The sequence below is a fragment of the Crocuta crocuta genome, unplaced genomic scaffold (assembly GCF_008692635.1).
Source record: "Crocuta crocuta isolate KB4526 unplaced genomic scaffold, BGI_CrCroc_1.0 scaffold81, whole genome shotgun sequence".
Classification (NCBI taxonomy): Eukaryota; Metazoa; Chordata; class Mammalia; order Carnivora; family Hyaenidae; genus Crocuta; species Crocuta crocuta.
Genome location: NW_027527808.1, coordinates 3,077,982 through 3,222,160, shown reverse-complemented (window position 1 = coordinate 3,222,160; position 144,179 = coordinate 3,077,982). Strand labels below are relative to the sequence as shown.

The following is a 144,179-nucleotide window of genomic DNA, read 5'->3' as shown; positions in this document are numbered from 1 at the left end:
AGAGCTTGATTGAATAGAGTTTTTGCATATTGTATATATTCTTTCTCTTCCTGGAGTTAGGAATTATATGTTTAATAGAGTCCTAAACCTGCTTACATTTACCAATAGGCACAGAGAGAAAAATAAACATTTTTACAAACAGAATTTAAAAGATCTACTTCCTTTTTAAACGTGAGGAATTGACATGTAACTGTCTACCGTAGCTTGTATGTAACAGATTGAAAATGCAGAAGTGGTTGAAAACTAGGATAGTTATATACAGTACCCAAATTGTTGATGTTGAGTTTAGAAGCATACTCTTTTATTCTTCTAAATAAGAAATAAAGATGCTTTCGAGTAAATATGAATCTTCATAAATATTCAAACATATTTGGATGATGTTAAGAATATTTTCCTTTCATTTCATTGTATAATGGTCACTTTGGCCAGAATGTGCAGCTTGAACTTTAACATCAGTGTGAAATGTTCAGTGTTTCCAAAGTAGAATTAAAGCTAAACACTTTGGAGTCTCATTAAAAACATACGGTATAGATTAACGGGTTTTTAGGCTTTGTGCTGGAATATTTGGAACAGGATTACTAAAAACTATCGTTGAGAAAAAGAAAATAAAACACTGAAGTATTAAACTTAACACTTAATTTAATGGTTTCTGTCACCGCAATTTTTAACCTTTCTCACTGGCTGAGTGACTTGCTAATAGTGGCATGTCAGGGCCTGAATTATTATAGATCTTTTTTTTAATAAATATTCAATAGCATTTTCAAAATTGTTCTCCTAGATACAATTCATAAAAACCAGCCCAGTGCTGGCAATGAACATGCTTCTTTTATACTGTTTTATAGCCACAGGCCATTGGCATTTGGACCCTTCTCTTATGTATCTTCACAGCTCCACATATCCTGAAAACTGTCAGCCTTGGCTTAGAAGAAGCTTTTTGTATCTCTACAGTTACAAAAAGAATAAAGAACATTTTCTCCTTTTCTTCTGCCTATAATATGCCAAAACCCTACAGTCAGAAAATTATCATTTCCTAGTCATATGCTTTTTCGTTCTCAGGGGTTCTTACTAGCTTCAGAAAATGAGAATGCAACAGGCATTGTTGAAATGAGAACATACTAGTTAGTGTTGATCTGTCTTACACTCTTTTATTTAGAGATGTGGTTCTCAACCGGGGGTGACTTTGCCCTCCGTGGGACATTTGACAATGTCTGGAGATACTTTTGTTGTCACAGCTGGGGAGAGGGGTACTACGGGCATACAGGGGGCAGAGGCAAGGGTTGCTCTCATATATTCTGCAGTGCACGGAACAGCTCTCCTCAGGGAAAAATGATCTGATCCAGAATGTCATTAGTGCTGAAGTGGAGAAACCCTCATCTAGAAGTCAGGGACTATCTGTTTAATTTGCTTTATATTGTTCAAGCAAATGGAAATGTGATAGCTAGTGCTTGGGAAGAAATCCTAGCAATCAATATAATCATTTGTTGAGCACCTAAAAGTTCCTGAAGGCACAGGACAAACCATGACATAGTCGCAGCCCTCAGGAGTTTACACTCTGTTTTTGTTTTTTTTTTTAATTTTTTTAAAATGTTTTATTTCTGTGTGTGTGTTTGTGAGAGAGAGAGAGAGAGAGAGACAGAGACAGCATGAGCAGGGTAGGGTCAGAGAAAGAGGGAGACACAGAATCTGAAACAGGCTCTAGGCTCTGAGCTAGCTGTCAGCACAGAGCCCGACGTGGGGGGCTCGAACCCATGAACCGTGAGATCATGACCTGAGCAGAGATCAGATACTTGACTGACTGAGCCACCCAGGAGCCCCTTGTTTTGTTTTGTTTTGTTTTTTACTTTAAGTTTATTTATTTATTTTGAGAGAGAGAGAGAGAGAGAACAAGAGGGGGAGGGGCAGAGAGAAGGAGAGAGAGAATCTCAAGCAGGCTCTGTGCTGTTAGTGCAAACTCTGACATGAGGCTCCAACTCACAAACTGAGATCACACTTGAGCTGGAATCGAAGAGTCAAGACACTTAACCAGCTTCGCCTCCCAGGCACCCCTACACTCTCTTTGAAGATGACTGGCAAATAAAATACTATTATTCAATGTGCTCTATGCTGTAATTAGAGGAATATATGACATGTTAAAAATAATTTTGATTTTATTTACTAAATGTAAGGGACTATCTGGAAGAAATTATATTCACTGGCTAGATGTAAAATTAGTCATTTATGGGTGAAATTTCTTTTTTTCCCTTGATAATCAGGAATAGGTCCCATTGATTGCCTTCTCTCTCCATTTCAACTAGTATTAATTTGAAACATTAGGAAAAAATAGGAGGTGTTAACATAAAAAGTGTTACTTTAGAAGTTTAGGATATTAGTTTAACGTCTTCATTAAGGTATAATTTACATGCCATAAAAGTCTCCTGTTTTAAGTGTACAATTCACTGCTTTTTAGTAAATGTACAGAATTAGGAAACAATCATCACAATCCAGTGTTAGAGCTTCTCCATCACTCCAAATAGGTCACTTGTGCCTGCTTGTGGTCGCCCCAGGCAACCTCTGATCTTTCTCTTTCTCTTTTGTATCTCACTTTCTGTCTCTATAGATGTGACTTTTAGCAAATCTCTGGACAGTTCATTTGGGATATCAATTTTTACAAGTAAAAATTTAGTTTAATATCCTTTTTAAGAAGTTTATTTTTTTACTTTTTAAAAAATACTCATTTATTTTTGAGAGAGAGAGAGAGAGAGACAGACAGACACAGAGCACAAGCAGGGGAGGGGCAGAGAGAGGAGACACAGAATCTGAAGCAGGCTCCAAGCCCAGAACTGTCAGCACGGTCCCGATGTCAGGCTCGAATCTGTGAACCACGAGATCATGACGTGAGCTGAAGCAAGATGCTTAGCTGATTGAGCCGCCGAAGGACTCCTGATAACTTCTTTTTGAAGGTCATCATGTTTATATTTTTCGTATTACCTGTGCCATACCCATGCTACAGTGTATGTTTGGGTATACTTTGTTATCAGAATTCTCAGACTAATCAGGTGAAAAATGTGGCAAAGGAGAAGATAAGCATGTGTATTTAATGCAGCATATATGCTACACAACGGAGTCCATGGTATGCCTGTTTTTCAGCTTTGTCCAGTTTTGTTTCCTGCAAATCTGTCTTCTAAAATAATGTCATCGAAATCACTGATAAGCTGACTGAGGTCAGGTGAATATACGTGCACCATGTGGGGAAACTACAAAAGGATTAAATCCCAAGAACTTACCTGTCGGGAGAGTTCTGTAGAGGTCAGCAATTCCTTTGGGGCCCAGTGCTTTCCAGAATTCAGCTGGTAGAAAGGCAATACAGTTTATATGCTGTACGTTATAGAATAGTCTCATGGGATCTAGGCAACAGTAATTTCTCTAACAAAGTGGATGAATGTTCAGGAGGACAGAGAATGACCAACTGACTTGATGTCAGTTCAAGTTTGAATAAATTCATTTGGTAGCAAAATAACAAGAAAACCCTCTTTTCTGGATATTTTGCATTTCAGAATTGTGGAAAAAGGTTTGTGAACTTGGCCCAGGGTGTACCAGGACATTACATTTCAAATAATTGCTGCATCCTCTTCCTAACTGCCACCCTCCCCTCCTCTCTGCCACATACACATTTTATGCAGTTTAGCCCTGAGTGTACTTGTCTTTTTTTCACATCATTAGCTTCCCATCAGACTTGATAAAATGCCAAGTTAGCTGTTCAATTTTGGTGGAAGAAGGCCAGGTACGGATGTGTTATGGCCGCCAGATCTACATTCTCTTGTGGTTTGTGGTTTCACCTCCCGTTATAGGCTTGGATTGTAGCCATGTTCATTTACTCTAGCTACACCCCCCCCCACCCCCCAGGCCCAGGGTCCCAGAAGATGAAGATAATTTTGTTAGGTCAAAAAGATGTCGTTGGAGAAGAATCCAAAGAGAACAATGGCAACTATCATTCCCCAGACTCATGCTAAGTAACCCTCACACCCATGCCAAAATCTTGGGCAGTGAGACAACAGATAAAGACATGAAGAAAGTAATGTGTTATCTAGTGGGTTCTCAGCTTGGATGTAAGACTCCAGTACAAAGTGAGATATTTCAGACTTGTTCCAATTTTTTAAAAATTCTGCATTATCTTCATATAATTTGCCTGATGGTACTTAGCGAGCCTCGTGAGGTTTTTTTCACATGTATTTATTTTCAGATCTATTTCACATATATTTCATAGCTTTGTTAATTTCCAGATTCCAATGGTGATGCTCAGAAAAGCGTAACTATTTGGCACTGGGGTTTAACTGAGTTTCCGTGGCACTTCTAAGTAGCTATAAATGTGAATGACTATTTCGATCAGTGTGTAAAATTTGCCCTTATTGCACGTGAATGTGCGTGCTCCTATGGCAGTGTTACTTAGGCAGAATGTACTATAGATTGTGGAACCCATTACCAGCAAAGGGGACTCAATCTCTGCAAATCAGAGGGGAGAACAGAGTGGAGTGTTACACCAGCATTGGGGGGAAAAAACCTGCATGTTTATAGGGACATCCAAGAATTTTGAGGACTCAAGAACATTTATTAAGACAGTAGTAAGTTCTTGAAGATCAATGTGAGCTAAAGTTCAGCTGAGTGAGTAAATTGGTAATTTTGAATGTTTCTGTAGGTATTCAGGAGCATGTTTTAGGGACTATATGGCTATTGTTACCTCTTTTTTTAAAGTTCATTGTTTGAGCATAATACCAAACTCTTTATCTGATGGTGAACCATCAACATGAAAAGGTGTTGAATCATTGCCACGTGATAGTGGAAGTACATACCTGGCCTTTCGTCTGCAGACTTGATTCTTGGGTGTCTTGGTTTACACCCACGTCCTCCTCCAGCTGCAGACCCCTTGCAAGTATCATTTTCTCTCCTGTCTCCCAACTTTGAAGAGCTAAACTTGTCCTGCCTTGGTTTTGCACCTGTCTTTTCTTGCCAACCATCTTCCTGAGTTTGCAAGCATTTCTTCTTATTACCACATTTCCTGTTGTTAAAGAGCTGACAGCCCACAGGGGCCTCACCTTGCCGCTGCCTCATTCCCTTCCTCATTTAAGTCTGTCCCCGCTCTGTGTTCTGATGATGCTTTCTCCCTCTGTTGGGGCAGATCATCTGATCTGTCTCATCTTTTTCCTTTTTTCTCTCTAGCTGCCTTCAGAGCAATGGTTCACCATACTGACTGCATAAGAGCATTACCTAGGGAGGTGTAATACTTCATGACGGGCCTGTCCCCAGTAATTCTGATCGATGTGTCCCGNATGGTTCACCATACTGACTGCATAAGAGCATTACCTAGGGAGGTGTAATACTTCATGACGGGGCCTGTCCCCAGTAATTCTGATTGATGTGTCCCAGGGGCCTTGACCTTGGTGGGTTTTGAACCCCCCCCAACCCCCCAGGTATTGCAGCTGTCACTGAGAACCACCTGTTCGGAGGCAGGATGCTTGTTGGCTGTAGGTATCAGGCTGCTGTGGAAGGAGGAGCAGGAGAGTGAAAAAGGGATGGAGAAAGATTAAACAATGGCAACGCTCCCTTGACCCTTTGTTTACTTTCAGTTTCAGCTCAGGGGAATGGGTTTCTATAAGTGCCACTGTACCAGCCCGGTGTGGACTGTGTTCCCATCTGTAAATCCCTGGCGGTTATGTGCCCCAGGCAGGCAAGAAACCATTTGAGGTGAAGGGTGTACTTTTCGCCTCGTGAGGCTGACCACAAGGGGCCTTATTTTCCTTTCGTAACTATGGCCTCCTGCCTTGCAACCGACTATTTCCATTTTTCCTTTCTGTGACTCTCTGTAGACCAAAGCCATGTGCCCTCCTCCCTTATTTGTTGTTAGTTTGAAACTCACTGCCATCACGACACATACAGGGCAACCAATTAAAGTTCCGAGGTGTGGAGATGTTCACTTCGCTTTTCCCTTGTGAGAAAGATGGGTGGCGGGATCTTTGCTGGGAAACTACTGTATAGAATATAATTTTTCTGAATTAGTGGGTGAGGGGAGGCCACTGGTAAAATTGAATTGGCATCTATTCATAGTTTTCTTTTATCATTAGTATACCTGTGGGTCTCTTAAATCCTTCCTTACACAATAAAGAATTCAGAAGTTGGACAGAAATGCATTCAGATAGGCGTCTTTATAAAGCCTCTTCTCTAGACTTTGCTGTGGTCGGAATGCCTGTCCGTTTTCCAGAGAGCAGCACACAAGAGCCTTTGGATGGGCTCCATTGTTCCACAGTTTCCAAAGGGGCTGAGAACGGTTATAACATGAATAGATTTATAATACTGTCTGGACCTGACTGTTTTGTTGTTAAGGGATATTTTGTTTCAAAGACAATACTTTTATTTTTATCAGTAAGTAGGAAAATTTTAAGTGAGGTGATTTTGGTATTCATAAAAAGTATGCACAGCTAACTGTTCTAAGGACATCCATTGTGAGATTTATAGAAAATCCAGTTGCGCGAGGAAAAAAAAGAAAATGCTTCACTTTACAAATAACTATCAAGATACAGGAGTAATTGAAATGCGGGCTTTCTTTAATATAATGGAATCAGCTTACATAAAACGTATTTAACACTTTCCTCCCGGCCACAGATCTTGCACAAAGCAAGTCCTGCCCCACAGTCATCCTATTGCATGGTAAGAAATGGACCTTTACTGTCTATCGGCCTGGTGCATACAGTGTGAGAGCCTCGCCATGGCTGGCAGCGGCACAGGCCGGTAATTCATTAACATGTCCTTCCCTCCGGCACATACTTCTAGAGTTCCTACTGTGCGCTAGGCACCATGAGGGGCAGGGGATGTGGTGGCCAACAAGCCACCTCTTCTGACTTTCTGCTGGGAGCAGATAACTACACAAAGAAGGGAATACCAGCAAGTATGAAGTTCTGGGCAGAGAAATAACATATATTTATGTTATTAGGAATGACTGGGCAATTGGGGGGAGCCCCCGTGAGGAGGTGACGCTTAAGTAGAACTGTGAGCGAGGCAAGCAGGGCTGTTGGGAATTCGGGGACCAGCCTGGGCAGTCAGAGTCAGGCGGTCAGAAGAGACCAGGAGGGCAGGGAGTTGAGGCTGGGTGCTCTGCAGCAGGAGGCAGCATGTCCAGGTTCGTATTTTAGGATGATCGCTTTGGAGCAGGACAGAAGGTGAGCTGGAATCAGAGACAGGGACGGTGGGGCCCCGGCTGGAACCCAGATCCCGGAATCAGGGCCCCTGCTGACACAAAATGCAGGCTGGATGCTAAGAAGCTGATCTTGGGTTCCCCTTCTGTCCCTTGTCCAGACCCAGATTGAGCCTCATAGCCTGTCAAGCACATGAGCCTTAATTCACTTGTTAAAATGCTTGATAAAATGCCCATTTCCAGACCCCGTCCCCAAATAGTGATGTGTGGTGTGGGCCCCAAGATTTCATTAAGCTTCCAGGAGTCTGAGGCGTGAAGTCTGTGGACCAGTTTTTGAGAAATACCGTGTTTACGGACTGTGCTGTTACTTGCGCATCCAATTTAATTCTCCCAACAACGCTGTAAGAGAAGTGTGTTTTCTGTAGATTACAGATTAGGAAGCAGGGGGAGTGTGATGAAGCATCTGGCCCAAGGTGACACCGCTGGTATGTGTTATGACTGGTAAAGCAATCTGCCTCTTTCTGTAGGTAGCCCTGCCTGTGAGAACGTGGGAATTTGGGCCCTGCAAAATTCAGAGAACCTTTGCAGGTTAATGCATCTTATGAAGGAATATGATCCTTCTCTCAAATCCAAGACTCAACACATTCCACTTTCAGATACAACCAGAAATGTTCATTTTTAACTAGCTTTTCTTTTCTAAAGGAGAAGTTTAATTTTGTTTCTTAAAGGTAGAATTTTAAGCCCGAGGGGGAAATACATATTGCAAAGGAGAGATTTGAACTTTATAGGTCTTTCTGGGGATCTTTCTGCCTTTTTTCCATAAAAGAAGTTAAGAGGGTTAAGGGGTAGCATTTTTTTTTATTACTCATAGACCTAGAAACCCAACCATTATGCCTCACAGAAAATTATCATGCTTTCAGTTGCCACGAATCATTTATTTCTTAAGTGGCTCTTGAACTGAGAGTTGTAAAAACGATATTGAACAGGTGGAGGAGGGTTGCTGAGTGAAAAGTCCACTGATGGTTGGAACTCTTGTTTAAAAGCTGGCCTGAAAGCACATTTACTTAAATGAATTACCTGCCTGCTCCCATCTGAATGTGTGAGGAGGGTTCCAATTTTATTTTCTACTGTTAACAGGGTATTGAATATATTTGTCTGGAAGATTTAATTTCATAATAAAGGGTACGGTGGCCTGACTTTTAGGAAGCACCCTGTATTCATTTCCTAGGACTCCCATAACAAATACCACAGACAGAGTGGCCTTAAGAAGGGAAGTTTATTTTTGCACAGTTCTGGAGCCTGGGGGTCCAAGACCTGTGTGTCAGCAGGTTCTGTGTCTCCCAAGGCCCCTGTCCCGCCTCTCTCCGTGGTTTGCAGATGGCTGTCACTTTGCTGCCTCTTCACATCATCGTCCCTCTTGCGAGTGCGTGTCCCTGGCGCCTCTCTATGTGTCCTGATCTCCTCTTCATATAAGGACACCTGTCATATTGGATTAGGGCCTACCCTAATGACCTCATCGCAACTTAATTACCTCTTTCAAGGCCCTAGCTCACATTCTGAGGGACTGGGGGTTAGGACTTCAGTGTATGAATTTTGGGGAAACACAGTTCAGCTCATAAAAGCTACCCCCCCCAACTCCCAGGTGAATATGTAGAGATGAAAAGCATGAAAACAGGGCAGGAAAAAATTCTTCCAGAGCAAGGTCACCCCATCCATAAGACGCCCTACCCTACCCTGCCTGCCCTGCAGCAGGCCTGGCAGTGAAAACGACAAGCTGGAGGGTAGCATCCTCTGGGAACAGCGACCACCTGCCACTAGACTCCGGATGTGACTGCCTGGCTTGGGATTGAACCCAGTTGGAGTGAGCCTCCTGGAAGTGACAAAGGGGGCTCTCTCCCCTGAAGCATGATGGCTAAGTCATGCAGAATTGACAGGGGAGACGCAGGCCTTTTTGTGTATAGACCCGACAATGATTGTCGCAGTGCAGGTCGCTGCTTTGAAGATGAACATTAGATGAGCACTCTTTCCTAAGGTTATTTTTATCAGCAGCCATCAGCTTCCTTTGCTACTGTGTGGGGCCGACGGTCCAGAAAGGCGCATTTCATGTGTGCAGGTTTTCCTAGGGGGGACATTTCGCTGCTCTGTGGTGGTCAGTCTCATTCCCATCACTAATGGTGTCAGGTGGGCTCGGAGCCACCCCTGGGGATATAGCATGCTAGACAAGGCATCCTCTGGTGAAAGCAGAGTGTCCCCCATCTGTGCCTGCATTTGTACATAAGTGAAAGAGGAACTTCAGTGATACTCTTCAACAGGAGAGGAAACTAAAGGTTTAACTGCAGTTTAAAGAATGGTGGATTTGTAATGAGAAGAGAGACTCGTGTCATGATCTTAGTCAAAGCATTTATGTGTTGATTATGAGAGTGTAAAGTCTGGAGACATGTATATATGTCCTAGAAGATACTGTGTCTTGTAAAGTAATAATATGCCATTTGTTATGTGTACTCACCAATTTCTATTTGTTTATGTATTATTTTAGAGAGAGCGTGCGTGTAATGGACGGGGGGGTGGGGAGAGAGAGAGACAGAGAGCGAGAGAGAGCGAGAGAGAGAGAGAGAGAGAGAGAGAGAGAGAATCTTAAGCAAACTCCACTCTCAGCACAGAGCCCAAAGCCAGGCTTGATCCTATGACCCTGGGATCATGTCTTGAGCCGAAATCAAGAGTTGGATGCTTAACCAACTGAGGCACCCGGGCGCCCCTGTACACAAGACTTTATGACCTCCCTCAAGCTTTTTAAAAAATTGTGCTAGTTTGTTCCCCAAACCCCAGCTGCATCCTTGATTCCTGGCTCACCTACTAAAGGAAGGGAGGGTGGCCTTCCTGAGGTGGCCTCGGGTCAGGGATATAATCACTTCTATTTCTGTGCAGCTAGCTTTGATGGTGCCCCAAAGGCTGTGTATTGTTAGCATATTATTGTCTTTGTTTTATAATTTGTTTTGTTCAGTCTACATGTCTTGGAGGCCTCATTCATCAAACATTTCTTGAAAACCAAGCATTTTTTTCAAACACATTAATGTATATCATCAAGGCCCTGCAGTTCCCACTTTGAAAGGGAAGAAATGTAGTTAAAGCTGTACCACGACTTGCTTGTAAGGTAGAAAGTCTCTGAGTTGGGACTTTAGGGGAGATCTGTTAGAAGTCTTGGTCTGTGCTTCGCTCCCTCTGCTTTCCTGTGATTTCTCCTGTGAAAGCTCACCACCACAAGGAATAGATGCTAGCTGTGAGATCAGCTAGGGGTTAAAGAATGAATTTTCAATCAGAGCACATGTCCTTCTGACTTCGTTAAAATGGTATACCACAGACTTGACTTGAGAAATAGTTTTCTCATTGGTTTTTTTTTTTGTTTTTTTTTTTCTGTATGGTGTTGAAAAAGGCATACGCTAAGTGATGGGCTTAATTTATGAAGTTGTAACACTGTTGGAGTTCTCTGATTGGTTCTATGACAAGGAATACAATGTTGGACCAAGCTAACATTGCTGAATATGTAGAAGGTCATCACACACTTATCTGATGGTTAGTTGGTTGACATTTAGAAACCCCTTTGCTCTGAGATTCAAAGATTCTTTGGATTTGTCATTTTTGACAAAGATGAAATCATATTCAGGATAAGTATCTTTCTCTGAAGCCTCATTATATGAAGTGATATCATTTTAATATTCATAAAGGGATTAATTTTATTCAAACATATGTCCAAACTAATATTGTCAGGGTTATTTGCTTCACTCTGTGATGCAATGTTATGGGACAGCTTACTGATACAATTTGCACTTCACAGTTTAGGGTTTCACTGACCCTAGCATTTTTCAAGTGCTGCTTTGAATAGTTTATCCATATATGTATATTCTCAACCAGGTGATGGAGGAGGAGAATTGTGCTTAGTGGTTTTGTTTGGAGTTCTCCTTGGGTGCCTGACAAAATGAATATTTGCTATTGGTCTTCTACCTTAACATGTTCAGATATGCAGTTTATCAGTCTGCCCCCGTATGCTCCCTTCTGCCACCTTGTATCTTTTCCTGTGGTTTTTGCCTTACTTAACTGTCATTCCTTTGGTGAACTGGGCAAATAACACAGGAAGTCACTTATCTTTTAAGTTTTTTATTTTAATTCCAGTTTGTTAACATACAGTATTCTATTAGTTTAATGTGTATTAACATTAGTTTAATGTGTATTACATAGTGATTCAACAATTCTGTACACTACTCAGTGTTCATCTTGATAAGTGTACGCTTTAATCCTATTTCACCTATTTCACCCCTCCCTCCAACCCTGATAACCATCAATTCTCTATAATTTAGAGTCTGTTTCTTGGTTTCTCTCTCTCTCTCTTTTCCCCTTTAGTTTTCGTTGTTTGTTTCTTAAATTGCACATATGGGTGAGACCATATGGTATTTGTCTTTCTCTGACTCAGTTTTCTATTTTTCTTAGTAGTATACTCTCTAGATCCATCCCTGTTGTTGCAAATGGCAAGATTTCATTGTTTTTTTTATGGTTGAGTAATATTCCATTGTGTTTATATACCAGTTCTTCCTTATCCACTCACCTATTGATGGATACTTGGCTGCTTCCAAAATTTAGCTATTGTAAATAATGCTGCAGTAAACATAGGGGTCTTTGAATTAGTGTTTTTTGTATTTTTTGGTATATACCTCGTAGTGTGATTACTGGATCATAGAGGAGTTCTATTTTTGACTTTTTGAGGAGCCTCCATACTGTTCTCCACTGTGATTGCACCAGTTTGCATTCCTAGTGAAAGTGCACAAGGGTTCCTTTTTCTCCTTATCCTCACCAATACTTGCTGTTTCTTGTGTTTTTGAGTTTGGCCATTCTCACAGGTGTGAAGTGACATCTCATTATAGTTTTGATTTGCATTTCCCTGATGATTAGTGATGTTGAACGTCTTTTCATGTGTCTTTGGCCATCCATATGTCTTTGGAGAAATGTCTGTTCATGTTTTCTGCCCATTTTCAAATTGGGTTGCTTTTTTGGTTGTTGACTTGTATGCATTCTTTATATATTTTAGATACTAACCCTTTATCAGATATGTCATTTACAAATATCTTCTTCCATTCAGTAGGTTTCCTTTTGGTTTTGCTGGTTGTTTCCTTCACCACCCAAAAGCTTTTTATTTTGATGAGGTCTCAGTAATTTATTTTTGCTTTTATGTCTCTTGCCTTAGAGACACATCTAGAAAAATGTTGCTATAGCTGATGTTGGAGACATTACTGCCTATGCTCTCTTCAAATTTTTGTGGTTTCAGGTCTCACATTTAGGTCTTGATGCCTCTTTTTCCTTCATCTTCATACCCCTTGGTCAAAAAGGTGTGTACACTATACCTACTGAATTTTGAATCTTTTAATTTCAAATCCCTCTACCATTCTCTTAGCTTAGAATGTTATCATCTAGACGACATATGGCCCAATATTATTTTTGAAGTCTTCTGACTGGTCTCCATTCTGCCAGACATAGCCACAGCTATACTGTTTTCCACTCTAGTAACAGGGAAGATGACCTAATATGCAGGTTTGTTCATATTATCCTTTAAAATTCTCCATTGATTTTTCTGAATGTGGCCTCCTGGAAAGAGTGCTAACTCCTCACCATGGCATACAAACTCCTTAGTGATCTCGACCCTGATGGTCAGTCCAGCCTCATTTCTTACACTCTCCTGTGTGTTCTGTGTTCTACTTATATATCAAGTCAGAGTCCCTCCAGTGTGTCCTGAAACTTTGCATATACTACTCCCTTCATCCCTTAACTGACTCCCACCTCACCTTCAGGTGTCTCTTTCTCTGATTGTACAACCACCCTAACCTAATCTGATGCAGGTGTCTCTTGTTTCCATTCCTATAATGCTCTATTATATCCCTTTTAAAGAGTGGCTCACATTCTTGTAATTGCCTGGTTAGTGGTCTCTCTTTCTCCCATTGGATATGACTTCCTTGAAGACAGACATTGCACCTTATTAATGTTTATTTCCCCAGTGTCTAGCATCGAATCTAGTCTTTAGTAACCAATCAAATATTTGCTGAATTGATCTGAAATGAACTGAAGATAAAAATAGGATGGATGGATGTTATATAGACATTGCCTAAATAGAAGACTAAGGATTAATACCTGCAATTTTATGACAATTTACACTTACATTTCATGACATTTTACACAATTTGTTATCATTTTCTCACTTGCTTCTCCTGCTAAGCCTGTGAAATTCAAGAGCAATTAGCATTTTCTTTGTGGCATTGAAAATGAAGATTTAAAGCTGGTACGTTACATGCCTGCATACATCAAAAAGCTAGGAGTTTGTAGGGCAGGACTCCAACCTACATCACCAGACTTGAGGTCCATAGATACATTGTAACCAATCCCAGAAACTTCCTACTTTAGAGGAAAGTCACTACTATTCAGAAATTGAAGTTTTCAGATACATATAAATCTTAAGGCTAGGCCGGAAATTTCCTTTAGGGCATTTAGCATGCCCTTCTACTTGCCGGCATGTGATCTGGGACAAGTAACATATCCTGTCTGTTTCACTATCCTCATCTGAATAACAGAATCCATCTCAGTGTTTTGAGAAATAAAAGAGCTACTACATAGAAAGCATCAGTATAGAACCTGACACATAGTAAGAGCTACATAATGCTTAACTGTTTTTATGGTTGCGCCAAGCACATTTAATAAAGGTACCCACTTAATATTTGTGGAATGCTATTGATTAATAAAGCAGAGAGGGAATTCCAGAAGTTAACTGGGAAACAGTTCAAAATGATTATAGGATAGATCATCATTGTGTTCCTAAGCACCAAGGGAATTCTCTAATTGCTTTAGATTGTTTTAAATAATATAAAAATATCATTCACATTAGCAACAGAAACTACAGAGGAGCCAAGAATAGAAAAATCTTTCTTACCTTTATGGAGAGAATTACAAAATTTTATTGAAACACATAAAAGACTTAAGTAAATGGAAAGACTTACAGTGTTCGTGGATTGAGAAACTCAGTATAAGAAAGATGCAGTCTTTCCCCCAAATGAATCTGTAACTGTAATACAGTTTTCATCAAATTCTTCTCAGGTTTTGTTGTTTTTTTTATTTCATATGAGAGTGTTGTGTGTTGAGGGCTTCTCTCACATTTCTGCATGTCTAGCAAGTGGAAGCACCAACTGCCTTTTCGTTCTGAATTATTTTTTCAAGGATGTTTGCAATATGAACTGCCTTAGAAGATAGAGATTCTGTCTGCATTCATAGCAAAGGGTAGGTTTATTTACTACCCTACTTGTTCATTATATTAATGATAATGTCTTCCTTCAGGGGAAGGCTCCATTGTGAACAATTCCTGTTCTTCAAACTCACGATTCTTTAGGTATAATGCAAGCCCACTGCAAAACACAGCATTCACCTAAGCTTCTCCATAGTGTCCCTGGAACTTGAACACCAAGCAGAAATGACTAAACGTGAAACTCATGCTGTTTGCTGTGCTGTGAGTAATAAAATCCTTGTCTCTGACCCAGGAGTTTTGTGTCTTACAGCATCCATGAAAATTTGTTAGCTTACAAGTTGGATAAAATCTGAGAAACTTCGTGATTCTTAACATAAGCATCGTGATAAATCTCCACTTATAAACATAATTTAGTGTAATGAATTTCAAGAAGGAACAGTAAGATTTTGGTACAATGATTTCTCAAAAACTAAGAACAAATAGACCAGCTGTTGCCCAGAAAAAAGACTCCCATTCTTTGCTGATTTAACTGCACTTCCCTCCCATGGATGGCAAATGGACCTCGTTAGTTTGTCCAAAGCCTTTCATTTTGACATTTTGGTAATAACTCTTCATGCCCTTCCTAGAACTTAGCATCTCTGGTTCTTTCTAATGGCTTGTTGAGCTAGCTATTTTCCGAATGTGTGTGTGGTAATTTTGTTTGTTTAAATGTTTGTTTGGCAAGATAGATTTAATTGGTTTCTTTCTAAGGCTTAGTGCTTTCCAACTATTTTTCCAGGTCTTCTTACCCATTTTTCTCTGATTGGACCTAAAGCTATTGTCGTCATTTTGCAATTTACCCATAACAAGGAGAAGCACATTAGGATTATATTCATTAGAGGCAAACACAGGTGAAAAAAATCCCTAGTTAATAATGATTTTATCTTATGTAGTTTTTCATGTATATATGTAAAAGAATATAGCTTATATATTTGGTGTCTTTAGAAAATTTTTCAGATCCTGAGATCATAGGAAGACTTCCATGTTGTCTTCTCAGTGTTCTGTGGTTTTTGCCTTCTACTTTCAAATGCTTCGTTTACCAGAAACTGATGTTTGTATAAGTTGTGTGGTGGGATCTAATAATTTCATGACTAACTAGTTGTTCTAATATTTTTAATAATATGTAAGCATTTTAAAGAAGGATCTTGGTAGAGCGCCTGGGTGCCTCAGTTGGTTAAGTATCCAACTTCAGCTCGGGTCATGATCTCACCATTTGTGAGTTCAAGCCCTGTGTCAGGTTCTGTGCTGACAGCCCAGAGCCTGGAGCCTGCTTCAGATTCTGTGTCTCCCTCTCTGTCTGCCCTTCCTCCGCTTATGCTCTATCTCTCAAAAAGAAAAATATTTTTAGATAAGGGAAGATATTGTTGATTTATATTCAGACTAGGAGACATGGATACTTGGAAATAGGTTTAAGTTAGAGCATATGGATTCTAGGTTAAACATAAATAAATAAACTCATGAAAAAGAAACACACACATACATACCTACATACTTTTCCCCCCTCCTTGTCTATCAGTGAGAATAAGAACTACCCATGTTGGGGTTGAACAACTTGAATGTAGGCCTGCCTGAAGATAGAAAATGAACTATATGACTTTTTACAGTAGTCCCAACTGTAAATTCTGATTTACAGTATGTATTAGCTATTAAAGCCAACAGCTTGTTTTTAAATAACTCATATATTCTGGCCAGACTGCTTGCCAGAAGAATTAGAATTGTATATGAAAAATATCATAAAGAAACATAGTTGACCAAAATGCTCACTTTCGTTTTTAAGCATTCAAGACTTAATATATTGTGTATTTAAGTTTACCTGTCTGTATTAACAATTCAGTTGTGTATATGAAAGACTCATTCAGACTAAACAGACCCCAAATTTATTCAGTCTTCTAGTCCCAGGCTGCCAGAGATGGCCGTTGGCACACCTCAGCTCTGTAAAGATGTCTTATGTCCTTTTCACATAAAGGGAAAATAAGTCCCCACACCCTCCTATGTGATGCTCTCTGTTGATTAGTTCTCTTCTGTGGAGAGAGGTAGGGGAATGTACTATTTTTTCCCAAGCAGACTTTACAGTGAGCTGTTTTAGACTGCATGTTGAGTACAGAATGGATTCTTATTATTCTAGTAATGGACTTGCTTGCTCCCCGAACACAATGCACCTTTTCATGATTTTAATGCTTCTGTGAGTTATTTAAATTTTTTGTGCTACATGTCACTTCACTGTGAGTTTTCTTTCTAGGATGCATTTTGCCAGATTGGCTGTGAGTCAAGCTGGTTGATGAAGCTTAATTTTGCTAAATCTCCAGAATGGCTTGTTAATCCTTATTTTACATTTCATTGAGTGCTGTACCATGCAGTTTCCTTCTGTTCACCCAAGGAAGAGAAAATAGCTCTGTGAAGTAATAATGTGATGAATTTGGAGACTACTACTACCCTAAGGAATCGCCATTTGCTTCTAATTGGCAAGCAGAGCACAAAATCCAAACCCTGATTTTTTTCCAGAACTATTCCAAGTAAATGCCCAGCTGTCTTAGCTCAGAGCTGTTCTTAGATTGTTTAAAGTGCTTTGTCAATTTGAAGGTTATTCTAATTTACACATTTCTTGGGACTTTCTAGATCTTATTTGATTCTGACACTTGCTTAATTAAAATTTTTAAGAGTAACCTTTTATATTGAACTGTAAAAAAGAATTTATGTTGAAAACAGACTTTATCTCAATGTATTTTAGGCAGACTTTTATTTACTTTTAGTGGTGTCTTTGCCACTCTGCCCATATCATCTAAAATAAAGGGTCAGGATGCCTGGGTGGCTCAGTCGGTTAAACGTCCAACTCTTGATTTTAGCTCAGGTCATGATCTCATAGTTTATGAGTTCAAGCCCTGCATCAGGCTTTGTTCTGACAGTTCAGAGCCAGCTTAGGATTCTCTTTCTCCCTCTCCATCTCTCTGCCCCTCCCTTGTTCTCTCTCTCCCTTGTTTCATTCTGAAAATGAAATGAAATGAAATATTACAGGGTTGTTTAAGGGAAAGTGGATGAAATGTTAGGACCCTGTCTGCTCTTTAATAATGCCTGCCATCCTTTAGTATACATCTGGTTCTTTTAAATTTATAAAGAGGTCGCTTGGGAGAAAAGCTTTCAGATAATGTATATGTAATCCTACATAAGACCTGTGCAGCTTCTTCATACATACAGCTTACGAAAGAAAGACACCTGAAAATAATTACCAGAGTTGCGGAGGGGGGAGCTAAAAACCCCCGTATTCTACATAATTAGTTGCAAAACATCAGCCATGGAGATAAAGTCCCTTTCTTTTTCTTGAAATACCTTGAAATACAAAGTTAACTAATACAACTTGGGTATTTTTGAAAACATTTAAAACATATTCTTTGCAAATAGGTTTTCTTACAGCTTAAATGCCATGACACATGTCTAAAGTTTTTCTTAAAGTTATTAGGCAAGTATTCAAAATTGATTTCATGTAAACTTTTGCTACTACTTGACATAGCTTTTCAAGCATAATCAATGCAGTTTCCTTACTTGATAAGGTTTCTGGTTTTAACTTCAAAATGAAAGGAAGGACTGTTCTGTTTCGGGGAAGCTGGAGTGAACATCCTTGTACCTATTCCTGAAACCCCTGGACGGCCTATATAAAACAGACGGAAAAAGGCAGGAAAGGTGGAGAGAAGAGCAGAACGTCAGCGGACCCCAAGACCCAAGGAACGACACTGAGTAGTTACATGGGTATCTTTTTGCCTCCTGTATCCCTGATTTGGAGTTAGAGAAGCCAGCAGCCAGCAGTCACCGATGGGAACAGACAAACAACAAAAGCCTGGCCTCGTTAGCCAAAGGACCAGAAGAGACACCCTACAAAGACAGAAAACTTTTAGACAGCAACCGCTGTACTCTAGCCAAACATCACTCACACTCACTCACTCACACACACACACACACACACACACACACCCCCCAAACAAGGAAAAACCATGGCCTCACCCTGCCGGCAAAGGCTGATTGGGAAGCTGAGATATCCGTTTTTCCCGAGTAGTAAGGAGGCACCCTAGCCTCCACTGGGTAGTGTCACAGAAGGCTGAGTCGTTAGGAGCCAAGAGTTTGATTTCTGCTGGGCGGTAACAAAATCTGCCACCTCCACCTCTGTGTAAGTGGAAACCACAAGAGGAGTCTAGATTTTCACCCTCCCAACCACTGGGGTGGTGCCAGTAGAGGCTGTGTAGGAAGCACTAACACCACTCCTCCCAGCTGTGAAGGTGTGAGCAGGGGCCCAGTGGAGAGCCACCGCCACTCCCTGCCCAGCAGTAAGGGAGGAACCTCTCTCTTGGGTGTCAGTGGAGGTGTGGGGGAGCCTGATTCTACCCCACCCTGGCAATATGACACAGTCTTCCTCTTCCCTTGCCAGAGTGGTCTCAGAGGAAGGCAGCTAAGACGGAAGGTTTAAGTAAGATCCAGAGTCTCTTAATACCCAGAGTGTTGAGGTGTTAATAAAAATCACTTGCTGTGCCCCAAACTGGGAAGATCTCAAACTGAATGAAGAAAAAGACAGTCAACAGAAGCCAATGCTGAGATGATAAATGTTAGATTTATCTATCAAAGGTTTACAAGCAGCCATCATAAAAATGCTTTGTTGAGCAATTATGAACATGCTGGATTCAAATGAAAAAACAGAAATTTTCATCAAATAAAAAGGAAATATAATGAAGAAACTAGTGGACATCTTAAACCGGAAAAATACACTGACCAAGGTAAAAATCTCAGCAGATTGGAGGGGTCGGAGGAAAGAATCACTGCCCTGGAAGAAAGAACAGTAACAATTAGCCCATCTGAACAGAGGGAAGAAAACAGAAGAAAAGCTTTAGAGACCTGTGGTACTGTCACTGAAGATCTGACATCTGTGTCAGAGTCTCAGGAGAGGAAGGGGCTGAAAAAGTACTTTAAGAAATAATGGTTGCAAACCTGCCAAATTTGGCAAAAGATTAAAGCAGACAGATGCAAGAAGCTAAGGGTAGGAGCCTGAATAATGGCTCCCTAAAGATATCCACATTATAATGATAAGAACCTGTAAATACATTACTTTACATAGTAAAAAGGATTTTGCAGAGATGATTAAGGGTTTTGAGATGGATACTTTACATAGTAAAAAGGATTTTGCAGGGGTGGTTAATTTAAGGATTTTGAGATGGAGAGAATATCCTGGATTATCTGGACGGGCCCAAAATAATCACAAGACTTCTTATAAGGAGGTGGGGGGGGGGGGTTGGGGCAGGAGGGGCAGAAGGAGATGTGATGACGGAAGCAGAGGGAGTAAAGTCAGTGTGATGCGGGGCCACAAGGCAAATTTGCAGGCAGCCTTTGGGAACCAGAAAAGGCAAGAAAACAAAATTTTCCCTCACACCTCTGGATAGAATGTAATGTGTCTTTTGACTTCCAGATCTGTAAGGTGACAAATTCCAGATATTTTAAGCTATTGTCTTAGTCCGTTTGGGCTGCTGTAACAGAATACTGTAGACTTTGTGGCTTGTAAACAACAGAAAGAGATTCTGAGTTTTGACAGAGATGGGAAAGCAATTGAGGAAGGAAAGTTAGCTTTTTCAACAAATCCTGCGTGAACATTGGGATATCCATATGTTTGAAAGATGAACTTTGACCTGTCTCACATGGATAAAAAGCAAAATGGATCATGAATTTAGATGCAAAGAATAAAACTGTAAAACTCTTGGGAAAATTTTGAGAACAAATCTCTAAGATCTAGAGCTAGGTATAAAGGTCTGACACTGGACACCAAAAGCACTGTCTGTAAAAGGGGAATATGATAAATTGGATGTAATCAAAATTAAAAACTCTTTCTCTTCATAGCACCCTCTTAAAAGGATAAAAAGGCAAGCTACTGAGTGGGGGAAAATCTTTGCAAAACATGTGTTTAACAAAGGACTAATAAAACTCGACAGTACAAAGAAACAATGCAATTAGAAAATGAAGGAAATAGACATTTCACTGAAGAGGTTGTGCAGATGGCAAATAAACACATGAAAAGATGTTCAACATTATTAGCTATTAGAAAAATGCAAATTAAAACAATATTGAAATATAATTACACACTTACCTGAGTGACTAAAATCAAAAAATAGTGACAATACCAAATGCTGGTGAGGATGTAGAAAAACTGGGTCACTCATGTATTGTTGGTGGAAATGTAAAAATGTTAAAGATTTTAAAGTTTGGCAGTTTCTTAAAAGACTAAATATGCAACCACTGTATGACCCAGTAATTGCACTCCTGGACATTTATACCAGAGAAATTAAGTCTTACATTCTCACAAAGACCTATACATGGGTATTTATAGTAGCTCTATTTGTAATAGCCCAAACTGGAGACAACTCAGATGTCCTTCAGCATATGAAGGGATGAACAAACTTTGATATATCCACACGATGGAGTACTACTCAATAGTAAAAAGGAACCCAAGCTATTGATACAAAAAACTTGCATGAGTGAATCTCCAGGGAATTATGCTAAGCGAATAGGGCCTCCAGACCTGACCATCATTGCTGTTTTGTTGACCTACTTAGTGTTGAATGGTAAAGTATTATTTTAAAATTTATATTAGTATCTTTTAAAACATCGTGAGATATGTAAAAATCCAAACTTCTAGCTTCTGTTACGAAAACACAGAGAATCTGCCAACGTTGGGTTCACATGTCCAAGTTCCCCCCAAAAGGTGGGATACATATGCTTAGTGACTCACTCCCTTAGATGAGGAATGTTTGCCACAGTCTTCACCACACCTTATTGCTCCCAGATAACACAGCCAGTCATCAGCTGCCTTTTTATCATTGTGTGGCACGGCTGTTTTTCTTAAAGCAGAGTAAAGTAACATTTGTACCCACCTCTCTACCAAATCACGGACCTGAGAAGGCTTTGAGTTCCTGTACACTTCACTTCAGCAGGTACCTGCCTGATAGGGGTCAGCACTTGAATTCATGACTCTTGCCCTTCATGATACTACAGCATTGTTACCTCTGCTAGGACCATGTTCTCCTACCCTTCCTCACGTCACCTGGCCAAATGGGGCTTCTTCAAAGTTTATACAGCCTTTCTGATTTCTTCAGTAAGAATCTGTTGCCAGGTATACACACACACACACACACACACACACACACACACACCACATTTCTTTCTCATGGCTTTAACATTCTACCTTTTATCTTAGTCATTTGTATGGTTGTATCTTCCCTAATTATAAACTAAAGTTATATTTCTGAGAATCTTCATGATTAGAGAATTTCCAGTTGTTCTAAGACTTTGATATAATTAGAGGAGCATTTAACCATCTCTGAAAGTTATTCACTAAAATGAAATAGGTCTATGTGAAAGACAATATGTCTCCTTTGGCATTTCTTAAATCAGTAATAATGAGTATTGTGTGGTTACTATCTTCATTGTTATAGTTACTTTAACATTCCTTGCTGAAGACTTTCTTGTAGTTCTGTCTGGAATTTCAGTGAGGTGCTTATAAACTGATCTGGATTCATGACACCTAATATGCAGAATATTTCTTCTGCATCTGGTTTCTAACAAAGTACTCAAGGTGCGTTCAGTGTTTTAATTCAGAGGCCCCAACTGTTTCCTAAAGAGCCCAACGTGCAGTGTCTCTCCTCATTCTCAGATATTCAGTCTGAAATAGTTGACCTAGTAGGAAATAGGGGTAAAGCATCTCACAGAAGGGAAGGACTAATAAATCATTCATATTGATATACTTTGTAGTACTTAGCATATTTTTGGTACAGAGCAGACATTCAGAAGAGAATTATGTTCAATATTGAACTCCTCACTAATTCGATACGGTCTGAGGATAACGGTATTGCAAACGATATTACAATTAGAAGTTCATTTCCTGATCAAAGAGGAGATGACGGGAGGTAGCCTTGTTTGCATGAGTTGTGTTGGGATCCCATGAAGAAGACAGACGTCCAGGCTGGGCGTGTGACAAGTGCTGATAGAAAAGTGGGGGAGGTTTCAGGAGTGGAAATTCTGCTGGGCCCTAGTCTGTGGACCTTCCCTGCTCATTTCACAGCTTGCTGCTGATCTGTGCTGTCTTTATAAGAAAGGAAGGTCCAAGAAGGCTGAGACCTGGCTGGGGTTTCACCAGACCAGGACATCAACTACTTAGCTTCTAATGCTGGCGTGGGCAAAACCTGAGCATTTGTAGGAGGGAAGGAAGATAATGGAGGATTGAGCAGAAGGGTGTCAAAGAGAGTAAAAGGTTGGGAGGCTAAGAGTTGGGACTGCGGAGCCAGATTTTTTGGTATGTCTGCCTCCCACTCTCTTTTCCCTAATTGCTCTGTGACCTTGAGCAAATAATCTCTTCAGGTTCCTCATCTGTAGAATGGGATAATAATCATATTTCCCTCATAGGGTTGTTGTCAGATGAAAAGTGCATAGATCAGTGTGTGGTATACACTGGAAGCCCATTGGCATTGTTGGCCAGTAGAGGAGGGAAGGCTCACAGGGCCGAGGCAGGAGACAGGGTTGCTCTCTCCTGCACCAGGCAATGTTTCCTTTCAGAAATAGCAACATCTCTGCATGGTACATTTTTTTTTCTTTTTTGTCAATTGCTCTTTTTATTCTCTACCTACAAGGTCATCTGAAACAGCCTGTCTTTTAATGAGTCAGGAGCCTGGGAACTAACTTAGATAAAAATAAGGAAGGATAAAGAATGACCGTCAAAGCTACACTTGCTTTGGGACCCTTATCAATGTGTGAGCGTTCTCAGACGTCTCTTTGAAGACCTGTTTCTAACTGTAGATGTTTTTTCAGGTTTAGTCTTTGCAGTAAACTCAAATATCTGCTCATTTCCAAAATATAGCCCCTCATGATTTATAAAATGTTAGGAAGATCTTTCCCCCTGTTGGAAAAAGACTTAGTTTTATCCCCACTTGCCTAAGGACTAACCTTCATGTTAACTGTGAAACTGACTTCAATTCTTTTCAAGATACTTGTTTTTATTTTAAAGTTTTTCTTAACTTTTTGTTTTTTGAGAGACAGAAAGAGACAGAGTGCGAGTAAGGGAGGGGCCGAGAGAGGGAAGGAGATATAGAATCCAGAGCAGGCTCCAGGCTCTAAGCTGTCAGCACAGAGCCCGATGTGGCACTCGAACCCATGGACATGAGGTCATGACTTGAGCCAAAGCTGGACACTCAACTGACAAGCCACCCAGGCACCTCACAAGATGCTTGTTTTTAAAGCATCTTTAGTAAAAGACTTAAATATTTTTGCAGCTAATTTTATTATACAGATTAAAAACTTGTCACCTTATTTCAAGAAACAAATATGTGAGAAATAATATGTAAGGGAGTAATTTGAACCCAGAAACTCTAGCATTAAAAGAAATACACTAGAAGACACTTTTTTTTCCTACTTCTCTATGTCAAGAGATTTGCTGAGTATATTTCTAAATGATCCCACAAGGGAAAGTATTTTTGAGTTCAGGAGTTTTCAGTTGCTCCAATTCCATTCACCTGGCCTTGATTCCTGGGCCAGGCAATGGTAGGCAGCCTTATACACACCTGTTGAACAAGATGTGAGTCCTGTCTTCAAGGAACTCGTCTTCCAGCCCCAGGTGTGGCTCATTGAAGTGGATTTAAAGATGGAAGAGAAAAGAGCAAACTGAATTGTGGGAAGAGGCATTCATGTTGTCAGAGAGAAGCTTGGCACTGAGAAGTGGATGTAGGGCTAAAGGAGACTAAAGGCTTTTGAGATGGCAGGCAAGGTTGGTGTGAGATTTGACTGCCCCTTATTCTCTGCTGTCTTCTCTCCTTCCCATTCTTTCAGCAGCTGCAGACTTTATCTCAGAGGTGGGGAATTATGGAGAGTCGCTTAGAAAGTCATGAGGAGCCAAAGTGGGGATGTTTCTCTTATATCTTGCCACCTCCACCTTCACCTCCACCTCCTCCTCACTCTTGATCTTACCTTGTCACGTAGGTCTGACCTTCAGGATAGAAGCTGGGGAGGGGAGTTCCAAAACCACTGAAAGAAAATGAAGCAACTTTTTTCCTTCATCTTTTCCGGTCTCCCTTACTTACCACTTACTGGATTTCTTTATAGTTCCTGTGGGGGTAGAGATCCAAATCCAGAAGGCATACAAATGTCTCCTTTGCCCTTTTGGCCTTCCTCCTCCTTTGCTACCTCCCTCCCAGCAGACCCCACCACCACCACTTACAAACCCACACTTCCAGTCCCTGCTAAGTATGTGTGTACATGTAGGATGGTGATAACCATGGCCCCAGTAGAAAGGAGGTTGAGAAGCTGTGGCTGGATGTTGTGAGCAATGGACAACCTTCCAATTATGAGGAAGAAGATCAGAAGATTCAACCATTGGCCTAAAATGATTCATAGTCCAGAGAACTCATTCTAAAATTGTAGTACACGTAATAATGAACCAGTAGGTTCAGACTGGTGAAGTTAGGAAGATTGCAGAAGCCTTGAAAAGTAAATTCTAATTAGACCGATGGGAAAGGGGAGAAGAGAATGATCCTGACAAACTACCAGCTCGATAGCATTATTCAGGGCAAGAGTCACAAGCTCAGGTGGGTGCCATAAATGAGTTAAGTGAGCCAGAGCATCTCAAAGCCCTCCCAAAGGGTCAGTGATTTGGTAGAGAGGTGGATAAGACGATATCCTCTTGATTTAACTCTAAGGACACCAGCAGTGCCATGCAGTGCTCAAAGCAGCTAGTACTTGGGTGTGGTATCTGGGAGACGATAGGAGCGCTGAGGACTGTGGCCAACAGGGAGCGTAGACTTCATTTAAAGGGTAGCTATTAAGGGGCGCCTGGATGGCTTGGTCACTTGAACATTCTGTTTCAGCTCAGGTCATGGGTTCAAGCACTGCATGGGGCTTTATGCTGACAGTTCAGAGCCTGGAGCCTGCTTCAGATTCTGTGTCTTTCTGTCTCTCTCTCTGCCGATCTCTCTCTCTCTGCCTCACTCCCAGCTGTGTGTGTGCAAAAATAAATATATTTTAAAAGGGCAGCAACTAAATAGTTTCAGTTGCTGCTTTTTGGTAATTTGGGAATGTGGGTCTAATGCTGGTAGATTTTACTGACCTATGCTAGGCCCTGTGCTTAGTGCTTAATATACTGATTTAACACAACCTCATGAGTGCAATGAAGATTTCTTAACACCTGATACCTCAACTAGTTTGTGATAGGCTTCTTGGGATATGTATCTCAGCAATCAGTACTTGGTACTTTTTTTTCTTCATCTTTTCTGGTGTTTTCTGGGGCACTTTGTACCTTCAAATGATGGAATGCTGTTCTCTGCGAAGGACATTACCTTGAGAGAGAGGAGAATGCTTTTGGGTGAGCCTGGCTCTCTTTCATGTGGTGGTTTCTCTGTGGTTTATTTAGGAAGTTGTACCTACAACATAGGTCAGTCTGTTCTTGTCTCTACCTGATCCAACTGTTCTGCTTACAGCAGGATTTTCACATTTTCCCCAAACCTTTAGTCTAAACTTTGAATTATTGATTTGGTTAATGTTTTGTGTTTTTAAAACATGTCTTCTACAATGCAGTACATTTCTTTTATGTTTAACAAATTCTTTTCTGATTTCCAAATGTGCAGAAAAAACTCTGAGTTGTTGAAAAAATATAGGCACTCTTTTCATACCTGGAGAAATTCAGGTTTTTATTTTTTTGGTTTTGTTTTGTTTTTAGAAAAAAGTCCCCATAATGTTGGGGGAGGGGTGCCAGTTAGTATTCACGTGTGAGTCAAGATGGATGTCTGCCATGTACAGATCTGATTAAAGTGTGTGTCAGGCCTTCTCAGCCTTTTGGAAACTAGTGATTGTACAACAGTGATGGATTTGAAAGCTGAATATTTTTTACTACTTTTTGTGGCTGAAGTCTAGGGGGAAACCCATAATAGAATTCCCCTAATTTAATTAGAAATTGCTCCTAATCTGATATAGGAAATATGTAATTTGGCTAATCCAGGAAGGTGTACAGGGAAGAGACTTAAAAGATGCAGTGACAGGGGCCACCTACGTGGCTCAGTCGAGTTAAGTGTCCGATTTCAGCTCAGGTCATGATCTCACAGTTGTGGGTTCGAGCCTTGCATCAGGCTCCACACTGACTGCTTGGGATTCTCTCTCACTTGCTCTCTCTGCCTCTCCCCTGCTCATGTGCGCGTGCTCTCTCTCTCTCTCTCTCAAAATAAATATACTTTAAAAAAAAGATGCACTGACAAACCAGCATATCAACAGCAACTCAAGTTTTTGCAAATTCTCAAACTGTTCTGTATTTTCTTGGAATACAAATCATTGAGGATTTGAATTATATTCATTTAGTTGAGGTCCAAGGCAGAGCCGTGTGTCAGCCAGGACTTACGAGCATTTAATGAAGGGAACAGAGGTCAAGGATGATTGACAGCCTGGGCTGCATCCCTGGACCTGAAATGCGCAAAAACATGGGATCTGGATTTCGACTAGGAAGCGTGGTGTCCAGTTCCGCCCACCACTACGGTATGCCCTCTTATCTCTGGCAGCGTGCAGGGAGCAAGGCCGCTGCTGTGAGATGGTTTTCTAGATCTCTGTTTCCAGCATCTTCTACGTGTATTCAAAATGTTAAAAGAATAAAGACCTCTGTGGAAAATAAATACATCCACTGTTCTCAAGAAGCTGTAGATTGCTATGGATTTGTAGCTGCACAGAAGAGTAATTTGGGGAGGAATACGCCTGAGGGAGCAAGAGTGGGTAGGACATTGGGGTCGGAAGGTACCAGGCCCAGTTCAGGGTCTGCTGCTGCTTGCACATCACTGAGCCTTTCTGGATATCTTACTTCCTCATCTGTAAAATGAAGTTTGTTGAACTAAATGGTTCTCTGGTCTGTGCTCTCAGACTTTAATGTGCATACCCATGGCCTAGGCATCCTGTTAAATTGCAGATTTTGATTTAATAGGTCTGGGGAGGGGGGCCTGAGGTTGCCTCTCTGACGAGCTTCCGGTAATGCTGCTGCTGGGCCATAGACCACATTCTGTTTAACTAGCTCTCTGCACGATCCCCAAGCCCATTAGCTACAAGTCTAGGAGTGTGATCATCTGACATTTCAGAAAAACAGGAAGGTTTCAGGAAACATGCCTGCCATGGTATTAACTGTTCTCGTTCTTCATAATCACCTTCATCAAAAACCCTTTAAGTGCCTAATTGTGCATAACAATTTCACATGCTTTACAAAAAGAACTAAATAGGTTTGGCCCTTGCCTTATCAGACTCGACAACCTAAGACAGATGGAGAAATGTGCATAAAGACAGTCATAAACATTGAGTGATAAATATTCATCCAGATACAGAACATATGAAAATAAAAAGGTTCTGTATTTAGCATGGGCCTAAAGGTATTTATTTTCCTACAGCTTTTTGTTCCTTTGAAAAGCTGGAAACTGAAAAGGTTCTGGAAGTTTTACTTGAAGAGGTTTCTGCTTCTGTTTTATGGATAGGGATTTGGGAATGGGAAGGTCAGTTTCTGAGGCTTCCTTTGTTGTTATTGTTTGTTTTGGCTTTATGAACTCAAAAGAAATGTTTTATCGGCCTCACATGCCTAACTGATTACCAAGAGCAGGTATCCTAGCCTGATTTTGGGTTGCTTTGTGCTGAGTGTGTGGACACAGCTTCCTTAACCTTAGCTCTTCTCATCCAAGGGCCTTGGGCCCATCAAGTCATCCCTACGCTGACCTCAGGAAGCGGGAGAGGCAGTGCCAGACAGTGTTGCCTCTGAGTTGTGGGCAGTTAAGTGATTCAGGGAAGGAAACCAGTGTTTCTAAAGTCTCGTGGCAGTTAATTCACACAGTTAGGTTTGGATTCTGTTCTCTTTTTTCCTGGGTGCTTGCTAAACCAACCTGAGGTCTCTGCCTCCTTGGTGGAAGAAGGGGTCAGACAAGTGGCCATTGTCAGCAATTCCTCCTGACAGTAGACCAGCTTCTGTTACTGGAGGCCAGGCTACCCACCCACCAGAAATTATATTCAGGTACCCATAGTAATGAACAGGTTTGTTGTTGTATGCGTATCAAAATTTATCAGGGTGATGCCACATCGACTCAGTTTGTCCATTTATTCTAGCTCAGAAACAGCTAAAAGAATTATCACAGGTCTAGAAAAATGGGCCCATCTAACCAAGAGGCTCAGTATCAAATATTTACTGATAATGGGATTAGAGACCATTGGTTTGTACCTTCTTGATTCTTGCAGGCACATATGATATTTCGTAATGACTGTGCATATGCTTCAGGATGCAGAGATGCAGAGAAAATTATATGGCCGTACTCTTAGGGGACAGCTGTAAGTTAATCCAGCCTGAAATGGTATGCGTGAATGAGGCCCTGCTTTGGATCAAACTTGGGTTTGAAACTTGGCTCAGCCACTCACTCACTGGCTGTGTTACTTACCTTCCCAAGTCTTAGTTTCTCCATCTGCAGCGTAACGACAGTACAGACCCTGTGGAATTCTCATGAGCACTACGTGAGATGAGATGAGAGTGTATGGGATGTGTATGTAGCACAGTGTCTGCAAATAGTAGGACTCACAACTGGTAATTTTTAGTAATCCTAATGAAACTGTTAGAAGTGCAGCATCTGGAATCATTTAGTTCTTGAAAGAGAAGAGTGAGAGATTCTAAATTTGGAATTTTTACATTATTTCATGTGTGAGTATTTGTGCAAGAGTTTGTATTTGGGTTAATGAATATGTCACACTCTGTTTATTAGGAATAAAGCTGTTATTGAAGCAGAGCATACATTAATTAGGCTCAGCCTCATCTTTCATTCGGTGATGTCGTGTTCAGCTGTTGTTTTCTTTGTTTTATAAAATTAACTATAAAGAGTGAAGGCAGTCTGCTCCTATTAAAGGAGATACGAAATCCTGAGTAATTATAATAGCAGGAAGCTAAACCTCTAGAAAGCCTTCTTACCTATTTTGCCAATACCATAGATTTTGCATCAGTGCCTAGTAACCAATCTGTGTAGGCGCATGGAGTCATGCAGGCTGCTCGAGTGCACTGAGTACCAGCTTGTCACCTCGAAGGCAAATGAGAGCAGAGGGGGCTAGCGGGAATGTGCTCTCAGGAAGCAAGGAGATGCCATTGGCCTTCAGAAAGGGTGGGAATGTGAATGAGGCACTTGGAGGGCCAGCATTCTTTGGTAAATGGAATCTAAAGCCTGCCAGCAATATTGTAAGGCTGTAGGGCAAGATGCAAGGGCGTGAGGCAGCTGGATGGAGACCCAAGAAGCCGAAAGGAGCCGTTTAAAGTGGAGGAGGGAGAAGCAGAGCCCCAGGGAAGTCCCTAACCTCAGAAACCTATTCAGCAGCACTTTTCTATCTGGTGCTTGTGGCTTCTGGTCAAATGGGGGTTGAGGTAACTTGGCTCAAAGTAAGCCAGTTCTCCTTCAAATTTAGTTGTGCACCTGAGTCACAGATTAAAATGTAGATTCTGATTCAATAGATCTGAGATTCTGCATTTCAAAGTTCCAAGTGTTGCTGATGGTGCTGGTCCAGGGACCACACTTTGAATAGTGAGGGTTTAACCCTGTCTCTCTTCCCAAGCATCCTACCCTCCTCCATCCGTCACCACCTCTTGATGTTCAGTTGTACCCCCATACCTTAATTCCAGTCACTTTTGGATTCCATCAGTACCTACAGTCCATCAATCCCACTGACTTCCACAGTCTGTCACTCCTTCCAGTTCTCCTTTTCCAGTTATCCAGCTTAGACCCTGTTCCTAGAACATTCCTTTGATACACCCTCAGCCTCTTTGCTTCTTTCTCTTTCTCCATCATACTGACCTGCATAACTCGACTCTATGCCCTGCATTTTCACCTGTGCTGCGGATGTGGCTGGAGGAACACACACCCCTATGCCGACAGGTGTCACTTTCATCTCAGTGGGCCCCTAAGACTGCTGGTTCCCTTGTCCATTCATGCTTTCCCTCTCCCAGAGGACTTCTTCCTACTTTCTGCTCTCCTACAAAACCTTCACTGTTTCCTCCCCCATCCCTATTCTCAGCTGGTAACCTTGCTTCCGACTTTCCCTCTTCTGGATTCACCCACGTCTGCATGTGGGCCCATGTCTGGGGTCTTCCCTGGAGGAGCCCTGAGGACACTGGGCATGCTCCAGTTCTACCAGTGGTGCCATCGTGATGGCCACACTGAGGGGCCAGCATGACTGGCTCCTCTCTGACTTGCTTTCCTGCCGCAGTCCAGCATGTGCCAGTGCCTGCATTTGGCCGCTTCCTGTCCTCCCCCCACATCCCTACCCACACCTTCAGGGCCCTGTTCAACCAGCATTTTCTCTGTGAGGTTTTTCCCAGCTCCCCACGTAAAGTAATGCCTTCCCCCAGGGCTGTACCCAGCCACAACCTAGCTTCAGTTGTTCAGGAATTATCATAACTATTTTGCCAGATGAATGGTTTGTCTCCCACCTCAACTAGAAAGTTCCATGAGGGCTGGGAATTTTGTCTGTCTTGGTCAGTATTGAAACCTCCCCTGGAATACTGTCCAGCACATGGAAACTCTCCTTAAATAAAGTATTTGAACAGATACTAGGTATATTAGAGTAGCAGATGTGATTAATTGGAACAGAGTCCATAAAAGCCAATTAATAAAAACTACATATCAACATATATGTTTAAAAAGCCATTATCTTTTCTGAATAGACAGGGCTATGGAATACCCTTGTCTGGGGACTCTTTTGGACCTGACTGTGCTGAATGTGATAGAGATTATTGAACCCACTAGGTCCTTGGGAGATTAGCAGGGAAAACGACCAACATCCCGTTCTGTCCAAGAATTCCTGCTTTTCTCTCATTAAACACTCTCAGGAAAGTCAGTAGTTAAGTTGGTAGTTAGCCGAATGACCTGCTCTGGGCTACAGAGCGTATGGTCTTCACTCGGGACACTGACAAAGAGCTCTAATGAGTTAGCATATGACAGTTCCATGGGCTAACTTGTACATTTAGGAAAGGGGATATTTTTGGCCATGCATATGACTCCGTTTGGGCCTACCCTTATGAAAATAACCAAGTGGCTTTAAGCTGCTGGAGAAAATTTACCATGAAGCCGCAAATGGAGGCACTCACCATGAGAATGTGTGGAGCTGCTCATTCTCAAGGATGAGAATTTAGACAGTTGTCCTGTTGCAAGGGAAGGAAAAGGCATATCAATGTGTGAAGTTCTAGAAATAGTTTAATTTTATTCTGAAGAGTCTTGGTTTTAATAACATTGCCAGCATAAATCATTGCCTCTCAAGGTTTTAAGCAAGCTCCAATATAGGAAGAAAAAGCAATGTGTTTTGTGAGTATTAAATAAGATGATTGACCTCACATAGGACTGAGAATACAGCAGTTGCTCAATATATGTGCTTGCCTCCCTTTCTTTCCCCATCTGTGCCCTTTCTGATGGTCCCCATCCAAATTGTTGACTTCTGCATAGTATGGTTCAGGATATAAATATTACTGTGTTTTAATGAGTCATCATACATTCAAGACCAGTGATTCTCAACTGGGGAGTGATTTTGACTTCAGAGCACATTTGCCAAAGTCTGGATATCTTTTCGGTTTGTCACAGCTGAGGCGTGGAGGAACACCAATCCCTCAAAGAATTATCCAGCCCCAAGTGCCAGCTCTCTGTACTTTACACTGGTGTTTATAGTTTATTTCTCCACTGGACTCTAAATAAAGTAAGGGCAAGATTGAGAAGGATGCGACAGACTGTGGACCCAGGTTAAAACAGATTGGAGGACCCACCTGCCAGGTACCAGGATCCACTTACTCTTAATAAGCCCATTGCAGATGGTTTCCAGCTTGCAAATCAGTGCTTTATCAGGCACTCATTTCTAGATTAGTTGTTTAGCCACTTAAAAAAAACAAAAAACAAAAAAACCCACCACCACAGCAGGCAAACGAGCAATGGGGCAGGAGCATGGAGCACTGTGGTGGGAGGTAAGGAAGATGAGACAGATGTTGAGATCAGGCACTGGGCGTGCTGGCAAGTGCGGTGGTGGGGAGCTCGTGTCACCATGCCATGGCGTGGGTTTCATCCTAGGAGCTGCGGAGAGTTCTACATATGCAGCCCTCATGCTCTTTTCTGTACTGTATATACAATTTGTACACACTTTTATTGTTACTTATGTCTCTGTGTCCTATATGTTGGTAATTCGGTCTCTTGAACTGAGCCTTACCATCTTTGCTTTTATATGGCACAGAGGTTTACCAATAAGGTTTATTAGACAGATTGAGCAGCATCTCAAAATCGTTCTCTGCTTTTGAACAGGTACTGTTCCCAGCATCTGTTTCTGATGCAGTTGATTAGAGCCTGAAATGCATCTTCTTGGTTTCATAAATGATCAGCTTTCAGGAAACCTACCAGATCCCACAACATTGCCGAGCTATAATGCCTAGTGGTTCAGAATGGGGAATTTCCCAGCCACAGGGAGAGGAAAGAATTTCCATCGCCTTTCTTTGTCAAAAGCGGACGGTCGGCCAATGTGATCTTTACCCTCTTCCTGCTCCCCCAACGTGTAACTCTCCCTTGCTGTTTACTGCACTTTTCCCTTGGAACTTACATTCAGGAGGCTCTTAGGCCATGAGGGTGGGGCCCCCTGAGGTCCAGGAGGGGTTGCCGAGCTCTTGGCCTGTTGCCCACTGGAGAGTCTGACCTGGCAGGTCACAGAGGGACCACCACCCTGCCTATTGTCAGTTTTACTATTTTTTTAATTTCTAGCATTGTTTTGCTTTTCATCTTTTTTTCCCCCTAAATAATGGCTCTCTCTTTTCTCTTTTCAACTTTACCAAAAAAGAAAAAAATGTATTTGTCTATATCAGTGGACACTGTTTCTGAGAATATTCAGTCTAGTTATTGGGTCCTTCTTTCATGACCATTGCTTTTTACTTCCACTTAGTGTAGTTTAAATTGCCTTCTTAAATCCATAGTCAACAAAAATGGAATTTTCGATTTGTGATTACATTCCTCAAACTTGAATCACACTTCCTTTCAGAGAAAGTGATCTTCATAAGGAATACAGTTTTTATTTTAACATGAGAAACCATCAACAAAAACATAGTGTGTTTCAAGAATAATACAAAATAATATGACTGTTTCGTAATAATTATCACACGGTTCTGTTCCATTTTGTTCTGGCCACTTATGTTCTAATAAGGCTGTCAGCTTCTTGAGACATGCACCCTTTTTGTGTTAATGCACGGGACCTTGCAGAACTCCAAAGGTGTGTGTGTGAGGGGCTAACCTGCTGTTGCTGTCAGCGCTTGGGGGAGAGAGGCGTACCGAAGCAGTGAGTGTAAAACAGTCTGGGCATCGTTATTCATCATGGGGAGCATGTATGTTTAATGCCATTTTTACTTTTCTCCGTATATAAAATTCAGGATAAATATGTAGGTCTGAAGATGTTGAAAGCAAGTTTTAACCTTTGTTTTTCAGCATTCTTTTTTTATAGCATGAAAATACTCAAGGTTCATTATACAGCTGTTTGTCAGTTGCTTTTCTTATTGTTCAAAATTTGAATAAGCAAGTGAAAAGGTAATCAATTTTACCATTAATTATTGTAATTTTCCTTCAGTTCAGAGTTCTGAAATTGTTTCTTCTTGTGTTTCCTTTCCAGAATACACGAGGTCATTCTCTCATTTCAGCAGTTGGGTGTAACTTCAGAGCTGGGAAAGAGCGTTTTCAAGGTATTCGTGTTATCTGATATTTTCTACATTCTCGCTTAGTCAAGCTTGCTTTGAGCTTAACTTTCTTCAGGCATCAATAGCTTATTTGGGGACTCTGCATTGTAGGACTGCAGACACAGCTTTGAAGTGGAAAAATCTCAACATTGCTTGTGCAGTTTCAAATGTTGCACCATGGATTTTTGCCATAGACTGAGACACCGGTGGTTATGCTTTCTGTAGTGTGGTGTTTCCCTTTGGCGAAGGGCACGGCTCTGGCTCTGCCTTCTAATGCCAACAGGACACGGGGCAAAATGCCTGCCCTGTCAGTCTCTCTACTCATCTTTCAGATGGGGATAATCATGAGATAGCCTAATGGGTTTGTTGGAGAGATTAATAGGCTACCACAGTCTTCACCACTATCCCCTCCACCCCAAGTGAAAACATAGGAGGTTGTGTTTACTGTTACCAGTAATCTCAGTGCAAATGATAAAGTTATAGCAAATTTCTTTAATGATCTTGGGTCATCTTTGAACAGAACCAAATCCAGGAAAAAACCCAAAATCATCCAACCTAAATAAAGGATGAGGTAACACAGAGGCATTCCATGTTTAATGTTAGCAATTAGTTTCCTAAATGATTATCAGTTTTTATAATGAATCCTGGACTTTGAAGTGCTATGTTCACCCATTTAAAAGATTTACAAACCTCAAACACTGTGACCTGATGGACCCCCCTCCATTATACATCATTATCCAATTCCTCTCTGAGCTAGAAAGAAAGGAGCACATCTGGCCTGAATGTTCCCAATCTCTTTACAGAATGAATCTTGTAAAATAGGCCACTGTCTCTTAATTAAATCTTTCTTTCAACTTGTTGAGAATTTCCTTCTCTTTCAGAGTAACCCCTTCCACTTAGGAGAACAGGGAGCAATTTCAGGGTCATTTTGGTTCCCCTCTGAGGTCTTTCTAAATATAACTACAGATCCTGGAAAACAGCCTGCCTTTTGTTAGTTAACTTAGTCTAAAGAATCAGTGCATTAAGAGCTTTGATTATCCACACTCCAAAAGTGCCTTCCTCTGATCTCTCAACATTTGACAAGAATCTCGATTCGGGGATTAAATATTTTCTCTAATGCACATCCACTTCTACTAGAGCCGCTTGCCTCACTCATTTTATTTGTGGGCCTGAAATGCAGAGTGTTTTCCAGTTAGGGGGAATTAAAATTTAACTCAAGAATCTATATATTCTAGAATAAGTTTCTGGTGTTTCTATACCAGAATCACACTCTTAAGTTTTTAGAAAGCCTTGTATTGTGTGCTCCATGTTTGTACGTGGCTGAGTGCTTAAATTTTACTGAGGGTGTTTTTTTTTTTTCCCCTGTCACATTTCCAGTGTGTTCTCTGCTGAATTCCTGACTTCATTGTTTTGGTTATCTTCATTTGTATATCCCAAGCAGCTCTCAAAACTAAATGGATTCAGTGACACATCTTCCCCCTGCCCACCTCACTCACCTTCTGCTTCTTTCTCCTTCTGGAATCAATATTTCAATTAAAGGCATCACTGTCGACCCCACCACTCAAGCCGGGAATGTCCATACCGGCATCGCTTCACCCTCTGCATTCAGTCTACACCAGATTCTGGATTTAAGATAATATTTGAAAATTCCAAGAACAGTGACTGGTGCCTGATGAGGCCACATGTAAACTGCCAGCTGCCACAGATGCTCATTGTAGATCTGTTTCCAGTCTTCTGCCCTGCCCCCCACCGTCACTACACTAGCTCTGGCCCTCAACTCCGCATTAGTCTGTTGCTAGAGCGAATATGGCTCTCTCCCAACAGATGGTACCCAGTTTGCAAATTTATAACCTGGTTTCTTGCTCAGTGACTTCTGTGGGCCTTTTGACCTTGAGAATGGATCCAAACACTTTGGTGTGGAGCCCCACAGCTGGTTCTGTGCACCCCCCACCCCGCCAGTGCACTGCTTACCTTCCCCTATTTTGACATCTGTGCTTCAGTAAGACGGAATTTCTCAGGATACTCCAGCACCTGAGCGTCCTTTTGGGCCCCTAGGCCTTTGCACATGCTGTTCTTACTTCTGAGAACACCCTTGCCGCTTTGTGCAGTGCATCTTTCAAGATCCATCTCAATTTCCAGGTCCTCTGAGAAGCCCTCTCTATCCCCCAGTATAGCTGGGCTTCCCCAATTCTTAAGTTGTATCTCTGGTCATACTGTACTTAATTATCCACTTGTATGTCAGATCCTCCTGCAGACACTGAGCACAAGGGTAAGATTTAACTATAGTAAAAAATAAGATCATATTTGTGAAAAGTAATCTCAAGCTCTGCTTTTCTCTAAATATAAACATTTTTTTAATCAACAATAATGTTTACTTTCTATTTTACTTTTCATGTTCATGCATTAAAGAAGACCCACTGGAGCAGCTGGGTGATTCAGTCAGTTAAGTGTCCAACTTCAACTCAGGTCATGATCTCGTGGTTCTTGGATTCGAGCCCCAGGTCAGGCTCTGTGCTGATGACAGTTCAGAGCCTGGAGCCTGCTTCAGATTCTGTGTCTCCCTCTCTCTCTGCCTCTCTCTCTCTCTCTCTCTCTCTCTCTCTCTCTCAGAGATAAAATATTGAAACAAAAAAATTTTAAAAAGCCACAAAAACCAGTCTGTGGCCCTTTTCCCTCTTCTGCTGCTAACAGTACTCACGCAGTGGCTACATACTTTTGAAACTTAACTGCATGTCAGTTCCACCTTGGAAGTAGATTTAGCCAGTATTCTCACCAACTTGGTGAGGATAGTAGTTACTTGTATTATATTTGAATTTGAGATTCGAAATTTAAATTAATGCCGACCCATTTTCTGGCTTCTAAGGTGCCTGTGGCTTAGAAGTGTGTTTTAAACTTCCAGAGTTGTTCTTTACACTTGTCAGAAGGACCAGCAGTGAGAACAAACAGCAGCAGTAACTCTTTGGTGAGACTTGAGCCCCTAATCCAAATGAACAAATGAGTGTTTCTTGAGAGAACACAGTTAACACAATTGGCCGTAGACTGCATCTTTGAAGAGCTAGAGGAAAAGAAAGGGATTCATTTTTAATTCCAACCAATTGTGAGTAGGAAAGCAAAAGCCTTGGCTTTCTGGAGTGGCTTTGTAATCAAAGGTTACCAGGGGCCTGTCACAACTTTCAACAACTGTCTTCACTGTGAAAATAAGTTTAGCTTGTTGGGTGAATGCAGGGCTGAGGAATTGATGGCTGTAGCCCGCTTTTATCTCTTGTTTGATCTTTGGCTCACAAAGATGAGGTTAATTGCAGCAGAAGCTGTTAGCTTTATGTTTTAAATGAGTCAATTAAAAAAAATTTTTTAGGGGCCCCTGGGTGGCTCAGTCAGTTAAGCCTCAGACTTTGGCTCAGGTCATGATCTCTAGGTTCACAGGTTTGGGCCCCGCATCTGGCTCTGTGCAGACTGCTTAGAGCCTAGAGCCTCCTTTGGATTCTGTGTCTCCCTCTCTCTCTGATCCTCCCCTGTTCATGCTCTGTCTCTCTCTCAAGAGGGACAGAGAGAGAGGGAGACATAGAATCCAGAGCAGGCTCCAGGCTCTGAGCTGTCAGCACAGAGCCCAACACGGGGCTCAAACCTGTGAACTACAAGATCATGACCGGAGCTGAAGTTGGACGGTTAACCAGCTGAGCCAGCCAGGTGCCCCTAAATCAGTCAATTTTAATAGCAAACTGCTAGTGCCCTGAAAAATGTCCAAGAACAGTAAGAAAGAGTTGAGTATAAATATGTGTTACATTGTGAATCTTGGCTTTCTCTAGGCCAGTAGTCAGCAAAATACTTGGCAGTCACTCTAATCTCTCTCTTTCCTTCTTTCTTTCCTTTTTTTTTTTTTGCTATCCTTATACCTACATTTATTGTGTGTATGTTTTCTGAGTTATGAAATCCATGTCCATATTCACTAAAAAAAAATTGGAAAATACAGAGATGATCTAGGAAGGAAAAAAGCTTCCACAGGAGGCTCTTACCCAAAGAACCATCATCCACATCTTGGCTGATACTAGCTTTAGAGAGTTTTCTCCAAGCAAACTTGTACTTCTAAAATTCTTAAGAAAAATTTTGTGCACACAGAATTCGTAATACAGCGAGTTCTCATCACTCGTAATGCCTCTTCACAAATTACCAAGATTTTGCCACCATTGGTTCGTCCTTCTCTTTTTCTCTTTCCCTTCTTCTTCCCTTTTGGAGGTATCCACTGACTACTTGGTAAAGGAAAAGGGGGCAATCCTGATATGCTTACAACCATGGAAGGCAAGCAGCTGCTCACCAGTTTCCCATACCCTCACTTACCTTTTATTAGGCTGCAAAAAGTGTGGGTTTACACTCGGTACTGCATTGTACTTTGGGGATAGGTAGCCTCAAAGTTCAAGTCTATCACATGCGAGATGGGTATTGATTTTTCCTCTTAAATCAATGTTTCCCTAGAGCATAGTTTTATTTATTCATAAAGCTAAGATGATGTCTTACAGGAGTTATAGCCGTGTCCATCTGTGGTGTAGGCACGATACGAAGAGCTTTTGTAAGACTCAAAAATCAATGATCCTCAAGGGCTACTTCAGAAACCTGAAAAAGTGCATTTTTTGTGCTTCCACATGTGAAAGGAAAATTTCAGCATTTGGCTTTCATTCCTCTGTGTTTTGTGCCACTTCTCAAATGAACCTAAATGAAGTGTAACTAAAATTGGAACATAAGGCTGGATAGAATCAACATCTCAGTGACTGTCCCTTGTTGACACCAAGTCTGTCAGCTCACTCTTGAAGGATGTACTGACCCTGTTGATCTAAACCCTATAATTTTGCCTCATAGTCCAAGGACCCCAGAACGTGGGATTTTCAACACAAGGGGCAGGTAACACGAGTGTGTTCATTTTTGGGTATACTTCCTTCACTTTGGAATACTTTTGAGTACTCGGTAGTATTTTAAGAATATGTTACGGGTCTTTTGGGTTGCCTGGGTGGCTCAGTCAGTTAAGTGTCCAGCTCTTGATTTCGGCTCAAGTCATGATCTCATGGTTAATGAGCTCAAGCCCCACATCAGTCTCTACACTGACAGTGTAGAGCCCGCTTGAGATTCTCTCTCTCTCTCTCTCTCTCTCTCTCTCTCTCTCTCTCTCTTTCTCCCCCCTTCCTTTGCCCTTCCCTCATTCTCTTTCTCAAAAATAAATAAGCTTTAAAAAATATATATACATATATATATTTTTAAAAATGATATATGATCATTCTCTGCATAGCTAGGCTGGATAAGTCATGTGTAATTCTGAAAGTATTCACTTTTTATTTATACACGAATGTGGGTATCTTTATTTTCTTCTAAATTTTTTTTAACATTAGCTGGTTTTTAGGAGATTAAAAAGGCTAAAATGTCACCATCTGGAATTGTAGATACCAGTTTTCTGTTAGCTCTCTGATCTTCCATCACAGTAGAACTGGCTGGGGAGTCAGATGGCTTAGACACTAGTTTCACTATTTACTCCTAGCTGCTGGGCGACCCATGGTGAATTCTCAACTTCTCAAGGACTAACTTTTGTTTATAGTGTCATTTTGTTTGTTCATTTAAATCAAGTTAAGTGAAGGTTTGTGAAATTTGCCAGCATTCACTTGACTTCCATCATCTTCTGCATATCAAAACTTTTTTCTTTACCCTTTAAAAGTAACTAGTTGATATTTTTAAAAAAAAGAAAACAAAAGAAAAAAGAATGGCTGGTTGAAATGAGGATGATTTCTTCATGGAAAATAAAGCTGTTTCCAGTTCCATGGTCCACGGTTATCTGTGAAAAGATTTCAGATGATAAGCTCAGCTACTAATAGCCACAGTTTCTCTAGAAGCCTCAGAGCCATTGAGGACACACCTTAAGTTTAGAGACTGGGACATTCAGCACCTGCTCTGGCCAGATCTGTAGCTCCCAGGGGACCCCAGACCCCCTCCTGAGTTTTGGAAGAAGTCTCTGAGATACTGTCTTTTTGGATCTCACCCGTTTCTTGTCTCCTGGTAGCAGCAATGAGAACCTCTTCAGAGGAGGGTTATAGGAGCTAGAAAGGAAAGGATATAGAACTGTTCACTGTGGTTACTGTTCACAGCTGGTCACAGTTGTTTCCCTTTGCCCCACGGCCTTAGGCATTGACACAACCTGATGGCATATCAGTGTTAGAGCGTTTCTCCCATGAACTCCAAGAACATTGCTGTTCATTTCATGAGTGGATGGCCTACTTGGCAAAAATGAGAAGATTCTGAGAGCTACTTCTTAGAGTACCAAGCTTGAGATCTGGTCTTCAGCAGAATCCTGGGTTGCCTGGTGTGAAAGGCACACTCCAGAGCCTGTTGGATGAAGAGGGAGTTGGCTGTTTGGACTCTAACCATTATATTAAGGTTATTTGTTATGTTTTTTAAACAGCTTTCATGAAGTCCTCCAAAGTCCTCTTGACATTCCTCCAGTATAATCAGCTTCGTGGTCTTTAATGCTACCTTTTTGCCTTATCTTTTAAAATTAATTTTGTTGTCCTCTAGGAAGCTGATTAGGAAGGTCATTCTTTGCCCTGTGTTTCCGAGTCCTGTGAACTCACCAAATCAATGCTGGTCATCAAGGGAGTGCTAGGTGTCCCAGCTTGATGACCCTGCATCCAAATTGTTAACACGTGTAATTCTGAGTGGTGGACCTCTGGGGTGAGCCATAGTTCCCAGTGAGTTTAATATGTTGCTCGTTGTGCTGGGGCCCCTCCTTGTTTGTATGTGCCTCATGCACGCACCAGGCAAGTTGTTCTGAGAGCCTGTCTCCGATGGTTTTAACTATGAACAAAGAGAAAACAGGGAAAAAGACAGGAATTTAAAACTTTTTCCTATAACTTCCTATCGGAGAATGACCACAAGGTTGAGAATTCTGTGAAACTGAAATACTACCTAGTGAGACAGCCAGAAAATGTAAAAACTTGAGATTAGCAAACCAGGGTTTGCCATTTCATTAACATAATCCTTTGCCATTGTCCAGTAAACGCCCCATAGCACACAGGCATGCTACCAATTTCAGTGTTTAAAATTTATTTTTCCACGTTTGAATATATACTGTTTATAAAATGTGTATATACAATTTAAGGTATGTTCGGCAGGTATTAAGCCAAACAGGTTATGTTTGCAGAAGATAAAGGAGATTTAATTTTTAGTTGAGTGTATTCTTGAACCCCTACTAAAGAAAGCTCTCCTGTTTACTCTAACTGGAGACTTTTGCATCTTTAGTATATGGGTGTGATATAGGCTGCAAACAGCAACTCAGAAAGGAAGCCAACGGGTGACGGTGGGGATGAGTGTGGCTGCCATTATAGATGACTGAGACGTTAGTTCAATTGTTGTGAGTGACCATATCAAATTATCGTTGACTGATTTCAGATTGCTTTGTTTTATAATTGTTTTTATATAATCTGATGAATATTCTAATATTTAAAGATTTTGTGTGCCTGAAACACACACAAAAAAATGGTGAAAACTGATGAATTAAAGAGCAAATCATGTTTCTCCAATTTGCCATGTGAGGCAAAGATAGTTTTTTGTAGGTTGAAAACGTAGAGGATGGTTCCTTCTTGTCATTTATATTGCAACTTAAATGTTACCTTCGCAGGGGGGCCTGGGTGGCTCAATCTCTTAAGCATCTGACTCTTGATCTTGGCTCAAGTCATGATCTCACAGTTTGTGAGTTTGAGCCCCACATCAAGCTCTGTGCTGATGGCATGAAGCCTGCTTGGGATTCTTTGTCTCCTTCTCTCTCCCCCTCCCTTACTTGTACTCTTTCTCTCTCTCAAAATAAGTAAACAAACGTTAAAAAAAATTTGTTACCTTCTCAAAAAGGACTTCCCCAAGCAGCCATAGCTCAGGAATCCCTCAAGACACTACCAACTTCTTTTTCTTTTACCTTTTTTTTTTAAAGAAAAAAAAACACCGCATTTGTTTTTATTTGAGTGAATGCTAGTGGGAGAGGGGCAGAGAGAAAGGGAAACAGGATCTGAATCAGGCTCTGCACTGACATTTGCAAGCCTGATGTGCGCCTCGTGACATTTGCAAGCCTGATGTGTGCCTCGAACTCACAGACTGTGAGATCATGATCTGAGCTGAAGTCAGATGCTCAACTGACTGAGCCACCCAGGTGCCTCTTTCCTTTGCCTTTTTAATTTATTTTCCCCATCTGATACTTTAGTGTTAGTCTCTTTTGTCAGTCTTCACCTATAGGGAAGTAAGCTGAGACTTCATCTGTTTTGTTCATCTCGTATCCTAAGTGCCTCGAGTGGTGCCCAGCATTTAGTAAGCACCCAAATGTTCTGGGTCTGCTTTCTTCTCTGGATCTTCCCCTCTCGCTCATCTTTAAGACCAGGTCATCATCACTGCCTGGAAGCAGGCTTTACTGTCACTTCCCCTTGCTGTAGTATTCATGGTATTTGAAACTCTGTATTTCTGTAATTAACCAGTGGTTGCTTCCTGGTTGTGGCATCTGATTTTCACGATAATAATACATCTGTGTATTAATATGATAGGCATTTGAGGCAAGTGATTCCTATTAAGTTTTCCAACCACAAGATAGAGCTTACAAAAGACTTTGAGAGATAAACACATATGCATTTAAGAATTACCTATGCACTAGCATTAATACTAAAGGTCAACTGGCTAGATTGCTCTGCTTTGATGGTAGACTCAAGCAGTGGCTTGCTGTAACTTCCTTTTTTGGTAGTGTTATTTAATTTACCCCTGTGAGTAACTCTTTCAGAAGGAAGGCTTTTGTTTTTGGAAACATTCCACCTCTCCACCCCCAGCTCCAGCCCAGAAGCCGGAGTCCGATCTTGTTATGTCTGGGAATATTGATTTTCTACTAATGGCTGTATTTTACATGATAATGAATCCAGTCTTTTCTACAATTCTGCTATGTTTCTGCAGAATATATAGAAATTGGGACATGTATGAATCGAAGTATTTTGGGCAGCAAAGAAGCTGCTGTAGAGCCTGCATACAGTTTTATAGGCCCTTGTTTCAGGTTAACCAAGGAGATGTTGGTTCTGTGGTCATCAAAGGTAATGGTTATTGGACAGTTTTAGGTGGACAGAAAACAGCTTTTGAATTTCAGGGCCTTTGCTACTTATACTTACTTCCTGTCTTAGAAAGGTCAACATCTTTTACACACTTTGAAGTAGTAACCTCTTGCGCATTAGTTACCTTGAAAGCATTTACTGACCCTCCCCACTGATTTTCAATAATATGGAAAAGTTGTTCCAAATTGATCTTAGCTATTAATACAGAAAAGGCAGAACATTAAATCAGCAAGGAGGTGTATCAAAAGCCTTTTGTAAATGCTGTAGTCTCTCAAAAAACTAACCCTTGGGGCACCTGGGTGGCTCAATTGGTTAAGCGTCCAGCTTCAGCTCAGGTTATGATCTCACGGTTTGTGAGTTCCAGCTCCACATTAGGTTCTGTGTTGACAGCTCAGAGCCTGGAGCCTGCTTTGGATTCTGTGTCTCCCTCTCTCTCTGCCCCTCCCTAACTTGCTCACGCTCGCTCGCTCGCTCTCTCTCTCTCTCTCTCTCTCTGAAATATTAAAAAAATAAAAACTCTAACCCTTGAGAGAAGTTTATTTTTGTTCTGGAAAGAATAGGTCACTTTCCCAAGAGATGCAAAATGCTTTCACTTTTAAGAGGTGGATTATAGCCTATGAATAGAATAGCAGGATTCTCAATTTTTACTTTAATTTTGCCATCAACTTGCTGTGACTTATCTAAAAAAAAATTATTGTGTAAGAAAAACATTCTGATACTACGATGTTCTTTGACTTATACGAGAATAACCTCTATAGATTAATTTATAGATAAGGTATACTGATTAATAGTCCATCTCAGAAGTGCTTAGCTCTTGGGATATTTATTGATTTATGTTTTTGAGCTTTATAAAAAGGTGTCTTAGGTCCCTGAAAACAATGGGCGGTTTAAAAATTCTAAGAGTAAGTTTCTCTGGGCAAATAGTTGGAAAGACTTACCTTCTCACTAATGAATACAGTTTTGAGTTCAGATCTAATGCCAGTGGTCTGGGGCAGAAACACAAAAATTTACGTGCTTAATTTGGACTAACAATCTAGTTTCTTATTCTTTTATTTAAAAAAATTTTTAATGTTTATTTTTCAGAGGAGGGGAGGGGCAGAGAGAGATGGAGACACAGAATCCAAAGTAGGCTCCAGGGTCTGAGCTGTCAGCAGCAAGCTTGACACAGGGCTCAAACCCTCAAGCTGTGAGATTATGACCTGAGCCAAAGTTGGATGCTTAACCAGCTGAGCCACTCAGGTGCTCCTAGTCTTTTATTCTTTTCAAAGATAGGAAGTTAGAAAAAAACACATAGGGTTTTAAAGTAAGATAATGTGCTCTTTAGAAAAACCGGTTTACAGATCTCAGTTTAGTTTTGGAGAAGTAATAGACTCCTTCAGGAATACAGTGAGCATTCTAGACTATCTCTGAAGGACACATGCACAGAAAGCATTGCATATAATTGCAGGTAGTTTGCAGACCCTCCCAGAGTTGGCCAGGGACCCTGTGATATCCATCCCTAGGGCCCCAGGTAACAAACCCTGACTTGCGCCTTCTAAGCAGAAGGTAATGCTTCGTTTTTGTGCTGTAAATACTGGTCATTTAATCCCTGGCATTAACATAGCATCCAAGGCATATATAAATGAAACTCATCAAAACATTCAAACAGATGCAAAGTTTATTTAGTCCTTTAGCAATGGAGTCTATGTTTAAGATGTTGGTGGTTATTAAAAAAAAATAGTTATGAAAGGTGTCTATAATTAGATGGAATAATTATAGAAATAAGCAGACACACTTCAAGTGTTGTGAATGCTATTTGCCCCTTATATTAGCCTAATCATTCTGTTTTCTCTTGCTGTGCCTTCTTGGCTTTTCTTTAATATTGAAATACTTCATCCATTTCATGGATAGGGACAGTTCATCCTAGGGTTCATATACTTTTGGAAAAATTAAAAACTGACTAGCAAAAATTGATAATTAAATATATTTAATAAATCCAGTATGTTTTGTGTGATTATTGAACTTTTAAAAAACAGAAAAATAGTATCACTGGTAAAATAGAATATAAGAATTTATTATTTTTACTTATAACTTAAATTCCTTTTCTTTTTAGGTTAGTGGCTTTTCTTGTACTTCTTACTACCACATATGTATATCCCTATGCCAGCCATTGTTTCAGATGACAAGGAAAGAAGTAAAAATAGATCCTTACTGAACTGCACAGAAATTGAAAATTACATGTTTTCAAATTCATATCATACAAATTTGCCTTACATATATATGTTCTTCCCAGGTGATCTTATCCAATCCCAGGACTTCACCGTCCTCTAACTTAAATTGGCAAATCGTGACTAACAGTCCAAATACATTCTGACACCTATTTTTACAAAGCTTATTAGAACACAGGCACACTCCTTGGCTATCATTTATGGCTGCCTTTTTGCTTCAGTGACAGAGTTGAGTAGTTGTGATAGATCATATGGCCTGCAAAGCCGAACATATTTACCGTGTGGCCCCTTATAGAAAATAGTTGCTTACCCTGATACTGCTCACTACTTCCAACCTTTCTTTTGAGATCTTAATTCCTAAATTTAACTACTTACCAGATTCCTTTACCCCCATACCCCGCATCCATCATAAAATCAACACTTCTCAATCTGAGCTCTTCCTACGTGTATTTCCCCACTCTAATCAGTTACTCTGAGTTTCCTATCTCAGTTAATGTCACCACCACATGCCCAAGGATCTTCTCTTCTTCATATTACTCACACCTGATCTGTCCCTAAAGCCAGTACACTGACTATTCAAAATATACCACCACCTTGCAGACAGTAATCTAGGCTTTTAAGTAACCAGTACTTTTCATTCTTATATTCTCAGGCCCCACCTGCAATTAGACTAGAAATTCCTTTTTTGGTCTTTTAGAAGTTGCTGAGAAGATCTATTCAGTGAGAAATAATTATTGGAATGTTTTCATGAAATAAGCCATGGAGATATGGGTCCATTTACTGCGTCACAAAGATTTAGAAGTGATAGGAAGTCAGAATATTATAAAATGTGTATGTTTATTATTTGAATACGCTGAAGAGAACATGACTATTTGATTTGCTGAGTTGGAACTTTAAAAGAATTCATTGGTGTTTTGGGGCACCTAGGTGGCTCAGTCAGTTAAGTATCCAACTTCGGCTCAGGTCATGATCTCGCAGTCTGTGAGTTCGAGCCCCGTGTCAGGCTCTGTGCTGACAGCTCAGAGCCTGGAGGCTGCTTCAGATTCTGTGTCTCCCTCTCTCTCTGCCTCTCCCCTGTTTGAGTTCTTTCTTTCTCAAAATAATAAATAAACATTAAAAAAAATGTATTGATGTTTTAAAATTGAATCTTTGTTCTTTATGCAGGGCCTCATTGGCTGGAGCATGAAGAGTTAAAACTCTAACATTAGATTACCCTTTTTTTTCCAGTTCATCCAAAGAACATATTCAGATAACAAATGCATTTCTATCCTCATCAGTATTACTTGAATATTATTTTAAAGCTCATGATATTATTAACTCTGCATTCTTTTATGAATTTAAAATTATGCTTATAATAACTGATGAGCATAGAAGAGCATAGTAAAAATAAATAAACTTTGAAATGCAAAAGGATTAGTGGGGATAATAAATATCCACTCAGTGTTTTAGCATTTTTGATCTTGGCATTTGTTTTATCAGGCAAATATTTTCATAGTGCTTTAATTTCAGTTCCTCTGTCAGAACAATTATGCAGGAGCAGTCTTTGTGTTCAAGAACAACAAATGTTTACAGCATTTAAGTCAAAAGCAGAGGTCATAAATTAATTCTAATCCTCTGAGCAAAGACATTAGCCTTTGTGTAACATTAAGATTTGGGCTTGTTCACACAAAATAATCCCAAGAATAATAGTTCCCCGTGCTGAACGGTGATCTTAAAGATTAATATTTTTTCTTTGGTTAATGATCTGTAATGCATTAATAAGCTTCTCCAAATACTTCCTGAAATTTTAATTATCTGTAGAATTTCAAAGCTATATTTTGATCAGACATGTAAAGAAGCAATGTACCTCAATTACTGTCACATGAAGGATGATGTTGCTTTCTGATTTAGAGAAAAATGCCTCCCACCATCAGACTTCAAAATAGCTGAAATACTTAGTGAAAGAAAGCGAATGGTTGAGGACATTCAGCTAAAATACTGTCTCAGTGCCCTGTGGGTCAGGCAGTCTGGTGCAGCGGAGGTGGCTGCTAGCGCTGCTGCTCTTTCACTGTTCCGTCTGCTGGTGTTAGTGACGCCCCTGGGACCTGCCGACCACGCTGGGGGGTACCCCACAAAGTCTCACTGCAAGGTCTCCCATAAAATCACTTTCAGGTCTTCAGTGAATAGGTTTTAGCATGTCGATAGTCCCTCCCAGTCATCTTTTTCTAAGAACTAGGCAATGTGTGGCAGAACAAAGAGACCGAGACTTCTGTTCCAAGCATGCCTCTGAGGGAGAGTGTGTAGCCCTAGATGATCGCCTTAACTCATCTTCACACTTGAGAGGCCAATATTAATCCCTACTTTATGAAACTTGTAAAGAATAGGAGTAATATTTGCAGAGCACCTGGCAGGTGATAGATGCTTAGGAAATTGTGGGAGTGGTTATTGATGCTACAATAATAGTGATAACAACAGTAACAGTAATCACAGTCATACCTGAGGCATTACACTCATTAATTGTACATCTCTGTTTGGTTTTCTGGTATCAGTCTTGTCACTCACACAAGTGAGTGCTGTCTTGAGCTGAGGGAAGGAAGAGTAATCTCAATCTTTCTGAATACGTGGGTCTTCCTGGATGCGGTATTTTCTATCCTATAAGATCATAACTTCATATCATTGGGAAAAACGTGCTGAAGTCATGCAAATATTTATAACCGCATGGTTTTTTAAAAATGAAGATGAAGAAACTACTGGCCTCAACAATGAGGACATGACTAAGGATATAAAAATAGATAATGTTTTATAATTTTTTAAATGGCACATACAGGCTGTTCTGAAACATGGAAATGCATATCTGATACAATAACTGAAAATGATCTATTACACTGTTTCTTTGCTGATGGCAACTTTGCAAATATTTCTATAGAATTAAAGATCAAAGGAAACTTCAGAATGATAAGTAGGGTTTTAATGTTCATTGGTGTCTTTATTTTCCACAAAGTTGTTTAACTTTATAAAAGTTATGACCTGTCTTAAAAATGCAAATAACCTTCATCTACTCATTCTAATGAGAACATGCATTCTGTGTACCTGATGACAGGTTTGAACATGAACTCTGGAATGAAAGTATTTTGTAAATTAGTCCTCCTCTGCTGTTTATTTTTCCAAGTTGCCAAAGTCTTGTCTATGTCTGATAAGCCAAAGAAGGTGGGAAAGTTGAACAGAAGATTTATCCAATTAATCTAATGCAAATAGAGAAATGCATAAGCAGATGTATCATTCTGTAGTAATTTATGTAGCAATTTGAGACCTGATGGTTTGAAAAAGCTTCAGTAGTCTTTAAAAGGCAGCTGACACTGATTTATATAAATTAGGACTTCACCGTGTTCTAGTTTTTCCTTCCCTCTTATCACATCTCAGAGGGACTCTAGTATGGCTGTGTTCAGTTTACGCAAGAGGAACCATGCCTTCAGGCACCATGCATGATACTTGGGCTTGTGATAACCTTGGCATCACAATTATCTACCTCAGCATTCAGACAATATCAGGGATTGCTTACAGATTGACAGGGAAATATACACTAAGATGTATGCTACATTTATTAAGAGTCTTTGAAACCCTAGATGAGCCTTATCTCAAGACAAGGAAAGTATAAGGCAAACCTAAAGTTACAGTCCTCTAGAGGAAGAAGGTGGAGGAAGGGATGGGCAGGTACAGCACACCTTGGCGCACCTCTCTCCTTGTTCATTTCCAGAAGATTGATAACCCGTGAAGGTATGAGGTGGAGGCTTATGTTTCTTTGTAATGAGCACATGTTCTGTTGTGTTCTGGTGGCTGATCAGCAAGAGTGAGGCTCTGCTGGTGGGGTCAGCTCATGGCTGATTGACACAGTTACCTCCTTTCCTTCTTTCGTTGCTTCGGTGGGTTTCTCTACATCATGTTTGCTTGTTTTCATTCCTGCATGGCAGGAAACTTGCCTTAAATCCAAATGTATTTACCACTCATTAAGTTATGGGCAAGGATCGATAAAGGCAACAGAGATGCCATTCCTTTTCATTTCAGGACTAAGCAAGGGTCTTCTCTCTCATATTTTGACATTTTATGACAACTGCACTTATGAAGAGGCAGTCTCCCATTAAAATTGTGGCTTGAAAACTGCAGAGTGGTTCCCTATGATTTTAGATATGTGAAAGCCCAGAATGGAACATCAAAAAGGGTCCTCTCCAGCTACATTCCCATCACGGTTCCTGTGAATGTTTAAGTCCAAGTTTGTTTCATTAGATCAATTTTGACACTTTGGTACATGAATGAGGTAGACTAATTTATGTGATTAAATTTTCATTCATTTGATAGAAGATTAAATGCTTCCTTTAAAATGCCAAAGGATACTTTTAATTTGGAGTCTTAGTTTTAATTGGAACATGAGCATTGAGGAGTAGCAATGAAACATGTTTTTAATTTCTAAAGTAAATGATTAGGCTGTATTAATTTTAAAGCAGTCTTTCCTCTTATAGGAAAAACATTTTCAAGCTCATTTGTGTTTTTACCCATATATAAAATTAAAATAGTACATTGAATGTGCCATATGCATGTTGATGACTGGTTCTATGTCAAATAGGAGGACTTGGGGAGAGGCCAGGGACCACCTTTAACCCAGCACCAATGAGGGTTCTGTTCCCCAGTAGGTAGGTGCTCAGTAACTATTGATTCTCCAAATGAGTGATTAACTGCTTGGAGTCAGCAATCTGAAATGGCATACCAGCCCTGGCAATTCTTTTTTTTTTTTTTTTTAATTTCTAGGAGATAGAGAGAGAGACAGGATGAGCAGGGGAGGGTCAGAGAGAGAGGGAGTCACAGACTGAAACAGGCTCCAGGCTCTGAGCCGGCAGCCAGCACAGAGCCCGACGCGGGGCTCGAACCCATGAACCGCGAGATCATGACCTAAGCGAAAGTCGGACACTCAACCGACTAAGCCACCCAGGCGCCCCAGCCAGCCCTGGCAATTCTTAGGAGTATCACTGAACCTCTCTGAGCCTCAGTTTCCGCACTTGTAAAGTGAATATGACAATATTTACTCTTTTGTATCAGGGGATACTGTGAGAGTTAAAAATGTGTGACACATCTTTGAAAACTGGAGAGAGCTTTCTCTAAGTAGTCCTTCCTAGCACTACTGTTGCTTTACAGGACTGTTCCTTAGTACCATGTTTGTTTGTTCTAGCATCTGGCTAGCATTCAGTAAATGCACATGTAAGTAAAAAAAAGAGAGTGTGTGCCAAAATTAAAAATGAAGAGGGATTAGTAATTTATCACATTAATTGACCTCTAATGTTGTATTAAAATACTGTGTTTATTTTTGACATAATTATAATCACTTCTGTATTTAATTTACTTTTGTTATTTCATGGAGGGACACAAACATACACTTAGACAACCAAGTCATTATTCCCCAGTAACACTGTACATTGTGAGGTTTTGTGTGTCTATGTGAGGCTTTTTATGTAAGAATGGGCAAAGGATAACATAACATAACATGAAGGTGTAAGGTGTAGGTAAATGAAAATTTGGCTTATGATGGATTGCCATTACTGCTTTGGAAATTAGATATGGATACACCTCACATAAAATTCACTCTTAGATGTACTGTAAATTCAATGACAGGGTTTTGATGAGAAAAATCAGTATATGCCTTATCTTTTATTCTCTCCTCTTGCTCAGTGTGCTGTTAAATTTACTCTGCAGGATCACAGTGTTTAGCATATATTAATTGCCTATGTTAACTTTATGCTAACACTGCTAAGTGATACCAAAAATGCATTAATAAAGTCATAACCATTAGCTAGATTCACAAGTATTATGGTCCTAAGTATAGTTTTTAATCTTCTATATAAATTGGATGATGTATTCCTATTAACTCCATCTGAGCTTATTTTTACTATACCCTGGGCATTGTGGTGAAGCCCTGAGTAGCAGAGACTTAATGAAACATGACTCAAAATCATGTCCAGGCAGGGATAGGGGACACAACTTCACATCCATTTTTAAAGCTATCTAATCAATATATATACACTTACGTATATGAATGGTACTGGAGCCTTTGTTAAAAACACAGTAATGACCCCTCTCAGACCCTTCCAAGTTCTGAAAAAATAAGAGCTAGGATAAAATAATTGGCAGATAAGACTTAAATATCACCTTTATTACTAGTAAAGGCCAGGGTGGAGTGCTGGGTTTATTTGTTGTACTGATACCGAACCCCAGAAGGAAGTACAGGCCACACTGGAAGGGGCAGGCTTCTCTGTGGGCCCAGAGGAGGGAACTCAAACTTGGCAAGAAGATCAGAGAAAAACTCATCTTCCCAGAGGGCAGCCCCACTCCCTAGCGGAAGAAGGGAGTTGCTGAGCCTAGGATTCCTCATTCATGCTTCCTCCGATCACCCATTAGATAAGTCCCTCCACCTCCCCTTCAGTGGAGTAAATGAAGGGGTTGAAAGAAAGATCCAGGAAAGACCCAGAGTATTATCTGCTTGAACTGTGTAGAGAAAGGATTCACTCCCAGTATAGGACAGGTAAGGTAATATTTGATGCCAAATGAACTGAGCAGAATCAAAGAACAGAAGGAAAAGAGTACACCTTACAAAGAAGGACCTTCAGGACTTGGAATTAAGTGGTCAGGAGAGAAGGGGAGAGAAAATTCCTGGCATGAATGGAATCAGCAGGGGCACAGGGAAGGGAAGGTGAATTTGTGTGGAAAGGAGGTTACAGAGGGCTAGGAAGTCTCTGCATAGGAACCGAGGAGCCTTCAGAAATGGCACACTTGAGTATTTCCTTGTGAATGTGTGTGAGAGGTTTTTTTTTTTTTTAATTGCATTGAACCCTGAGAATGTTTTGGGTTTGTCTGTTTTCATATATTTGCATGGTTCTCTCTATAACTTATCTTGGCTAATTACATGTACCTATATGCTTTCCAGATATGTCTCGAACTTGGTGACTAATTATCAGATTTCAGTAGCAAAGAGTATCATTTTTGGAGTGTGTGACTTATATAAGGACATGTTGCAGAGTGAAATTGTTCCCTCCCTTTCCATGATGACCATCTCTGTGGTTACATTAAAAGTGCCCTGTAACGTAGATTTAGCTCTGAGAGAGTTTTCAAAGCTGAACTTGTACTGTGTGTCAATCTGGGTGGACCCAATGGAATCCTGCTCATTGAGTCATGCTCAAATACGTTCATGAGCCAACCACCTTTTGATTTTGAAGGCTCTTTTATAGTATACATTTCTCCCAAATAAAGTCTCTGGAAATGGGGCTTCAAAGAATAGTAACAATCAATTATGGAATCATTTGTTACATAGATTTTGTTATTTCATGTAGTAAATCACATGTGCTCCAAAACAGTGTTAATTACTAAAAAGGAAAAAAAATCCCTTTAGTACAATGAGATTCTAAGATGGAGGTATCTGATACCCCGTAAAGCAGTTGTTAACTCTTTGCTGAATGCTCTGGGAGTGGAATGGTGGGAGCAGAGAACACACTTGAACTACCTTCTCTGTCTTCTTATGTTTATTATTTATTTTTGAGAGAGAGAGAGAGAGAGAGAGAGACAGAGTGGGGGAGGGGCAGGGAGAGAGGGAGACACAGAATCTGAAACAGGCTCCAGGCTCTGAGCTGTCAGCACAGAGCTTGATATGGGGCTTGAACCCATGAACCTTCGAACTGAGCCACCTAACCAACTGAGCCAGTTGCCTAGGTGCCCCATACCTTCTCTGTCTTCTAGAACTTGAAATTTCATTGGGGAAATATGACCGGTATTTGCATTATAGGTGGTATATACAAATAGTATATGAATAAGCACCAGGATGTCTGCTTTTCGTCATTCTTTGCCTTGTTTATTCAGAAAACTTAATGAACAGTTGAAGATACTGTGTTCTTTGGCCCAACATCCTGACAGATGCTACTGTCTTGACTTAGCACAGAGGTCATTGGCTTCACCACATAACTGATTTCCCCTCCACTATGTAAAGCTTGGTAGACTTTAGTTAACTCCCTTCTTGGCTATCACTTATCATTTTATCTTAGTTCCCTCCTTGTTCTTGTATTTATTGAACTAAATAGATCTCTACTCTGATACAGAGGGAAAGAAGAGAGGATTGCATACCTCAAGGCAAAGGAAAAGTTCTGAGGCTTAATTAAGTTGCTGTGTCTCGACAACAGTATGATCAGAGTACGTGGGCCTGGCGTGAAATGTTCTGGTGTCTGTCGTGCTTTCTTTAGGATGTTGTAAACATTACAGGATATGGTTTTTGTTTTTTTCACTAGTGCGAAGGATTTATTTTATCTATGCAGATGTTTGGCAGGTAAAGAGTTAACTTGTTTTAACTGCAGTTCTTGCATACTGGATTGAATTTAGTATATCATGCTTTTTTTTTTTAACAGCTTTAATTAGTTATAATTCATTCACATGTCCTACAAGTTCAGGGGCGCCTGGGTGGCTCAGTTGGTTAAGTGTCCGACTCTTGATTTTGACTCAGGTCATGATCTCACAGTTCGTAAGCTTGAGCCCCGTGTCGGGCTCTGCACTGACAAAGGGGAGCCTGCTTGGGTTTCTCTCCCTCTTTTTCTGCCCCTCCCTCCCTCTCTCTCTCTCAAAATAAATAAATACACATTCAAGAAAATAAAAACTAAGCTATACACTTCAGTGGCTTTCAGTATATTCACAGAGTTTTGCAACATCAGCCTAATCAACTTCCGAGCATTCTTATAACTCTGAAAGGAAACCCCTCATTCCTTAGCTGTCACACAATGTCCCTATCTTTGGCACTCTCCCACCCCCCAACCCCCCACCCAGCCCTAGGCAACCACTGCTCTATTTTCTGTCTTTAATGAGCCACTCTAATGAAGGAAGCAATCATCTAAAGTTTCTAAGTGTGACGGATTAAAAGAATGAATCTCATCAAAAATAATAAGCCTGAAAGCAGTCACATATTCGTACGTGGAAAAGTACTCCTTGGCCGCTATCAGTTGTGTGCATCAACCGTCTGCAGTCAGCCCTGACCTACTCTACTCTGCTTCTTTCCACAAGACACGTTTAATAAGATAAAGCCTCTGATGAATTACTTATAGTCATGGCATTGTGCACTGTTTACCCAGAATAATCCCATTTTGGACGTTGTTTATGTAGGGACTTTGCTGCTAAGGTGATGGGTCTCCCCTCAAGGAGCTGCCAGCATAGAAGAGGGGGATGGATATGTGTAAACAAGTAGGTACAAAATAATGTCCAAATGCTCTAAATACAGCACAGAGGGGACTCACAGGACAGTCATATATGCCTGGGGAGCCTGGCAGGGAAGGGGGGGGGGTGTCTGAAACAGTTCCTGAGGGAGGTGGCCCTGGGAGACCAGCTGAGGCACATCAGCAGCATGTGCAGGCATGGAGAAGGCCATTTGGGTAGAGGGACCAGTGTGTTCAGAAGCAAGGAGGTTCAGCGTCAGGGAGGTAGGAAGTATCCTTTGCACGTGAGAGATACGGCAGTAGGGTATTGTTCACAGGAGGGTTTGGAAGGAAGATCCGGAGGCATGAGCCACTGCATGAGAGGTGCTATGTGAGATACCTAGGAGGTTGAACTTGACCTGCTGTATTAGTTTCCTGTGGCTGCTGTAACAAAGTGCTACAAACTGGTGGCTTAGAACAACAGACGTTTATTATCGCACGTTTCTGGAGGCTCGAATTCCAGAACAGGGTGTTGGCAGGTTCACACTCCCACTGAAACCTGTAGGGGAAAGACCTTTCCTTGCTCGTTCTTGTTCTGGCAGCCCCAGACATTCTTTGGCTTGGGTCAGCATGATTCTGCTCTCTGCCTCTGTCTTCACATGATGTATTTCCTGTGCTTCTTCACATTATCTTCACCCCATGCATGTCTATCTCTGTGTTCAAATTTCTTCCTTTTGTACAGATACCAGTCATATTGGATATGACCTCATTTTATAACTTGATTACCTCTGTAAAGACTATACTTCAAATGAAGTCGCATTCTGAGGTTCTGGAGGTTAGGACATCAACATCCATTTTTTAGCAGAGAAAGTGCAACAGGTAACACCTACCAAGCATTAGTATGTTACTGGAGGAATTTAAGCAAAGAAGTTAAGTGACTATATTTGCATTTTAGTAAGTCACTTCGTCAGCTGTGGAGGATGAATACAAAGGAGTCAAGAAGAGTTGACCTTGTCCAGGCAAGAAGTCTTATGGATCTTGGATGCCTATTTCAGTAAATGAGGTATTATTTTATTCTTCTCTCATCATATTGAAAAGAAGAAGAAGAGATCCACAAATCCACAGCAGCACGGGAAAGCCAGGCAGCTACACCGTTAGCAGACAGAGACACCCAGGAATGGCAGAAGGTACTAAGATAAATTAATCTGATTGGTGGTGAAACCCAACAAAACAGAGAAGTGCATTCTTCAGCTGCATAGACAATATATTAATACAACATTGGCTTTAGGTCAGTGAGGAGAGGGAGAACGAAATGAAAAGTCCACATGCCCTTTGACCCATCAGTTCCATGTCTGTGAATCTGTCCTATCAATACCTTCACTCACAACTAGAGATATATATGCAAGAGCAATCACATAACATTGTTTCTCATTGAAGAATGCCAAAAACAATGTAAATATCCTTTGGCATGGAAATGCCCCAATATAGTATCTCCATATCACTGAATGCTCTGTAGGAATCCCAGGGTGGCTCAGTTGGTTATGTGTCCAGCTTCAACTCAGGTCATGATCTCACAGTTCGTGGGTTTGAGCCCCGCATTGGGCTCTGTGCTGCTGGCCTGGAGCCTGCTTCAGATCTCTCTCTCTCTCTCTCTCTCTCTCAAAAAATGAATAAACATTAAAAAAAATTCTTTTAAATGAGATCTCTCTATATATGTGCTCAAATGAGAAGCTCTCTAACATATAGCAAATGAGCACAAATGAAACTGTTGAATAGTGCCTAGTGTAGGGATGCTTAATGTTACCAAATATGTAACAAAGAAAGAAAAGAAACTTTTAGATTTTTATATCTTTCCAGGCTTTAAGTGTTTTACTCAATTCTAAGTGTTCTTATCTGTAGGATAGGAAATGAGAGTAGGGCAATAAGGTGAAAATGAACTTTCATTTTTCATAGTGGGTTTTTTTTGTATTCTGTGAACCTTTTCTATATGCAGGTATTATAACAAAACTGAAAATTTACTGTAACAAACATTCAGGGAGGTAGAACCCATGAGGCTTGGTCAGTAGGTGAATGTGCTGAATAGCAGGATGGAAGAGAATGGAGAAAGTAGGAGCTCAAATGGAAGGGGTAAAATGGGGAGGCATGAATTCAAAACCTCACAGAAGCAAAAGGGCAACATTTTAAAGAAAGAGCCATTTTCTTTTTTAATAAAACAAACCAACAAGAAAGATAGAAGCTGTGTCCATTAAAAAGCTGTTCAGGTTACATTTTGAGAGATAGGATTTCTGCATCTTCTACTCCAGTTGGCAGAGCCCTTCACCATGAGAATGGAGAAGCAGAGCACCATGAGCTGAGGGCTGGAGTCCTCCCAGGACTGCTCCTCCTGAAGAGTGTAAAAGGCCACCAGTAACTGAGCGCTAGCCACCTACCGACTGCAGACAAAATAACAGACTGGCAGAGATGGGCACATATCTATGGAATGGAAGGAAAAACTTTACCCCTTTAACTCCTGCATTCCTCTCACTTTTCCCTCATTTTTTCTCTTCCTCTTTCACCCCTTCCTCTTTTCTTGTGCATGCGTGCGCGCGCACCCCCCCCCACACACACACCCATGCCCGTGATACGAATCTGCCAGACTGAAAACAAAGTTAAAAAAAAAAAAAAAGGAACTAATAGAAAACCATGACATCCAAATCAGATAAGCACCTCCAAAGAATGATAAGGAAAGAGATCTTCTGCCAAGAACATTATGTGAAAATTGTGTGGCCTTCTTAGCCTCAAAAATGTGATAAGCAGTATTAACACAGCAGAAAGCTTGAAAAACAAGTGACAATAGTATTTCCAACATCTACTCTTATTTACTGTTTATGAACAAAACACATTCATCTGCATTATTTCATGTGAGCCTCCTATCAACCCTTGGAAGGAGGGAAGGCTTCCATCTCTTTATGAAAGGGGACACCGAGTCTCAGAAATGGGCAAAAGAAGTAGTTAGGTCTCAGAGGCATATCTGCTAACATCTCAGTTGTCTCTTTTGTACGGCACTCTGATGTCTGCCTGGCTTAGCAGAATATCCTTCATACCACACTGATTTGTGTCTCAAGCTAATCAGACATTATCCTTCAAAAACTTGTTTTGTCAGCTGTCCTAACTTGGAAGAATCATAGACGTTAGCAAAGTATATTAATTCGTGTCACTTACTGGGCAGAGTGGTCATTTGAGCAACAACAAAAATCTCGACATAAAAAGGAATAGATTATGCCCTTTGGGGGAGCTAACCAACAATAGCTTACAAAATAAAAATGTAAAACTTAATTTCAGAAAGAGTTGTCTCCTCATTCATGATGCTAAATATATACGGTGCTGTCAGAAGCTATGAGCAATGAAGGGAGGATTGTAGCCATGGGGCTCTGTTTGCACCAGGCCATGAGGGATCTCGTGGTCCCGGGTCTACAGGTATTGGTTATACTTGTTCATATGAAGAAATACTATTAACTGTTTCACTAATTCATAGCATGCAAACCCAGCTTCTCTATCCAAAGGCAAAAGCAGAGAGAAAATGTCTCTAAATATACTCCCTGCAGGAGTTAGAAATACAGTAGGGAAGTCATTCACTGATAGCTGTTCACTTTTTAGAAGTTTCCAGATACAACGCTACTCATCTGCAGTCTTCTCCTCACCGCCATGAGAAAGCTACAATGTGCACTTGGGAGTGGGCATATAAATTAGCACCAGAAATGAACCAAGGGCTACAGCAGTCCCCCGCTGAGAGTTCCTGGTTTCTCCATGACTGTGCTCCTGGGCTGAGACCCTGCCTCCCCCCGCAGCACCCCTTTCAAACAACAGAAAGATCTGAAAAAGAGCCGAGCAAGTCTGGTTGCTCGTTCTTTTAGGTCTGAGGTTAGTTTTGCTCCAGCACATTTTCCTTATTTTTTCCTGTATGGTGGTTCTGTATGGATTTCCTTACCTCCACTACTTCTTAACTACAGGATAGTTACCATGGTAACACCTGTTGATGGCAGACCAATTTGCTGGGAGTTAGCCGCTTTTTCATTTCTTGCTTCTGGCTCTCACAGTTAGGTTCAGGAGACGTTTTTGTTTCTTTCTAGGCTTCTGGTGACACCACTTTCTCCGTTGGGAAGAATGATTTGGAAATTGCCCTTAGCTCTCTCTGTGTTCTATGCTAAGATACAACCTCTTGGAACATTTGTTTTCTGGTGATTTTTATCAACTATAATAGAAATTGTGTCTTTGTCCAAGGGAGTTCACAGTCTTGAAAGCCTGGGTTTTTTTCCTTTTCTCTCATTTTTTCCTTCTCTTTCCCCTTCTACTTGATCAATTAGATGGGTTTATGTCCCTTCTTTGACCAGACAAAGGACCACAGTAGCAGAGCCCAGATTTCACGTCTCACTTAAAATCCTGTTAGTCTGGAAATCAAAACAATGAAGAAAATAAAACCTGGGTTATACAAAATGCCAATTAGTTATACAAGGTAGGTTGATGGAAATATGATAGATATTAAATACATTGAAGAGACTTAAAATAATAATATGCTAAAGGACAGTCATGAACTATCCGTTGCTAGTATCTTACTACAGAAACTTAGCTAGATCACAAATAACATATATTTAAGCAGGCATTTTGGTATGACCCTTCTGGATATGGCCATGTAGCAGAGTCTTTGGATGAGATTTAAAAACAAACAAGCAAAAAACCAGACACCTTCCCTGAAGCCACATCAGCTAACTAGGGAGAACACAACACAGGTAGCATATGTGAGACATGATGAAGGCACCACCATAGAAAGGTAATGAATGAAAAGTGGCCTGGGTTCATGACAGAGCTGTGTCATCACAGCTGGGCATTGGTTTTCTTATTGCTAAAATTAGTTGGAGCTGAAATATTGTGGGTTTACTTTTAACTCTATAATTATATTAATCCAACTCTGAAATAAGCACAGGTGCTAAACAGTAGAACACTGGATGGGGAACCAGAGCAGACTTTTAAGCATGAATTCGAGTGACTCTTCAACGACAAAGAAAAGCATAAATTAAGCAAGGGCAGGAGTCAAAGAAAAAGTAAATGACTTGTCATATCAGTCTAAATATAATACGTCCCAATAAAGTCAGAAATTCCTTAGGAATTTTGATCAGTCCAAATTCTTAAAGAGCCCTTTCAAAATGTTCCTCACAATTAAAAAAAAAATTATTGAAAGTTTTCTCTTTAATTTTACTTCATGTTGTTTTGGTGACTGTTCCCTTAATTGGTTACTGAAAATAGCATTTAAAAATACAAATTCCCTCTTTGAGATTATATCACGAGTTATGTGAACTTCCCTATTATTTCAGTGTTCACTTGAATTTATATAATTAAATAATTCCAGTATAGCAGTGGGGTTGATGTGTACACCTTCTTGATATGAGAAATGCAGAGTAATGACCATTGCCTTTCTCACCTCATCTCTGTGTGTTTACGTCAGGACTCCACTGTTAGAGAACTTGACCATTTTTCCATGCTCTAGTTCCTAGGGTTGCCATAATAAAGTACCACAGACTGGGTGGACTATATCACAGTTCTGGAGGCTATAAATATAAGATCACAGGGTCAGCAGGGTGTTCTCCTTCTGAAGGTGCATGGAAAGGTTCTGTCTGTTCCAGACCTCTCTCTTAGCTGCTGGTACATCCCTAAATGGTGGCTGCAAACCTCCTGTCTTTACAGAGCATTCTCCTTGTATACATTTCTCTGTACCCAAATTTCCCCCTTTTATAAGGACACTAATCATAGTAGATCAGGGGTCCACTTTTCTCCATTATGATTTCAACTAATTTTATCTGTAATAGTCACGTTTCCAGACGAGGTTACATACTGAGGTACTGGGAATTAAGACTTCAACAAATGAACTTTGGGGAAGACACAATTCAATCCATAACAGGATCCTAAAAAGGCATCCCGTGGTCGTGCTTACTCACATGTCCAAAGTCCAGTATTCCAAGTGTAGCCATCCCACAGAGAAGTTGTGGCTTAGCAGATCAGAGTCCAGCGTGATGCCTTCAGTTCTGCTGAGCACGCCGTGTCTCACAAACCATGATAGAGCATTGACAGTTACGAGGGTCTTGCTGGTGTGCTTAAGGATATGTTATTAGGTCATGTATTAGTTCCATTCAAATGAATCTCCTTGACTTTTCTCTGGGATACTGAACATTACATCTCACTAAGTGTCTCAGAATTTCTCTAAAGGTCAACTTTGGTCATTTAGTAGTTGTTTTCCATCAGAGAAATGATAGAAATGTCATACTTACAATAGCATCTCATAAAACCTGCCTTAGTTCATAAGAGAATGACCACATGAGTATATTAGTGGCACAGTTCTGGCGTGCTGTCTACAGGCAGTGTTGAAAGTCTCAGAGTGAAGTCAAATGTGTATGAGTGTGTATATTCTGTCTACATATATAGAAAACATGTATTCTATACACACACACACACACACACACACACAGATGGATATGGATTTATAGTCCTGAACTTATTCTGCAGCCTGGACTTCTAACAGGAATTAGATTTCTATGAATTTGGGGGTTTCACAAAAGCGTTCTTGGGCAAAGCTCAAGTTAGTGTTAGTGTTTGACTCCTACACCTTCCACAGCTTCCTGGGGAAGAGGAAGTCTTCCTTGCCTATGCCCCTCCCCCTCACCCCCTATTCCAACAACTTCTGGGAGAGCTTGGTGATCAGTGATCACCCCTTGGATCATCCCTTGGATGATCCCAAGACTAGATAAAGCAGAAATTAGCCCTTACCAGGAAATGTCTGAAGGCCGATCTGAGACTCTGTGATAGGCAGTCAAGTGTGCCAAGTGGCTACACAGTTAGGTACCCATCATGAGGGAGATGAGCAAAGCTCTAGGTTCTGTGAATGGCAGCTTAAGTCCCAGTGCAAAAGGCAGATTCCAAGATAAAACAGAGTGGAGGGGACTGGAGTAGTGTTTACTTTTTGGTGTTAGCAAGGAGATAACACTGAAAGGTGAATAAGGGAAAGAAAAGAAAGACCTCTTAATTGCCCTGTTTATTATTCCATGTTTATTTACATTGCCTAAAGGAGGTTGTTTTTAAATATGTCTTTTACTACCAATTCATTAGCTAGTAAGTAGAGGAGTCAATTTATATATTTTCTGTCCTCTAAAGCAGCATTTAAGTTCCCAAAACTAATCTTTTTATTGTTAGTCTTTGTACTACCTTGCTTATTATGTTCAGATGTCTGAGAAGCATGCAACTTTCTTTAAATACATTAAATTTGCATATTGTAAACTATTCGATTTTTTGCCAGGAAGAAAAGATTATTTTTTTTCCTTTGAACACTTCTGTCATTTTGATTTTTTTTTTCTGTTAATATTGAAACTGCAAGGAATTCAAGTCCAAGCCTGGCTTAGGATGCATGCTTATAGATAAGGCTTATGGGAAATAGTGTCATTTTAGATCCCTTTCCAGGTAATGTTCTTACAAAAAGAGGTTTTTGCTAATAAAATGTCATTTGTTAATAACTTGGTGTGTGTATTATAACTGTATCTATGCTTACCTGGGTTATGTATATTGTAGATAGTCTGAGGATACATGTTTAAGTATTTTTATCATCAGATTCCCAGAATTCAAGAAAAATATGTTCTTCTTGGAAAGAGGATTATTTTTATTAAACCACACCATTTAAGAGGATTTTCAGAAGGAATTATTTTCCCAGTGTCATACTTACATCTTTCTGATGCCTAAAAATTTTTGATTTTTTTTTTTTTTTTTTTGCTTTCATCTTATCTTCATAATGGCCTCTCTTTAGAACCTCTGAACTTTCCTTTCTTGCCTCTTCCAATTTTCTCTTCTCAGTAAAGAAAATTAACTCCCTGAAAACACTCTTTTCTTAATGGACTGTTGCTTCGCATACATCAAGGATTTCAGCTGTTAGAAAGTGTGAGAAATGAGGCAGGAGACATCAGATGGCATGAAAACCAGAACTGTTAACACAGAAAATCCTGGGAAGGCTGGAAGTGTAAGCTAAAGCAGCTGGGGGGTGGATGAGGAAGGAGGCACAGCTGGGAGAGCTGGCAAGAAAAACGTGGCTGGAAAATACAAGGGAGCTTAGCGAGGGGGGAAGTGCAGTGAGGGAATGGAGAATCCTGGGATGAGACAGGAAGAAGCTCCCATTGTAAATTACAGTTTTCCAGTACTGTTCAGGACATAGTAGCCCATATACATTGGCTTTAGCTGCCCTTTTAATTGCTGTACCATTGAGCATATTCAGTATTATTTTCTTGCACCATTATTGGGAAAGACTGGATATTGACATTTTCATGGAAACAAGTGTCTGTGCTTTGAGACTGATCTATTTTACATTGACAATTTACTAATTTATGATAGCATTTAGATGGATTAATAAGAAATATCATGTGTTTATAGATATACTTGTGGTTTTCTATACCCAAAGTATATCAAATTGCTAACATTTATCATTTGGACAAATGGGGGGGGTATATATAATTAGCTAGATTAATAACTGGTTTGGTGTATATAACCAGAGGGAACTGATGAATAAATTGGTCTCTTCCTAGAGAAAGGTTTCTGGTATTCGAACCAAATCCTGTCCTAGTCAACATCCAGCCTCACTTGGGTAAAACTGTACCAATGTGTGGCCCAAAATGAGGAGAGATGGCTAATGTAATAACAAAGTGGAGACACAGAATTCAAGAACATCTTGACCTTTATCTCAATGACCCAGATCTAAGAGGCAGAAGTGGCACACGGATGATGTAAGCACCTCAACATGACCATCACCACCAATGAAATTGCAGAAGGGCAGTAGGAGAGATGGCTTAGCATCATCATGTATGAAAGAAATTTGAATTTTATATCAGGCAAGTACAAGATTAATATATCATAATAGTACCTTGTTGATCACAGGTTTTCCTAAATAAGAGAATAGTACCTGCACCAACACAAATAAGTCTATTGTCCTGTTCACTGACAGAGTGCTATTTATTTTAGAGACAGCCTTTGAGCTTGGTCACTTGGAAGAGAACAACTCAAAATTGAAAGTGTTGGCCCCCAGTATGTCTCCTGCCTCCCCTGTTTCTTCTCCACTCGTTCCTCTTGCATTCATCATCTTGCCCTCCCCAAGTCTGAGCTTGTTCTCACTAAAGCAGGAAATACTAAAGATGTTGACACCTAACCCCCAGGGCAATGGAACACATCACTAATCATGTTCTTTTCGTGCCTTGCCCACAATACAACCTTGCTCAGTGCTAGCTGAATTGTTGGTTGAATTTTAAGTTCCCATGCTGAGAATTGTGTGGCCCCACTGCTGGCAACTGAGATGCCCAGTGCTGCGTTCCAAGTGGCCTGCATTGCCACCCAGGTGTAGGATCTAGTATCTCAGGAGTGCCTTCCAGATTCCCATGATACTCATTCCTTGGCCTTGCAAGTTTCAGCTCTTTCTCTTCCTGTGTATCTAAATGTCTGGGACCGACCATCTATTTTGGGTACCATGGTCTGTCTTGATCTTGCCAGGAGGTCGTCTTAAGAATTGTGACTCTTACCCTGAATCAGTGCCCAGTGGCCAGGCTCTGCAGCTGTGACTAGACCCCAGGATGATAATGGACCACTGTCCTGAGTTCACCACCCTTTTGACAATTTTGCCTCCCTACAATGTCTGAATTATAGAGAAGAATTCCCCTAGCACTGTTACCAAAGTCCACATAAGAACTGTTTCCTAATTGAGATCAAGGTTACCTTGTCCGTTGGACATTGTGCTTGGCTGCTGAGCTGCTCTCCTGAGTTGGGCTTTATAGCTAGAGTAAGCTCTCAGCCTGCTCCTTTCTTGTGAGCCGGCCTGGCCAGGGCCTAACTCCCTTTTTCTTACAGCCTCTGTGCTCTTTTGAGTTAGGGTAACTGCTACTCAGAACTATAGTCTTTAAAATGGAGAAAGGGAGGCTCAGGGCAGGAGAAGAGGAACTTCTTTAAACAGGTGTCTTTGAGTATTTGAAAAGTTGCCCTGTAGGGAAATTATTGGACTTGGTCTGCATGGCCCTAGAAATTAGAGTCAGGACTCCCAAGTAGGTTGAGGCTACTAATTCACTGGGTGGAAAAGAACCTTACCCCAGCTCAAATCTAACAGCATTTCCCAGAGACAGAAATGAGTTCCTTCTGGGGACCCTTCATTAGGGAAGGGATTCTGGCATAGGCTCAATTAGCAGATCTAAGTTTTGTTTATTGGTTTGTTTCCATTGCGGCGTGGATAAAAATGGTGTTTACTTGGGCAGCATTTGTGTGTGTGATATGTTGCTGCAGTCACATGCCAATTGTGAGTGACCCACAATCCTTCTCCTTCCTTTCCTTGTCTATAAGGACTGCAAGGGAGAGCAGCTTTATTGTAGCAATATCCTTGCATCTACTCTGATTTTTTTAAAATTAATTCACTCTGTAGCAGGATTCTCACACAGAGAGTCATGACACCGAGGTTTTTCATTCCAGGAAGCAACTTTATCGTAATGGCATGACTCAGTTGGGTTCTTACCCAAAGGACTGAACATTACATGGTGTAGCTTTTTAATATATTTTCCACTTCTTTGTCTCCCATATATGGTAACACACAAACATGTAGTCTGATTAAGTGGTTTCATGTTACAGGGTCGTGATGGATGTTGTCATGTACATATATAGCCAAGTTACCTTCAGGTTTTTTTTTCTTTCCTTAGTGAGAGGACCCTACCACAACTCAAGGAGTAGTTAGTATATATTAGGCACTGTGATTCATTCTGTGCTTAGTACGTTTAGCTGTTAGTTTGACCAAGTCCTTTCAATATTGTACGTATAACCTACACTGTCACAGACATTGTAAAAAGGGTTGAAGTATCAAGGGGGGTTGATTTGTAAATCATCTTTAAGTGTCTTTTAAATTTAAAAATCTCTTATTGAGCTTCATGATTCTAGTCCCACAGTGAGTGGATAACCTACTTCTACGTATAGTTTTTAAAAGTCGAATGTGAATTTGGAATTGGGTTGCTCAAGTCAGTGCTACAAAGTCCCTGTATTTACCCAGAGAGCAGAGGAGTGTGCTGTCAACATCATCACTATTTCCCTAGAAGAGACTGTAAGGGCATAACTTAAACAAACAACAACAACAATAAAAACCACTCCTCTTCCTGTACCTCTTCTCAGCAATGGCAGCTGCGGATTGGGCTAGGCCATCTGTCAGGTGCATATCCCAACCCGCAGGGTCCCAGTGGCCCAGAAATTGAACTCAATGTCAGTTTTTCTGAGTGGCTTTAGCTAGAACAAGCCTTCAGGTTAGTAGGCAAAATGCATCATGAATATTAGAGTTCTTTGAGCTGCCTTCTGATTGTCATCATCCATGTTAAGAACCTGCTAACAGCCCTAATGAAAACTTCTGTCAGTGAAATAGGTATAGAAGAAACACTGCTGAGTTTGGCATTCCACTGACATAGTATAGTGTTGGTGGGTGGTCGTGTTTGATTAGATCCCTCATTTCAGAAGTCCTAAAGTTCCATTCAGTAGAAAAAGAAATCAACGTGGAAAGCATAGGATTTCTGTTTGATTGGATCCATCATTGTTTGCAGTGACTAACTCTGTGTACACTTCCAGATGGTCATGAACGTGAAAGGGGATCTGAAAGGGGCAACTGAAAGGGATGAGAATTATGCTCAAGTTGTCTCAGGATAGAATAGTTGGCACTGGGCCAGTGATCCTGATTTGTGCAGTAGCCCTAGGGATTCTAGCTAGGCTTACACTTGGGTTTGCCATATTTCTTTCAAATTGATCTGGAAAATGACTGATGGTTTAATGTTCACATTTCTTGGAGTTTATTTTTGGTAGCAGCTTTATTGAGATATGGTTCACCCACTTAGAGTGTACAATTTATTGGTATCAATACATTCACAGAGTGGTGCAACCATCTCACGATTTTAGAGCCTTCAATACCTCACAAAGAAATTCTATACCCCTTAGCTATCATCCCCATCTCCTGCAGCCCTAAGCAACCACTAATCTACTTTCTATCTATATATTCGACCATTTTGGACATTTCGTGTAAACGGTGTCATGTAATTTGGGCTTTTTGTGTGACTCTTTTTCCGCTTAGCATGTTTTCAAGGTTCCTCCATATTGTAACGTTTCAGTCTTTCATTCTTTTTTTTTGGCCACATAAATTTATATGGGTACACCCAATTTTCTTGGTTTATTCACCATTTGATGGCTATTTGTACTGTTTGTACTATTTCCACTTTGGGGTTATTATGAATAATGCTACTGTGAACATCCATGTACAAGTTTTCATGTGAACATATGTTTTCATTTCTCTTAGTATATTCCTAGGAGTGGAATTACTGGATCCCATGGTAATTCCCATGGTTAACTACTGGAAAAACAACCAGGCTGTTTTTTAAGCGGCTGTGCCATTTTACATTTCCATCTGCACAGTACAGAGGATTCCCATTTCTCCACGTCCTCACCATCACTTGTTACCATGTAGAGTTTTTGATTAATGCCCTTCTACTGGGGATGAAGTGCTGTCTCATTTCATTGTGGTTTTTGTTTGGATTTCCCTGATAGCTAATAATGCTGAGCAGCTTTTCATGTGCTCATTGGCCATTGTATGTATTTTCAGAGAAATGTCTATTCAGAAATTTTCTATTCAGATCTTTTGCCTGTTTTTGGTTGGGTTGTCTTTTTATTATTAGTTATAAAAGTTCTTTATATAGTCTAGATAAAAGTCCTTTATCAGATATAATTTGCTCATATTTTTTCCCATTTGAGGGGTTGCATTCACTCTCTTTTTAAACATTTTTTTAAATGTTTATTTAGTTTTGAGAGAGGGAGACCGAACATGAGTGGGGAAGGTGCAGAGAGAGAGAGAGGGAGACACAGAAGCTGAAGCACGATCCAAGCTCTGAGCTGTCAGTCCAGAGACTGACACGGGGCTCAAACCCACAGACTGGGAGATCATGACTTGAGCTGAAGTCAGACACTTAACCGACTGAGCTACCCAGGCGCCCCGCTTTTTATTATTTGTTAATGTTTATTCATTTTTTGAGAGACAGAAAGCACATGGGGAAGGGACAGAGAGAGAGGGAGACACAGAACCCAAAGCAGGCTCCAGGCTCAGAGCTGTCACCACAGAACCCGATGCGGGGCTCGAACCCACAAACTGTGAGATCATGAGCTGAGCCGAAGTCAGACCCCTAGCCAACTGAGCCACCAGTGTACTCCTACCAGCTCACTTTCTTAATAGTGTCCTTTAAAGCACACACGTGTTTAATTTTGATAAAGTCCAATGTATCTATTTTTTGTTGCTTTTTGTGTCATATATAAAACTCCACTGACAGATCTGAGCTCATGAAGATATTTATCCCTGTGCTTTCTTCTGAGAGTTTCATTGTTTTAGCTTTTAAATGTGGGTTTGATTCAGTCTGAGGTAACTTTTATATGGTCCAAGTTGAGGATGCAACTTCAGCGTTTTGCATGTGGCTGTCCAGCTGTCCTAGATATTTTTATGGAAAAGACTTTTTTCCCATCGAACAGTTTTGGCACGCTTGTCAGACATTAATTGGCCGTAGATATATGGGTTTATTTCTGGATGGTAAATTCTCTCCTACTGATCAGTATGTCTATCCTATTCCAGTACCACCCTGTTCCTATTACCTTGTTTCTTTAAAGCATTTTTAAGTCACAAAATGCACATTCTTAAAATGCAAAACTATGCACCACTTTTATGTTTTTAAAATAACTGTCAAGTTATGTGCTCAATTTTCAAATTAGCCTCTTTACTCCCATCTAGTCATAAAGAACGCATATGCAAACATATTATTTCTAATACATATTAATAAGATTTGGCATTTTAAGAAAAATATTCTCATTTGTTTTTGCTGCAACAGTCTGGTTTAGGTAATCAAATCTTGCTTCTATTTTTAACAAATCCGGGAGAGTTCTCTGGGATCGACCATGGTGACGGGGAGGTGGAGGTGTTTACAGTTGGAATCCACATCCAAATATATCTGCATGGCAGGGTGTCAGGAGGAGGTTTGTTTTAAAATGTAATGAAAAAGTGAAAGACGGTTTGGGGAAGGCTCGCATCTGTCAAGCCCTCACCCCGTGAAACCACCCGGACCTCTTAGTTTGCATGATTGACAGTGGAAGGACCTGGAGTCGAGTTGGAAGAAGACAGCCCGTGATTGTGTGTCCTGTTCTGGTCTTCTCAGACTTATTAAAAAAAGAAAATAATAATAGCTGAATGCAGTGGCAAACAAAAGGCAGCCACTTCTCACGCAGTAGCTGTCAGGGAAACAATAGATGTACCTGGAGATAATATAAACACGCTGCTGACTCTGCTATGGAAGAAAGCAACATATAGTTCAAGATGATCATATATGGTCCTAATAATAGAACATCACTACATGCACATCTAGAAGGCTTGTGTTCTACTCAGCTTTTTATATTGTAAATCAGGGAATTCTATCTTAGTTGTTAAGATAATTGAGAAGTTCTGAGTCTTAGCTAGAATATCCCGCTTGGGGTGTGAGGTCATTCGTTCCTTCCATGCCTCCTCACTACTCTCTCTCTCACTGTACTTACTGTGGTGTCTCCCATCAAACAGAGGTTCAGTTCTGGGAGATATTTGTTAGGAGACGGGAACAGATCTGGAGAGGAGAAGGGGCTGGAGGAAAGCTGGGCACGGAAACTAGAGCAAAGCCAGGGATGGGATGGGCTGAGGGGCGCTCATGAATCAGGAGGGAAATGGAAGGGAAGCACCCCTGTCATGCCCTCCATTTGTGCACATCTTCCTCATGCCCGCAGCGGGGTGGGCGAAGGAACAGTTTGGGATTAGGAGATCTCCATGTCATTCAGGTCACAAAGTTCATGCTGTACCCAAGATGCATCTTTTAATAAGGCATCCTCATAATTAAATCACAGCTTGCTTTATTCAAAGACATAAATACTCTTCACATAAATCACTTTTTCATCGTAAATTCAGGAACTGAATTTTAATGTTAACTGGAATTTTAATATTAGCCACAATAACACATAGATTTATTTATCACAATATTAAGGCGAATATGGAAAAAGCCAATAAGTTGATAGGTGTTTGATTAGACATCGAATATTATGTTAGAGAGCATTTTTTATTTATTTACTGCTATTTGTACGTTTTCCTCGACCTTGCATCTTGCTTTGCTCAGGAGGGAATAAAAATGTTCAGTGTCAATTTGCTAGCGTATGTACAGTGAACTGGACAAGTGTCTTTCGAAGCCTATGTCCCTCCGCCTTTCCCCCTAACTTTCTTTCTCTTTGGCTATAGGCCAGGAAGGAAGAGAGGCCTGTCAGCACGTTTCAGAGGCAGTACATTGCCACCGCGTTGGCTACTTATTTGGACAAGCATTTCTCCAAGGTAAACATTCCCATTGTGACGAGGGGGGGTCCAGCGTTAGGAGCTGCGGATTGCGGGGTCCTGCACAAAGGCCGGGTTGTCGAGTCTGACACATGCAGAGTGCCACGCGCGAGATGGGGGAGATAAGAAAGTAGGACCATGGGGATACCCCGCAGTGGCTCCTAACCGTGTTCCCAGGGGAGAATGCGGGCCCTGCCGGGGAGCCCACGGAGTTGTGCTCCAGTGTGCGGGAGGGAGGGAGGGAGGCGAAGCTGTGCTTTTTGCTTCGTGTTAATCTCTCTCTGGTGTTTTTGAAAACGACGGCCAGTGTGGTTTGATTATTCCAATAGCATTTTGTCCTTTGTGGGGAATGTGTGGCATCCTTCTTCTTAGAGGTTACCACACAATATATGCTGTGCTCTTAGCACAGAGGGAAGGGAAACAGGATCATAATATTTTACCCCAGCGAAGACTTACAAACGCTCTCCTTGTTTACCTACTAAGTGAGCCTGTGATTGGTTGGTGACAAATGCTTCATTAGGTTCTTGTTTTGGAAAATCATATTCTTAATGCCTCTTTTAGGGGGAGGGAGGGGGTATGTGTAAGAGAAAATGAACATGAGAGAGAGAAAAGGAGAGAGAGAAAGAGTCCTCAAAATGGAGTCTGTCAGCACCACACTGTACATTTCAGAGGAGTAACTCCAGGCGCTTTCTTTATGAATCATGAGCTTAGTGGGAATAAAGGCCTAACAGAAGCAGCTGAATTCATCGTCAGCTTTAGCATTCGTGAACCGGCTGCCAATATTTTAACACAAATTGCTGTGTCATTTCTATGAAGTTCCCCTGTTGCTGCTCAGTCTGTAGCCAAAAGCTAAGCCCCGAAATTACATCTGATAAAACACCTCCTTCCTCCCAGATACAGATATCCATGCACACAACCCACAGAAATGCAAAAATATACGATCCAATTTAAAAGAAAATAAACTTGTCAGCTTTCTCTGTTTAGCAGTTAATAAATGACTGACGTTGCTTAGTCCTTAGCTTGTGAGAATGCAATTTCAGATTGGCAGGGAGCGGGTAGTGTTTCCTCATCAGGCCGTATTGTGATTGTTCTTTTCTGAAGGGGCTGAGTGGGGGGATGGAGGCTGTACATTAGAGGAGAATTTTGTGATACTATTCATTGTCTGTTCTGACAGAGAAGACATTGTTTGTTCACTGTAATAGGCTTGGCAGGAATCTGTGCTGTGCATACAGAATGGGGAAATAGCAGAGCAGTGGAGAATCTCAAAATCCTAAGCGACAGATTAGCCTAGAGATTTTAAAAAATATATATATTTCAGTAGCTTCTCATTATTGTAGATGCAGGTCACAATTTGGGGGAAATAGTTTCCTTTAAGTGATAGTTTTCCTCACCTTGCATTATGCATGCATTACACAAAAAAGGCTTCAAGATAGCAGTGTGCCTATCCAAATACTGTAGTAGCACGAATTGCAATCACGAAAGTTTGTAAACACACCAGACCCGCTTGAGATCGCTCCCTGCGCGTTTGTATTCGTGTCAGTGTGAATGAAAAGTAACCTTTGCGCATCATCTGATGATTTCACAGAAGCAGGTGTGGGTAAGAGAAAAAAGGTAAGAGAAAAAAGACCCGTTAAAAGATATGCTTTGAGGTAAGAAGTACACTGCTAGGGACAGTGTGAGAGGGTGCCATGCCCTAAATGTTCAGAACTTTAAAGTCAACAGCTGTAAAAGTGAAAGTTCAAAGCAGTGTGCAAACCCTGCCTTGGAAACTGAACTGGCAGAAAGTAAACCAAGACTGAGGCCCAGTATTTCTTCTTCTTAAGGTTCCATGTTCACTGCACCTCCCCGCTTCTCCCCTCTGCACAGGAACTGCACAGTGCGATGGTCCCCAATTAGCCCCAGGTGTCCAGGGACTTCATGTGTGCGTTTGTGTGTTTCTTACTAGAGCAGAAAAAGATGGTGTCAGGGTGCGGGCTCTGATGTTGACAGACAGAGCGCATGAGCCAGATCAGGGGAGCTCCAGGAGCATATGTCGGGGGCCATTCCCACCCAAGTTCAAGGGCTCCTCGTCCTTATGCTCCAAGAGAGGTTTATCATATTCCCCAGTCTTGAGTTGTATTTTAAGAACTCTCTATGTATTTTTATAAGGACTATATGTAACCTGTGTATGGATCAGCCTTAAACACCTAAAGCAGATCTTTTACTCTGCTACTTATGTGACATCTTTCAGGTACACTATCTGCTTAATTTTTAAAGTTGTCAGTCTTTTAAAAATGTTTTTGGCAATCTTTTCAAAGATATGTTTGTATAACCTCTTAAAAATATACAAAATATATTTACACAGTGATGTTTTCAAGTAAATACCAAAGGAACCAAGAAAAATTAACCGAGATGTTACAAAACTGTTTCCATTTATTGCTTCATTATATGGATACATTTATATTGTCTACTTTTAAAGTAGTTTTTATTTTATTATTTTTGACAACCAAGTTAAGGGCTACCCTGGGAGGTAAGGCCAGGGTGCAGCCGGTCCCTACTGCCCCCGCAGGGGCTCCCTGGAGACGCCCCCTGTAGCAGAGGCCCCGGGAGCCTCAGAAGACAGTTTGCAGAAATTGCTGTTGCATCTGTGGCTCAGCCGCCCAGGCTCCCATCCTGCCTTCTTGTTCCTATTCCGCTGGATTCCCCGGGAGGCGCTGCACTGGAGGCCTGATCATTAGCATGCGCTAGTGACAACCGGCTGTCCAGAGCATGCGACCACGGCCTGCCGGAAAGCAGTGGGAGCTCGCAGGCAGCTAAGTCAGTGTGTGCACCTCCAGACAGAATCGCCTGCTCTGGCTTCATTCATAGCCTTGTAACTAGGAGACAAGGACTGTCCTTGTCTTAAAACGAGGAGTGCGAGGGTCTTGTTTCCCCAGTTACAGCTCATCTTTGTCTGTTGCGAAAGGAAACCTATGCCAGTAGAGGGAAATTGGAGTAAATGCTTAGTGACACTATTTTATTTAACCAACTGTACTTACTGTGAGACAAGCCATGGTCGAAGTACTTTGCAAATACTGAATCATTGAATCCACTTGACTCTCCTACTACTGCTTCCATTATTATTATTCCCATTTTACTGGAGAGAAAACTGAAGCTCAGAGAGGGTGGGTGACTTGTACAAGGTTCCGCAGGCGGCAAGGGTGGATAGCATGTGCACTGAGGCTGTCTGCCGGAGTGTAAGTGTTAGGGCTCCGTGCACCCAATCACAGGTACCTCCTGGACCTGGACCAACAACAGAGCTTGCCTAACAGCCATGTCCCACGGGGGCCTGTAAGCACACACGCCACCCCCACAGAAGTAGACACGATGTGTTAACATTGTTGGTTTCCAACTCTACACCCCTTGTCTCTTGGCGTTTGCATCAGTGGAAGAAGAACTTTCGATTTCTGTCCTTCTAGAATTTAGAGTGGGTACAGGTTAATGCTGAGTGGTAAACCCAGGATTCTAGCCACCACATCCCATGGCCATCAGGACCGGCTGGACTCCACGGGAAGCCTGATGCCTGTGTAGGGTCACCCCGGCAGCACTAGGAGGAAGGCCATGGGCAGCCGCTGTCCGGCTGCCTCCACACCTCTTTCACTGGGTGGGATGTGCTCTAGCCTGAGGCCAGTGGTGTTGAACTTGCCAACATTGAGAGAAGCTGCTTTTCAAGCTGATATGTCAATCAGCTGGATGTTTGGCCATCCTCCTCTCTCACCCGTGGTGAGGATTTAGACAGCTGGCTTTGTGAGGTCCGTCTTGCCTTACTTAACCCAGCACTTCCCAAAGAGAGATGTTAATAGGTGCAGCTCCTGAAAGAGAAAAGAAAAAAGGTTTTATTTACGATCAGATATGTTTGAGAGACATGGGTTAAAAGAAATTAAATCGATGTCCTTACTGCAGGTTTCTCAGAATTTTCTTGGGACTCTCCAAAGCAAGATGTAGAATGCAGAATTTCCTCAATTTTTTATTCTCGCCAATGGGAAGAAATGTCTGCCAACACCCCTTGGGCAGTGCTGCCTAAAGAAAAGGAGAGACAACAGAATGTGTCATAGAAGGTCATCAGGTATTGAGGAAAGATCAGTCAGCTACATTTGGGATCCCTAAATTCCAGCTCTCTTTAAACCAATAATCATTGTGACCTTAGAACTTCAGATTTGTCATCTGTAAAATATGGAAGATAGAACTGGATTATCTCTAAGCTCTTTTTGTCTTTATGAAAAGCTGGCAACTGTTTATATCCTAGCTTGCTCCGGAAGAGTTTTTAAGAATAAGGCACAATATATAACACATGAAGACAGAGCAAATTAAAAACAGTTGAGGGTAAAATGAGGCACAGGGAATATAATGTAGGAAAGACAGAGGAAGGAGGGAGGTGAGTATGTAGAATGAATTCTGTGAAACCCTTCCTGGTTGATATGAAAGAACCAAGTTTTGTTTAGTGCTTTCTGATAAACAGTTTGAGGAGAAAACTAGAATCATAGGCTTGTAATTAATAGGGTCCTAAGCTAAACACAAGTTTTTCCTGAAGAAATAGCTATTCCCAGTTTTGAGACCAAAGTTTTCTCATGGTGTTTAAATTCTGTGGCCGTTGGGTCTTTTAGGTAGGAATTTTGGCTCTGTAACAGGCTGGTCCCAAAGAGATTTGGGCCTTCTATAAACGTGCTTCATAGGTAGCTGTGGATACATCGTCCTCGTTTATTAAATCATTATACATTGTAGACCAGCTCTGCGTCGGTGTATGTGAAGGTATCTGGGTCTCAATTCTCTGGACTCTGAAGTATCCTCTAGAACTTGGAGGGCTGTGCATTGGGAGGCCAAGGGCCAGGTTGTTATGCTGGGGTGGGTGGTGTGTATAGCAGAGCCTGTTTGTGTGACCTCCTTGTACATTGTCATTACATCCACCCTGTCTTCGGGACGCTCATGTCCTTGTCCTCCACTCATGTCCAACTTCTTACCCTTTGTCACAGCCTGGGTCAGGGTTTCCCTACAACCTTGTCATAAGACCTTTGGGATCCAAAGTTGTCTCAGGCATTTTACACTGTTAGGGTGATAAAGGTTCAAGTCCACATCCTCTTTTTAAAGTATTAGTAAATAGCATGATTACGCAAGTATTTTTTTTTTTAATATTTTTATTTATTTCTAAGAGAGAGAGAGAGAGGGACAACGTGAGCAGGGGAGGGTCAGAGAGAGAGGGAGTCACAGACTGAAACAGGCTCCAGGCTCTGAGCTGGCAGTCAGCACAGAGCCCGACACGAGGCTCGAACCCACGAACCGCGAGATCATGACCCAAGTGAAAGTTGGATGCTCAACCGACTAAGCCACCCAGGCGCCCCTACGCAAGTATTTTTAAAGAAAGTAAAACTGTTGTAGGACCTCTAAGGGCATAGAAAGGCACTAGTGGCAGTCAGATGAACAAATGTGCTCGCTCAAATGCTGCAAGCTTCCAGTGCAGTTTTAATTAGTTTTTATATATGTGTTGTTACTGTATTTATATAACAGATAGCTGATTAGTGAGACAATAGGCACAAGAATTATCAATATTATATTTTAAGCTTCAAACATCTGGTCAAAATTCTTGCATACTTATCATAATATTGATAATGTTTTATTTCCTAAACTGGGTAGTGGTTATATGGGTATTTATCATATCATACTTTTTATGAATCTTAAATATCTTAATACAGTTGGTAAGTTTTATGTTAGTTTATTAGAATATCTATGGTGGGGGCTCCTGGTTGGCTCGTTTGGTTGGGCATCCAACTCTTGATTTTGGCTCAGATCATGATCTCATAGTTGTTAGATCACGCTCTGTGCTGGATTAAGAGCCTGAATGACATTCTCTCTCCCTCTCTTTCTCCCTCTCTCCCCCGTGCCTTTCCCCTGCTCACACTCTCTCTTTCAAAAAAAAAAAAAAAAAAAGAATATGGTATAAAACTCCATGTTAAAAACAGAAAAAGTAGTAGTGACAATCATGTAATTTGGCTTTTCATTTATTAGAATTAAATTTCATCCATACCCTTAATATATATGTCTCAGGCTCCCGTTAGCAAGCTGACAGCATGGTCAGATCAGACAATATATATTTATTGAAGAGAAACACTTAGAAACAGCAGCCTCAACCTTTTTATCTTGTCTCATTGTTTTAAAAGTAAACCAAAAATTATCATAGGTCGATTATGTTTGTCTAAAATGTTGAATACCCAAACATTAGCTATTGAAAGCAATTATTTTCTGTTTTGATACTGTAACATAGTAAATATAATTTGGAACCTATATATTTGAAACTTACATATGAAAATATTTATACATTTGATATATATATCATACACCAGTATGTCTTTTCAAAAATTTGTCTGCAAGTCATGCATTTTATTATAAAAGAATTTAGAGTTCATTGAATAGCACATCACTTGTTAAATAGGAAACACTCTAAACAGAATTATTAAAGTTTGTATGTAAATGAGCATATTAATACAGACTTTCACAATAACCCATCTAAAATCANAGATCATGACCTACGCGAAAGTCGGACGCTTAACCGACTAAGCCACCCAGGTGCCCCTTAAGTGACCTCTTTCTTATATACCATAAAATTTTTAATCAAAACATTGCAAATAGAACCTATTTGCAAAAATAGAACTATGCAGGGATCCCTGGGTGGCTCAGTCGGTTAAGTGGCCAACTTCACCTCAAATTATGATCTTGCAATCTATGAGTTTGAGTCCCGAGTCAGGCTCTGTGCCGACCGCTCAGAATCTGAAGCCTGCTTCCGATTCTGTGACTTCCTCTCTCTCTGCCCCTCCCCTGCTTGTTCTCTGTCTCTCTTTCTCAAAAAAAAAAACAAAAAAAACCACAAAAAACATTAAAAAATTTTTAAAATAGAACTACGCAAGTCAAAACAGCTGAAGACTTTAGTGCAGCCTGGACAAGATGTCGCAATAATTATTTATATACAGTTTAAAGAGAATCTTGTTCTTCTGGAGTAAATGGTTGGTAATGAGATAATATGACGTATGGTGACTTGCAGAAAGAAGATTAAAGGCCAACAGTAGAGTCAGTTGATTAGAAGGAAGTGTTATGAAACCACTCCTGCCTTGCTTGCCTCATGCCCCCCACCCTGCATGACTGGAACATCTGTATTTTCCTGCTCTAGCTCTCAGGGAAAGTTAGCGATTACCTCTTCCAGGGACTNACTGTTTATGTTCTCTTATTGTAAGATACACATACATATATATACTGTTTTGGAATACCAACCATAAATCAATGGCATTTCCACTCTTTATTCTTTTTACAATAAAGGATGACTTCTTCCTAAGAAGTCTTATTTTTCTTATTCACGTTGGAGTTTCATTTCCTTGTGTTCTTGGTCACTGGAGTGTTATTTGTACTGTCTTTTTAGGTGAGCTTATTAGTTTTCATGTTCTAACTTCATTATTAACTTATTTTTAGTACAGTAAATACATTTTACATCTGTTACATTTAAATGCAGCTAATGCATTTCAAAACGATTTCAATCAGCGTCATTATTTTCCAACAATCTTATTGTTGCTTGACTATTCTAATTGTTCATTTAAAGACCCACCTTCATTGAAATAACTACTCTTTAATAAAACATCAGTAAAAGTTTGAAGACGGATTTCAGTGGATTGTACCTAAGGAAAAAGAAATATACATAAATGAAATATCTTTTTCATTTAATTAATTGATGGAAGCTACAATATTTCTCTGTGAGTTGTAACTAGCTTTCATTTTCAAACTTTGGAAGAATGAGTCATTTGTACTAGGAAGTAGATGCTGAAGAACTATGTTTGGCAACTTGGAGAACATTTTTAGCATTTGAATTTCCCTATTTATAGTACAGCATCAGGCAGAGTAAAATGTTTGGCATTTCTATAAGGGATGCAAACTCTTTAACATTCTCTGTTGTGATCTAACAATTCATTTCAGAGTAAGATGAATCAGCCTTGTTTGGAAAATGTTTTCTACAAATATTGGCAAGGAAACTGTAACTGCATTTCTGCAGATTTTAAAAATGCAAACTCCCCTAAAGAAAATGACAAATTGCACAATATTACTTCTTTCTTCTGCATTACTATAGTTCTATGTGAGCTGCCTTTTATTACGTAAAATTCTCACACTGCTCTGCCCCATTCCTGGCTTTTTAGATTTTGTTAATCCATATCGAAATCAGAGACCATGTTTCTGGGTCCCTCCAAATGTCAAGTTCTTTTTAATCTAAATTTCTCCACAGTGTTTTTCTTGTAATTAAAACTCCAGGTGACTTTATTAACATATGCCCTTTCTTTCTACCTGAGACAATATGAGAATAGTAATTTGTATTACTTATTTAATTTAAGGTTGCACTTAATTGCCTGAATAGAGGAGAGAGATTCATATTCTGTCCCTCATTCTCTCTTTCACACACACACACACTCACACACACACTCACAGTGTTGAACTTCTAAAAAACAAAATAGAGCACACAAGATGTAATGGGTACCCTGGATGCAATCTTAAAATAAAAAAAGGACAGTGCTGAAAATGAAGGAACACTGAATGATGTATGTACCAGTGTTGGTTCATTAATGGTACAAATGTTCCATGTTAATGTACAAAGTTAATAGTAAACTAGAAAAATTACAGTAACTTATAGCTGATGTATTAAATGGCAGAGTTGACTCCAGTCTGTTTTGTGGTGAGAATAATTAGAGTATAAAGTGATAACTGGTTCTCTTTTTGCCAAGGTCCTCTTTGAACATAGCCATCTGTAGCAGGGATTGACAACATCTGGGGTCAGATCCAGCCAGGCGCTGTTTGCGTCAAGCGTGCACGTGCTTTGCTCTTCTTTCTCATGCCCATCTCCAGAGGGCTGAGAAGGTGCAGGCTCAGGCTCCTTGGGCTTTATTCCCGGCCATTTGGTTAGGGGCTCTGTGTGACTTGTTTAAACTCTCTGGATCTCATTTCCCATTTCTAGGAAGTCAGAGGATCAAATCAGATTTTTCTCTCAGCGAATCTGTGACTTAGAAAATTCTGATCCTTTGTGCTGGAGGTCTATTTGTGATCATAGCTATGGAATTTATTGAGGATGAAATTCTGGTACTAAGCCAACTTGCATGCATTATTATAGTTTATAGTATAAGATTATTCATCATATTTTCAGCGTTTTTGAACTCTGCCAAAAAAGAAATAGTCCCTGAAAATAATACTGTTGCCATGTGAGAGTCACTTATGCATTAAAAGAACACAAGATCACAGTTTCTTGAAATGCTCACATCAAATCTGAAGTAAAAATCGTATTAAAATATCAAATTATACCTTAATTTGTGATGAAGTACACATAAGTACATAAAAGGTACATTTCAAACAATATTTTAGGTTAATGTGCTTTTAGATCATACATTTAAATGTAATTTAGTTTGAATTTATTATTATAATTTATAGTGTTATGTGATATTCTAATTTATGATAATAACATTTTGAATACCTAATTGTGCTTAAGGCCTATAAGGACACTTAGGATCCTGCCAAGTGTCCATATTATACTTCTTGAGTTAATCATAGAAAGTTACTCATCTGATCAGGACAATGTGGTTTATCTATACAATGGAATACTACATGGCAATGAGAAAGAATGAGATCTGGACATGTGTAGCAACGTGGATGGAATTGAGGGTGTTGTGCTGAGCAAAATAAGTCAGGCAGAGAAAGACAGATACCATACGTTTGCACGTATAGGTGGATTAGGAGGAATTTAACGGAGGACCATGGGGGAGAAGAAGGGGAAAAACAGTTGGGGAGAGGGAGGGAGGCAAACCATGAGAGACTCTTGAATGCTGAGAACAAACTGAGGGCTGATGGGGGTGGGGGGGGAGGGGGTTGATGGGCATGGAGGAGGGCACTTGTGGGGATGAGCACTGGGTGTTATATGGAAACCAACCAGACAACGAACTATTTAAGAGGAAAGAAAAGAAAGTTATTCATCTGATAATTATTTCCTAATTCCTTTTGAGCCAGTCATTGTCCATAATAAGAAATTAGTTTCTAGCTATAGTATTTCAGTGCTGTGTTTTGAGTATAGGCATATAAAAAAAAGGTTTACTTAGGTCTGCCTTGAAAGTTAAATCAAATAATAACTACTTGACTGGTGGAAGTGCTCTCATCTCAACTTTGCTCAATAAAATCACTTAGGGGGTCTTTTTAAAAGTCCCATGTGCAGTTTGTACCCCAAACTAATTAAACCAGTCTCTGGAGGCATTATTTTAAAACTTCGCAGGTGCTGCCAATATGCAGCAAAAGTTGACAAAAACTCCTGGCCTCGAGGCAATGAGGACACCTCTTGTGATGGTCTCTGTACAGCAGAATGCTCCTACCCTTCAAAACTGAGTGACTGGAGTAGCTATGAGTCATTTAAAGAGTGAACAGTAGTCCCCCTCCTTGTCCGCAGGGGACACTTGCCAAGACCCCCCACAGGGGTCTGAAACCACAGATAATCTGTACATACTCTGTTTTTCCTATACATACATAACTACAGTAAGGTTTAATTTACAAATTAGGCACAGTGAGAGATTAACAACAATAGCTAGTAATACATAGAACAATTATAACAACATATTATAATTAAAGTTATTTGAATGTGGTTTCTCTCTCAAAATACTGGATCGTACTATACTCGCCCTTCTGGTGGTGATGGTGTGAGATGATAAAAGGCCTCTGCGATAAGATACAGTGAGGGGAATGACTGAGGCATTGTGACGTAGCGTTAGGCTACTGCTGACCTTGTGACAACACATCAAGGGGTCATCTACTTCTGGACCACGGGTGGCTGTGGATAACTGAAGTCACAAAAGCCAAAACGTGGATAAGAGGGGACTGGCTGTATACTTACAAAGAGAAAGAAGTTTGCCAGTATTAAGGAACAAAAAAGCATGTCCCTTGCCCTAAATCTCCACCTCACAAGTACCAGGAGAGTCTGCCCTGATTATGAAATTGCATGCCTCCATGCTACAGTGTTTGCTTTGGCTTTTGTTTTATGTGGCTTTTTAGTTCACATACAAGACCAGTGAGAGCTAACACTTAGTGAGCACATCCGGTAAGTTTCAGGGCCTGTACTGTACGTCATTCTGCCTCCCAGCCAGAATGGGTTTTAAAAGTTTTAAAGTACGAAGGATTTATATGTGTCATTGTTTGCTTCATAACAAGCTTAGTGGCTTAACATGACCTTTAGTTCTGCAATTGGCAATGTAGGCTGGACTTCATTGGGGAGTTCCTCTGCTCCCTACAAGGCTCCCACATGCAACCGTATTCACCAACGGGTTGGCTTTGCTAATCTTAGCTGGGCTCCACTTGTCTGGGGGTGTGGGCTGGGATATCTGGCTGGTGGAATTCTCATCCATATTCTCTCTTGTCCTTCAGTGTTCTCTCTCATCCCTCAACGTTCTCTCTCATCCCTCAACAGGGCTAGCCTGGTCTTCATCACTTGAAGGAGTTAGGGTTACCTAGAGAATGACTGCAGGTCTATAAGGCACCTTAGGCCTAATCTCAGAACTGGCACACGATCACTTCTGCCACATTTCTTGGCCAAAGCAAGCCACAAGTCCCATCTAGGTCCAAGGGCTAGGGAAATAGACTCTATGTCTTGATGGGTGATACTGAAAAGTTCCATTACAGAGGGTGAGGATAAAGGAAAGAGTAGAGTAATTGTGGTTATTTTTGCGATTGACCGCAGATGGAAACTCTGATTCTGTCTTGGGACATTAAGGAAGATTTCTGAGAGATGCTTTGAGCAGGTTCAAACCTGGGAAACAAACAGTGCTTTCAAGATGAAAACATTAGCCTGAGCCAAACTGTCAAATTGCAGTTTCCTTGGCGAAAAACAAAATAGAGATTGTGAAATTTCCTAGATGGAGGAAATATGTCTAGCCTAACACAGAGCATGTAGAAGGCACTCAACAGGTACTTTTTCATTTACATTTACATCATTTAGATCAAAAGTGGGTGGGCCCATAAGACAGATGTAATAATCTGATAGCTTTATAACATCATCTGAGTGACCTTAGACAAGTTACTACCTTCTGTAGCTCTCTTTAGTACAGTGAAGAGAGTAATGCATTTTTGCTGCGTAACATACCACCCCACAACTTAATGGCTTAAAACAACAGCCATTTACCTGACTCCTGCTTCTGTGGGTTTACAGTGTGAGCTGGCCCAGAATGGCAACTCTTCCGGTTTCTGTTGGGCTCGTGCACGTGTCTCTTGTAGTCATCTGGCAGTCAGCTAGGTGTCTGCACCTTGCGGAGGTGCAGTGAGGATACCTGGGCACCCACCTCTCATCCAGCAGGCCAATCTGGTCTTATTCACACAGAGAGTCACACAGAGGATCCCCAGTGTTCCAAGAATGAGAGCAGAAGCCTCTGCAAAGCTTATGGGCTATATTCACAGTTGACACACTGTTGCTTCCATTGCATTTTATTAGACAAAATGAGTGGCAAGGCCAGATGAGAACTAAGAGTAGAGAAATAGGCAACATTTTTTACTGGAAGGGCTACAAAGCCATATTGCTAGGGGTGAGGATGCAGGGAAGAGAAGAATTGTAACCACTTACACAGTCTTCTCCATCTGCCTATGGTTTGCAACAATTCTATGAAGGATAAGTTAACTGTAACTTGATTTTTGTAGATGAGGCTCCAAGTTAAAAAGTAGCTGGCAAAACGTGGATGTTCAATAAGTAGAAACGATTAACTTTTTCTTACATACTTAGAAACCAGATTTTCAGCCAGATTCTTTTAATTACCTGTTTTAAAGAGCATCAGATGAGCCTCCAAATGGTATTCACAAAGGGCAAATAAGTGTTATGCTTGCTTTCTCTGTTGCAGAAAGATAAGTAGGGAAAAGCTCACTGCCTATGAGTGCATGTGTATCTTGGCACAGAATTCAGGTATTGTCACCTGATGAGGCTGACAAAGACTCGCAGCGGAGCCAGGCGTCTTCACAGCTGCCCAGAAGAAAGATAATGAGAAGAGTCAACTCCAGAAAAAAATTAGAGATAGTAAAGTGTAATATTTTAATTCCAAAAACATTAAAGGCCTTTTTAATGGGTTAGAACCCATTTTTAAACCTATGCAAAGAATGAAAACCTTAATAAATCTTTGTTGATTTCTTTCACTGCTGCATTGTAAGTATTTTCACAAAACCAGCATAGCCCCATATACTTCCAGATTGATCTGTATACTGCTCTTGGATCCCATAAATTGGATTCGATGGAGATTTATTTATCTGACAGCTAGACTGTCTCTAATCAGTGATGTGAATTGGGTCAAAAAAAATCTATTTTCTTTGAAATAAACAGAACGTCAGAGGTTATTCAGGAATGTGTAGTATAGAAAAATGGCAAATGCTCCCTGAGGATGGTGTCTGCTTTTTAGAACTGTGGTCCTTTTAAGCTCCTAAAGGGATCTCAAATGATCACGGGGCTCTCCATCCCAAATCCAGCCTCTGTTAGCTGTCCACCTCCAGAAGCCCCAAGGCCCTCAGAAGGCCATGTCCACCTGCTGACACTACTTTCCAAGTGCTGAGCTCCCACTGTACTGTGTTCCTTTGATGATTTTATAAAGTCCTTGAGGGGGAGTGATGGAGACCGCGGCTCTCATCCTTACTTCTCTCGCTTCCTACCTCTCTGAGGGATGGGGGCGGATAGCTACGGAAACTCTAGAAGCCTCCGTTCCTTATTTCTCCAGCATTAATTGTACAAAGATACTTAGGTTTCCGTGGCAGCTCTATCATATGTGTAGTCGTTAGCTTAGTAACAACACAAACATTGAACCGGAAATTTAGATTATCAGAAAGAAAGAGAGAATAGAAGTTAAAATATTCAAGACAGCCCACCACAAACACATTTGCTGGTGGCCTGCCTGCCGCTCACAGCTATAAGCACCGCGCTGTCGCGCTCTAAAACACGGGAGTGCAGGTCACCCTTTCCCTAAAGCCTTCAGCGCCTTTGCCGTAAGAGTAAACAGTTCATTTGAACAATTGGTGTTTGTGTTTAAAGTAATGTTTTATGGACCATGTAATAAAGTACCTTACCTGGTACTGAGCATATGGTAATAAGTATTCATGGATGTGATATGTCTGTCTGCATGCCTGAGAGTGATTTCTGCTTTATGAAATTCATGTTGGCAAGGACAGTGGTTTTTGTTGATACTAATAGACCATCTGGGGCTTGCTGTTCTAAATTTGATGGCTCTGTTTATACATAATATCTTTAAGGGGAATTCCATATTTTTTAACATTTGTTTGCCAAACCAGAAGTTGTATACAGGCTTTTGAACCCAATTAAGAGAAGTTTACCCTTGCAAACCCTGCAAATATCTTAAATTACTGCAATGATTTTTTTTTATAAATAAAAATTAAATGCATATGTGCTATGCTCAGTCAAAGGTCCCTGGATATCCTAAGGTTTTTAGTGTTATTACTATAAAGAATTTACAGTATATTAAACATTTTATCTAAAACACACTGTTGGAAACCCTGTTCACATGAAAGCCATCGACAGATTTAGTAAGCATAATCGGTCTCATTCTTCAGATTTTAGATGATGAATAAAACAAATACTGGTTCTCCTATGTCTGTAGTATTCATGCGAGTTCTCACAGGCTGACCCTGAGTGATGGACCACCATTCTTCTACCTTTTAAGACCATAGAACTTGTCCCTTCGAGAGGATGTCATGCCTTTTAGAAGAACGGCAGCCAACACCCAAAGTGGAGGGTGTGGAACCATGATTTCCTCCCCCACTGTTATTCCCTAACTGCAAGGTGTTAACCGCCGTGTCCCGTGGGCTGTGGTTTTCTTAAGTTAGAGTTAAGAAAAAAGCAAAAGATAGAAAAAACAGGTTGTGTCTTTAAAGAAAAATGAGAAACATCATGTTTCTTCAAGAAAGAGAAAATATTTCCATGTGGTTAATTCCCATCTGGCCGGCCCCGAGCTTGCGGTACCTGCCAGGCCGCTGTGGCATTGGAGTTGGTGGCTGGTGACAGCTGTGTGCTCTCTGCTTTCCTGGATTAGTGATGAGAACTTCATTTGGCATGAAACCACATTTTTTAATACCATGTATTGAGTACTGCATTTTAAATACCATGAGGAAGGAATATGGGATTTAGAGTGGGAGACAGGGATGGCGCTGCTGTCTTCCCAGGTTAGGTGGGGTCTCAGCCAGCCTCTTGCTCTCTCTGGTCTATTGTTCCCTTGGAAAACACCAATAATAATTTAACAAGAAGAAGAACAGCGCTGCCTTAAAGGTTTCTCGAGAGACTGTGGAGCTACTCAAAAAGTAAAATCTGTGACAGTGTTTGATAAACTCTGAAGTATTACACAAGAATAAGGTGATAATAGCCACCCTGAGCCTGAGGGGTGAGGGATGAAGAAGACTTGGCTCTTCGTAGATGAGGAAGGACTCAGATTGAGAGACTCCACCTGGATCATGGGGTGATTATGGGCTAATTTACCAGTGGAGCAGGATTTAACGTGTGTCTGTCAGAGCCCTGAACCCATGTGCATCCTGTGTTGATAATAATGTGGTTATTGCCCTTTTCTTATGATCTGCCATAAAAAGTGCTAAGTCAGACTTACATAACACATTTTTGGTGCTAAGACACCAGGAAGAAAATATGATGGAAATAAGGAAAAGGGGCTAAGACTGAACCTCAAAGAAGAATCACAATATTATACAACCAGGGAGAGGAGTAAGGAAGGCCCTAGGAGTGTCTTCTCAGCATATGGTTAGCACCACAGTTTTGTCATTTTCATTTCCTTACACACAAGACCATGGCATTTTAGTTGACACATTGATGACAGTCATTATGGATAGTTATACAAGTAGCATATATAAAATGTCTACTTTCTTATTCACAGATAGACACCTACATAGACTTAATCACAAGGCTCATAAACTTGTGAGTGTGAGTTAAATGACCTGGGGAAACAAAATCCTTGATTGTGATTTGATCATTTCCATGATGGAAGTAAAAAAAAGAAAAAGTAAAATCCTGGTGGTGGTTATATCTAGAGGCTTAATCAGTTCAGGTTCACATTTTTGGCAAGAAGACTTCATAGTTAGTGCCTCCTCTCACACAATAGAAGCCCATGTCTGATTGTGCCTCTTTTCATGATGTTAAGATTAATCACTGGGTACAGGTCTAATCATACTGACTCACTTACTACAAAGCTTCCTATCAGCCCAACCCTGTAGTTTGAACAGCCTAGGATGATCATTGCGGAAAAATAATGGTTAGTTTCTGTGTTGCCTTTGTGACTATTTACGGCCTACTATATGCATTACATAGGTTCCTGTGAGTTTCTATAAAAGTCTGTTTGAAATTGAATTGTATTCTAAACAAAGTTGAATTGGTCATGATTTAAAATAGCATTTTTATAAAAACACCCATGTCATTTCTTAATACCACTCTTTCATAAATATAAATTTATATATATTGGATGTGGTTAAAGCAAGATAACCCCATCTCTTAGAACTTTATAGTGTGATCAAACTTTCTTCATTTGAAGCAGCTCATTCTGATATTGATAATGATTACAGTTTACCATTTGAATTTAATGTAACTCTATTTAAAAAGAGAAATAGGGCACCTGGGTGGCTCAGTTGGTTAAGCATCTGACTTTGGCTCAGGTCGTGATCTCACAGTTGATGAGTTCAAGCCCTGCATTGAGCTCTGTGCTGACAGCTCAGAGCCTGGAGCCTGCTTCAGATTCTGTGTCTCCCTCTCTCTGCCCCTCCCCTGCTTGTGGTCGCACGCGCGCTCTCTCTCTCTAAGAATAAATAAACATTTTTTAAAAAGAGACATAATCAGATATAAGCTGTACATTTAAGTACTTTATATACATTGAGTTTTCTTTAAAGATGCAGATTCTTCTTTAAATGCAAACAGCAAGGAAAAGAGAAGGAGGAGCTAATATTTATCAGGTGCCTTTTCTGGGCAAGAGCACAAAACTGCATGTTTCACAAGATACAAGCATAGCGGACTTTGATAGTGATATCCAATATACTTTTCTGTACTGAATGGAAAACTGAAATACTGAAGATTCTGAATGGAGCTGACATGCAAGCATAGCACATATTTGGAAGGCTGGCAGAATGTGTTATCAATATGGCTTAAAGTGCTAATCTAGACCCAACAGAAGCGCCTCAAAATAGAGGTAGTGTCCAACTGTCGATTCCATATGTCAGTAGGATTTGTCCCGAAGATATTACAGCTGACTTCCTGGCCAGATCTATTAGTATCCTGTGGTAATGACGGAAGGGTAAGATTACTGACAAAAGAGCCCAGGCTGTAATAAATCCACCAACATGAAGTGGATGCTTTTTGCAATGTAACTCCTGTCCTGAGCCAGACGTGTATAGGAATGACCAATAACAAAGGGCCCAAAACCTTTTCCTCAGTACACTGAGGATCCTATGCCAAATAAGCAAGGTGTTACCCCCAATAAAGTGGTCTAAAGAAACCCCAACAGAAGCTTGGAAGTGCAGTTTCAAACATTAACGTCTAGTTGCCTTCTGTTGGGAATTGAATAAAACAGCCAAGATTGCAAGATGTGCAAACAGAGAAAGAAGCTCTCTCTGGCAGAAGCTTAGAGCCAGTGAGGCATAGGGTAGAGATCGCCTTCTCTGCAAAAGTGGCTAGCTTTGTGGGTCTAATTCAAATCCCAGTATGTGCATATTGTTTGGCGAACTGTATGTTAATATTGCAACTGTACATAGTCATTTATGATCTATTAACATCAGTAGTGTCAACCTTAAAGAATAGAAGACTATATTCAGAATACTCTTGGTCAGACTGCAAAGGCATGCATTAATTTACTCTGTCAGTACTTACTGAGTGCCTGCTACTCTTGCTGGTGCTGGAGTTACAGCTGCACAGAGTGCCTTGCGCATGGAGGTTATAGTCTAAAGGGAATCACGCAACCATTAATACAAAGGCCAGTATATAAGATGCTTTCAGACAGAGGAGGAAAGAGAAGATAATGGGATAAGGCTAAGGTAGGGATGGGCAGAATGACTGCTTTAGAATGACTGCTCAGAGCAGACTTCTCTGAGAACATGATGCTTGAACAGGATAGAAGAAAATGGAGAGGAAGCAGCTAGGTTAAGACATGAAAGATGAACATTACAGTAGATAAACAGCTAGTTATAAAAACTCCAGGCTAAGGACAAACTCTGTGTTCAAGAGCTAGAAAGAAAAGGCCATGATAGTCCTTCAATAAATGTTTGTCAAACTAAGGTGAACAAAGTGTATTGTGTCCACCTAAACAATGAAGATCAAGAGAAAAGTTAAAGTAGCCTAAAGCATAAAGAAAGTTATCGTTATAATAATGTATTGATTTACAGGACACTCTACCTCTAAGAATTTTGGATCATTTTGCAAGTGGAGGATAATGGATAAGCCAACTTTGACATGTAACCTAAAACCAGTGGGATGGGAGAATAACAGACCATATCTTTTTTTGTATTTCTTGGTGAAATTTTTATATTTGAATATACTTTAAAATAATTCCATTTTAATTTATCCAATCAATTATGTTTAGCCATCCAACTTTTAGATTGGTTTTTGAGGGATGCAGATAAAAATATGTAGACATTACAGCAGACAACGATCATGACTCAATGCCCATGTCTTCTGGGTCTGGGTCTTTATCTTTCAAACTCAGATACCACCTTCTGGAATAGACTCTATACATACTCTCTTTTGGCCCAAGCTCTGAGGATATTATGTGTGCAGAAAACTTGGTTTATGTGGTTACCAGTGTGGATTTGAAGGGGAATAGGAACATGAGCTTTATCTGTTTGACATGGTCACATCCTGACTATGCCATGTTTCAATAGTACAAGAAATAAAATGAAGTAGCATATACCAATTAAGAGTTTAGAAACATGAATGAAGAGTCCAGCTAAGTGATTCTCAGCTCTAAGTATATATCCAAGTGCTATGGGGACACATTTCAAATGTCCGTGTCCAGGCCCAATCCCTGCTCAATTTAAGCCCATTTCTGGGGTTAGGCCTGGGCATTGGTATGTTGTAAAAAGTTTCCAAAGTGGTTCTAATGTATAGCCAGGGTTGAAAACCCTAGTCTAATTCAGAGGAATTTAATAATTCTGTATAGCCTTTAGGATAAAGTTGGTTTGATTTTAATTATCTTAGTCTTTTCATCTCATGTATCATTTGGATAATTCTTTCATTATTTCCCTAACGATCAGAACTTATGATCCAAAAGATCATAATGGGAAAGTCTTCCTTTCCTTTCTTCCTTCCTTTTTCCTTCTTTTATCCTTTGCTTTAAAAAAAAAAAAAAAAAAAAAAAAAGATTTCTTGTTCTAAACCCTATTCTGGACATTGAAAACTTTTAAAATCTGTAAATAGTTCATGATAATTAAATTTAAAACTTCATGTATTTGATATTTAGAAATTAAGATTTACTTCTAAGAAATAGTGAGGTTGTTATAATAAAGACATTAATGTAAGTCTCTTCCAAATGTATGAAATAAAAAACTTGCACTTGGAGCTGGTGTAGAGAGAGGAAAGAAAAAGCTAGACTACAGTAATTGCCGTAATTGAGGATAATTACATCTTTGAGCTTCCAGCCAGCTATATGAGAAGGGAAGAGAAAAGGAAATATGACTTTTGTAGGTATAGCTGAGTTGTTACTAAAAAAAGGGAAATTAATCTATCAGGATAAAGAACCTTTTCCAGGCACTAAAATCTCTGAGTTTATCACATAAACACACAAAGCTTTATGCACTACACAACAGAACAATGCCAATAACAGCTTTACCAAAAAATGCAGATAAGCAAATCATGACAGTTTCTTATACTATTATTTTAAGATAGCCCCCTCAAGACATTAATCAATAGGTTCAGCTGCTACCTAGTGTAGCCCTAGTTCATGGCAATAGGACCACGTCAGCTACAATATGGAAGATGTTAGTATTCCAGTTAGCCAAGGCAGGAGGCTGTCCTTCAGTCCACCTAAAAGCCGTATCCGTTAAGGGAAAAGACATCAGGTCACAACTCTGTAAGGAAATATGAAAGATTAGAATTTGTTCTCTCAGGGGCCCCTGGGTGACTCAATCGGTTAAGCGTCCGACTTCGGCTCAGGTCATGATCTCACGGTTTGTGGGTTTGAGCCCTGCGTCCGGATCTGTGCTGACAGCTAGCTCAGAGCCTAGAGCCTGTTTCAGATTCTGTGTATCCCTCTCTCTCTGACCCTCCCCTGCTCACGCTCACTCACTCAGTCGCTCTCTCTCTCTCTCTCTCAGAAATAAATAAAACATTAAAAAAAAAAAAAGAATTTGGTCTTTCAGCCTATCGCTGAAAATTCTTTCAGCCTATCCCTTTTAAATTCTTCTAGTGGTCGTACTACGAAACAGTCCTGGGGAGAGAATTTAAAGGGTGAGGACTGTAATGAAATCATACACCTTGGTGTCTTAGATGGATCCTGGCCACAGAATCAAAGACTCATGCTAGATTAGTGAATGTTTCAGAATGTCTCAGATTGTTGTTTTTTTTTTTTTAATGTTTTATTTATTTCTAGGAGAGAGAGAGACAGCGTGAGCAGGGGAGGGTCAGAGAGAGAGGGAGTCACAGACTGAAACAGGCTCCAGGCTCTGAGCTGGCAGTCAGAAAAGAGCCCGACGCAGGGCTCGAACCCACGAACCGCGAGATCATGACCTAAGCGAAAGTCAGACGCTTAACCGACTAAGCCACCCAGGCGCCCCTGTCTCAGATTTTTACCATGTTCTCAAGAAGACAAAATATAGGGCATAGGTGACTTCTAGTGGACTGGACCAGTTGTTCCTAAAATTTTCTTGCTCCTGATGTAATATGCCAGTATATTAGGAAATAAAATGAAGTAGTGTTTCAGAGAGTTTGAAGAAAGGTCTAAGAAAAGTAATGTAAAAAAAAGATTGACTGCTTCTCTTAAATTTCAACCATAGCAATATTATTGTTTTAGAATTAGTATTGAGAAATCTCCTATCCATTATAAATAATTGCTTACAAAAAGAACTGGAATGAAGCCTGGCTTAGATTATTTAATCCAATGGATTGAAATGATAAATACTAACCTCTTTCCCCAATAGCAATAACTAGGGGGTCAGTCATTATTTTGATTTTTTAATGAGGTTTCTTTTTGTCCTGAAAACACATCTTCTTGTTCCTTATGTAAGTATATTTTTCTTGAAGTCTTTCTGTAATAGAGGCATGAGAAATAACTAAGGAACAATCCTCTCAAGGTCAGATCCCACTGTTAAATCTCCCACAGGATGCATTTACAGAGTTGCCCCTGTGGCTCTGCAGTGCATCCCCCACGCCTCTAGGAGGCACCACTCACACGGTCCGGCCTGTACTCTCAGCACAAGCAGAGCCACTCAGACTCTCAGTGGCAGAGAAGAGTGAACTCACATTCTTGACTCTGTGCAAAATTTCTTTGAGTTCCCATGTTCCCAAAGTTTTACTTTCTAAGTTACTAATAGTTTTACCTTATACTTCATATCTGTGGTTCTTTTCTTATAACAGTTAAAAATGAGTAACTTGGACACACAGAAGATGTGTCTGAAAAAGGCTGGCACCCTTTTCTGAATCTTACCTCAGCACCTCGCTCCCATGTGCCTCTCCCAGCCTCTGAAGCTTGCCACATTAGGCCTCTTCCCTACCTCTCAGTTTAAAGCCTTTGAGATGTTCCTTCCACCAAAGGGGCGAAAACATGGCCTAGGGAAGTGAAGGGCGGGGGGATGTCAAAGCCTTCCCCTCATAATTAGCTCTTATTCTGAAGACTCTCCTTGTTCCCTGCTTTCTAGAGAAAATAGAATTTGGGGCAGAGTGACTACACTGACTATTTGAGGTACAGAGTGCTTTGAAGTCAGCAGGGGAAAAGGCTGTCTCTAAAATGTCAGTGTTATGAACCCATATTCTGGGTCTCTCCCACACATTTCTTAATACTGTGGCATATAATGTGAGTTCCAAATGTGATCCTTTGACTTGGAAGCCACTGTGACACTGAAAATATAAAACTCTCCAAATTTGGGGCTCTTGGGTGGCTCAGTCAGTTAAGTGCCCACCTCCTGATTTTGGCTCAGATCATGATCTTGCAGTTCATGGGATTTAGCCCACATCAGGCTCTGTGCTGACAGCATGGATCCTGCTTGGGATCCTCTCTTCCCTTCTCTCTCTGCCCCTTCCTCACTTGTGCATGCTCATTCTTTCTCAAAATAAATAAATAAATAACAACAGCAGCCACCACCAAAAAAAAAAACCCCTCTCCAAATTATACTAAGACTTTCCATAAATACAGCCTCAACCCATAACTTCCATTTTATTCATGATTTACAAACAGAGAAAATGGGAAATCTGGAGAGAGAAGATGTGATTTTCTTTAGCTATGAAGATTTTCAAAATTGCATTAGTTTCAGTTCATTAGGTCTTATAATCACATTAGCGACATGACATTGTGAGGATAGGAGCTGCTGGGCAGAGACCCCCACTGTGGATTTCCCTGGAGTCTCACTGCGTCTTGCACACTGGGACTCCATACATGATTCGAGTTTTCCTTTTCTCGAGATGAGTCGATAGGAACAATCTAGCATACAGAACCCAAGTTTACCCATTTCCCCTCATCCTTCCCTAATTCTTCCCACAGTGATTCCCCTGGCCATATGCTGTGTCAGTTTTGAGAGCTTCTGAACTTTTGAAAAATTGATGAGTGACTCCTGCCTCATTAGGATTCCCACTGGGCTCATAGCAAACTCTGAGCCAAGGGTTTTCAGTGAACTACTCACTTCAGAATCACTTAGGATACGTGCTAAAAATACAGAGTCTTGGGCCTCAATCCAACTCTATTATGTCGCTATGTGAGGGTCAGGCCTGGGCATCAGCAGCATAACAAGTCCCCTGGGTGTTGTGAAGCAGGACATGAGAGAGGGTTCTGGAGGACATCTGTGCAGTGACTGGCGCTCTCCCGTGGCCTGGGAAGGAAGGCATGTGCCACTGAGAAAGTCAGTGGATGGAGGGGCCGGAAGGCTATGCACTCGAATACATCAGGGCTGGTTATTCGGAAAGGTCACAGTCAAAATACTCCTCCCTTTAACCTGAGAAAATATTCTCTTGCTCAGAAGTGCAACTCTCTTCTATCCTGCCACGTCCTTCCTCAGAATCCCATAGTTCGCTCCATCTTGCCCTTTATGTCTAGTCCAGAGCCTTCTGGCTCCCTGGTGGCTCTGGAATGAGCATGGACCTCTTCCAGCGGAGGTGACTGGTTCTGATTTTGAGTTCTCTGTTGGGTCATGTCGACCTTGTAAGAACGGGATCTCCAGGGTGTTGTCACTCTGTTACACCTACTCCCCTGCCTCCGCCAGTGATGGTTTTATCTTCCCTAGACTGGGCAGAGGAAGAGAGGAAAATAAATATATTGATGTAGACAGGTACATACAGACATCCTTCGTAATTCACAAAGTAACCCACGATTAAGACCAGCTATCAGTAAAACGACAAAAAAGAGCCCAAATCTTTCCCCCTTTCCTACCTCAGTCACAGAGTGCCTGAATTCTGGCCTCACCCTTCTCCTTTCCCTCCCTGTTCCTGACCAGGTGACTTGGTCTGTTCCAGTAATTTTTGTCTCCGTAAGATTTGCAATGCACATGCCAACGCTTGCATGAATATTTGTTAAGCTTCCTTTAACCATAAAGTGAAAGCAGATTTTCTCCCACTTAGTAGGGACATGGTGAGGCTCTACACATACCTTCCCTGGTCCTGGAAATCTGGCCTGTTCCCAGAGGCGGGCCGACCCTGACAGTGTTGCAGTGCGTGCAGGGGAAATGGTCCTTCCCACCCTGTGAACATGCAAAGGCTGTCTCTGGAATCCACCAGACACATTGAGGACAGTTCTCAGCTTGAAACAACGTCAGTCCAAGGGCACTGCAGCTGTGTCAATGCCACAGCACCTCTGCCATCAGGCTAAACAGAATCAAGCTTCAATTATTGTGACTAATGCAATATGGTGGAAGGGAAAGGGCTTGTGGCTTTTTGTTTCTTTCTGATTTCACATGCTTGGAATTCAACAATGGGTTTTTTTAATCTTTGATCAAAATATAGCTCTGTATTAAGACCTTAATTCAAAATCTTTTTCCCCTCTTGCATATTGAATTTTGCAGTTAAACTGCCTCAAACCAGTGTGTAGCCTCATAGTCACAGGGTGATTAGAAGATGAAACAGTGTTTGGTATATAGTAGGGATTTAGCAATTATTTTTTAATGAATTACAGAGTGCCAAAGAGTAAGCAACATCAGAGATTTTTGCCAAGAAACTAATGAAACCAACCCAAAGAACTATCTTTAATAATAGAGACAGAGGACTTCTCCAGAATGTTCTATTACATGTGGAACCCCTTCAGGCTTATCAAGCACCGAGGCTGAAAATTTGACAGATCCCTTTAAGACTTGCTTTCTGGGTAAGATTTTTCTAGATTTGGGGATATGCCTTTAAAAAGGCCCAGAAGCTTCCAAGCAGCAACATTTTCTCTCTCCATCACCTGTGTATCCCATCTGCATATTTTTTTATTTTGTCTTTTCATTCTGTTTAAAGGCTGTTATAAATATGAATTATAAATATGTAAATATGCAAACTAGATGTTGATGGAAAATATACAGAGACTCGTAAGTCATCGCTGGGGCCAGTGCTCAGTGGTGGGCTCACCAGAGGGCACTTGGTCCCTTGCAGGGGCTGCTGGGATTGAATCCTAGCCCTGGACGTGGACTGAAAAGGCTGCCTGTGTTTTTCCTCCTGACATTCCTGTCCCTGTGGTAGCCGTGTCAGGTTTTCCTGGGAATTACTAAGACTGTGCTTTCTGGGGAGTCGAAACTATTGATCACACTGAGAATTTCATGTTCTTGCTGGGGCGACACTTCCCTTTGGGTGGAAAGTCCTGAATTTTTATTTTAGACCTGAGGAATTTCTGGCCACTTTCATAAAATGATAGAGTCTCAGAGCTGAAAAGAAACTTTATAAGTGACCTCATTTTTCAGGAGAAACTGAGGCACAAGAGGTTTGGCCTCGGTTAAACATGTGGAAAAGAACAGACAGTGATGTGTCTGTTCATTGCCCTTTTATGGGACTCTGGATTGGTAAAGAGCTAGTATTTATTTGGGAATCATGAGAGTCCTAAGACACAGGGGCTCTGTGACCTCGTCTTCACATAACTTTGAAGGAGATGAAGTCCAAGTTCCTGCACCAGGAATCTGGCTGGGTGACCCTACCATCCACGCTGGAAGGAAGATAAACATTAATGCTATAGAACTACTCCAAATAATGGTCCTGGGCCAGCAGCCTAGACCTCACCTGGCAGCCAGTTACAAACGCCGAATTCAGGATCTGCACCTTAATGAGATCCCCAGGTGATCTGCAGACACACAGAAGTGCTGTTCTTGAACAGTCTTCTCAAATTTCAGCCTGCATCGCGAGCACCTGGAGGGCTTGTTAAAAACTGAGGGCCCCCACCCCAGACATTCTGATTCATAAGCCTCAGGGAAAGCCAGAATTCTACATTTTTAACAAGTTCCCAGATGACACTGAGGCTTCCGGACCAGGCCCAACCTTTGAGAAGCGCTGCCCTTTAGAAGCACTGCCCAGCCGCTTCTCTGCAAGGGGCCAAGGAATCCTCTATTGCCCGGGAGTGCCCTGCTTCTGGCAGAAAGTCTTGAGGATGAGCCCTGAGAACCTCCACTTTCAAATACAAGTTCTGACTTATTCTAATGTAGCTAGTCCCGGCCCTGAGTAGCTCCCAAGAGCAGCGAGTAACTTGCACACGTGTTTTTTTGGAGTCAATAAAAAGTATGTCATCTGCTGATTTTAGGATGTAAAGAATTCATGGTGTTTTTAAAATACAGTTGAGATGAGTGGCGCATGGGCGGCTTGGTTGGTTGAGTGTCCGTGTCCGACTCTTGGTTTCAGCTCAGGTCATGATCTCACAGTTTCATGAGCTCAAACCGTGTGTCTGGCTCTGCACCGATAGCACAGAGCCTGCTTGGGATTCTTTCTCTCCTCTCTCTCTATCCCTCTCCTGCTTATGCTGTCTCTGTCTCTCTCAAAATAAATAAATAAACCTAAAAACTAAATGAAAATATAGTCAAGATGAGAACTAAGCCGATCATGATATATGGCGCTGGGTGGCAGATTGAGCCACATGCTTGCTGGCACCCACAGCAAACATGAACTCTGAGGTCAGCTGCGCTTACAGTAATGACGGTGTAGGAATACATCAGAAGGTGTGGTAGAGATAGCAGACTGCTTTATCCTGCCCTCCTGTAGCTCACAGTGAAACTGATGCCACAAAGTAGGAGTCCCCTGGTACATGACTTAAGTTGCCATCTCCTCTTAAATTGTAACTCTTCCATCTTGACATCTACCTTTCCCAGGATAAGCACCCTTTGATGTGCAGTCTCAGCGAGGTAGCACGGTTCGGGTGAGGGCTTCGTAAAAGCTAATTGGCATGTGACACATACTGGAGCATTTATAATTAGCTGTCCAACCACAGTCCAACCAACTGTTAAATAAGATCACTTAAATATCATCAGCCTTGAATGGAGGATTTGAGAGACATTTATGTCAAACGGTAAATTTCTGGACCTCCCAGCAAAGACACGTAAGTTGTTGGTTAAGTCGTGTACGATTATGAAAAAGAAAGTGGCTGAATCACTGTGCGTAAGAAGCTGAATAAAACCAGTGCAAAACAATGCTTCCCAGAGCAGGCCTGTGAAATCCTGGGCTCGGTAAACTGGCCTGCGTATGAACACCAAATCCTCACAAGACTGCGGGAGGCTGGTGTGGCAAGGGCCATACAGTACTCTCGGTCCCTTGGAAGAAGGATACATGACGAATGCGTGGCTGAGAATGAGCAGGGGGCAAACCAGAGAGAGGGAGTGTTCTTCCCTCTTGTATTAAAGGCAAGTCATGATAGAGCGATGTTCAAATTGCCGAGAGGGTGAGGCCTCCGTGTCCCAGGCAGGCAGCCACCTGGGGGTTATGCACACGGTGGGGGTGCCCCTGCCCCATCTGTGAGAACACACTGCAGGGTGTTGTGCTAAGGGAGAAAGTGCCAGGGACACTGAGTCAGGAACCCTAGAGCTCTGTGACCCTAGACGTGTACTTAACTTTGAGCTTCAGTTTCCTCATCCATAAATAGATACAGTGGCCCTATACCAAAGGTCCATAAGGATTAAATAACATAATGTGCCCAAAAGTGGCTGGTGTGTCACATGTACTCAGGTTTTTTCAGTGTTTTTAATTTCAAGCCTTTGAGTCAAAACTGGTATGCGGTAGGTCTCTTCAGGCCCTGGGTAGAGGCAGGATGATCATTTGTAGGACAGAGGCAGTACCAGGAACTCCGTCTACCTGGTAGCCTGACAAGCAGACTTTTGGAACTCTTCGCGTCCCCCATGGAATTTCAGCATCTTCTGAAAATACTGAGAAAAGGAATTTCTTCTGGTCCTTATCATCTCTGAAGGCCTGGTCAATAGTCACCTGTTTATGGATGCTTTTTCTCCTCTGATGTGTTAGTTCCTTGAAGTATTTACCCATTCAGACTATTAAATGCCTACTGTGTGCTGCACACTAGGGCCGCAGCTGTGAACCGGGCAGGTCTGTTCATGGCATTCCCTTTTGGAACTCAGACCAGCAGAGGAGATAGCAAAGAGCTCTATCATTTCAATTTTGAATAATGCCACAAAGGAGAAGGCTTTTCAGGCTTTTATGAACCGAGCTTAAGACTAAACCGGTGTGGGGGGAGGGGGACTGAAGCACATCATCAGGAAAGTCGCTCCAAGGAAGTGACACTAAACTGAGATCTAAAGACTGGTTAGGCTTTCATCAGATGCAAAACGTGGGAAGAAGAGCCAAGAATAGTTAAGGCTCCTCTTTCCCTTGGGACACATAAGCCCTAGCGCCTTTTGAGGGAGGGAAGAGCCAGGAAGGCATGAAAGACCCTTGCTGAGAAGGGGTCGGAGGAACACCACGCGTAGACGCTGCAGCTGGTGGACAGCCATGTACATGGACGCCAGCGTTCTCACTGCTGTGCCTTTTCTCGGGAGACATTCAGCTGCTTCGATGACAGTACAAAGAAGCCAGGTGGCTGTGTTCATTTCAGAATTAAGGCTTTGCCTTAAGACATACTTGGCGTATTTTTTAATTATTTGTTTGATGCGCTCATCTCTTTTATTCTCCTCTCCCTTACCTTATAAATTATTCAGCTTGCATTTTGAGAGTCAGCTTGGGAATTTACTCCTTATTGCTCCTACAGTAAGTATTCAATAAAAATTTCTTGATTGGTTCCTACTTTCCAGTTTATTATAGATGGCGAGAATAGGGTGGGAAATGAGGTGGACACATCCTCACCCTCAGGGAGCTCTGAATTTAGATCCGATGAGCAAACGCAGAAGGCACAGGAGATAGACCCTAAAACCCAAACTGCACATTTTCCATGAAGACCTGCATATGCAAAGTGAAGCCCCTTTTTACCTGTGTACTCACTGGGTCTCTAAGAATCAGTCATTATCTCCCTCTTTCCTTCCCCTCCCTCCCTCTCTTGAGATTTACCATTAAAAAACAAAACAAACAAAGAAAAAACCTTGGCAGTTGGTTTTCAAGTCAGGAGATGAGCAAAAGCAACCTTAGACATGATTCCTTATCTATCAGTCTCTTACCTTTTGGCTTTTCTAAGGGCAGTAAACACCAAAATGGCGATGGGCTTTTATAAGCAATAAATTGTTACTTCTGTAATGTAAGTTTAATGTATTTTTTAAGACAAGCGAGAGCCACACAGACCCCTCCTCCTGAAAGGGTCAGCTTTCCCGTTTCCTGTGTGGATCAATACGTTTGGTACGCACGAAAAGTAATCAGGTTACACTGACAGATGGCCTTAAGGATTTATAACTTGCTCTTCGAATGAATGCCTGGCTCTTGCTGCCTTCAGCAGCAGCCCCATGACAGGGTCGGCCCGTGACGGTAAAGGTTTCCAGGCTTCTCTCTCTCATGCTCACAGGTGGTGTGCTTCTCTTATTAGTCGGCTGCTGAAAGAAATGTCAAGTCATTGCTCGATAGTGATGTTCTAAAATTTATAGTTCAAGAAACTATAAGCAAGAAAATCTTACCTTGGAGCCGTTCACCACCTTCCACTCTTTGGGTGTCTTTCCCTCAACTCAGGAAAAAAGAGAAATTAGGATATCTTTGTTGTCTTTTTTAGATTGTTTTTTAATGTTTGTATTTTAGAGAGAAACTGAGTGTGAACGGGGGAGGGGCAGAGAGATAGGCAGTCACAGAATCTGAAGCAGGCTCTGAGCGGTCGACGTGAGGCTCAAACTCATGGACCATGAGATCATGACCTGAGCTGAAGTCGGACACTTAACCAACTAAGCCACCCAGTCGCCCCAGAAACGGGGACATCTTTGTAATGACCTTATTTGGCAGAGAACCATTGTTCCTTAGCCAGAGGGCCAGCAAACATTTGCGTAGGCGGCTGGTCAGCAATCACCCAGAAAACAGCGTAGAGGCTTGCCTATATCCCAGTCTCCTTACTCTGAAGAGAAATCTACCTGAATTTCAATATTTTAGCTTCAAACTCTTGCACGGAACTCAAGAATTCTATTGAGAGGTTAATTTAGCCTTAGCACGTGCATCTGAGAATGTGCCTCACGGAACAGGAGCCCAGCAGAGAATTTAGCTCCTCAGCCATTGTTAAATTTGTTCAGTTAATCCGTAGCTCATAAAGCATCATTTTAACTCATGATTCCCACACCTGGTAATGACCAGGAAGGAAGAGCTCCCATGGGGTTGGGTCCTGTCCGCATTTTGCTCATCAGTGAGGGGTCATCAGTGGAGGCGGTTTCTATCATAATTATGCGTTGACTAGGACAGCTGTAAAGTGGTAATGACCATCATTACCAACCTAAATCTACTTCGGAGGAATTAAAGTGTCTGCTTCTGCAGCTAATCTCACCGGCCATCCCAACTCGACCAAGTTATTACTTACAGAATTTGCCGTAATCAGAGCACCTACCTGTTAAGAACGTTATAAAAAGAAAATAGCTGTCATCTGGTCATCACCTTTCATTAATTCCATCTTGTTTTTGTTTTCTTTTCTGTCGGAATTGATTTCAGTGGCTGTTAGTCTAGGCTAATGAAGACAAAATGCCTAGCACAAGGCACCAACCTCAGGGATAGCGGTCAGTGAAGAGGCTGAAGATTAGGGCTGAGAATAGGATAATACTGCCACCTTGTGGCTAATAGTGGCCCCTACTTTTAGAGTAAAAGGCTATCAGTGTTTCTACTGCTTGAATCACCTATTGATTAAAAACATAAATGGATATAAAAGGATCAGACATTCTGGAGCAAAATAATTTTGCTCAAAATAATTATTCAGTCAGACTTTTAAGATCCTTGCAGAGCATCCTCAACAGACGTTCTGTAACTTCAAGTACTGACCTTTCTCAGGGCCAAATGACAAGTTCCCACAGTAGTCTGAATTATAAAATTAGGGTGGAGGGATGGTACCATTGCCTATTTCACAACAATATCACACATTTGTCTTATGTGACTGTCTTAGCCGTGATTGTACAGCAATGCAGCCAATAATGAAGTCTGTTCTAAAACAAAAATAATTGATGTGCAACTATTACTCTAATTGATGATCATCTACAACTAATTATCATCTAATTATCATCTAATTATGATCATCTACAAATCCTAGTGGGGCATTCAGGAGCCATCTTAAATGTTAGTTGAGGTGCAGTGAATGGTGTTCATTTTCCCTGTGTTGAGTAACTCATAGAATATTTATACATGTGGTCTGACGATGAAATATCTTTTCAACTTCAAAAAAATAATCTATAGTTGAATATATAATTTTATTGAGTCAGGGAAGAACAGAATTGAAAGAAATAGGTTTAAATCTCTCTTCAATATCTCTCTTAAATGGGAGATCACTCCAAATTGTGCATGTATTTCTGCTGGTATGCACTAATTCTGGGTGCTCAGAAAATATAGGCATTGATATATATATATATCAATATATATATATATTGATATATATATTATATCAATATATATCCTTGATATAGGCATTAGCAGCAAATAAGATGATCCTCAGGACCAGTAATAGTAGCATGGACTTTGGAGCCTTAGATCGTCTTTTCCACATGGAACTTGGTTGGAAAAGGGGCACAGTGAGTGGTCTGGAAAATGCCATCATTGTGGCAGGAGCCATTCTTTTCGGGGTGACTTTGTACTTCCCAGACGCTGTGCTCCCCATACTCTTATTCTTTCTGTTGCTAATCCTGAGAGACGCCGTCTGGCCACATGGAAAGACACCCCACTCACCCCTCATAACACACTAAATTGGCCCCTGAGCTCTGTGTTTAACCTCAGCGAAACCAGTAAAAAGACAGGCCATTGCACTGATTGGACAGCCCCAGAACGTCCGCACAAGGCCTGTGCTCTCAGCCCCACCAAGAAGGAAAGAACATGGAAGTCACGTGCATCCGCACAAGGAGTGGGGAGTCCAGCTACACATATGGGGAGGGGTAGTTCATCTGTATACACGGGGTGGGGAGGGACAGTCCTGTCTTACTTACAGATAAGACACCAAAATGTAAGGAGATGACCAGAGAAGGAACAGGCAGGAGAATTGGGAAGTGGAAGTGCAGAGAGAGGAAGAGACCAGGAGAGAAGAATGAATGGGAGGTCCTGCTGTGAGTCAGAGGTCATGCATGTGGAAACCCCAGCATCCGCCAGGCCCCTATAAGGGAAGCTGTCCGTGAGCAGTGCTGCCTCGGGCCCTCATGTCAGGTTTCACTAGGAGCAGCCCCTGCCCTGAGGGATTACAAGGTGTGCGGCCCAGAAACTTGATGATGATTGTTCTTTCCGTTGGGAGATCCTTGTCCATGAAAAAGTAGTTCTTGTAGTAGCTTTTCAGCACATTTTAGTTGAAGGGGAGTGAGCCAGGAGCTTTGACACATTTTCTCTGAGTTACATCTTTTATTCAGTAGCTCGTAATAATCCGCTTTCATCCTCTCTCTCCCTGCCGTGTTCTCGTAGGCTGGGCACCCCACATATTTCATTGGATTCGACCAGCTTTCCCCGATGAGGGGGAGAGAAAAGAGGAGAAACGTGTACAGAAATAGACAAAGGTCCTACAGATTCTACATCAGCTTGCTGATGGATATCTGGCTTTTGAATAATTCACATGGCAAACTATTTTCTAGGAATCTGGCACTTTATAAATAGACATTGATTATATCTGTTGTACGAGTGAATGAATGAAGGAACAAACCAGTGCCTGCGCAACAGATACCTTTTGTTTGTGCTTCCTAAAATGTGTTATCCTTCGGACCCGTATAGGAAAATTGGTTATCATATATATTCATAGGTTGCCTTGATTTATGTGCTTGCTCGAATATATTTTAGTAACTGCGGTGCCCATTTGTAGTCTAAATTTAAAGTAAATTATTCACTGCTTCAACAAATCAGAAGAGACGCGGTGGTTATTTTCACCCAGCGATAGCTGTCCGGGGGCAAACATGTGAGAGCAGTTTGACCATCTATCACTGTATGTGTGTATTGTTCGCAGGCGCCATGTAGAACCGACATAGGAAGACGGTGCGTGTTACACAGAAAGTCGTACGTTTATATATTGACAGAGCGTTAGGAAGTGTTCGTGTTGACTCAGGGACCTAAGGACAAACATAGACTTCGTCTAGAATAGCCTGTGTACGTTGTGGATAAAGTTTCTTTTTCTCCAGCTTTTTATTATTCTTCAACCTTAAATATTCAAATAAATACGATGTGTTCCACTCAGAGAAAATTTGGTCCAGTTCAACTGCCTTTGCTGAAATGGCTTTTATTCTCCGAGGCCCTTCAACACGTGCTCCTGCTTGGCACTGAGCCCTCCAGGTGCTGGCTTGGTGCAGACAGCGCGGTGCTCCCGAAATGCAGTCACGGCTCTCTCAGAGAAGCAAATGAAAATGTAAACGTGGACAGTCTTTTGCATGAAAATAAATTTTTTTGAGTTCTTATTCATTAACACAATAATTTGCTCAGTTTATTCATGAAAGTTGACGTTAAGTTACAGGCTATTCCTTTTAAGTTAGAATATTCTTGAATTGAGCAAAGCAAATGTTTATAAACAAGGCCTCTCTGACAGGAGATAATTGTTAATTAAAATTATTTTTTTATTTGAGGAGCGCCTGGGTGGCTCAGTCGGGTTAAGTGTCCAACTCTTGGTTTCGGCTCAGGTCATGAACTCACAGTTGCATGAGTTCGAGCCCCATGTCAGGCTCTGCACTGACAGTGTGGAGCCTGCTTGGGATTCTGTCTCCTTCTCTCTCTGCCCTTCCCCTGCTCGCTCGCTCTCTCTCTCTCTCAATTAATAAATAAATAACCTTAAAAAATTATTTTTGAGTATAGTTGACACACAATGTTTTATTAGTTCCCGGTGTCCAGCATCGTGATTCCGTTTCTCCACATTATGCTGTGCTCACCACGGGTGTAGCCACCGTCTGTCACCATATGACCCTATTACAGTACTGTTGACTGTGTTCCCTGTGCTCTGCCTTTTATTCCCATGACTGATTCAGTCCATAACTGGAAGCCTGTATCTCCCGTGATAATCGTTAATTTTTGATATGTGACTCTATTTTTCAAAAATCTATCACTCTTGAAATATTTCACAGACCTCATCTGGCCATTTGCACTTAGCAGCATTGTCGCCGGAATGGGGAGCAAGCTGTACCCCCCATTGAGAAGGAGCTTCCTCTCGGGGCTAAGGCTACAGGTGTAGAGTCACAAATGGCTGGACTCACATCCTCACCTGCCACATAGCATCCAGGACATCGTAGGAGAACTTACTCAGTGTCTCCGCCATTCAGCTTCCTTGTCTGAAAAATGGGGAGGAGCAGGGCCCTGCTCCCAGTCTGGTAGCAGCGATTAAATGAGGAAAGCATGGAGCAAGAGTCCAGGACGTGCCAGGTCCGAACACGCACAGGTGCAGCTCTTATGCCTCGTTTGTAGTTGCTTATAAATAGGTCTTATTTACTGCTGGTGGTGTGTTCTTAGCACGTGCTTTCATGTGTCCATTTGAAAATGTACTTATTGAGGGCTCGCAGAGCTGGCCCTGGGAACAGTTACATATTCACAGTACATAACTCTTATGAAGGTGGATATACAATATTCTCTTTCATTAATTGTATTGGCCTTAGACCTTCTCCGAGAAAAGCAGGTTTGGTGCTAGGAAGATGGGTGGGAAATGTGAACTGCATTTTTGTGAAAGCAATAACAAATGCTTTACACTGCTCTGGAAAAAAAAATCCAAGTAAGCACTTATTTGCTATGGAGTATCTGGAATTTTATTTTATTTGCGGACATTAAGAACCTATCCCCAAACTCGCCCGGGTGCCTCAGTCGGTTAAGCGTCCGACTTCGGCTCAGGTCATGATCTCACAGCCCGTGGGTTCGAACCTCACACCAGGCTCTGTGCTGACAGCTCAGAGCCTGGAGCCTGTTTCAGATTCTGTGTCTCCCTCTCTCTCTGCCCCTCCCCAGCTCATGCTCTGTCTGTCTCTGTCTCAAAAATAAATACACGTTGAAAAAAAAATTTTTTTAAAGAATCTATCCCCAAACATAGCAAAACCGTAAGCCGTTCATTGCCTCAAGCCCTGTGCTGGGTGCTCGTGCATTCCCAGTGTGCGTTTTCAGGTGAGGGAAGCAAAGGCCTGGACAGCAGAGGGGACTTGCCCAGAGGCAGGGGTCCAGCTGAGTGCAGAGCGTCCCGCACCCACGGCCCTGCCTTGGCTCTCGGGCTTCCTCCTGACATGCACTGATTACAAGATTGTGTCACTTCACCTGAGAAGCCGTTTCAAAGCCCACTGGTCTCTTCTCCACAGGAGGACGAAGCCCTCTGCGCCCATGTTACCACCTTTGAAGGACTGACCGACCCTCCAGCTTGTGCCACTTCCTGCTCCCACCATGGGACCCTCGGGGAGCATGCTCAGCAGCGGACAGATGCAGGTTGTCCTGTGGGGCAGCTTGGCGGCTCTCGTCACTTTCTTCCTCATCAGCTTCCTCATCTTTCTGTGTTCCAGTTGTGACAGGTGAGATCTGACGTGTACCGGCTGGAACCTTGAGATAACCCGTCCCCTGTGCCCAGAAGCGTCTTCATGGGAAAAGCATGTTGTAAACAGAATCCTGATCCACAGACATTCACAGAAACCCCTGTGTTAAAATCAACTAGTGTCTGTGCCACAGAGCACCCCAGGATATTTTTCTGTTCATTGAATGAAAATCCATATTTGAATTGGCTCAGGAGCAACTGGGAGAACCCTTATCTATGAAACTTCCCAGAATGAAGTTCTTGCCGTTCTTTTAGGCACATCCTTGTTAAATTTATATTGTGTCTGCCCATATATTGTGTCTGCCCGTCTGTAGGCATTTGGAGGTCTAAGTGTGATGTGCATTAAAGATACTCTGCTGCCACTTGAGAGTTACTGATTACTATTGCTGTTACGTGCTTTGAAAGGACCATTAAAGATTTGTAATCTAGAACTGCAATTTGTTAAGAAACAGATGGAATTTCCTAGGAGAGAGACAAAATAATCATCTTGGTGGTTTTTAGAGTTATGCTTCTTCTCCCCACCCAGGTCTCCCTCATATAGAATGTCTGTATCCCCCACCCCGAAAAAAAGATTTTTGCTCAGAAGCAAAGGTCTTTCTAACATGTTGGGAGTGATTCCCAGGTGTTCCGAGGATGTTAGGATACTTGCAGGAGCTCCTGGGTGACTCAATCAGTTAAGCATCCAACTTTGGCTCAGGTCATGATCTCACAGTTCGTGAGTTCAAGCCCCACATTGGGCTCTGTGCTGTCAGCTCAGAGCCTGGAGCGTCCTTCAGATTCTCTGTCTCACTCTCTGTCCCTCCTTTCTCCCTTGTGCTCTCTCTCTCAAAAATGAATAAACATTAAAAAATGTATTTAAAAAAGGATACATGCAGCTCCTGGCAGATTGGTGCTGTGGGGCTGGTGCAAATCGGCCAGTCCACCTCCAGACCTTTCTCTCGGGGACTTCAGGAGTGACCCAGCAAGTGTCATTTACAAATTTGGATAGGACTTCCTACCCTGAAATCTCTGGCAAGAAGAGGAAAATCAGACTCTCCAAGCCAAGTAGCTTTCCAGGCCCTTCCCAGCTTGGACCTGGGGCTCTACAGCTGGATCTGCGTCTGGTGAGGAAGATGCAGAAATAGAGGCCAGTGGAGAGTGTGCTTTCCTGGACTAGGGAGGGCCTGCTTGTAATTATGTACACTCCCACTAGGCGTCACTGTTGCCATGTACAAATATGGAACATGTATTCTCTAGTACTGATGGCTTTCTTTAGACTGTCCTGAGTAAAAATAAATTCTATTTTTATTCGATGGACTTTTCCATAGACTGGAAGTACATATGACTCATCCTGAGAGCATGTATCCTTCCCGACGTGCCAAAATTTGTATTTTCTTTCATTATTTTCCCAGTCCCGTTGCACTGTGTAGCCGATTCTGAGTTTGTCTGGGTTTTCTTAAAAAAAAAAAAAAAAAAGGCAAAATTCTTTCCAGTATTCTAGATCTGAGACAAGTTTCTGCTCAGGAACGTGCCTCAGCCCTCTTGTGAACTTCTGTTTTCTACTCTGGGAGAAAGGTGTGAGCGAGCGAGGTGACTGCTCTCATGCTGTGACTTGACCCCTCAGACCCTGACGCCTGCAGAGAAGTGATGAAGTCACTGTCCAGCTTTTGCTTCCTTGGCACAGTAAACCAGGATCCTAAAAGATTAAAATGTGGACAAATATTAGGATAGCAAAGGGGAGTGTACGTTTGATTTTAGATGGCATGCTTGATATTAAAGTGATGTTTTCTTTTCTATTTCAGAGAAAAGAAGCCGAGGCAGCACAGTGGGGACCACGAGAACCTGATGAACGTGGTGAGCCCATAGCACATGTCTGTGCGTGCTTTCAAACACCAGCCACTGATCTAAGTGTGTTCCCACACGCTGGCAACCTAAGGGGAACCAAGGGGAGGACTCAGCCAGAGTTAACTGGCTGCCTTGTGTCCTCCCTCTGAAGGACTCTGGTGCAGCGTGACTAGAGGCCCGTGTGACTAGAGGCCCATGCAATTAGCCCGGTTGGTTGGGAGAGTTTCAGAAATGGATGCAGTTGTGCTGTTGCCAGAAAAATTCTTAGAGAGCCCCAACCTGCTGCTGGGAGCCTCTGCCCAGCTCCAGCCTTGTATTAGTGTGCGAGGGCTGCATAACAAAGGATCGCAAACAGTGCAGCTTAAATAACAAATGTATCGTCTTGAAGTTCTGGAGGCTAGAAGGGGAGATCAGGGCATCAGTGGGGCTGATTGGTTCTTCTGAGAGCTTGGAAGGTAAATGTGTTCCAGGCCCATCTCCTGGCTTCTGAGGGTTTGCCGGCCTTCTTTGCCACTCCTGGGTACTTCGTGGTCTTCTCCCTGTGTCTCTCCGTATGGTCTTTCCTCTGTGCGTGTCTCTGTCCAGGCTTCCTTGTTTTATAAGGACTCCAGCATGACCTCATCTTATTTTCATCTGCAATGACCCTGTTCCAAAGAAGGGCATGTTCCTAGGGTATTTTGGAGGTTAGGACTTCACCACAGAAATTTGGGGAGTATCCAGTTCAACCGATAATAGCTGGTCATGAAGCTAACCGAAAGGTAGGCCCCCCCATCAACCTCGATATGGCCCGGCTGGGTGTCCGCAGCTCTCATCTGGGGGCCCGAGGGGCTCTCAGGTCCACCCTGGTGAGGAGCAGCCCGAGTGTCCTGGTCTCGCCTTGTTCTCTCCACTCATGCCCTTCCCTGGCTGAGCACCTCCAGCAGCCGGGGATGGGGCCACCCCGTAGTCACACTGCTGACTTCATCAGTCATGCCGGAGCCCCGTGGCAGGGCTAAAACAGAGAAGCTGTCTCTGGTCCCTGACAGAATTCCTGAAGATCAGGCAAAACTGCTATACGGGAGAGGGTGTAAACCTGGCAGCCAGCACAGCCAGCACACGGGGTCAGAGCATACCCTGCACGGGTCTCCAGGCCCAGTCACCCACCCTACAGACGTACAAGACTCTTCTTGTATTCCAGGCAGGCTGGAAGTCGTCATCGGGGCTTCCCTCCTCCGGGGAGCCCCTGGGGGTTTCCTTGCCTCCTCCTCTGCATGCACACCTTGCCCACTGCTGTCCTGGGTTCTCAGCTCTCCTGGGTGAGGAAGGGCTCACCCCCATTTCAGCCTCTGGCCATCAACCCCACTTCTCAGCTGTGCACAGCACCTCCCGTCCTGCACACAGATGACTGCTGTGGCGGCATCTGGAGGGTGGAGGGGCGCCTGGGTGGCTCAGTTGATTAAGTCTCCAACTCGTGTGTGTGTGTGTGTGTGTGTGTGTGTGTGTGTGTGTGTGTGTTTATTTTTGAGAGCGAGACAGAGTACAAATGGGGGAGGGGCAGAGAGAAGGAGACAAAATCTGAAGCAGGCTCCAGGCTCTGAGCTGTCAGCACAGAGCCCGATACGGGGCTCAAACTCATGAGATCATGACCTGAGCCAAAGTCGGATGCTTAACGGCTTGAGCCACCCAGGCACCCTATCCAACTCTTGATTTAGGCTCAGGTCATGATTTCATGATTTGTGAATTCGAGCCCCATGTCGGGCTCTGCCCTGTGATCCTCTCTCTCTCTCCCCCTGTCTCTCTGCCCCTCCCCCACTCATGCATGTACACACTTGTGCGCTCTCTTTCTCTCTCCATATAAACCTAAAGAAGTTTTTTAAAAAGGGCGGGTGGGGAGCAGCTCTACTGTTGCTCCTCCCACACGTAGGTCCCGGGCCCCGACTTTCTTCACCACCCCCCCGCCATGTTTCTTGGTGCCAGCTGGTAGGTGAGGTTGGGGCTGGAGGAAGGGCTTCTGTCTCTGTCCTCCTTTCCGAGTCCTTCCCAAGCAGCGTTCTCAAGTGTGGCCTGTGCCACTAGCAGCAGCCCCCCTGAAGCTTGTGGGGCCCAGGGAACCGTCAGCAAGCACGCCCCCCACGTAATTCTGACGTGTGCTCAAGTGTGAGAACTGTTGTAGACCGTGCCTGCTTGCCCGCCCAGGGTCAGTGGTAAGGTCGAAGGCAGTGGTGTGGGGGTGAAGAGAAAACGCTCACTCTTCCCACGCCAGGTCCCTAACTAATAACCCCAGAGCCCTTCTTCTACAGGCATGTTGGAGAGAGCACGCAAATCACGTGTTCGTGTGGGCAGTGGTACGCGAGCTCACACGCACCCACCGCAGCCTGCCCACCTGGCTCTCTTTAAGAGCTTCCCCCTCAGCTGCTAAATCTTATTCAACTTGCAGATTCGCCATTTAGGCCAAAGAAGCCCCTTGAGTCCGCCTTGCCTCCCCACCTCTGATCCCGGCGCTTGTACATCCTTGTTCCCTCCTAAGCCCCAGAGGAGCCACCACTAACTCCTAGCCTAAAAATATCCAGAGGCACAGGGGTGTCCTGAAGTCTGCTCCTTGAGCTATGAGAGCGGCGGGCTCACTGCAGGCTCCTCTGTGCCCATTTTCTCATGGACACTGAGAGTAGAAGTGGTGGCTAGGATCCAGGCTACGCTACTTCAGCAGCAGTGGGTACTTAGGCTGTTATTAGCCTTGCTAGGAGCCTTCCCCCGACATCTGACTCCTGTCCGGGTGCAACCTTTCTGTGATACGAGCCTCTGCACCTAAAGCTCCTGGCATCCTAACTCAGTGACCCACCTCCTGGCCCCTTTCACTTAGGAGCAGCATTAAACTGAAACAGTGGACTCTCAGTAAGGGTTCATGACATAGCATGAGCTATTTGCTCTATCATCATCATCATCATCCTCATCTGGTTCCAAGTAAGAAGTCAGAGAATTTATGAGGCCAACTAGGGAAGTTTCTGGTGCTGTGTATGTCAGAACTTCCCGTGTGCAATCCCAGAACACAGTCCAGGTGTGGCCTCCTGGGTCATGCGCACTGTGTTCTATGAGAAGGATTTGGGAACCGGTCACATTAGCAGTCACTCAGGCTGCCACAGGGAACCAGTTGGGCATTTAAAGAAACACCTGCTTTCTGACTCCTTGTTTATTCCATGTAGTATCTCCCATGTTGACCTCAGTAGAAAACACCTTCAATCCCATTCTTCCAAGCATCCAGAATTTGTGAGGATAAGATTTGCAAACCTACTATTTAACATGATTGTCCTTGTGAACCTTAAAGCAGAGAGCTGGCTGGTTATGAAAGTCTCAGAAATCAAGAATAGTATCTATTTTCGACCAGACTTAAGCCTCTTCCCTTCAGATGGCATATCTGTCTTGGTGTGGCAGGCCTTTAAGAATAGCATTTTATGGGCCACCTAGATGGCTCAGTCGGTTGCACATCTGACTCTTGATTTCAGCTCAGGTCATAACAACAGAGTCATAGAATCAAGCCCGCATCAGCCTCCTCACTGAGCGTGGAGTCTGGTCAAGGTTCTGTCTCTCTCCCCCTCTCCCGCTGCCCCTCTTCTCTGATCATGTGTGCACATGCTCTTGCTCTCTAAAATAAAATTTAAAGAAATTTTGAAAAATTTTTAATGTTTATTTTTGAGAGACAGAGCATGAGCCAGGGAGGGGCATAGAGATTGAGGGAAACACACAGAATCAGAACCACGCTCCAGGCTCTGAGCTGTCAGCACAGAGTCTGAGGTGGGACTTGAACCCATGAGCAGTGAGATCATGACCTGACCTGAAATTGGATGTTTAACCGACTGAGCCACGCAGCTACGTCTAAAATTAAAAATTATTAAAAAAAAACAAAAACATTTTACAGCACCTGTGGTATTAGGAAGGATGAGAGCGCTCTCTGCTGGGGTCACTTCTGACCCGCACTGGGCCTTGGGGACTGACCCCTCATGGCCTGCCTGTAGCCCACTTGGAGACACCAGGTGGAAAGCTCTGCAAATGGCCTTGAAGATTCTAGAACAATTCTGTCAGGTAGGGCTTTCCATCATGATGGAAGTGTTCTATGCCTGATCTGATGCAGTAATCACTAGCTGCCTGTGGCTGATGACTGGTAGAACTAAGCAATTGAATTTTGTTTAATTTCATTTAGTTTAAGTGGATTTGGGTTTTTGCTGCTGCTGTTTTTAGAAAAAGCCATGGCGCTCTCCTCTGCCCGCAGTCTGATTCTTCATGTGGTATGTTTGCTTTGCAGCCTTCTGACAAGGAGATGTTCAGCCGCTCAGTGACTAGCCTGGCCACAGATGCACCTGCCAGCAGTGAACAGAACGGAATAGTCACCAATGGGGACAGTAAGTCAAAGAAAAATACCAGCTTTCCATGTAGACCCTAGCACATCTCAAAAAAATGTAGCTCAAAAACTAGGAAATGCGTGCTTGCTCACTCTTAGTGTTCCTACCAGTTTTAGCAAAGCTAAATCTGGATGAAAAGCTAATATTTATTATTTGGTTTCTCCATGCCATTGCTCTAAGATCTGTTTGTATACGAACCATCCATACAACTCCTATAAGATTACTGATAGTACTAGTAACATTGTCCCTGCCTGTAAGGCAGCTGTTGCCACTGTCCACAGCTTAGAGGTGAAGAACCCGCAGCACACGGCTGGTTCAACACATCACCACAAACTTAGTGCCTGAGAACAACTGAAGGGTATTAACTTACAGCTTTAAAGTTAAAGTACCAGCAGAAATGCACTTCTTCCTAGAGGCTCTGGGGGTGAATCTGTTCCCTTACCTGTTTCATCTTCTAGGGGCCGCCTGCATTTGTTGATTCCTAGCCTTTCCCTCCATCTTTACATCTCTCCCTAACTCTCCTGCCCCGCTCTGTCACTAAAAGGACCTTGGGGGACCTTGGTGGCTTAGTCAGTTAAGCAACTGACTTCGGCTCAGTTCATGATCTCATGGCTCATGAGTTTGAGCCTTACATCAGGCTCTGTGCTGACAGCTCAGAACCCACTTTGGATCCTCTCTGTCTCTCTCTCCCTCCTCCCCTGCTGGCTCAAAAGTAAATAAACATTAAAAAAAAAAACAAAAAAACACCTCTCTCATGATTACGTAGGGCCCACCTGGGTGACCCAGGCTACTCTCCCTTCTCAGGGTCAGCTGATAGTTCATCTGTATCCTTAATTCCTCCCTTGCCATGTAACATAACACACACACACACAGGTCCCAGAGATTGGGACATGGACACTTTTTGGAGGCCTTAATCCTGCCCACCTTGGACAGGCTGATAGTTTGCCTGAGATCACAGCCAGTGCGCTGACGATCTGTAACCCGAGTTCCGGGCACACCTTTGGATCCACTCTGCATACCGCCTGTTGCATGCACGGGGTGCTCTCCATGACAAAAATAGCAACTACACTTCACACTTTCCAGTTTACAAAGTGCTTTCACCTGAGCTTGTCCTGTTACAAGGACAAATTTTAATTTGTTAAAATTAATAAATATTAATTGTATACCTGTGTACAGCTAAGGAAACTCAGGGAGGGGAGGCAATATCTACCCCAGAAGCTGCAGACTCCATTGCCTGTCCTTGGACCACCATGACACATGTCTGGGGCCAGAGGGCAAAAGTTCAACCCCTCTGTGATGAGCAAGTAAACAGTGTCACCTGCCATTGTGTTGGACGCTGTCCTGAGCTGCAGGGGTCGCAGAGAATCCCAGTCTAGTCAGTAAAGAAAGTGAAGATTAAAACTCATGTTATAAACATATACATACATACATCTGTAAAGACTATATATAATATGTAAGAACTATATACTATTTAAAGAGCATGTAAGATAAATATATGCATGAATATTCATATATACTTATATTTTTTATGCTTATACATGAAGACTATAGGCACTCAGAAAACATGACTGAGTGGTTTCACACAATAACATTTCTGTGGAAATCGAAGAATTTCACATGTGGATTTTCTAATTTAGGAATGGTAGGGGGAAGGGCAGTGAGATGGAAGGAAGAGGCACAGTGTGCAGTCCCTGAGTAACACTGGGTTAGGGTACATTTGTGCCCCATTGTTTCTATCATGTCTGCCAAACAAAAGTGACCATTGAAAGGGGATGGTTCCCAGTTATTGCCTCCAAACGGGAGGCGGCCAGTAAGGCCAGTGAGGGTGGCCCCCACCCATGCCCCCCACTGTGGTGCCCAGCCGCTCACAGTCTGGCTCCATGGAATATCACTTTCTTCCTCTGGTCACGCTATACACTCTGCCTACCAGACTCCCACCATTAAGCAATAAAAGTAACTGTGAACCAAATTAATAGCCAACACAATTTATTAAATATTGTATCAGAAGGATGTAATAGCTGGTTTTAGTTTCAACTGTGGTTGAAATAATATCAGGTAACAATCATACCATCTGTAATTTGCAGTTTGGAGACCAGTAAAAAGTACCTTGATTTAACCTAACCATGCATTATCCAATTGACTGTAGTAATTATTTAAGGAATTGTCTTTCCCCATTTTTAATACTTTTGTGGCTTTAGTTCTTTCAGAAGACAGTACTCTGACCTGCATGCAACATTATGAGGAAGTCCAGACCTCAGCCTCAGATCTGCTGGACTCCCAGGACAGCTCAGGAAAGGCGAAATGCCATCAGAGCCGGGAACTACCCAGAATTCCTCCGGACAGTGCAGTGGACACGATGCTCAACGCGAGAAGTGTGGACGGGGACCCAGGCCTGGGGACAGAAGGGCCGTACGAAGTGCTCAAGGATAGTTCCTCCCAAGAAAATATGGTGGAGGACTGCTTGTATGAAACTGTGAAAGAAATTAAGGAGGTGGCAGCAGCCGTGAAAGGTCACAGCAGCAGGTCGAAGTCGACTTCTGCTTTGAAAGAGCTTCCAGGGCCCCAAGCCCCCCAAGCGGACTTTGCCGAGTATGCCTCAGTGGACAGAAACAAAAAGTGTCGACAGAGTGTTAATGCGGAGACTGTTCTTGGAAATTCATGCGATCTGGAAGAGGAAGCCCCACCGCCTGTCCCCGTTAAGCTTCTGGATGAGAATGAAAACCTTCAGGAGAAGGGAGAGAGCAAGGCAGAAGGGGAAGGAGCCACAGAGGGAGCCAGTGAAACCAACAAGGTGGGCCCTCGTGTTTGTGCTCCGTGTGCTTTTGTCATGATTAGGAATCTAGCTAACCTTGGGGCTTTTACTGGCTCATCATTCTGGGAAATATATACAGACACTTTCAGGTNCCCATAGTAAAATGATAAAAATCCATGTTTGTAAAGTATTTGCCTCTTGGCACCTTACTTGGATATTTTCCAGTTTTTACATCCTGTCTAATTGGGGCCAAGTATTATTGTCTACGTTTTGAAGACCAGGAATTTAAATGGAAATAAAGTGTTTGCTCCCACATTTAGCCTCTTCTGTTTGTTGCTGCCTTGAGCAGCATGGTGATCTCTGAAATCCGAGCACAGGAAGGAACACACACACACAGGGAACAGATTCACAGGTGCCACTGCTTCTATCTGATTACATGCATACTTCTATACAGAATCAAGTAAAAGATTTTATTTTGTGACATTTTCAAAACAATAGCCTATAACTCTTAAGGTTAGATATTCAGCAAAGCTCTCAAATGTATTAACAATCCCTGAGCCTTATCTATTTGTTTCTGATCACTTGATGTTCATGAGTCACAGTAACTTGAAATTCACATCTCCAGTTGTCAGTATCTCCTTGGTATTTAACCAGGCCCAGTCTTCTTTAGTCAACTATTATCTGAGTTTAGTTGTTTCCGCAGGAAAAAGCAAGGTTCTCATCTCAGGTTTTGGTGGGAAGGACAAGTAGAGGTTAGTCAATACGGTAGCAGCCTTACAAACCATCTGGAGTTCATGATCAGAATGTGAACCCTGGCTATGGTTACATAGGTTATACCAAGTCAGTCATTCTTTGTGGTATTCACTGAATGCATTTCAACTTTTCATATTATCCATGAAATGAGCTGTTGAGAGCCCCAGAGTGTTTATGAGCCTAGTCGTAAATGCAAAAGTGCATTCTATTATTTTGCCCTTCATATAACCAGAGATAATAAAACTAATGTAAAGTCTATTATGCCTAAAGCAATTCAAGTTTTTTGACGTATAAGCACTTGAGAGATAAGAAGGTCAATTGTCTAACCACTGTCAGTGAACAGTTCTCCAGACATCACGTTAGGAAATGGAACTACCCATCTGGGAATTAAACTACCTGTCTATAGTAATAGAAGAATGAATAACTCATCATCTCCATATAAACAATCCTAATTTTAAGCAATTCAAAGAACTTGAAATATTTAATATTCATTTTTTTTTCATTCATTCACTTGAAGACTTCAGTGAGCACCTACTGTATGCCGCATAATCTTCTAGGTGCTGAGAGTCCACTAGTGAACAAAACTTCCCATCCCAGTGGAGCTTACACTTCAGTGGGGAGAGAGAGACATACATGTGCATATAAATAAAGTATATGGTATTTTAGAAGGCTTTAAAGTTTATAGGGAAAAATTAGAACAAAATAAGGAGGATTAGGAAAGTGGAGCGAGTGCAGTTGTGAATCAGGTGGTCAGGGTATGCCTACTGGTAAGGTGGCATTTGAGTAAAACATTCAAGGAGGTGAGAGAATAAGTTGTATACATTTGGGGGAAGAGCAGATGGAAAAGGAGAAATGGCCAGTGTGAAGGCTCAGAGGCTGGAGCTTGCCTGGCCTGTCCAGGAGAGAGGGGAGAGTAGTAAAGAGAAAGCTAACCAGGGGCCTAGTCCTGTGTGGCCTTTACTCATAATCTGAATAAAAGATTATAAAATGTTGAGAAGAATGGGTGACTCTGGATCTGGAAAAGATCCCCCGACTGTACTGTTAAATTCAACTGTAAAGGGTAGGAGTGAGAAGGCAGATCAGGTAGCCATTCTCACAAACCAGACAAGAGATGCTGGTGGCTTCGAACAGGACAGAAGTAATGGGAGACGCTAAACTAGAGCCAAGAGATTTGCTGGTGGGCCAGGTGTGTAAAGAAAGAAAAGATAATGCTGAGTCCTAGGTTTGGCCCGAGCCACTAGAAAGATGGAATGACCATTAACTGAAATGGAGAGGACTGCAGGCAAAAAAGTTTTTGGAGAAGACTGGGTATCCGGTGCTGGACAGGTTTCATTTGAGATGCACACTGGGTGTCTGAGTAGAAACAGCAGAGAGCAGCTAGATGGATGAGCAGGTTTATGAGAAAAGGCCTGGGTTGGATCTGTACACTTGGAAGTCCAGCAGCAGAAATTTTTTCTCAAAGCCATGACATGGGATGAGATCACTGAGTGAGTGTAAATGGCGACCAGAAGAGTTCCCAGGGCACAGGTCTGGGGAAGAACGGGAGCTAGCAGAGGACACCTAAATAGGAAAGAAAAACAGGAAAGTTCAGTGTCCTGGAAGCCAAGTGAAGGAGGTTCAGGGACAGAGGAGTGGCCGCTGTGGCAGATGTAGCGATGGGTCAGGAAAGATGAGGGCTGAGGATTGACAGTCATATTAGTTGCCTGGTGGCTATTGGTGTCCTGGGAGTGTCAGAGGCAGAAACTCAACTGAAACGGGTTTAGAGAGAGAATAGAAAGAGAAAAATTACTTGAGCAACTTTTTTAGACAACTCTTTTAAGAGCTTTTGCTATAAAGGGATAAGGCAATAGATGAAACTGGAAGAAGGGTTGGTTTGTTTTGTTTTTAGCATCAGAGAAATAACAGCATGGTTTCATGTGGGTGGGAATGATTTCACAGTGAGGGAATAGCTGATGATATAAACAGAATGGGGGAATTACTGGAGTGAATATGCATGAGTAGATGTGAGGAGGCAAGATCTCCTGCGTATGAGGAGGGGAATCACCTTAAAGACGGGCTTAGAGACTTCTTTGGTGACAGGGAGGAAGGAAAATTCATGGATGCAGAGAAGGGGGCGGGGTAGGGTACAAGTTCATAGAAATTTCTCCTGATTTCTTCAGTTTTCTCCAGGTCACCAGGGAAGGGGAAGGAAGGTGGGAAGTAAATAGCCAGACCAGCAGGGACCAGGTATACTGGCAAGGCTGTTCTAACATAGCGTGGCATTTAGAACCCACCTGAAGGCTGAATTCACCAATGACCAGGAAGGGCACTGGGTATTTAATACTACTGGGTATTGAAAAACATCATACAATAGATATGAGAGAAAGAGAGAGCCTAAGGTGAGCAAGAGGGATAAAAGGAGAGAGGGATAATCTCAAGCAGGCTCCACAGGAAGCATTGGAGCCCAACATGGGACTCAATGCCACAACCCTGGGACCATGACCTAAGCTGAAATCAAGGGTCAGACGCCCAACCAACTGAGCCACCCAGGTTCCCCAACACAATAGATTTTTTTCTAAGTGTTTATCCTCAGTTTCTTGACATAATTTCTTTGATTTTTAAATTTTTTTTTATTTTTTTTTTTACTTCTGAGAGAGAGAGAGAGAGAGAGAAAGAGCCTGAGCAGGGGAGGGTCAGAGAGAGAGGGAGATACGGAATCCGAAGCAGGCTTCAGGCTCTGAGCTAGCTGTCAGCACAGAGCCTGACATGGGGCTTGAACCCATGAACTGTGAGATCATGATCTGAGCTGAGGTTGGACGCTTAACTGACTGAGCCACCCAGGCACCCCAATTTTTAAAATTTTTTAACGTTTATTTTTGAGAGACAGAGACAGAGTGCAAGCAGGGGAAGGGCAGAGAGAGAGGGAGACACAGAAACTGAAGCAGCCTCCGGGTTCTGAGCTGTCAGCACAGAGCCCAGTGCAGGGTTCGAACTCAAGAACTACAAGATCATGACCTGAGCTGAAGTCAGACCCTTAAATGACTGAGCCCACCAGGCACCCCTTGACGTAATTTCTTTGTAGAAAATAATTTCTCTAAAATTAATTTGAAAACATTTTTATAGATGTGTCAAAGCATATGCAAAAGAAAGGTTGGGTTATTGACTTCAAACTGTATCTTCCCTTGGTTTGTGTTTGTTTTGACAGAGATTTAGTTCATTGTCCTACAAGTCCCGGGAAGAGGACCCAACTCTCACAGAAGAAGAGGTGAGTTTTATTGCTTTTTAAATAATAAGAAAGCTCTAAAGAATAGAGCTGCTCTCCCTGCATAAATGCACTGTCATGTTACTCTTCTCTGAAAAAGCTGAAACACTCTTAAGCATATGTCTGGAGACCAGGATCCGGGAATGTTGGCTCAAGTGACTGGCAGATGTTAGGAGAAAAAGGCAGGCAGGATGAACAGGTCATCTAAGTGAAAGAAACAGAATAGGAAAGAAGGAACAGAAAAAAAAAAAAAAAAAAAGGAGGGGAGAAAATAGAATGAGAAGACAGAAATTTAACTGAGAGTAGTTTAGCAGTCACGAAGTCCACCTTTGAAGGAAATTAATGATGGGTTGGAAAATACAGGAAACTGGAACAGGTAGGTGTAAAGAATTTAATCCAGTCTGGGAAGTGGAGGGGGAAGGTTTTCATAAGGAATTTGGAGGCAGAGAACAGGTAACTAACTCCAGGAAGTACAGGTCAGGCTGCAGCAGCAGTCAGACGCAGCAGCCGGCAGGAAAGGCCTGTCTGCTCCCGAGTACCTGGGCTGAATACTCACCGGCTAAACTTTTCAGTGAAGCGTTAACATCGTACAAACCAGTATATATGTGATGATGTCAAGCTAGGCTTAGAGAGCTGAACACCTTAATTTATCCAGCTGCATATAGCCTCTCTCTGGAGTTCCTAGCAGGGTAAATTTTGTGCATGTAGGAAAACGATATGCATATGCAGGGACATCCCCTCCTATCATAGAGTATTGAGAAATGAAATAGACTACAGTCCCACAGTGAGAGTTCAAAGAGCAGAAGAACTTTCCATAGGCAATCTTGCCCATATGCTTCTGTGTTTCCTGCCCCAGGGAATGGACCTGCCATCTAGCTACCTGTTCACACAAGCCACAACACTGGGCCTCATCCGTGACACCCCATTTCCTGTATGGGCTCAGACTCAGGCAGTAGCACGTCCCCTGAATTCTACCTCCAAAAGGTTTCGTTCACACACTGCTCTGTCCGTGTCTGCTGTGCCCGCCCCTCACCAGCCTGGTGGCACCAGTCTGTTGTCCACACTGCACCAGAGCCATCCCACTTGGGACCAGAAAGAAGAATAAATGAGAGATCTTGAAACCAATCCTTTAAAATAATGTTGAGACTAAGTACAAATTTAAATTACTTTTCTTCTGACCTTACATTATTTGTGGTTTGGGAAAATAGGATCTAATTAAAATGATGAATTTTTAACATAGATTAAAGAAGTGATTCACATATATTCATTGTGGGAAGATGCTTTACAAAAACTAATTATGGAAGTCACTTATTTTTGTATTTATGTACTATAATGTTAGCCAGTCCAGACAGAAACTGAGACATGAGTTTTATGTCCACTTACCCCAGTTTAACAGAACGATGGGGGGAGAGGGTTGATCATAGGAAGAGAAATGGGGAAAAGAGGGTAATTTATAAGAACATAACAATTTGCAGCTTGAATAATAAAGATGAAAGATTAAAAGAGAAAAATTGTGAAGCTAAATAGCAACGGGGCTTGAAAGGAATCTGTATACGAAACAGAAATCATAGTCCTAGAAAGCATGTATCCGATCAGAAGACTTGAGAATCTTTCATAAGTGTTAACATTTACAAGATCCTCTGCACATTAGGTTTGTGCCCAGAGACAATGTTAAGTTGCAAGTTAGTGAAAGAGCCTTTAACTTTTAAAAAGGAGTGTAAAAGACAAGAGAACCCAAGTACCTGCAAGGAGCCAGGCATTAATGGCAGGCATCGTTGCGGGGGGAGGGGGGAAGGTTGAGGAGCAGAGCCACAGTGGGCCTCTGTGTTACAGGGCCTCATTGTTACAGTGCAGGTAAAGCTGGGTTTGTCCCCCTCAGTTGCCCCTGAGGGTGAAGATTGCATTTCTACCTTGCTGGACCCCCTCTTCACTCACTGCCTTCCATGATTCACCCTTTATATCTGTCCACATTTTTGGCTCAGACCACCTTTTAGATCATAAGTTCCATATATCTGCACCTCACTATGAAAAGCAGGTGATATATTCTTCCTAATATCAAAGAAATTATAATTCTTCATTTCAAGAGTAATTTTCCATTCAGCTCTCTCAGGTGAGAAGGTTAATTTAATAGTCATTAGAAGGGTCAGACCAACATGGCAAAGAGTTTCCTAAAGATGATTCCTCTGGCTCTAAATCTTTGGATTGTCAAGGCCTGGCAAAACAGAGCCACCAGCCCTGAAAAGTTCTCATGCAAATGACCTGTTAACATGCAGCAGGCCTGTCTTACGAAGCTTTCGAGGCCAGCTGGAAAATCCATCCACAGTATGTACGATATGCGAAAGCAAGAAAATCTCTCTCCGCACTTGGGAATCAAGCATCTGTCAGGAGGCATGTTCATTTATTTCCCGGGTGTTTGGGTAAATCAATCATTATGGCCAATGAAGGTAATGAAGGATATTTCTTATTTCCAACCATCCTTTCTAATATTAAAATAATACCCCTCCACACACACAAAAATCTCTTAATCAGTATGTTTAATCTGTCATTGCCAAAGAAAATAAAATCCCTCTTGATAGTAGAGGTTATATGGAGTATGTTAATGAGACTGAGTAGGTGTGTCCGGAAAATAGCCCAGTCTTCACATAGGAAAGAGAGTCCTGTAAGTGAATTGTCTCCAAATTTCATGTCTGGGTTGGCTGGTTGCAAACAAGAATGATTTTTTCCCGCTGAAGAAAACTTATCCCCATCTGTAAATGCCTGCTTAATCCATAATAGGCAATGAAGTTGAAAATTAATGGAAAATGATGCTTTTACAGATATAAGTAGATTGCTGGCCAGGATCCAGGACCTACTTTTCAGACCACTTCATTGCAGATAGAATGGACCATATAGTCCAAGTTGGTGGTTCTCACACTTTAGTGGGTATCAGAATCAGCACAGAGTGCTGGGCCCCACCCCTGAGTTTCTGTCTCAGTGCTTCTGGGGTGGGACCTGAGGATTACCTTTCTCATAAATTCCCAGATCCTGCTTGCTGCCAGTTCAAAACCTGCCTTTTGAGAACCATTTATCTAACATCTGTTTTCTGCCCTTTTTTCTTAAAACAGTAGAGCCTTTGTTTCAGGTAAAATAGTCTGATGTCGAAATCGAGTAAAACATGATACTGTAGCCAGGTCCTGGGGCCTCTTGAACTCCTCATTCTCTCTGCTCTCCTCCTTCCCGAAGACCCAGAGAGAACCTGGTCGTCATCTGCTTATGCTCATATGACTGGTCTATTTACAAAGTTGAAGATAACATGTATAATTGTTCTCTAGTAGCGTACTTCAGGATTAGTACGTTAAGAGCCCACTTCTGGGTATATAGCTGAAGGAAATGAAGTCACTGTCTTGAAGACATATTTGTCCCCTCAGGTTCTTTGCAGCATTGTTCACCATAGTCAAGACATGGGAACAACCTAAGTATACATCGGCCAATGAATGGATAAAGAAAATGTGAGATACATATCCACACACATACATTATAAATATATACATATATGTATATATGTGTGTATACACACACGCACATACAAACACAAACAATGGAATATTATTCAGTCACGAAAAAGGAGATTCTGTCTTTTGTGACAACTTGGATAGACCTTGAGAACATTATGCTAAGGGAAATAAGTCAGACAGAGAAACACAAATACTATATGTTCTCATGTACATGTGGAATCTAAAAAAGCCAAAACTCTTAAAATAGCAAGTAGAATGGTGGTTGCCAGGGACTGGGGAGTAGGGAAAATGTTGGTCAAAGGGTACAAACTCCCAGCTGTAAGTTGAGTAAGTTCCAGCGATATGATATAGAGCACGGTGACTATAATTAACAGTATACTATCAAGTATACTGTCATACTTGAGAGAGTAGATCTTAATTGCTATCACTACACACACACGCAAAATGATAATGAAGGAGTTAACTAAGTTCTGTGGTAATCATTTCACAGTATATATGTGTATCAAATTACCATGTTGTATACCCTAAACTTACATATGCTATATGTCAGTAATATCTCACTAAAGCTAGGGAGAATTGTAANAAAAAAAAAAAAAAAAAAAAAAAAAATCATAAAGAGGCATACACATCCCTGTAGTGCTAAATATCTAGCTTGTCACAGTAAAGAGGGAGGAAGAAGTCAAACCTGAGGCTTATTTATTTCATTCACCCTTTTTTTTTTCTAGATCTCAGCCATGTATTCATCAGTAAATAAACCTGGGCAGTCAGGGAATAAATCAGGACAGTCTCTTAAAGCGCCAGAGTCCACCTACACGTCCATCCAGAGCGCTGCTCAGAGATCCCCCTCGTCCTGTAATGATCTATATGCTACTGTTAAAGACTTCGAGAAAACTCCAAACAGCGGTAGCACGCTTCCAGCAGCAGTGAGACCCAGTGAGGAGCCCGAGCCGGATTATGAAGCAATACAGGCTCTAAACAGAGAGGAAGAAAAGACCACCCCAGAAACCAATGGCCACCGCGGTCTTTTCCCGAAGGAGAATGACTATGAGAGCATTGGGGACCTGCAGCAGTGCAGAGACATCACCAGGCTCTAGCAACCCAGAAGACAACCCCAGACAGACGTGCTCAGCCGCCTGGGGGGCATTTCTCCTGTGGGAGACAAGATACCAACCGTACGCTCTATGCTGCTCTGGTAACCTGAAGACAGTTGAAGACGTGGAGACTTTTTAGCAGGGTCGGAAAGAGCGAGGTACGTACCTGAGTGCACCCGAGTGTGTCCCTGCCTGCGGGGGGGGCACTCGCACGTCCAAGCACATCTCCTTCATGCACCCTCGCCCTCTGGAAAGCTCCCAGCTGTCGGTGGTTTCATCCTATTCGTGAGGAAAGCGAAGACGTAGGGAAGAACTGCATTCATCGAGAACCACAACCCCTCCTGCCTGAAATACTGCCGTTCAGAAGAGCCAGATTTTCCTTCCATTCTTCCTCTTTTTTTTTTCTTTTCCTAATATCTGCCCCTAATATTTAAATGTATGGCTTTCTTCCCCCTTGAAATCTTCCGACTTCTAACGGTTCATTCCAAGAAGATTCTCCCCCAAGGCTTGGCCCTTGCCTTCCACTTAGGGGTTTTTTAAGATGGGAAGAAATGGTCAGCTCACAGGCCTCTTCACAGAGCCGCACCTGGAAAAATGAACTCCGCGGGCGGACGGCACCGGGACTGCCCCTGGAGTTTCATACGTCTTCATTCCTTCTGATTTGGGCTCTCCACATCGGCAGCCTCTCGCAAAGTACTTGAAGTCCTTCTTAGATGCTTTATTTTATTTTTCTAGTCAAAGCGTGTCTCCCTCCCCACCGCCCCCCATCCCAGTATTTGAAACTCTTCAGAGCCTTTTCAGTATTTTCAATGAACATTGTGGTACTTCTGTACTTGATTTAGCCCAGAGCTCATTCCTCTGAAACAGCCTTAATCTCTACGTTGGGACACAGACCACATATTTGGACGGCAGCCATGGCGTCCGTTTCCGAAGGGCTGTGGACTTGAATGTGTATTTCTGATGCTCCCTGCTGCCACCCCAACAGTGTGAGATTTCCTAAGTTAACTGCTACCCTAAGGTAATCTATCTAAAATTAAAATGTAAACATTTATTTTTGTTATATAAATTTATAAGATGTTTTATGTTTAATGCCTAATTTCTAGAAAGTGCCAGAAAAAATGTATATTAACTATTTTGATTTTATGTACAATGATTTATACTCTCATTTTGAAAAGACACCATAAAGCACATAAGCTAGGTAATTACACGTAGTTGTTATCTTTTTTCTAATCAAATGTTTAAAATACTGAAGGTTTTTCAAGACTTAACTTTTCAAATGGTACTTGGAGCTCCTGGTCAAAGTCATCTGGCTCACCAGAGAAATCAGTGGAATAAACACAAAGGATCGTTTTCAGTGATTTCAATGGGCAATGCTGAAATAATGGAAATGGTAACAAAAACGGAAAGAACGAAATATGACTAGGAATGACTGCATTATTAACCTCATGAAGGTATTATAATTCCATTAAGATTCAGTTACATTTTTAAGAAAACAGTGGTGGATACTACAGCCCACTCCTTGCAAATGCAAATTGCCTATGGGGACTTTTTCCCTCCCTTCATTTTGCAAAAATCAGTGGCTGCAATAACTAAGATTAAGAGCTCAGCCCGGCTTTAATTTAATCATCTCTTTAGACTTTGTAAGGCCAACACTGGGAAACTTGTTCACTTTTCATTTTAAAAGGAACCTGCTATTATACAGTGTGGCTACAGAAAGGGACGTTTTCCTACACTGATAAAAGGGGTAAAGACGCAGTTATTCAATGCTTCTGTGACATGTCTGGCTTTTCAGATTGAATAAACTTGCTGTTTTCACTCACGACAAAGGATGCAGTTGGGAGGACGAAGCATCTTGAAAATGGTAGGGACCAGCTCACTGGCATGTTTTTTCCATCCCTTGCATTCTTGGCTTGATTTTGTGACTGCTCTTTGATACATTTCTGAAGTTGCAAAGTGAGCTTTATTGGGGTAATCTGGTTGAATGTCATGTTTCAGTCAGCCTGGTCTCTCCCATGAAGACCTCTTGAGCCTAAGCACAATCCTCACTCACTAGAAGTAATGGCGGAATGCCCTTGGATTAGGGAAAAAGTTCATCAGGAAGGTGCCATGGTCTTTGGTCTCTGAATTCATCTTTCATTTTCATTGCTTACTTAGTAGTAGTGAGTTTGACCCCAACAATCTCTACATCCTGGGGTTCCATTAGCACTTGGTGATGGCCATGGCACATTGCACACTAGTATTGTGCATGCTGCAGTAATGTCCTTTAGAAGCACTTGACCACTTCGAAGTTTTACTGTATTTCACAATGTCTTTACTTACTGCCAGGGAAGCAGGCATGCTCTCTAAAGTGTGAAATCATTTTCAGAGAGAAAATTTCTTTATAAATAGTCATATCATCTTGAAATTTCATTATCAGAATTTCCCCCAGGAGTTCTGAAATACAGGCTATGCAATATAGCCATAAAATATGCACTGAAATCTCTCTCTTGATTTGAGAATCTGTGCTAAGAATAAGTTGTGACTTAAAGTATTATAAGTGTATTTTAAAAGAAACTAGAAGGCCCTCCGGTATAAATCCTAGGAGAAAAAGTAATAGCACAATCTGTGAGGGGCCGGGGAGGGAGAAACGGAGTAAATTTTAGGAGCAGGCTTGCTCTTTAGACCATTGGGTACCTTACTGAACTATAGTATTGATGTACCCTCATGGTTTTGACCTGAAAGTACAGTATTTCATAAATTTCATTTTACTTTATTCATTGTAAATGTGGTCTTTGATTTGGACAAAAAGCCTGTGGCTTCTTTAACAAAGTTTCATGTTCAGCCAAATGTTACAGTTTAAATGTGTGAAAGGTAATTCTGAAAAAAATTTCTGTATTTTTAAAAATTCAACTTTGACATTCATGTTATGCATTGTTATCATTTATGTTACATTATAAACTAAATTTTAGGAAGTGGTTTTCGTCCTATAAGCCAGAATTGTAAACTCATCTTGCCTAAAAGTAGAATCTTTGTTTTTAGTCAGGTATTTTGAAAGTTTAGAAGAATTTTTTATGCTGCTTTTACTGTTTCTCAAATGCAGTCAGCAGGAAAGTATGACCTATTTTATGTGAAATGTTTGAGGAAATTTTAAATTCTAGAAGAAAGTAATTTTTGCAAATATGTGAGCCACATACAGTTTCTTTCCTGTCCACTAAATTGTATCATTAGGTGTATTAAAGCTTTTGAAGGTACTGCTGCCTTTTGTGGGACAAGGCTAATTACTGATTATCTGCCCTCACAATCCAAGAGTTAATTCTAATTAAGTGCTAACAGGAGGTAGCCAACACAAAGAACTAAAATTTAACCCTAGGCTCTCACTGTATCTATTTCTCGTATTTGATTTTCATTTTCTTAGAGCATTTATTTGCTTTAACTAGTAACAAACTGTGTGTGTATATGTACATATACTATACATACATATATATACATTTATTTACATACACGCACGTATATATACACACACAAATATATAAAGATGTATTTGGAAGGTCTACCATACTAGTGTGATGACTGTGGTCATAAAAGCAGAATAGAAAAAAGTTATCCAATAGTTTTCATTCAGAAATTACAAGAAAACCTTCCTATGTTACCCTCATATAGTTTTTCTAATTAATAAATTCAGATTTTAAATTGCGTCCATAATTCTCTTAGCTGAAAACCAGTGGTATTTTAAAATGTTTTTTTTTTTTTAATGTGTGTGGCTCATTACATATTCAGCATGACAGAAGGAAATGTAAATAGGTGTCCTTCTCAGATCAGTGTTGAGAAGAGATTTGGCTGAAAGCAACAACAGCCACGTGAGCCCAGGACCGAGCCACAGGGAGGTGATCCCAACCCCCCCCACCGGGTAGCAGAGGCCTGTTACCACATGGCTGCACTGCATTTCATTTTCTTTAGAAGCCGTGAGAGATTACCGCAGAACCAGCAAGCGGTGATGTAGCACGATGTGCAGAAAACTGCTCTGAGACGCGGCTGTAATCCCAGAGCTCCAGTTCAGGAGTGAATTAGGATTTTATAAATGAGTAAAGGACATTTGTTTTCAGTGCTCTTTGTACTAGTTAACATTGAGTCCGCGTGATCTAGCGATGCCCTTCATTCTCCCGGAAGTGTCGGTGTCTGATACCCGGCCGGCTTAGTGGTGGCTGCTAGAAACACAGCTGTACTGATGGCTCTTTCCTGGATGATATCCTGAGAGGTTTGCTGTACTGTGTAATTGGGAGAAGTTACAGTGTAACCTTCGGTGTGAATAAGTGACTGATGTGAAAAATAGGAACATGTGTCTATAATATCAAATATGCCTTTTTTTGCAGTGAAACCTATTCTCCTTGTACTGTAGTAGTATTTTCCTCCTCTGTGTGCTCTGCCTTTTCTTAAATACATTACTGTTGAGCGTGGCATTGGACAAGTTGAACGCACATAGAAAGTGACTTAAAGAGATCAGTCCAGAAACCGTGACAAATTAGTCTGCATCTGGAATTATGAAAGTAAATTTTAAAAACTGTGGTCCAGAAGAGAATATTCATTAAGTGGGTTTTTTTTCCTACTGCTCATTTTTAAGTCTGTTTACATCCAGTCTCTGATATTTATAAAGTATTCATTGCTTTTCCAGGGTCTTTATTTCAGATTTTTCTTGATGCCAGATGAAATATGTTACAACTTTTATTAAAAGGCAACTGTTTTAAGCATTCCATTTGGTAATCGTTTATCTTAAGGCAGTTAAATTAGATTTTTCTTTGCTCACCACTCACATACTATGGGCATTTTTTTAAAAATATGTTGTGCTCTGGTCATCTTAGATCACCTTCTGTAATGGATGATGAAGGCTGGTAATGGTCATTCCTCAGACTTCTGTATGTTAAATTGGTGACCGTTTTATTATTAATATCATGTTTCCAGGGGAAGTTTGAAAGAGAGCTAAGCAAATAGGAATTTGCATTTCATTGTCCATGCATTTTTTTCCTCATAAAAATAGTTTCTCAAAAGAAAGTGACATACTGTTTCCTAAGTGGTCCCGAGCAGTTCCAGAGTGCTCCCCTTACTCAGAAATAATTCATGACAATGGCGTTTTGACTCCTTGTCTCAAAAGGTCTCTGTAATGGTCAAGGTGTCTTAATTCACAAGATAGTGGGAAAATGGTTTCCGATATTGGAAATGTTTAAGCCCTAGTTTTAGTCTGAAAATACATTATTGGCTTTAACAGCTTATATTTCCCCTCCACTACTCTAGTCCTTTGAAGGAGCAAGTCTAAATAAAGAATGAGGACAAAAAGCCACTATTTCTTCCAGTCTTCCCTTAGCTCCTTCTGCACAGGTGACCTTCTGTCACTTTACACAGCGCCACCCCGTGCCTCTTCCCCACCCTGGCCGCTCTGTGCTATTCATAGGACGTCCCAACACACCTTACCAATATGGACACAGACCTCAGATGGCGGATCCTGCCCAGTGAGCCCAACCCCCATGTCTCTGTGCCCCAGGCTGCTGAGATCAGGCCATCCGTCCCCCTGGAGAAGTAGATGCTGGATGTTAGGGTCATGAGCCTTGGTAAACCAGGTTCATACCTGCCCACGTTTTTCATGAGAATGGTTGGCACTAAAGGGCCATGGAAAAGAACTTTAAAAAATTCTCTTGAGGACTCAGAGTCACAGCTGCAGAAAAATTAGCACCATGCTCTAACGGGGTAAGCTCACTGTCCCCCACAAGGCATGAGACTGCCTGTGTCTCCTGAGTTCCAATGAAGTTAAACCCTTGGAATAATAGACCAATGCTGAGCCTTTGAAGGAAAAACACTCTTCTCTTGTAAGACTTCATCACTTATAAAGGAAACGGAGTAATATTTTTTAGCCACACAGCCGTTTACTCCCTCCCGCGGGAAATCGTGCTGATGGATTCGGGTAGTTGTAACGAGTTTGGTCTGCTTTGCCAGCTGTCAAGGACACAAGAATGTTCAAGTGTCTAACTGGGGAACTACCCGATGTTGGGAATAACATGGTCATTTGTAGACAAACTGATGCTTGAAGGAAGAAAGCAGATCCCTTTTAAGCACGCATTCAGGTGAGCGGGTGATTCAGTGGCTGAGGGCTCACTTTCCACACAGCTAAGGATCCAGGATGGGTTTGGTTTTACTGGTTTTTAAAACTTCACTCTAAGTCATCACGGTTAATTGTTCGGATGGGTATTCTAGAGTGTAATTTCCACCCCCCAAGTTAACAGAACGGATATTTGCTCATTCTCTTTATATATTTCAGTTTTATTTCTGAGAGAGAGGGAGAGAGACAGCGTGAGCAGGGGAGGGTCAGAGAGAGACGGAGACACAGAATTCGAAGCAGGCTCTAGGCTCTGAGCTAGCTGTCAGCACAGAGCCTGACACGGGGCTCGAACCCGTGAGCCGTGAGATCATGACCTGAGCCGAATTCGGACGCTTAACGTATTGAGCCACCCAGGCGCCCCCACATTTTTGAAAGTTCCCCTAGTACACCAGTTAGGCACCAGTTAGGTACGAGTCCAGTTAAGACTAAAGGGGAGAGACCCAGTCGTAGGCCCTGGAGCCTACGCCGCAGAACTGTCATATTACAATGCCTGCTTTGGTTTTGCTTTTTAACTCAACGAGTTGGAAACCATGAGTTTAAAACAAACTTTCTTTTTCCCTTTTTAAGCTGAAGGAGAAAAAAAAAAAAAACCTTTAACATTAGCTTCCGTTTAGGTCGTCAAGGCTTCCCTGAAATACAGCAGTCAGTGTCCTTCCCCATATAAAGAGGCTAAAACCCAACAGCCCAAGTCTATCTCTGAAGATTCCTTTCACCCGTTTTTATGTGCTTTTCATGGAAAACCCCACTGGAATCTGACATGATGTTTCTGACCTGTCCCGTAAGNTGATTATAGGCTTTCTTGTTTTTCCTGGGGCCATGCTAGGGATAATTCCCACGGGCTCCTCCACAGCTGACCACTGGTGGCCTGGGAAGTGGCGGCACCACTTGCCTCTTAGGGAGAAGCATGTGAAAAATGGCAGACAAGCTGAGTTTTATGTTCAAGCCAACAAGCACTTACGCCTCAGGTTTTGACATTTAAAAAAAATGTTTTTCTGAGTGCCAACTACATATTTGATTATGGGGGGATTGGCAAACAGGAATAAAATCTGAACTAAGCGGCGTGGGCCTTGTTTCTTGCCTATAGTATTTCAACAATTTTTATGGGAGAAAAAAATGCACATTTTACCTCTTGGAAAAGTGAATTGAGGTATTGAATTAAATTCTCAGAGAGGACAATTTAGCTTAAATAGAAGTATTGGCTTTAGAGATGAGCTCACAGCTCTATGGTCCCTGGTTAAGCATTGACTTTACTGTGTGACCTTGAACAAATTACTTAACTACTCCGTGCCTCAGTTTCTCCATATACAAAATGGGGATCGTGATACCAACCATTGCCTACCTCACAGGGATGTTATGGGGACAAATGAGATAATTTAAGTACAAATGCTTTGATCTCTGGAAGAAAGGTGCTATATAAATTAAAGCTGTATTGTTTTTTATGATCCAATTGTTATGTTGAGAGTTTAAATAATAGCAATACTATTAGTCATGTTAAGAATAAGTTTCAACTCAGTGCATAATTACAAATCTCTTCTGTGGCCAAATCTTGATCATTCGTCCGATAATGGTACCTAAGGAACTGAAATGGGTATTTGATTTCTGTGTGTTTCTGACCGTAGTGTTTCTATTCTGAATGTTCCCAAAAGGCTGGAGTTTAACTGTAATACCTTAGAGTTTACATGTAATGAACCTTCTTCAAGCTGTGTATAAAAGTATAATTACATGTAAATAGCAGGTACATTGTAATTAAAGGCACTTACCAAATTGTCTTTGTTCTTTTTAAATCGCAATAAAAGTCAGTTTTATAATAAAAGCTTGTTAAAGTTCATTTGGTATTTGGGAAGGTCAGGGATGCTAGTTTATATGCCTTCGTGCATAACCAGGGTTTGGGGATTTTAGCAGTCGGCTCACTACAGTGAGAGGAAGGAGGATGCGCCCCCTGACCAGGCTGCAGAGGGCAGGGGGTTAGAACTGCAAACTGCAGAAAAGGACCTGAGTCTAAGTCCCGGCTCTGTGATGACTTTGAGGAAGCTATGGGACTTCTCCTTGCCCCTGTTTCCACATGAAAAGTGAGGGATTGTAGTTCAGAAGCTACTAACGAGGTTGTCTTGGAGATTAAATGAGGTATGGAGCATGGTACCCAGCAAATGCTAAATGCTCCCTAAATGCAAACAGACCATCTTCACAAGCCTGGGGAAGTAGTGAGCACGTCTCCCACGCTGCCAGCCACTCCTGTGAAGAAATGCAACCTGAGAGCAAACAGTGCACAGGCCCTGAGGAAAACCCACCTGGTAGATGGCTGAGGGCGATATAACCCCAGCAGGAATCTCAGAGCAAAGAGCTTTAACTCAGCAACCTGGCTGCCCCCCTCCTGATAACTGGAGGAGACTGGGCTTGGGGCCCAAAGGTGAAGCAAGCGAGGGTTTTCTTTGGCAAGTTCCTGATTCCTTTATGTCTGTGCCCTTTAAGTCCTGGGTACCCCCAAGCTCACACATTGCCTATTACTAGACCCTACACACACACACACACACACCCAAATACAACCTGGCCCGTCTCTTGGGATCTTTTCCCTGCTCCCTCCCTCTGCCCTACCCCATCGGCACAATTATAAACCCCCCGTTCCCAGGGGTTCATCTGTTTATTTCTAAGGGACTAACTCTTCCCCGTAGTAGGTTACAGTGCCCACTACTCCTAGGATTGTTTAGGATTTAGGGAGCTTGCTGCCCGTCACCGTCTTGAGCCAAGGCCGCCTTGAACTCTCACTGTGAGCACTGCGAACCCATGAGAGGCTGCTGGGAGTGATGAGGGAGGCTGAGGAAGGGCAAAGGCATCCCGCAGACTAGACTTCGCCTCAGCAGCAAACGCTGGGCAGTGTCTTCCCAGAGGCCGTGCCTGCCTCCCTCCATCCCCTGCCCCGCCCGCACGCCAGCGGGTCTGGGTTCCCTCTCCACCGTTGCTTTCTTGTGCACGATGCGGAGTGCTGACGGCCACCTCAAGGCCAATACGGGAAGAGCCTGGCCAGCTCGGGTTCAAACCCGTTTGTTTCTCACCATGTGGGGAGAATTTCCTCTCCCTTCCAGAGGATCATAGTCCCAACTCCATTCTGTGTGCAGAGGGGTTAGGGCTACAAGTTTGTCCTGAGCGTCTGGATCACAGAATCTGGTCTCCCGCGGGGACTACCTGAGGAAATTGAAGTTCTGGAGCTCTGCGATTCGGTAGATTTGCTGCCACCTGTGGAATGCAGTGGTCTTTGCAATTCCGTCAGAGGGGCACTGCCAGTTCTAGGACATGTTCTCAGGACGTGTTTAACAAGTGTTCATTACAGGGAGTGGAGAATTAGGAGACCCTAGTCAAGGGGGGCCAGATACACTCTCCCCTTTTTTGTCATTATTTAAAAAAAAATTATTCATTGGTCGATCTTTCTACTTCGTAAATACAATCTGCACTAGGATTCTTTTTATTTTTGTTAATGATTCAGGACCTTCCTGTAAGGTCACCATTGTGAATATTTGCTTTCACCCTAGATAATCCCTAAAATCTCAAGGCTGACTTTGGGCGCACCAATGCCAACTGTCTGCCAGGCGTCACATTTGTTTCCAAGATTTCTCCTTCTGTGTGTCCTGATGCCATCTCAAGATGTGATCATTCTGGAGGGCGGTCGTCTTTCCCAGCTGCCTCATTTGCCCTCTGGGGCACATGTTAGCTTTGAAGTGTCCCCCATGGCACATACCACAGCTTCCTGCACACAGCAAGCACTAAATAAATATCTGATCTGACTTGAATTCTCACACTTCTCTATCAACTATAGTTCGGTGAGCCCGTCTTGGACTAGCATGTATAAGCCCTTAGGATTTTTACACTCAAACTCATCCCCACACCTCTCTGTGACTGCTAAGTTCTGAAGAGATGGTGGAGTAACAAAGCAGGAGTGTCCTCCAAGTTAGCCCAGCCCGCAAAGCGGCAGCCGGCAGAGGAAGGAAAGCTCTGATGTGTAGACAAGCAGTACTACTACCGGGCAGAGTGTCTTCTAAAGCAGACAAGTCATTCAAAGCAAATAGCTTTAAATGCTCAAGTCCAGCATAAAATGGATGGATGGATGGATGGATGGATGGATGAATTGCAGCCTCAAAGTAGAAAACAAGTTAACAGAAAAACAAAAGAAACTGTAAAAAAACCATTTATTGATTCATTTAGAAAATATTTACTGAGCATTTACTCTGTGCCAGCTGCTGAAACACAGCCATGATTGAAGAAACACTCCTGTCTTTTTGGAGCTCAGGGTGGGGAGGGGCAGAGAGTGAGGGAGAGAGAGGATCCCAAGCAGGCTGCATGCTGTCTGCACAGATCCTTCAGGCCTCCATCTCAGGAACCCTGAGATCACGACCTGAGATGAAATCGGGAGTCCGATGCTTAACGGACTGAACCACCCAGGTGCCCCAATGTGGGGTTCACCAGGCCTCAATGCTTACTTTTAAAGGCTTGACATACACATGTCAATTTTAAATTTTCAGGGTGCTCAGGAACTCAGTACCTCAGCCAGTTGTACCAAGTCCGTGGAGATGGGTTCTAGATGCAGGGGTCCAGAAAGGCCTCTGCGAACAAGTTACAGATCAGGTGAAGCCAGAAGGATAAGCCAGAGAGAAAGTGTTCCTGGCACGTAGCGTGCAGCATGGCCAAGACCAGCGCCCCAAGCCCAACAAACCAAGTTCTTCTCCCACAAGTAGAGCTAAGTCAGTACCGCCTGACACACCTCCTACATTTCTCCTGTGTTACCTCTGTGATACCTCAAATCAAACTTCATTGCACTCAGCAGAATAGTCCTTTTCAAAAACAAGCCTTTTTTGGTCAGAAGAAAAGGACAGCCCACCCCAGAAAGTAATTATTAAGTAGCTACTATTTCCTAGGCACAATTCTAGATTCTGAGGCTACAGCAATACATTGAAACAGACAAGGCCTGCTGTTCCCATGAGGCTTACATTTCAGTGGAGGAAGAAATGATTTATCAAAACAAATTTCAGGGGCGCCTGGGTGGCTCAGTCAGTTAAGCGTCTGACTTCAGCTCAGGGCATGATCTCGCGGTTTGTGGGTTCAAGCCCCACGTCAGGCTCTATGTTGACAGCCAGCTCATAGCCCGAAGCCTGCTTCGAATTCTGTGTCTCCCTCTCTCTCTGACCCTCCCCTGCTCACGCTGTCTGTCTCTCTCTCTCTCTCTGAGATAAATAAAAAACATTTAAAAAATTAAAAGAAACAAAAGACAAATTTCAGATCATAAATGTGATGAATAAAATAAATAAGTTGGGCTAAGGTAATGCTGATGAAATAGTGCCTAGGTTTGGGTGGGAGGGATGATAGGTTTTATACTGGGTGGTTAGGGAAGGTCTCAATAACCTGGAGCAGCCGTATAAAACCTGGGGAGGAAAACATTCCAAGACGAGAAAATAGTAAGTGCAAAGGCCCCTGGGGAGGAAGAGGCTGGTATGTTCCAGGACCACAAAGGAGGCAAGGGCATCAATAGCACAGCGATGGAGGGTAGTCAAAAGGCATCTCTGGAAAGCAGGTGGGGGCCAGGTCCCCTACAGCAAAGTAGATTAAAATAAGGAACTATACTGTCTGATTGTAGAAGCAAAGAGAAACCACTGAAAAAGTACAAAGAAGGATTCAGTGACAATTGGTTTTCCATATGAAAAATAACGTAAAATTGGATTCCCAACTTACACCATAAATGAAAATAAATTTCAAATTGCTTAGAGAGATGATAATAAAGAACAAATATAATAGAATAATAGCATACACTTGCAACTTATCAGCTACAACTCTATATGCATGTAATTTATTAGCTTATTTAATCTCCAAAACAATCCCATGAGTTAAACACCCTTAAATGCTCTTATTTGCACAAATTATCAAACCAAGGCAATGAATGCTAAACTAAGTTGCTCAGCTTTTAGGGGACAAGATAGAATTTGAATTCAGGTCATTGTACTCTAGGCCTGAGGGGTTTTTTACTTCTTTTTAGAGAAAGAGAGCATGCATCGGGGAGAGGGGCAGAGGGAAACAGAGAGAGAAAGAGAATCTTGAGAGAGAATCCCATCACCCTGGGATCATGACCTGAGCCGAAATCAAGAGTCAGATGGTCAACCGAGTCACCCAAGCACCCCAAGGCCTGAGTTCTTAATCATAAGTGTGCTACGCAAGATTTTCATTATGGTTTAGAAGCAAAGTATGTCTTAGGCAATACACAAAAAGCATAAAGGAAACACAGATATGTCTGACTCTATACATTTACAAAACCGCTTTGTAAAAGTTTAAATCTATGTGTCAGGGTAAGAAGCGACGTATGTGAGGGCAGTGGTATCTGTTTTATTCACTGCGATAGTCTCGTTCACCTACGAGTATAGTTGCACATAGTAGGACCTCAGTAAACATGTGTGGAAAGGATGGATGATGGATGGGTGGAGGTTTGTGTGGAGCTGATGTTCCAGGCTCTATGCTACGTGCTGGCAACACAAATGTGAATCAGACAGATTTCTCTCTGGTCTCTTAAGCACCCAATCTTCCAGGTGATGCAGGTGACCTCTGCAGATCCGATGGGAGGCCACTGAGAGGCTCCAATCTGAGGCACTTGGACTTTGTACTAGAGGCCGCCAAGACCAGAGGCCAGAGATCAGTTTGGATGTGATGGGGGCTTGACCAGCACAGAGGAGGTAGGAAAAACAGATGCTAATTCTAGATGGTAGAACAGAAGGGATCTGGCAACTGATAAAATGTCAGAGATTAGAGGCACAGAGCTGAAAAGATAACTCTTGGGTTTCTGGACAAATGATAATATTGATGAACTACATATACAGCACAAGAGAGTGAGAAGGGGATAAATAAGGATTTCGGTGTGAGTTCAGAATATCCACCTCTCCACTTCCACGACTGGTAATACAGCAGTCACCTATTTCCTACTGGTTTCTAATTATTCAATAATATTGCTTTGAGCTTCCTATAAAAGTTATTATGTAATATCATGTACCAGGCTGGGGATAGAGGAAAGAAGGAGACTTCAACTCTCCAATTATACTAAATTAGAAAACTACAGTTTCCACTGAACCATGATTAACCAGACACGAGCCAAATCAGTGGGTCCTTCCACAATGAGGGTTTACTGAAAACTCACAGTTATCTTCATTAACTTAGTTTATATCAACCCCAGTCCCAGTGAATAACTGTTATGCTATATTATGATCACAGCCAATGTTGGATGAAAAACTCCACCGTCACTTGAATGAAGACTAGCATAGTAACTGAACAGAGACTCAATGAAGTAGAGCTGGCCAGCAGATAGAGGAAGAAAGAATGCATAGCAAATTATCACTACTGATCAGTCCAGTAACACACAATTATTTTTTTAATTGAGGTAAAAATAATTTTCCTATTTAAAAAAGCCATATTCCCTCCTCTCTCCTTTAATTCATTACTCATTAATTACTGGGAAGCTTTTGAAAATGACACGTTTTTGGTTCCGAGATTCTTGTTGTCAATTACAATTATTATTAGCATTTTTTCCCTCCATGGTATTCAATCCCCTGGTGCTTCTCACTTCATTCTTTTTCATAACTAGTTGGAACCAGTGACCTTCAGTTGTCCCCAGTGTCTTTCACTTGCTTATCATCCACATCTTGTTAAATGGGGAAGGGTGAAACTAACAGATTGACTGTTTCCTTGAGAAAATGTTAAATATTCATATCCCTTGGCACCAGTGGTTTCCCACTGAGTCCTGAAATAAAGCAGCCATGTGTACTGTGGGTCCTGCTTTCACTCTGCTTTCTAAATCAAATGCCCCTCTCTCCTTGCCTTCACGATGCCCCCACCCCCACTCAAGACCTGATAATCAACCAAGATCAAGCTCTCTTAAATTTAAGCAAAATGGCACCCATATACAGTGGAAAGTCCAAGACTGTCCTAAGGTATCTGCGGAGTGCCAGGGATCTTCGGCACGCATGGCTCTTGCTCCTTCTTAAACCATCCATCTCGCTGTCTTCTTAGCTCCTACAACTGTTCTCTTTCCTGTGCTACGGTGACTCAGACCCCACCTTTTGAATGTCCCTGGAAGTTGTTCACACAGAGCCTTTACAAAGGTAACGGATGTTGCTGTAGGAAAAAGTTAGAACTGAATATTAAGCATCTCAGTTGAACTGCAGGCATCCACCCGCAATGTTCTTCCTCTGAACACACTTGCTTCCCAACCTCCTCATTTGAACGTGCGGTACAATCCCGTTCTCCACGCCCAGCTGAGCCCCAGACCTTCCGTTACATATTCTAAGACTAATCAACAGCCTCCTGGATACAAAAGATCATCCACTCTGTGTCTCTCTCTTCTCAGAAAAGATAAACAGTCAGCAGCTTTAAAGTTTTGCTTCTTCTCTTCCACAAAACAGCCTCTGAAGAGCTGCGTATCTGGGTCTACAAAGTAGCCACATCAAAGGAAGTCATTTAATCAACCCACTGAAACTAGATCTTTCTTTGCTTTTTAAAAAAAAAAATCCAGACCTCGCCACAAGATCCTGGTAGTAAATATTTAAAATTCTGTTATGTACAGATGTGTCTCTCTGCTCCTCTGTACACAGCTCCTTCCCTTCCCCCATTCGTACAATGCTTGGCCACAAGAGTGCTGGCTTCCACTCACTCTTTCATCGACCAGATAGTAACTAATCTTTTAGTGCGCCGGGCACTAGATTTCCCTCAAAAAACAGCAGTCCTGCAGCTGAAGAGAGCGGGGATTAGAGTCCGATTCCAAGTCACTTTTGAGAAACTAAATACCACTGTATGAGCCTCCTCGTCTGACGAGGAGGGACGGTTTCCACCATGACTAACTTCCTCTAGAGTCTAGGTCACCCCCCTGCCTCTCCTGAAATCCTTCGGGCTTCAGGAACAGTTACAGCCAGAAGGAATCTGAGCTCACCTAATTCATCTGCCTCCTTCTACAGACACAAGGCAAAGCTATTTCACTCCTGAGTTCCATTTGGAAGCCACCAGGATACACATCCCTTAGGAGGAATTGCGGGAAGAAGGCCCTGGAGAGGCAGCGCGGGGAGCGGGCCGGCTGCAGGCTCGCTTGGCGTCCAACACGGGAACTGAAATCCCAGCAGCGCCCCCTGCCCACGATTTAACCTTTGTCAGCTTCACTTAGCCACGCCGTCTACCCATCTGGGGAAATGGGACGGTGCTCACCTCAAAGGATGACTTGAAGTAACACGGATGAACGTGCCTGACTATCCTCCCCGACACATTTAGTTTTCTTTGTTCCTGCCTTCAGAGACCCTGTCCCTCTGCCCCGGGGAATAGAGAAGGTTCCCATTTATCTTTGTCAGGACCCCTAATGTCCTCTGCGTCCCCCCGCGCAGGCCCTCCAGAAGCTGTCACACAGGCGCACGCACCTGTGCCTCCCTCCCCACAGCCGGGGCCCCCGGCCCACCAGCACGAACGGGGTCCCCGCCACGGACCCCGTGAGAGGGTCTCTGTGCACTACAAGGTCTGGCTTCGGTTCCCAATGACCACCTGCCACCTCGCACCCTCCCTGTCCGAGCCCGCAGGCCCGAGAGAGGCTGCAACGCCAGACACCACACGGAAGACGCTTCCTGTCTGGCTTTAATTAATTTCTTTGTTTCGCTTTGAAAAGGCATCTTTAGTTGTCTAATCTGCACTGTGTTTTGGCTGCCGTACAAGGCTCTAATTCAGCTGTAGAAAGTGGTTAACTTGCAGTTTAGCAAGAGAGAGGTGAGCAGCCAGCCTCCTCGTCCTGGGGATCGAAGGCAGCGACGCAGTGCTGAGTGCTGTCCCTACTACTCAGCCCATCGGGCAACATTTGGATTAAAGTTTCACCATTTCTGGGTCCCTGGTGTGTTTAGAAATATTTAGAAAATAAACTGCCAGAGTATGATAATAAGACGTCCCTCCTCAATACAAAATCAGACGATTTATGGTGTGTGCATTTCAGATTAAACGATGCTTAAATGACGAGAAAGGCCACATTAGTGTTTTAGTATGACTGATCTTTCTGAGGGCCACTAGGGGAATCTTATAAACAGCCACAGAAAGCCAGGAAGGAGCCTGGCACTTTCCCAATGCTAAGTACAGAAAGATCCGTTCTGTTGATATGGCCATCACCTGATACATATTCCATAAATATTTGTTAAATGAATAAATGAATGGAAATGATGGGGTCACAGGTGTGATCCCACCTTATAAAGACCGTTTAAAAACCTGAGTTAGATTCTTAGTCACTATAACACAATCCACGATTTCCTAACCTACGAGTCAGCTCGTACCTCTTCCGTCCCAGACTCGCTAGCAGGGCCCCGTCTGGATGACAGCTCTCCGCTGGGCTCGGCAGTGGTAGAAGGAGGGAGTCTGTCTTCCCCTCTCCTTACCCACACCTGCTTCTCTTGCTCTCACCTCTGCTTGCTACTTCAGGCCCCTCCAGGGTTTGAGGACAGTGAAAGCATGGCGAAGGGGAGTAAAAGGAAAGAAGGAAAACACCCTTAACCCAGCGGTCCCATCGCTCTGTCGTGACAGGCATCCAGACGGTGGCACTTCAAGGGAGAGAATTAGGGGGACCTTCAGAGATGGCCAAAGGGGACATCTGCGTCGCCCCAGTGGCAGCCTCCGGTGCGGGCCTCGCAGTTCCTGCCCCCGGGAACTCCCCACAGCCTCACCTTGGCCATATCAGTCAGCGTCCGATTTGGAAAACAGAAACCATCTGAGTATTTTCACAAGATGGAATGTAAGGGTCTTGGTTGTGTGACAGAACTGCTGAGAAGCCAGACAGGGGCTGGAAGGTGTTCTGGGGACTCTCAGTGGCAGGAAAGGCACTACCATCTCCAGGTTGGAGGGGAAAGGGTAGAGGGAGAGTTCTCAGAAGCTGGGCACCTGGTGGAAGCAGGAGTCCAGGCAGAGCCGGGGTGGAGGTGCTTTACTGAGCCCCCACAAAACGGTTCTAGCTGTTGCCTAAGAGGACATCCCAAGCAGAGAAACACATTCCAGCTCCTTCCTGCCTCCCGCCCCCTAATCTCCTACCCATGTGTCCCCACTGGCTGAACCGAGCCAGAAACCAACAGACAAAGGAGTCTAGACAGAGGACAATGTAGTTACTCTGCTTTTCTGCTCCCCACACGGGGACAACCAGAGAGCCAGAGGCATGCAGCCTGACGCTCTGGCCCCTGTCATACCTGCAAGCGTGTTCCAGCCCCTCAGCCAGAGAGGCACCAGGAGGGGCCCCTAGAAGACCAGACCTTTCCTTCCCAGGTGGCTGCATTTCATCTTATTTTCTCACTCTGGACCAACATGGCGGTGAAATTTAGTCCTGAGGCTGTCCCTTCCTGGTTCTATTGGCCGTAAACACACATGTCCAGAAAAAAAGCAGCCTGTTTAGCTAATGTCGGTCACTGAGCACTGACCAGAATAGTTGCTACACACACACACGAATCCTACTGAACTGGATGGCGTCAGGGGTTTGCAGTCAAACATCACTACGGCAAATGCACCCTCCTCCCAAAGCAAGACTCCTTGCACACTACTGTCTACGCTTTTGAGGGGGGCACGTGCTTTCTTTCCCCACAGCCTTAGCTGGGAAGCAGTCAGAAGCTATGTCGGCACCTCACAGACAAATTAGAAATTGCTACAGAATTTCACCTTGGTTGGGGTTTAGGCTTGCAGCGCTGAGGGTGCTACTGCAGGATGCCACTCTCAAAAAAAAAAAAAAAAAAATCAAAGTGACTCTTCAAATCTTATTTTCTAACTCACCCTGGCAACTGATCACCAGTCTAAACGGATGTGGCATCTGCAGACTAAGTTATCAAACTAAAAAGTGGCCAAGAGGAAGCCAAGAGGCCAGAGAGAAAAGCCAAGATGGTTGGGTTAGAAGACATTTGTCATTGTTTTGCTCTCTGGTGGCCAACCATTCCCCCCACAAAACACACACACAACACTCCCACCACATACACACGTTTATTGGAACCTGTTCTTCCTCATGGGAGATTTCTCAGTGTGAAGAGTGGGCTGCACAGAAGGCCGGGCTGTGGGGGCCAGACCCTTCCTCCCCGGCTAAAGGAGCGGGTGCGTGACCGATCAGATGTTCCTCCCTGGGGTTTGCCTCTCCAGCGAGCAACACAAAGACTCAGGTCAGGTGCTCGGGGAAGCAGGGGTGGTACGATGTCCGGACATGTCGGCCACACGCCCTTGTCCGTGCTCCTAGCTCTGAGGCGCCCGTGTTCCCTTGCTTCCTGATGCTGCTCTCAGCCCAGACGTTAGCCGCAGCCAATCTGCATCATCGGGATCCTCCCAAAGCAGAATCCGCTCTTCTCAACGGCCACCCAGAGTCCTGATGGACACAGTGTGAATCCACTCCTCAGTCCACGCTCCCCAGCAGCAAGGATGAAAAGCACTGAAGCGAAAGCCTGCTGTGTTTCTTTTGAAAATACACCTTGGGGATTTCAGAGATTCCCAGCTCTTGGGCTTCACAGAGTTCAAATTTCCTACATTGAAGCATTGGTTCTAATCTCCTGAAGTTTGGTCAAATGATGGCACTTCGCATAAGCTCTGTTACATTCAGAGGTCTTTTCAGTCACGTGGTTAATTTACCTTAAAGTCACAATGTAAAGAAGGTGGAAACAACCCCATTTCCTATTCATAGAGTCAGAGAAGTTGTACAGAGAAAACTTTAGAGGTGACCCGGTCCAACAGCCCCACTTTACAAACGCAGAAAACATTCCTTCTCAGGAAAAGCAAAGAAATTCTGTATGAGGGCACAGCCTTTGTTCCAAAGTTATTCATGCCTTAAACCAGGATTAAAAATCAATTTCCTTTTCTCCACACCATGGGGTGTGTCTCAAGGTTAATTAGATTAAATTTTTCTAAGAATTCTAGGGGCAAATTATCTCAAGTATGTGCATACAGGTGCTCATCATATGTCACTCACCTGGGCTTTTTAATTACAGCCTCTGTCCCCAGCAGCAACGTTGTGCCCTGCCCTTTCCAACACCCCCCCGGGCCAGTCTCCGCACAGCCATAAAGGCAGCCCCTCCAACTGTGGTTCCTCTAAACCTGGTCGTACTGCCCCTCTGCTTACGCCCTCAGCAGCTCCCCATCGTGGTAGGCAGAATGGTCGCTCCCCCCAAAATGTCCACACCCTTATCCCCCAAATCTACAAATCTGCAGAACCTTAGATGTCCAAGGAAGAGTTAAAATTGCAGATGGAACGAAAGCTGCTTGCCCCCTGACCTTGGAATGAGGGGATTACCCTGATTTATTCTGACAGGACCAATCTCATCAGAAAGGTCCCTCAAAGAGGAAGGAGGAAGCAGAAGGCACAGACAGACATGAAAATGCCATGCTGTCTGCTTTGAAGATGGGGAAGGAGCCACAAGCAAAAGAATGAATGTGGCTTCCGGAAGCTGGAAAAGGCAAAAAAAAAAAAAAAAAGCATTCTCTTCTAGAGCCTCCAGAAAGGAAAACGGGCAGCCCTGTAGACAAACCTTGGGTTTTGTCCATTGAGATACCAGACTTCTAAGCACCAGAACTATGAGATGGTAATGTGGGGTTTAGGTGATACGTTGCAGCAGCAGTAAGAAATGAGGACACCATCCTATACAAGCCTTCCAAGGATGAAACTCTGCTTACCATTCTAGCTTCAACTGCCCCCACGCCTCCTCTCCCATTCCGCCCCAGAGCCATGCTGGGGTAGCTCCCCAGCCCACAGCACATACTACAGCCCTCTACGGGGAACACCTGCCCCATTTCCTCACCTTGACTCCCATTGGAAGGAGTTCAAGACATGCCACCCCAAAATATGCCACTTTGGTACACTGATTATTTTTTAAAGGCCCTTAAAAACACAGCAGGTGCAAGAAGGACACTCATCTTCCTTTCTCTTCCTAAAAGCCAAAGATAAAATTCCCATGTGAGCGGGGGCCCTCCCTGTAACAGGAAAAAGAAACATTCTTATCACAAGAGACAGGGAGTGCAGGCCAATAGAAATCTGGACATACAGACCTCATTAAAATAATTCTTCCTTCCTTTAGTGGCCCCCTCCTTTCAAGTACTTGAACTGCCTCTCCACAATTGCTACTCTGTGTTCAACCTAGTTTACAAGCACCTAGGCCAGCTCACTTCTTCATTTTTCTGGGGAAGCTCCCACCAACATATAAATAACATTCCTATACTTTTCTCCAGTTAGTCTGGCTTCAGTCGGTCCCAGTTGGAGAGTGGATGAAAATTTTGCCTACCCTCCAAACTTACCCTACCCAAGTCAAGACATCACCTGTGGGGAGCCCGCCCTGATTCCCCAGGATAGGCTAGCTAATTCCACAGAACCCTGGGCTTACCTCCGTTTTGGCATTTATCACCCTGTATGATATGTGGTTATTTTCTCTTCCCCCTAGTGAAACTGAAATCAGACCAAAGTCCTAGTACAAGTGAGTGTTGAATAGTTTAATATGTTATAACATATTATATTTAATATATATAAACCCCATGAAGACAGATAATTTTGTCTGTTTCATTTGCTATTGAACCCCCAGTACAATGCTCCCTAAAGCAATGCCTGGAAAATAGGACTCCCTCCTTTAAAAAGGAGTCCCTTTTTAAAATTAATAAGTGAATAGATGCCTGAGTGAACAGAAAATCTGGGCATAGTCTCAGACGTGACATTAAAATGACCAGAGGGAGCAGGGAGGTTTCCCGCACGACACTCTAAGAGCAGCTCTTCCCCCAAAAGGTGGAAAATGGACCAGTGAATCCAAGACCCTGTGATTGTGGGGTTGCCTTCCATCTTACGCTACTAAAAAATCTCCGAAACTGCAAATGTGCACATTTTCCAACTCAGCTATGAAGATAAAAGGTGAGGTAGGAAGAGGCAGCTGTGTTGCTGTCAATTCCAAGTGTTAGTTGGAATTGCCTGGCCCAGGAGCTATAGGTGAGGTCACTCTGCCCCTTCTCCATGCCCTGCAGAGGGCTAAAACTCTGCCACTTTTTTTTTATTCTCATGACCGCTGCTGCCTCTGACTCCTGCTTCTGCAATCATCTATGAACTTTATTCAAACAACTACAAAAGTCAATATTTTTTTTAATACAATAGACTGCATTTAAGCATTTGTAGTGTACGTGTATGT

The 144,179-nt window shown here is 42.2% G+C and overlaps 1 protein-coding gene across 4 annotated transcripts; it reads left to right on the top strand.

The window, feature by feature from the left end:
• Nucleotides 1-34,146: 34,146 nt before the first annotated feature.
• PAG1 (phosphoprotein membrane anchor with glycosphingolipid microdomains 1) lies at nucleotides 34,147-123,307 on the top strand. Of its 4 annotated transcripts, none has more exons than XM_077774399.1 (8): nucleotides 34,147-34,215; nucleotides 70,058-70,147; nucleotides 105,149-105,355; nucleotides 107,157-107,208; nucleotides 111,476-111,572; nucleotides 113,771-114,363; nucleotides 118,262-118,321; nucleotides 122,538-123,307. In XM_077774399.1, exons 3-8 carry the CDS (start codon nucleotides 105,231-105,233, stop codon nucleotides 122,904-122,906), a joined length of 1,296 nt encoding a protein of 431 aa, XP_077630525.1. In that variant the 5' UTR covers nucleotides 34,147-34,215; nucleotides 70,058-70,147; nucleotides 105,149-105,230; the 3' UTR covers nucleotides 122,907-123,307. The 4 variants fall into 4 exon arrangements, with proteins under 4 accessions (XP_077630525.1, XP_077630545.1, XP_077630532.1 ...); XM_077774406.1 differs by lacking the exon at nucleotides 34,147-34,215 and adding an exon at nucleotides 55,708-55,771; XM_077774419.1 differs by lacking the exon at nucleotides 70,058-70,147.
• The last annotated feature ends 20,872 nt before the right edge of the window (nucleotides 123,308-144,179 follow it).

What these genes read in the sequence shown, in the direction of transcription:
- PAG1 (XM_077774419.1), top strand. Translation starts at nt 105,231, where the DNA reads ATGGGACCCTCGGGGAGCATGCTCAGCAGCGGACAGATGCAGGTTGTC. An exon ending in CTGTGTTCCAGTTGTGACAG is followed by an intron (nt 105,356 to 107,156) that starts GTGAGATCTGAC and finishes TTTCTATTTCAG; the next exon opens with AGAAAAGAAGCCGAGGCAGC. An exon ending in CAACTCTCACAGAAGAAGAG is followed by an intron (nt 118,322 to 122,537) that starts GTGAGTTTTATT and finishes TTTTTTTTCTAG; the next exon opens with ATCTCAGCCATGTATTCATC.